At 30.7% G+C, this 141347-nt stretch overlaps 1 protein-coding gene across 8 annotated transcripts; it reads right to left on the reverse strand.

The window, feature by feature from the left end:
- Positions 1 to 19503: 19503 nt before the first annotated feature.
- Positions 19504 to 101588, reverse strand: LOC129962733 (transient receptor potential cation channel subfamily A member 1 homolog). Of its 8 annotated transcripts, none has more exons than XM_056076697.1 (24): positions 101490 to 101588; positions 84544 to 84791; positions 82475 to 82646; positions 82294 to 82376; positions 80064 to 80246; positions 79194 to 79412; positions 75960 to 76053; positions 73977 to 74172; positions 72966 to 73149; positions 72304 to 72411; positions 70735 to 70823; positions 53899 to 54045; positions 53052 to 53163; positions 52540 to 52676; positions 50006 to 50127; positions 46816 to 47001; positions 46644 to 46744; positions 38735 to 38937; positions 35840 to 35963; positions 33601 to 33732; positions 27350 to 27550; positions 26222 to 26467; positions 24179 to 24337; positions 19504 to 21158 (listed from the first exon to the last, which is right to left on the reverse strand). In XM_056076697.1, the coding sequence occupies exons 2-24, from the start codon at positions 84775 to 84777 to the stop codon at positions 21015 to 21017; spliced, it is 3576 nt and encodes a 1191-aa protein (XP_055932672.1). In that variant the 5' UTR covers positions 84778 to 84791; positions 101490 to 101588; the 3' UTR covers positions 19504 to 21014. The 8 variants fall into 8 exon arrangements, with proteins under 8 accessions (XP_055932672.1, XP_055932676.1, XP_055932670.1 ...); XM_056076701.1 differs by having other exon boundaries at positions 84544 to 84786; positions 101490 to 101507; XM_056076695.1 differs by lacking the exon at positions 101490 to 101588 and adding an exon at positions 85767 to 86492 and having other exon boundaries at positions 84544 to 84786.
- Between the last annotated feature and the right edge of the window lie 39759 nt (positions 101589 to 141347).

Genomic DNA, 141347 nt, shown 5'->3' on the forward strand with positions numbered 1-141347 from the left:
CCCCGATAAACCCATCATCGAGTTTGAGTTCGAGCGAGAGTCAGTTCATTTTCTTCATTCCCACGGAGGGAAACAGTCGTAGAGAGATCAGATGCTCAAGTAATTTTTCAATGAGCAGCCAAGCCACTCGACTGAAAATCCAATGTATGGGTTTTAAAAATACTGTTGACACTTCCCAGAGAGGATCCAACTTCTCATACAGCCACACAGTAGAGATGCATAATCCACGATTTTTTGAATAACAAATAATATTGCTATTGTTATTTTTAAATATTTTAAATTAAAATCACGAGCAATTAAATATCTGTTATTTCAATCATATTATTAATTTAAAATTATTACTTAATATTAAATATGAAATTTATTAATTGTAATTAATACTTAATTTACTAATTTAAGTAACGTGTGATTGAATTAATTTATCTGTTTCAGCTTACTTCTTAAATTTTATTTTTTTTCTCAAAACTATTTAATTTATTTATTAGAGTGAACCATTTTCTAGAAAAGATGTTAAAAATATGACATTTCTTTAAAATGTTTACTTTAGTCCTATATTCTACCAATAGATGGCGCCAACAGTAAACAGAATACATGTAATCAAAGTCAATCATGTCACGAGCAATTAAAAATGATCTGTATGGAATAGTGTATCATCAAATACGAATATCGGTCACTCCCGTAAAGTGGAGCGGTGGCTTCGCACTTTCCGGTGAAATCACCGCTCCGATAAATTTCAGTGATATGCAATTCAATGATACGATGCGATAATTCCAATAACCGGTCCGTTCACTTTTCAATCCAATCAAAGATTTCTTTCGAGAGCTTCCATTGGACAGATCGTATCGATTGTTACTTTCCAGTGAAGTCACCGCTTCGGCAAATTTCAGTGATATCGTATCGATTGTTACTTTCTATCGTGATCCAAAACCTGTAATCGAAATATCACCAGTAAGATCGTATCAAGGATTTGAATCACACCCCTCTTTGAAAAGTATTGATCACTTGTATTTGTGACTTTTTGATATTGGTTACGTAATAACTGCTCTTAAAATATTCGTCATCCCTACCATACAGTGCCATCGGGAATAGACAGCAGGTCAAGTTATGTCTCCCAGGGCAAGATTCTATCCACAAAGAAAAAATTTAAGTCAAAGAGGACACTGAAATAAGACAGAGTGCCACTACAAACATCCCAATCCAATAAACTAAAAAAATAGACAGCTGGGCAGACACGTACAACCTAAGCAAAAAGGATTAATGATAATTACCCTAACTTTGAGATTGACCTAGCCCAAGCAGAATTTAAACAAAAGGATATTGACAACTCATCCCAAGAAAACCGCACGATAAACGATACTAACACTGATAAATTCCAACTAGTAAATCCAAAAAAAGCAGCAAAAATCAGGAAAACTGAGGAAAGCCCTGAAATCATGGACACCTCAAACAGATTTGAAATCCTGAATCAAAATCAAGAAAATCAAGAGAAACACAACAATAGACCTGCTCCTATCAACCTTAAATTATCAAGTAATTACAACATCACCCTGCAAGAAATCCACAAGAAATACCCCCAGACAGAAAATAAACTTGTTAAAAATATGATTGCCATACACCCAGCTAATGAAGATGAAAGAAGCAAGATCATCGAACTATTAACCGAGAAAAAAGAAGAATTAGTCTTATCAGAAAATTACGAAGACAGGCCACTAAAGGTTATTATGAAAGGACTCCCCGTAGACATAGAGAAAGCAGATATTGTCAAAGAACTGGAAGAAAGAGACTATAATATAATCAGGATATCTCAACTCAAAAATTACAAACTGAAAACCCTGTACCCAATTTTCCTGCTCGAAGTCAAAAAATCAAGAAGTGCTCTTAACATTTATAATGAAAAAACCCTCCTCCATTTAAGAACCAAAATTGAAAGCTACAAAAGAAAACCAACAGCAACCATCTGCTACAACTTTGCAGAATTTCATCACTCAGCCAGGAACTGCAGACTAGCATCTAAATGTATCAAGTGTTGTGGTACATTCCCAACCAGGAACTGTAATATCACGGAAAAAATCCAAGATCCAGTCTGTGTAAACTGCAACGAAACCGGACATACAGCTGCGTGGAAAGGTTGTGTTAAATTTCCTAAGTTAACAACGATCAATGGAAGACTCTCCTACGCTTAGATAGCTAAAAACAACAGAGAAATCAAGTTCCACAACCCGTTTCCCCCACCTCGAAAACAGAACGTGACCCCAACTTTGACTGCTATTGAAGACTTCCCGTCCATTCTTGAAACCCTGGAAATTCTAAAAGAACTAAAAGAAGTACTCAAAGAATTCCCAAAATTAATTGAAGCTGCCAAACTTGCAAAGAAAACGGAAAACAAGGAAGAGAAAAAGCACATAATCCTCAACGCTCTAATGGGCTAAGTTCCTTCAAAACAAAATTCTTCTCGCCGCAATAACCCTGCATCCTGATTGGTTACTATTGAACAATAGATTATCCTTCATCTTCCCCCCAAAATCTTCCTGCATCACCCTCTCCTACTCCCCTGACATCCTCCTCTCCTATTGGCTTAGACATCACTCCTTCTCTCCCTCACCTGCATCGCGCAACTTTTTAGAAGTCAGTTTTTCTCCTGCCATCGTCTCATCAGGAACAATCATAGTTCATGCCATAATACCCAAAAGTTATGTTTAATCAGACAGTTTTTTGTCATTAAGGGGATAGTCCTATTCCAAGGACGGGAGCCCCGAGAAGCCTATCATCTAAGTCAGAGAGAGAGCTGAGATAGTTGAATTGGCTTGCGAGAACGTCTTTTCTTTTTGGTGTGCGTTCTAACTAGAGCTTTGCTGTTACTCGTAATTAACTGATTGAATAATATTGATTCGCCGTGTATTTGTAGTTTGTGTTGTGTGTATTTAATACACGTTTTGTAGACAATAAAGTTTGCATTTTATCTGCATCTTCGCATCGTTCTTGGGGGAATTTGTGCAACAATATTTTAAGAGCAACTGTCAAGTTACAATCTATAAATCAAAAATCGATTGCTACTTCATGCATGAAAAAATATTGACAGTGAAATTTTTGAGTGAAGTTTGATTCTTTTCCGCAAAGAAATATTCAGCAGTTTTGAAAAAATTGCTAAAATTCCAACTGAGTCTGTCTTGTCATCACATCGGAAAAGTATTTTGCATACGCGGAAAAGAATCAAACTTCTTTATCAATATATACGAATCCTAATGTCATTGCTTGCTATTCATAAGTAAACATGAAATGATAAGTCACTTTATTTTATGAGCATATTAAAATAAAAATTCCATTTCATTCAATGGTAAATGTAAATCAGTTTTCTGCCATGAATTACGGGCAATTTAATGTTTGATGTAAATGTTTTTGATTGTGAAAGATCTCATAAAAGAAATAATAAGAAACGGAGGCTTGTTTTTAGATTTGGAGTGCAAATCGTAGAACATCATTCGAAATGTTCATTTAATTATTTTACATACCTTTAATTTCCATTACAGTTACACTTTTAAAAGTAATTTTTCATCGCATAATTTGCTATTTCAGAAATGGATAGAAATTTGAAAGCAGGTATAATTACAGGAATAATTAAATTTAATTATAGGAATAATTATTATATGTATAATTATGAGAATCATCTTACCGAAGGCTGCCTTTAAGAAATAATAATCAAAAACTTATATTAGAATTCTTTTGACTGAACACAATAAAATAAATTTAATTTATTTGTAATTTAGCAACCAAATATTTTAAATGGAATAATATTAAATGCATAAAATGCAAATATTGAATGCATTTAGATTCGGATAATTAAATTAACGTGATATACTAGTCTTAACAATGAAAAAATTGTCCTTAAAAATGTCCTTAAGGTGGGATTTGATACCTACCTATTGTCCTAAAGGAATATAAAGTACAGGGGTGGCCATAAAATAACTTTCCCTGTTTGGCGCTTTCTACAGCTAAAACGAATGAACGAAATTGGACCACATTTCATATACAAACTGTGGAAGACATGGGAAGATGAATTCTGTAGAAATAGAACAAAAGTTAGTACCAAAAGTTGCCTATAGGAGAAATATTGTTGCTGCTGTCACGTACGAACGAGGAAATTTGCATATCGAGATGGATAAAGTAAAATTCCCAGTGCGTGCTTGACAGCAGCGCTATGCATTCCTTGCAAAAAGGGAAGAGCCATTGGCCTGTTAGCAATTCGTTCTTGACTTTTGATGTGTTTATGACTGTTGTTCGTGACTGACTATTGAATTGTGCTTAATGTGGGTCATGTCTTGCCTCAGCATGCTTTACTAGTTCTATACTAGACAGTGTAATGCCGTGGCTGCTCAATGCTTTGGAGTAGAAGATAAGCCGAGCTGTTATGAACATCGAAAGTGTCAGTTTACATGCAGCTGTGGAGAACGTCATAAACCGTACGCAATATGTTGTACAGAAAAGGTCAGGATATTAAAAATGTTTCACGGCGTCCAAGCGATCTTAATATTGATGAATAAACGATCATTTTCTGTGTGTTTCATGAATTTATTCATTACTATACTCCGACTGCGCCAGTATTTCCCCTATCGGCAACTTTTGGTATTTTTGCGGAATTCCTTTTTTTATGCCTTTTGCAGTTTATATATGAAATGTGTGCTCATTTCGTTCATTCTCTAGCTGCAGATGTCGGCAAACAGAGAAAGTTATTTTATGGCCATCTGTATTTTGCCCATTTGCTCTTATGGATCCAAAGCAAAACTCCACAGATCTCTATATGTTCTGATCGGCCTTTTCGTTAATATCGTTCCGATTTAAAGGAAAAGTTAAAGCAACTTGATATTAAGCTTCAACACGTTAAGGATTAATGACGTTAACAACGATTTCAAAGAGTTTCAGCTTCAAACGAACGTGATAGTAGGCATCAAGAGGATAAAGAATCACCATACAACATGGGGTCCCAAACGACGTTTAGGGGGTGAAAATCTCAAAAATATAGGGAGTCGGAGAACTGTTGAAAACTATAAAAAATTAATAAAAAATAATAAATGGTGTTTCAAATATGAATTTTTTTTTAAGTGAAAGCACATTCTTAAAGGCTATTTTTCATGTAAATAACATGCCGATTTGATGAACCAGGGTGTCGTAAATTATTGAAAACGAAAAAGTAGTTTAGAACCCTTATCTTCAAAAATATTAAAACTTTAAGAAAAATAAAAGCTTGAAAATATAAGGAATTTCATACTCTTTAATTTGATATAAGTCTGTAGTGTGAAAACTGAAGAGGTTTTAAGATATGCAAGAAAAACTAAAATGCTTACCGGGAAACATCGCTGCAACATCGGCACCGATGTTTACAGAAGGTGTTGCAAATTTCTACCAAAAAATTCTGAGGAGTGATAGTAGGCAAAAAGGCGATAAGAATTTCCAAAGAAATAAGTATAATGTCGCAAACGATGGTGAAAATTAATTTGGTGGAATACAGATACAGTATACATTTATAGCACAGACATTTTAATATAAGAAAGGAGACGATGGAAAACTTTTATAAAAATTACTCAATGTTTTGGCTGCGAAGGTTATTACACAACCGACACCGACGTTTAAAGGACCGCCGGACGCGCTCAAACATAGCAAGTGTTCTTGCGATTTCTCCAGCAGCGACGACGATCCGTGCTACGAGATCTTCCACTGTATCCAAAGGTGTATGATAAACAATAGATTCCATGTGGACAGAAGAAATCTAAGGGATTGAGGTCCGGGGAACATGGTGGCCAATCAACAGGTCTGATATAAAATCTGAGAATAAAATTCTTGCAGGAAAGAATGCATCTTCCTGTGTGACACCAAGCATCCAGCGTGCCGAATACCCAATTCAGCTGCAATTGATCGCGTGCTTGTCGATGGGGTATCGGTAAAGCACTGCAAAACTCTGTTTTCTGTTTCAGGTGTGCGTTCTTACCCTACATTTGGCCTCGTTATTTTGAAGGATCCTGTCTCCAGAAACCGTCGATCAATATTTGCAAAGGTGATGTGGTGTGGATAACGCCTACTTGGATATTGCTCTTGGTATATTCTTTGTGCTAGGCGTCCATTACCATCCTCTGGGCCGTAAATTAAATGCATATCCGAATATTCGTCATTTCTGAAATCTGACATGTTGTTTACGAATGAAACTTGTCGACTATCAATTCTGCACTGCTCTTTAATGAATACAAGCTACTTTTATACTCATCGAACCATCAATTCTGCAATGCTCGCTGCTTTTATATTCCTCGAACGCATGGAAAATTTACATACGAGAAAGCTTCTTCTTCTCGACTACATTGCTCCAAATCCTCGCATTCATAGGGCCACTCGCATTCATAGGGCCAGGCTAATTTTCTCTTCGATGTCTGTTTTTGCGAGTTTCACAGAATAGACGTCTCGTGCCACTCTATGTTTTATGATAATTTTTGCATCTCCTTAATGCCTACTATCACTTCTCTAAATTTACCTTTCGAATTTGGCAACACCCTCTGTAAACATCGGTACCGATGTTGCAGCGATGTTTCCCGGCAAACATTTTAGTTTTTCTTGAATATCTTAAAACCTCCTCAGTTTTCACACTACAGACTTATATCAAATTAAAGAGTATAAAATTCTTCATATTTCCAAGCTTTTAAAGTTTAAATATTTTTGAAGATAAGGGTTCTAAACTACTTTTTCGTTTTTAATAATTTATGAACCGCTGGTTCATCAAATCGGCATGTTACTTACATGAAAAACAGTCTTTAAGAATGTGCTTTCACTTAAAAAAAATTCATATTTGAAACACCATTTATTATTTTTTATTAATTTTTTATAGTTTTCAACAGTTCTCCGACTCCCTATATTTTTGCGATTTTCACCCCCTAAACGTCGTTTGGGACACATGTTGTATGGCGATTCTTTATCCTCTTGATGCCTACTATGACCCCTCTGAGTTTGTCGGTCGAATTAGGCAACACCCTGTATAATGCAAAATAACGAAAGGTGCACATTTCTCAATATTGTGACTGCAACAGATCTTTTGGTAAATGTCTTTTCAATTTAAAGGAAAACTTAAAATTGGGTGACTAATATGATATATAAGGTTTAGATATACATATTTTATAATTTTCGCGCTAATTAGATTTACACATTGCACTGAAATTTGTTTTATGTATTTATGTTCGCCGATTTATTTATTATACGTCGATTTATATTTATACTGATTTATGATCTCGTATAAATAAATATATTTATTTTCGTTTGTACAGAAAAAAGAGCATGGAAGAAACAATTCCGGTCCCATCATGGCGAAACAAGACGAAAAATCGAATGATGCAAATAGATTGAAATTTGTTGATCATACATATCTTCATTTCCATTTGTCAATTCCTCAAGCTGAGCTGTATTTTCTTCAAACTGAAAAAAAAAAAAAAAAAAAAAAAAAAAAATTGAACACTAATTTTCTTTATGTCACACCGGGATATGATGTCGAAAATAGATTGCTTTGGTTTCTTACAAACCAAATGCGCGTACAGATAAAATTTGCCTAAAGTCTTCATTCATTTATTCTAACAAGACTTACTTATGTAAAAAATTAAACGCAAATACAACTTACTGCAAACATCTTGAAATCCATAAAATCACAACCTACTTTTCTTCCATTTATTATGTTTTAATCAAAATTATTTTTTTTTGCTTTCCAATTTATAGCTAAATACTACATTTGCACATTCTGTTATATTAAATTCATGTCGTGCCAGAACGCGTACATCCGGTAACTCACATTCGTACTGCATATCGATGCAATCACTGAAAACTTACCCTTATACCCTTACTTTCTTATAACTTAGAATCAATTTATATGTTTACTTTATTTCTATTAACGTTAGTTTCGAAGCCTCATAAGGGTTATTTTAAAGCTGATCTCGTTATTATGAATTGCTATCAGATAACGAGGACGGCATCTGATCTTGCTACCTCTTTCCAGCTTACAGTTGACATACACTAACAGTTGAATTTCGACTCACGAACTGAGATTTAATGTGCAGCAGTCATATAAGCAAGTCAGACATATAGACAAGGTGGAATTTCTGTTGAATCTGCTTTTTAATTGGACATCGAAACCAAAGTCCTACTCGAATTTATAAAATATTACTTTTGCTTAGCCACATTCTACAGGTTAATTTCCTTTTCTTCTAACTCTTACGACTGTTTAACAGTGTTTTGCGCAATAATGCAAATTTACATTATTGCGCACCAAATTCAGCATCAATGATTGCTAGAAAAGATTGTTCAACAGTAGTAATGATATTGTTAAGCATTTTATCGTATCAATCATTTCCTGTGACATTTGACATTATTGATAGTAATCGCTTCAGATATGGATGAAAGAAATAATTTTGAATATAAGTGAATATCCCATAGTTTTAAATGACAGTTATTTTTATGCAAATTCCGTCGTATTTGAGATGAATAGAATGAAGAATTGTAAGTATAAATTGCTTTGATTAAAAAAACGAAAAAAATATTTCACAAATGAGCTTAATTTTAAACAGTTTTATTATGTTCATATTTTCAAACAACTTGATGCAGAGAAAAAGTGCAGTGCTACATCACGTTTTGGAAATAATTTTTCACATCGACTCACGAACATTTGATAAGTAACTGGCAAATTCAGGTTATTTGGGGACGGCGGCCAATTCTGGAAGTTGCTGTGTTTACATTTTTTTTCTGCTGATAAATGCAAGTTCAGTTTGATCACGACTGATAATTCAATTTTTCTCTGCTGATGAATGTAAATTCAGTTTGATTAAGATTGATAATTCAATTTTTATCTTCTCACAAAAGTTTAAGATTTCAGTTTGATGATTTGCTACTTAGCTTTTTCAATACTCTAATTAAATTCAAAATTACTACTAAAAGATTCCTTCCAGTATTCCATTAGAATTCAAAATTACTAAAATTCCATGTATGCAAAAATAATTCATAGATATTTAAGTTACCATTAACTGTGAATCAATTCTTTAACACGAATTAGCTGGTGATTCGTCGACAGATTTTTTCGAAAACCAAATTGTTCGAAAATTATAATATTATTGTCGCTGAGGAATTTATTCAGACGTTTGAGAAGCACAGATTCGTACACTTTGCTCAAACTACTAAGTAGCGAGATGGGACGAAAATTTTGTGGTAAAGACAAATCGGAGTTTGATTTTGGAATAGGGACAACCACAGCTGTTTTCCAGCAATCGGGAAAATAATAAAGTTCCATTACTTTATTTATTAAAAAAGTTAAATATAAAATAAATCTAGGCGGGAGGTTTTTAATCTTGCGATTTGTAATTAAGTCCAATCCTGGCGATTTATTCGGCTTAACGATTTTCATAAATTCCATGATCTCCGTCGGCCGAACTTGCTCTTGATTGTTTACATGTTCATGTGTCAAGAAGTTCTCCAGCTGATCTGTGATGTATTTCGTCAGGGGAGGGTTTGACAGCCACGCGTCAGCGTGGGGGGTAAACTGGTCTTGGAGGCTATCTGCCAAAACTTCCGAATTTTCAATAGGAGCAAGGGCGAGTTGCCCCGTTTCTCCTCTTGGGGGGGGGTCGGGGAGAATGGTTTTCGGAGAAATTAAGTGCGGCGCCAGAGGTCGTGTGTGTCTAGATTTTCTAACTGTTCAGCTCGCCGTTGCTCGAAGTGACCTGCTTTCAACCCTTTTTTCACATTCTGGGTTCTGCGAAGTTCCGTTCTCACTTGAGGATCGCGAGAACGTTGCCAAAGTCTTCGCAGGTAATTTCGCAGTTTAATTTTGGTTTGGATTTTTAAAGGAAGATTCTCTGGAGGTTTATTAGATTTTGCTTTTGAGGCTTCTGCGAGTGGCTCCGTTAGAATTTTTCCTAGACTTCCAACTGCAAATTCTGCGTTATCATTGCTATTAATTTTGAAGGGGGAAGGGGTTTGGAATTTAAAATATACCGAATTTTCTCCCAGTCTCTGACTAAAAATAAATAAAAATACAGTATTTTATTTTCACCTCCGATTTTCTCATTGGTGAACTTGAGTTCCCTATCACCCAATAGCTGCTCAGAAATGCTTCCTCAATGAGTTCCACTTTCCCTAAACTAACAAATTAAAGTATCTATTCTAAATTATGATGTGGAGGTGCTCGTGACCACTTTGCCACATCGCGGAACTCCGAAACATCACGACGTTGCCGTTGCCGTCGATCGTGAGACAGGCCCATAGAGGTTGTACTTTGAGGACTTCCTTCCTGCACTCCTATTGAGGAAATCAAAGAGGAATTAGAAAGAAAAGGCTTTACAATTGTTAGCATCACTCAACTGTCAAAATTCCAAACGAAGTCACCAATGCCATTATTTTATGTGCAAATCGCAAACGGCACTCTGTCTGAAACGGTCTACACTCTTACTGAAATGTTTGGCACTAAAATTTCAGTTGAGAGATACAGAGGTACGAAGGAGCCCTGTCAATGTTGGCGGATGTCAGGGATTTTTTCATAGTTCTGAAGCATGCAAGCTTCCTGTGAAATGTGTTAAGTGTGCAGGGCCCCATCGGGCTAAAGAATGTCCTTTAGCCTTTGAGGATAAATTAAAATGTGCAAACTGTGCAGGTGACCATGCAGCGAACTGGCGCCAGTGCCCACGATTCCCTAAATCCGGTGGAAGAAATCCCGCCACCAGTAAATTTCTAAAAAAACCCCCAACAAACCCATCCATTTCGGATTCTCCCAGGACGCATCGACCTCAAAAAATTACAGAAAATTGATGAAAAAGTGTCGTTTGCCAGTATGCTCTCTAATGCAGAAGATTTTCCCTCGCTAGATACACCAGCGAAATGAGAATCTGCTCCCTCAGTTGTCGTAGATCCTATTCCAAAACAGTAGGTCCCAGTGGATGCTAATAACTCCAAAATTTTTACCGACATATTTTCTGGACTAGCTACCCTAATGAGAGAAGATTGGTGTGAACCACCTCTTCTACTCCAAGCCTTTAGAAAGACTTTACCAGCAATTCGTGCTGCATCCCATGGTGCTGATATGGCGTATTTTCTTTTTGAACAATACGTCAGTAACGGTCCCCAACATTAACATTCAATCGTTACAACTCAGTTAACTTGCATAATCTTAGAGTTTGCACCTGGAATGCAAATAGCTTGCGTCCCACGATCGTTGAAGTTAGAGACTTTGTTTTAGAGCAAAATCTTGATGTGTTATTGGTTCAAGAGACCCTACTCCCCCCGGAGTGCACACCCCTAATCGCTAATTACCAGATTTATAAAAATGATAGATCCGAAGATAGGATTAATACTCTGCGCATTTACGGAGGTTCTTGTATTTATGTGAAATCAATAATTGAACATCACGTCATCCCCACTCCCGTTTTAGAGAGGATGGACGCGACAATTATTGAGGTTAAATTAGGAAATCCTCTCAAAATTGTGTCAGCATATGTTCGATCTGGGAGTTCGTACATGTTCCCTCTGGAGGATTTGAAAAAACTTTTAAATTTAGGCCCAAACGTCATCATTGCGGGCAATACGAAAGCAGATCATATCGTTTGGAACAATTACAAAACAACGAGGTATGGAACCAGTTATATAATTTTCTTGCAACGCAGGACGGAATCAATGTTTTGGCTCCCCACTCCCCAACCCACATTAATCAAGTTAGCTCTAATGATTCCGTCATAGATTTCGCAATATTAAAGCGAATTGCTTTTCACTCTCAAATTAGAGCGTTAAATTGTTCCTCCAGTAGTTTTGACTTTTAATACTGGAACCTTTTCTATAAATTCACCAGCACAATTCTCCTCCAACTGAGAGAACTTTTGGCATATTTTAAATTCAAAACCCCTTCCCCCCTTCAAAATTACGAGCAATGATGACGCTGAATTTGCAGTTGGAAGTCTAGGAAAAATTCTAACGGAGGCTCTCGCAGAAGCCTCAAAACCAAAATTTAATAAACCTCCACAGAAACTTCCTTTAGACATCCAAACCAAAATTAAACTGTGAAATGACCTGCGAAGACTTTGGCAACGTTCTCGCGATCCTCAAGTGAGAACGGAACTTCGCAGAACCCAGAATGTGAAAAAAGGGTTGAAAGCAGGTCACTTCGAGCAACGGCGAGCTGAACAGTTAGAAAATCTAGACACACACGACCTCTAGCGCCGCACTTCCTTTCTCCGAAAACCATTCTCCCCGACCCCCCCCCCCCAAGAGGAGAAACGGGGCAACTCGCCCTTGCTCCTATTGAAAATTCGGAAGTTTTGGCAGATAGCCTCCAAGACCAGTTTACCCCCCACGCTGACGCGTGGCTGTCAAACCCTCCCCTGACGAAATACATCACAGATCAGCTGGAGAACTTCTTGACACATGAACATGTAAACAATCAAGAGCAAGTTCGGCCGACGGAGATCATGGAATTTATGAAAATCGTTAAGCCGAATAAATCGCCAGGATTGGACTTAATTACAAATCGCAAGATTAAAAACCTCCCGCCTAGATTTATTTTATATTTAACTTTTTTAATAAATAAAGTAATGGAACTTTATTATTTTCCCGATTGCTGGAAAACAGCTGTGGTTGTCCCTATTCCAAAATCAAACTCCGATTTGTCTTTACCACAAAATTTTCGTCCCATCTCGCTACTTAGTAGTTTGAGCAAAGTGTACGAATCTGTGCTTCTCAAACGTCTGAATAAATTCCTCAGCGACAATAATATTATAATTTTCGAACAATTTGGTTTTCGAAAAAATCTGTCGACGAATCACCAGCTAATTCGTGTTAAAGAATTGATTCACAGCGGCTTTGTGAAGTCTCAAACCACAGGTGCACTTTTTCTGGACGTAGTCAAAGCCTATGATAAAATTTGGCACGAAGTACTTTTATTCAAGTGCATACGACTTGGAATTTCAGCTCAATTTGTAAAATTGTACGCTCGTACCTACTTTCTCGTAATTTTCGAGTACGAGTAAACGATGTTATTTTATCCCCCAGACCAATCCTGAGCAGTTGTTCGCAAGGGAGTTTACTTTCTCCAACTCTGTTTAACATTTATGTTAACGATCTACCCAGAGCTAGTAATTGTCATTTAGCAATTTTTTTGCAGACGATACCGCCATTCTCACACAGTATAGGGATCCACACATAATCATAGCAAACATAGAACAGTACATGACAGTTTTACAGTGCTGGCTCATCGGCTGGAAAATAAAAGTCAACTCAAATAAATGCGCGTGCCTCCTATTTTCTAAAAAATTGGTAATGCCTGACTTAACCCCCAACCCAAATTTTCGGCCAACCCGTCCCCTTCGTAAATGAATATAAATACCTAGGGTTAGTTTTAGACCCAAAATTACGCTTTAGTAGTCATATTAAAGCAGCCCTTTCCAAAGCTACTAGAATGAGTATTAAACTCAACAGCTTAATTTCTCCATGGAGCAAGCTATCGATTAGGCTCAAGCTTCTGCTCTATAAAGCCATTTTAAGACCAATTCTGATGTATGGCTCCCAAATATGGGGGGGGGGCGACATCAGCCACTAACATCAAGAGGTTGCAAGTTTTTCAAAACAGACAACTGAGGAAAATCGTTAACGCACCCTGGTATGTCAGAGGAAAAATAATACATAACGACCTCAAGATTCAACCTGTTTCGGAATTTATTAAAAGAACGTCAATTAAGTTCTTCGAAAAGTTACCCCAGATTCGCAACGAGTTACTCAAAATACTAGCATACGATCCGACGTTACCTAGCTCTAGGAAAAGACCTAGAGCTGCAATTGACAATATTTGCATTAATTTCCCAGCCGTAAAAACGCTGAGAACTTCATAACTCTGTTGCCAATCTGGTGGCTTAAAATTCTCAAAATTATTACTGTTTAGGCTGTAGATAGCTACGATGAGCTACACGCGCGAATAATTTTCTGGAAATTTTTAAAATCAGCCAAATTAAATTCAGCCCCCATAGAAAAGGCACGTGCAATGTAAATCCATTGAAATTCTTTTTACCCCATAAATAATCCTTATATTATTTCCAATAGATTAATTATATCATTAATAATAATAATAGTAATTAAATACCAAATCTCATGACGTTAGAGTTTTACTGCGTTCGTCTAAACTAGTTTCAATTCATTTTAACTTTTCCCTAAATTAACAAATTAAAGTATCTATTCCAAATGATGATGTGGAGGTGCTCGTGACCACTTTGTCACATCGCGGAACTCCGAAACATCACGACGTTGCCGTTTCAGTCAGAGAGAGGAGAGCAGTGACAGGCTTCGAATTCGGCGAGACGCCTGTGTCCAGAGAAGTTGTTTCCGATTTTTAGAGAAGCTCCGTGTGATTCGAGCTTCTGTTAGGATCCACCGGATAAAGATCGTGGATTTCTAGAGCGGCCCCCAGAGTAGCCGTTTAGAGCTAACAACCTGTTAGTGTTTTTTTAAATTTTTTGTGGCAACTTATTTACCGATTTCATCGAGGAACTATTTCGTGATCGAGCTGTTATTTGTCTGTAAATAATATTAACCCAGATGAGAACCAGTTGTTTTTATATATATATATATATATATATATATATATATATATATATATATATAAGGTTATAATAACCTTAATATACAAGGCATAACCTTATAAATAAGACATATATAAGGTTATAAATATGGGAATTGTTTTATCACGCTACTCTCTTGTTTGATTGGTCTGGATCAAGATATTATAACATTGACCATGTGATGATTTGATCTTTATAAAGTTCTAAATTTTTACTCTGATGTTTTATAATGGGTTTTACAAAAATTGTGCCTTGTCTAGATCCAACAATTAGTTGCATTATAATGTTTTCACTAGTATCTGATCACCTAATGGAAAGTGTGTTAATTTACAGTGTAAAAGTTTTATTGAAAACCAGCAAAGGAATTTATTTCTATTTTCTCAAGGCAAACTGGACGAAGCATCCAATTCCATGGAGTTGGCAGAATGGTGCATTTCGGAATTCACCTATCGAAACTGGACGATGGGTGGACATGCGGAATTTTCTACCCCCTCGGCCGTCTCTCCCTCCAGATCGCACGAAAACCTGCGGTACGTCACCGCTCAACAGCAAGGTAGAACAAAACAGTATTAACTTTTATAAATCTTTTTTACTTTTTGCGTTCTGTAACTTCTAGAAAATCAGATTAATTTGATTGAGAAATAAGGTGGATATTTGGACAAGCATGGAAATAACGTGTAATAAGATTTTTTTTTTTTTTTTTAATTTAAGACTTGAACCTCATACAGACTTGTTACTGTTGTCACATATTTATCAAAAATATGCAGGTCACCTGCAATCAACCTACTGTTTTATTTTTTTAAATAAAAAAAAAATGAGGATTTTTCAATTTTGTTATGTATTAAAATAAAACAAACAAAAATACAATATAAAAATAAAACATAAATAAAAAAACAATTTTTTTATTGTTAATTATCAAGATGTTAGAGAATGTTGATTAACTTCAGAAAAAAATATATTTGTGTCATGTAAAGTTTAGGTAACACGGATTAGCAGCAAAATGATTCATTTTTCTTAAAATAAAGAGCAATTGTTGAGAGTTTCATTTGTTTCTAGTTTATTCTTTTTTATTAACAAATTTCTTGTAACGATACAAATAAAAATTATTTCAAAATTGAAAATGGTTTACTAGATCTATCTTATTTATATTCAAGTCAATTTTTAGTGCAAGGGGGGAAAACTAAATAAAATAAATTATAAACAATTATTAAAAACGATTGCATATATGAATCATATTGAAAGGAATATCATGATGTTATGCAATTAAAATTATATAATGAAAAATAAAGCGAATGTTTCAAATACAAAAATGTTAAGTTTAAAATGTTAATTTACTGTAAAAAAAAGTTTATTGTTTAAAATCTAGGTCTCTAAAATCTGTATGAAAACTTTTTCTTTTTTTACAAAATACGCATGTTTTTAAATTTTCGAATCACTAATTAGGTTAATATGAATTCTTTTATCTGCAGTCTACATTGCAGTACAGCTTATTGAAACAACAAAAATTTTGTTTCCTGAAATAACGAACAGCTTCATTCAGGTAAAAAGCACGTCTCTTCCCTGCTTAAGAAGATCTCTTTTTCTTAAGCATACGACAGAAGAACCATTTCCAGTATAATAGGAGCCCATCTAGAAAACGATCATTTGCGGATTTTAAATATTGCAACTTCAGAAAATCAATCAATAGTAATAATAATAAACGAGGGTTTTTTTATTTTTTTTATTTGCGCAAGCGGAAAATACTAGGTAAAGAACAAGATACAACATATTTTAGTTTCTTACTTCTGGTTCCAGAAGGACATATTATCAATGCTACAATTTAGGAAATAAAATTGTATTGATGAGAAAAGTAATAAAGCCCACACTGGAACCTGCAATGGATGAAATCTATTTTTCAAAATTGTTTTAAAATCCTCAATACAAAAGTCGACTCGTCCCGTAGGAGAGTTGCGGTTCGTCACGTAGAGTAGCGTCATTTCTCATATAAAATACGAGTTGCTTTCAGTATTAAAAGGAATCGGCGCCTTAGATTCTAAGAGCACATCTTTCAACCTATTGTGTGAGATTGGAATGAGTTAAGAAAATTAATGAGGAATCATACATACGGATTTATTATTTGGCGCTTTAGAAGACTTTGTTACTCGATTCAACAAAAACTTTTGATGACATGAAAATTCATAACGATATCGGCACAGTAAATGAAAAATAAATAGAATTTTCATTTTTTTTAACTTTCTAAAATAAAGCAGAAACATGTGATTACAAATTTATAGAAACAAAGAGGATAATTTAAATTTCTTTTAACAATGAAAAGTACTGTTGTAAATATTGCGTAAAAATGTTTTTCGAAAATTCAGAGTGAAAAAACTGCACAACAATTAAATTTGTATCATTTACTAGTTTTTTTAAAAAATTTTAAGATAGTTTAAAAACATTGTTATATTATAATATGGACATTACATTTGATTGATATTCTGAACGTTATCAATGAAAAATCCTCTAATTTTATTTTACGATACATTTATAAAAATTTAATCCACGTCACCAATGCATTTACTTTTATTATTGAATACGAGAAAAATAAAAGACGTTTCTTCTCTATCGGGGCCTGACACGAAATATTAAAAATTGTCGGTTCGACTGTAGAACAATTTAGGCAAGCCAGATATAAATTTTAGAAAAATTTTCTTCGTTTGACATCAGAATCAGATACAATCTAATTCTGGTGTCATCTGCAGATGATGTTGTCTTATGAAATGATGTCACCATGCAATGGATCCCAAAATTAAGTTTGCGAAGTGTATTTGAAAAAAACCACAAATTGATTTTATTCTCTCTATATATATCAGATTTTCAAATGAATATTTTTATCTTAGGTATTACTCAGAATGGATCGAAGCTGCGATTCCTAATTTGGCTGCGGCGAATGCTCTTTTGGTGCGATCCAAAAAAGGGATTAACTTCCGAACGGATTTGAGGCGACTTCGAAAGATGATGTCCTCTGTAGAGACACAGCATAATTAACACCAATAAATTCTATCATTTTCAAAAGCAATATTTGTTACTTTTTATAAATCATACCTTCTACGTGTAGCGTTACGGTAAATGAAACCTTTTGTATCATCACTTCGAATTTCAGTGTTCCTTCACTTACTTTGAAAGAAAAAAAAAAAAAAAAAAAAAAGAGCGAGGGGGAAGAGGGATGTATGAAGTATTTTTCAAATAACATTAAATATTAATTACTATTTATACCGCATCACAAATAAATGAAATCGGTAAAATATACAAGGTTAAGCATGTTTTCAGAACGCACATAATTCTTTGTTCAAAATTTCTTGTGTTGATATGATAAAGATTCTTTGTTATTTTACATATTTATTCAGTTAATACAGACTGTATTGAGAAAATTAATTAAATTATTTAATATATTAATATCCTAATTAAAAAGACAGTTTTAATATTAGTATAATTTGAAGTTAAAAAAATTGTGTCATATTTTCCATTGTTATGCAGGAAAAAAGCCAATACCGAGTTTAATCTTTAATGATTTAAAATTCAAAAATTTGAAGTGTAATTTTTCACCCTCTTAAGAACATTTTTAATAAATTTGGAAGCTCAAACTTACAGAGCATCAATATAAACAAATTCTTCTACTTCATTAGGAACTCCTACAATTAAAAAATAACTTCGAGGTGTACATTATCACACTGTATCGCCCCATAGAGCGCCAAAAGGCATTGTTATTAGCAGACATAGAGAAAATGTATTGTTATATTTAACCAGCGTGGGCCATGAGTTCACGTATTACTTCAGCAAGACAATTTTGTTTAAATGTTTCAATTCTATTTTCAATGTTTCTCTCTGAAAGTAAATAGCTTCACAATAATGCTGACGGAATCACATCACTGTCACTAAATTACTAATGCTATTCACTAAAAGCAAGGTACACATAACAGAAACACCAGAGTAAGTATGTGGTCGAATATCGCTGGACAAACTACGCAGAATGAGAATCATTGTTTGGATTACATAAATGTAGTTCACAGAACCAAGCCTCTACTTTGTGTGAAAAATGCTAAACAGAAAGTACGATATTACAGCTTGTATATAAAAAATAAAATTCAATATAAACAGGAACAGAGGTACTAATAACAACATAGCATTTACATAAGTAGACTACTCAAAATGAGCACCGTGTATTTCGAGGCATGCGCATTCGCGCCGAGCAAGGATTAATTATATAGGATCCAACACTGTAGTATTGACAAAAATGAAAACAGCACTCCAACAAACAACTTTCAAACCACGATCTAAAGTAATTGGGGGAAAAGAGAAATGCCAATTTACTTACACAGGAAAACCAAAAGTTTTGGTAAGCAACTCATCTCTCACGTACAATCCAGCAAGGAGGGTATTCCGTAAATTTAAGGTAAGCGAGTGTTCTTTTCGTAATGAATAAGCATCTACCCTTCATCTTTTTTACTAATGGTCTATATTTGTCCCTTTATCATTTTTTTAAAACTTTTGTTTCTCATTTGTTTTATATTTTCGTAAGAATCAATAAAATTAGTTTTTTTAACACCAGTAGTGACATCACACTTTTTCATTTTTCTCGAAAGGTATGCATTATAGAAGTGTGGTTCTGAAGGACAAATTATACACACTCAAAGAGAGAATTCTCGTTATGCACAAGTTGTTTCATGGTATGTTAACATCCAGTATACTTATGTATTAAATGATCAAAAATTATTAATTCTAGAAATTATTGCCTCCAAAGTGATATTTCTGCAAACTAACAGTAATTTTTTATATTAATTTTTTAGGATTATTCTACATGATAACACAATCATGTCATAAATAAATTACAAAAGCAATAATTAAAATTACAAGAGAACAAACATATATTAAAAGAACCTTTTTTTATTTCTGAAGATAATCAAAGATATAAATAGGAATCCAAAAATATCATCGACTAGGTATAGAGATTCAATAATTTGTAAAAAATTAAAATACATTATAAAATAGTTTTTACTAAATAATCTTGGAATCCGGTATGGAACTGGAGGTCCTTCGCACCTGAGTCGAATGAAAAATCTATCGTCATCTCGGTGCAGATATTGGCTCTAGTCTCATTCCCAGTTCTCATTCCAAAAATTTATTTTATAAAATCTCAACAAACTTAACCTTCATTATAATAACAATACACGAAGTACTTACTTCCATGTTACAACCAATTTTCATACATGTAAAACAAGAATGTAAAATTCAAAATAATGTTATGCATGTACATAATTAAAAAAAATAAGCTCTATTTTCTAATATCAGATTGATGATTTGTTTAACAGTATGATTCAACTTCGAAAAATAGTTTGCTTAGACAAAACAAATTTGTACATCAAAAGAAACCACTAATTGATCAAAGAGCAGACATTCTATTAAAAGTAATTCAAAAACATCACACAATTCAAAATAAAATTACCACTTCTACTAATTGCATAGCATTTTTGCTGATTAGAAAGAATTTTTGATAATTTAAAGGTCTTGGAAATGTTAAGAATCATAACAATTCTATTTTTGTGAATGTGTTCCAGTATATAATAAACTACAAGGTAGTCAAATAACAAAGGGAGACCACTTAAATTTTTAACGAGATAGTTGGAAAATGTGCTAGGATAATTAAAAATTTGGAAGAGAAAAATATTTTTCTTTTTAATTTATAAAATGTAAAAGAAACAAAAGGATTTTTAAAAAAGAAAAGAAAAAAAAACTTTTTAAAGAAATTACTTTTTTTTTTTCCTTTTACTTCTTAATACTTTACTATTACAATTACTTCTTTTTTTAAGGAATTTTAAAATTTCAAGTCCACACTATTTTTAAACAGGAAAAAAGAAAACAATGGTAAAGTAAACAAGCATCATATACTTAGAGAAATAATTTTTACATATTGCACACATTACAATGAAAATCAGCTACAAGGTTTCAAAATTATTTCTTAAAATCCATAACAGTAAAATCCAATTTTTCTATGAATTTCAAGCAATCTTATGAATCAAGCAATAACAAGTCAATCTTATAATACAAATATTTACTTGCAAATTAATACTATTAATAAATATAGGAAATGAAACATTTCAATTATTTTACTACAAAGACACCACCAAGTAAATTAATTAAAAAAATCACTGCACCAAATTAAACCAAGAAACATGAAGATAAATCTGTTTAAATAATAATACATAAATTTCAGTTTATAAATGCAAAAATAGCTACTATATCAAAGAAACAGTTTTGTAATGTTTTTAACGACTTTCACAGTGTTCTTAATGCAAACAACACTATAATATATATATAAAAAAGTTCTCTAAAACCACATGTTAAATGTTAAAATATGGACGTTTAGAAATCACTATACTAAGATACTTCCTTTGATCCATCTTTTTTTATATTAGAAAGAATATGTTTGATATCCTTTTGCATTTGAAAAATATTCTCTTGGATTTCTTTCAGTTGCTTATTCAATTTGGCTTGCTTTTCTTCAACCACTTCTAGAGCAGACTTTAAAAAGATAAACAAAGTTTAAGTTCAAAATTAATTATTACATATATTTATAACAACTAATACATTTACTAATATACATGTGTTTATATTAAATAATATGATTGCATATGTTGTTCAGAGTATAAAGCATATGCTGTATTTAAGAATCCACATGTAATGGCATATTCTGTCTAATTACTACATGCTCTCTACAATGTATATTTTTGAAATTGTTTGTTGTAAAGGACTTTTTTTTTTAATCAAGAGAAAATAGATGCAAAGTTTAAGCTTTCAACAGCCCTTTTTAATTTCTTTATTATTTATACTCTTTCAAATAAGAAATTGTTTGATTATGAAAAATTCATATCCATTCTATTTTGAAAAGTTGCAGTAAAATATGATAAATAGATGTTCTTAAATGAAGTCAAATAGCATGAGCATCATGAAGGCATTTGGTGTGTAGCCCAATTATTGAAACCAATATTAAAAAACAAAAATTTTTTGAGATAATATCGTTTCTAAATTCGATGTTGCTACAATTACAATAAATAACTAATTTTTTTAAATAATCAAGGGATCGCAAATGCCTTATTTCATGAAATAAGAAATTCATATAAGCATAAAAATTCATATATTGCTTAAAGTTTTTTTTAAAAAAAATTAAATTAAAAACATTAACATTAAATAAATTAACATTAATTAAAACATTAAATTAAAAAAAGGGCCATATTATAGAGACAAATGAACATCTTCCAATCACTATTTCAACTAGGAAGGTTGAGAACAATCTCAAGTAGTGGCAGGATCAAATGTTCTACAAAATTCATGATGTATTTATAATGTTAATTGAACTTATTAATAGAAACTCCGGTATTATGGTCAATGGACTTTTTATTTTTGTCAGGAATAGATTAACCTTAAAGGAAATCCAGGGGGGGGGGCAGTTTTTGGGGGCTACCTGAAAGTATCATACATTTGAGTTCGATACAGTATTACTTTAAAGTAAACAAAAGATTAAATAAAATTATGCTAAAAAAACATGGATTTAGATTATTTCAATGGAATCAATCATGATAAATTAATACATTTAAAAAAGACTCAGAGAACTATTTGAATATAATGTGATTTCCTGGGAAATGCAAGAATACTGAAATACAAGTGTATAAATGTAAAATATTCGTCCATTTTAATTAACAAATAGTATGAAATTCTAATGTATTTGTAAAAATTACAATAATTTATTAAATATAATCAATAAAAAATTTCGGATTTTGAAATACTCCATTTCTTGAAAGTTGCATAAAATATTAAAATTTAAAATTCATGTACAATATTTCAAATGAAATATACTATAGTTGAAACTAACCATAAATTAAATAAATAATAATAATAAAAAAAAACGTTAAAAAAATTTGTTGATAACTGAAAAATTTAGTTATTTCTGATGCTTCATTGCTATTTAACTATTGTTCGACATACAATAGTGTCACTACACTATTGAATCTATCTACCGACGTTGAAGATCTACAATAGTTTTAAAGATTTTCAAGACAGGAAATTATGTTTCTGCTAATTAGTTCGTTATGGGTAGAATTAAAAAAAAATTGCCAAAATAATCACAACCCTAGAAAATGTTGATGATGACAACTATAATAGTGAATTGTTCTTTTGTATTTTAAAAGCAATAAAAATTGTATTAGTTCGTCATCAAACATACATCACTTCAGGTTAAAAATTTAAAAAAATGTTCTTAATTGTATTAAAATAAAACTGATGTTTCAAACACATCTAAATTAAGTCTATTTTGTATGTTTTTTCTAGAATGTTCTATGATACAGTATGCATTTTATTTTTTTTTTTTGTGTGTGTGTGTGTGTGTGTGTGTGAAGCTAGGCTATTTTAAAATTGTTTAGTAGTATAAATTCTCTTATTTTAGTTCAAAGTAAAGCCATAGAAAATAGAGATTTTATATTGGCATTCTGTCGAGTATTAATATTAAACATATTTTTACTCTTGAATATGGCATTTGCAATATGTAGTTTTCAACAAATAATTTGATATATGGTCATTTTAACTTTGTTATAATATTTGTAATGTTATAAGTACTTCGAATCTTGATTACAAATATTGAAATACAATAAAAGTTTAAAGAAAGATTTTATGACAAGTTAAGGCTAAATTTGTTAACCAGAGAGAGTAGTCTCCCCAAAACTTTACCGCATACTCTATAATATAGGCGTAATCCAGAGAATGCCTTGCATGATGCTGGCACACAATAGTTTGAAATATTAACTTTTAGCGTGAATTTAGTAATGTTACTGAATCTATGATATAATCCTTGGTGTGAATATTATGTGATAACTTCTGTGTATTGATTTAGTTTCTTTCTCAAGCCTAAGTCAGAGAATATCACCTCATTTGGTACATAAACCAAATTAGAGTTTTAAAAAAACTGGCGTAGGGATGGAGGCACATTTAATTTTAACAAAGCAAAATATTAGCAATAAAATATAACAGAAGTGTGAAGAATATTAAAAAGCACTTGGATACTGCACTTAGACTTCCCATGATGCTGGAAAAAGTACTTAGGGGTCAATTTACTCAACAACTCCCACATGGAATTGGAAGAGAACCATACCCTAGTTACAGCTTTCAAATATAAAGAGATATTTTGTATGCAATTCTCAAATGCCATCAATGCAAGAAGCCATTAATCACTCCATCGATATCTTGTAACTTATGACAGTCAATTAAAATCGGACGTGGGAACAGGACCTTATGCAAAAATCCTTTAACGTGATATGCGAGTGTGTGCGCTTCTGTGCATGTATATGCAGAAATGGTTCTATTTGGGAATCGCTGGCATGAGCCTAATGTACTTGAAAGTACCATTTCGGCCAAGATCTTTATTCCTCATCTTATACTTATATATTTAATCACCCAAGGTATTCAATTTTGTTTACAACACAAAATACAACATTCAAACTTTTAACACAAATATAAATATGACGTGGCCATCATAAAAAATTGACTGTTACCTTATTATATTTAGCAGAAAAGATCTGTTTCACTTTAAAGAGTTTCATATACCATGGATAGCTTTTCCAAGCATTAGGAAAATAATGCCTGTACTTAAATATACATTTCCTCAAAACAACAACTGGAAGAATTCTTTCTACAGTTAGCACCAATTCTACCTGGAATTAAATTAAAAAGGAATTATAAGATTTTAAAAGTCTTGTAAATAAAAACATTCATAATACCACCAAGGGCTACATTGACTGAACTGGAATAATATTTGTGTTTAATGCATAATTTCATGTTCACAGTTTCTTAGACTATCATAAAGACATTGAAAGTGCAACTGGTAAATGGACATATGATCATTTGCAGTAGGTTTAGTGTTAATATAGTTTTACAAAACTGCATTTATTCAAAGTTACTATGTTGAAAACCTGATAAGGTGCAATAACAACAAAATTTATATTAAGTTTCAAAGATTTTTTTTCGAACATTTTTTTCTAAATCGTAATTGTTTATTTTATATTTTAAGAATCACCTTTATGAAACGAGACATTTCAATGCATTTTGTAAAACTCTGCTTATGCTTTTTCTGCTCCCCCAGAGAGTGCCTCAAAAACTGTGATGAGAAGCTTCCGATATAGTGGTTGATTCTCACTGCTCTGGTGGATACAGAAATGATATGGGGTTGGCTACCCTCTACCAATGACAAGATAATCCTCTGACAGGAGGGATTGTACTGTGACCAGTCATGATCCTTAGAAATCAAATATAGTTCCCCGTCAATGCTGCTGCGGTGTTATGGTCATTCAGATTTATTCAATTGCACTCTGATAGGGCAGAGTAACATTTTGGGGTATTCTTTTTTAATCATAATAATCATGAGCAAAAAAAGTGATTATACTGTATAGCAAATTTCTTATAATTTATTAGAGTAGTAAACAAATACTTAATATGACCACAGTCGCTTAGTATAATCCTAGAAAAATTCCCTTCAAGACATTAAATCAAAGCAATTTTTTTTTCTTCTATATTTCCAAGATTCATAAAATAACATTTTTATTTATGTGTTTCATTTGAGATTCAATTACAAAAAATAAATAAAAGAGTAATTTCTTTTTCAATTTATTACTTCCAATTACATTAATTTGTCTCTCCGATTTTGATTTTTGCTAATTTTAATACTTTAATTTAGAAAATATTTAAAAAATGCAGTCATGTGTTCAAAAGTACTTAAGAGTTATTTTCATTTTATTAGTATCGAAATTCGAATAATGTATCTTATTTCAAATTCTAATACAGTATCCTATTTTTGGGAAAAATTTATATTAAACCAAGGGGAATGGTATTCCTAAAACTGTCTTGCATACTTCCTAATAAACATCATTCCCTTCTCGCCCCCATATAAAAGTTTTGAACTTTGACTAAGGCTATAAACACCATGAATGAGTTTTTGCAATTTTTTCTGCACATGAACAGTTAGTTCTTCGTAAAATAGTAAAGAAAATAGGGTAAGCATTTTGGACAAACTTTTTCTTCTATCCTTTGAAACCAAAATCTTTCAGAAAAACACAATTTTAGTGACATACTAATTTTCATCAATCTAAAACATTAAGCTTTTAAATAATCACGTTTATATACATGAAAACACACAAAACGAAAGACAATCAACCTATTAACATATTTCACTTAGAATTTTATACAAATCTACATTTTACATATTACAATTATTACAAATTCATTGTAGTTTTGTAATTATCACATTCATTTGTGCATTTATAGACAGACATGGATTTCATTCAAAGTATCCTAATTTGGAGACAGAACCACATATCCCCCATTATTACAATAACGGCGTTCATAAAAAGTCATAATTCCAGAAATGTGGATATTCGACAAAACTACAATTACAATACTTTCTCTATATTGTATGTTATATATGAGGAAGCAAGCAGACTCAGAGATTACAATACAACTATATATCTAATAATTAGCAAATCTAGTCTAAAGCTAGTTAAAATCTAATCTAAATATAATAAGTAATTGATCCTTTTTCTTACTTTCATAGCCAAGCGTTTTAGTTCTGCTTTTTCTTGGACACCTTTAATATCGTCCACAGCTAAGCCAACCAACAGATTCATAATAATCACAGCCATGATTAGCAAGAAAAGTATAAATAAAGTATATGCTGGTCCAGTAAAATATACTTTGTTTTCTGGATCATTGAATATTGCATCAAATTCTATCTCTCCAATCATCATGACACCTGTTTTGATAATGGCTTCTCCAGGACTTTCAAATGGATTCTGGCAGTGGAGGAAAAAAAATAAAAAATATGCAGTTTTCTTTAGCATGTAACTAATTTTGTAAGGAAGAATAAAAGAGCATAATCTATTCAATTATTCTCAATCTCATAACAATACCCTTAAAATAAAATCTTCTATATTATTCGATCATCAATTAATATATTTAAAACAATATTTAAAAATTCCAACTAAAAAGTTCAAAAGATAAATCTGCGCAGGCACTTAGATAGTAAATTTTTAATGTACTTTTTTCATGTCTTTCTATTTATAAATATTGCTCAGTTAAGAATATTTTTAAAGCAAATTATATAAGAATAAATTATTCATAGAGTACTTTTTATATGAAAAAATTTCTTGTATCATTACTTTCTCGTAAAAAGATATTATTCAAGTTTTTTTTATAATATACATTTTCAGCATGTATACATGCAAGCAAAAAATGTATTAAAATTTAATTTAAAAGATGATAAGAATTTATAAAAAGTTAGGACTTGAATAATTTGATTTTTTTTTAATTAAATTTGTGGTACCCATTCTTAGGAGAAATTATAAATCAGATTTTGTCATAAACTGATTACTGCAGTATAAACATGCTGGTGATTGTTGTACAGTCTGATTGCTTTACAAAAACAATATCTTTAAAATAAGTAAAAATGAATGCTTAAAAATAAAGAAATTTAAAAGAAAAGGATTTGACCAAGAAATTTTGTTATTTAACATGCTTTTCAGAATTTTTTTCTCAATATTTTTACACCACAATTAATACCATTAAGTAGAGTAACAATATTTAGTTATCACTGACCAATAATTGTTGCTGCTAATAATTTCTTTGTTAATAATAAATTATATTAAGTTAGCTAGAAATATTAAAATCAGATTTACCTGATTTTGGAGAAGAGAAAAGAACCCCAGAGCAAAAGCAACTACAAACAAGAAAAACACAAAGGAAAAGTTCACAAATGTACTCAATATTTGGAAGAACATGATTACGTAGATGCCTAGAAATGGAAATTTACTGATGAACATTAATAAGACCATCCAAGCAGAAAAAATGGACAATGATCCCAGCTCCCATTGCCAAACCTATATTAAAAATTTAAAAAAAGACAAATCATACTTGAATGCAAAAGACTACAATTTTTGATAAAGCAAGTTGCATTATATATTCTTTAATCTTGAATATATAACTGATACATCACGAAGTAATACTTCTAACACTTCACTCTCTCTACATATATATAATATGTTAATGTACATTGCACAGAAATCAGTCTTATTTTTACTAGTCGCCTTTGGCGACCAGCTGGTTCGCCAATCTTAATGTTCGTTAAAATTTTAATAATTAAATTTTTTATGCATTTCCTACTTTAATAGCTTCTTCATCAAAATATTTTAAAACTACAAATTTTGATATTCATATAATTTACTCATAATATTATAAAGGCTTTCAGTCATAACATAATATCTCTAACATGTATCTCTCTAATTTTCTGTTAGCTCCCATAGAATTTATAAGTGGAAAGGATTACTCTACAATTAATATAATAATAATAATTTTTACAGAAACAAAGCATTTTTTTTCATAATATGATTACTGAAAGCAGAGTCACTGAGCGTTTAAACTTTATGGGCACTAAAGAATATCTTTCATAATTTATGTAATATCTCAAGAATTTGTCAACAAAATTTTCTCAAATTCATCCCATCGTTTGAATTAATCGGCCGAAAAATTTTAACCCGAACCTCATTAGTGTTGGAAAAAAAACTGAAGCCTTACTCATTTGGCGGGGGGGGGGGGATGAAAAGATTTTTTGGCGGGAAAGTTAGTTTTTAATTAATAATTAAAATTCTAATTAAAAATTCAAAAAAAGGGACCCCAGGTGCACATTCTCGTCTTCCAAGGTATACATGTACCAAATTTGATAGCTGTAGATCAAACAGTCTTTCCTGTAGAGCGCCAACACACACACTGAGCTTTATATAAGTATAGATTATCGAATGGCAAAATGAAGTACAAAAGTTTCACTTTATTGAATACTTTTACAGCTGCAGTTAATTTAATGCTTCATTTAACTAACTAATCAAGCTTCAAAATATTATTAGAAATTAAAGGAAAATTATATAAATCGTACACATAAAATATAATGAAACATATATTCATAAATCCACTTGACAATTTGAATTAATGAGTGGAACTAATAAGTGATACCCCATATTGCAGATGGTGAACTACAAAACTTAATCTTAGATCAATTTTAAAACTTTCTATGAATCTTTACAACTCATAAACCAATAAACAGATCATGGACTGAGTAAACAAAATTTTTTTACATTAACAAATTCTTTAAAATTTTGTATCACATAGATAAAAATATAAAATATATGTAAATTGTAAAAGTACTTTCTCATTAATAGTCAGTGTTTCCTAAATGAAGTGCTTCTAATCAAGGAAGAAAATATATTAAACTTATATTCCTTAATTATATTTGTAAATGAAATTTTCACAATACATTAAATACACAAGTTTCATATATGAATAAATAAATAGTGAGTAATAATATATAATGACAAATATTTATTATTGATTAATACTACAAATGAGTTTGTACTAAAATGTCAATTTCAATATGTCAGGCTTTATTATTTTCAAGTGTAAATAAGACTAAAGTCGCACCCTATATTTATTTTTAATTGAACTGAAAATTAAATTCATAACGATGCAATACCTTTTCAAGTATTTAGATAATTGCTTTCTTGGAAATATGCTTACATTAATTTTTCCTTTTGAACCTAAATTTTCATAATTCATATTTCTTGGCAGTAATGATGCATCGCCAATTCAGAGAGGGCACATGAAAGGGTAACATATATATATATGTCTATGAATAAAACAAAATGCTGTTTACATTAATTTCGAACATTCATTTAAAATATTTGTGTAAAAATTATACTCCCTAGCATAATATAATGCATATTAGTGATATGGGTAATTTTATATCCTTGGTAATGGTATCCTTGATATAGGTAATTTTGTATACTTTCACTCCAATTTCAAATAAAAAAATGTAAAAATATTCTTAATGTCAAAAAAAAAAAAAAAAAAAAAAATTCTTTATATATATATTAGAAGTCTTGATTTACACATTTAGCAAATCGATCAGAAGTCTCTTTCATTCATAAAAAAAAGTTTGGAAAAATTATGCAGGCAGATACGTTCTATTTTCGTACAGTTTTTCAACAACAAGTCTAAATATTACAAAAATTTTTGATCGATGTGATAAATATTTGAGCTGCTCCAATTCACAAATTATGATTTGCTGGTTTTTATTAAAGGCAAGCGAACGAATTTCGATTTGAAAAGACGAGCCAGCACCAAATTTGTATTATGTTAAAAACTTCTATTGCTTCTGATTAGGCTCAACAGTCTTTAAACATGCACACTTTGCAGAAGGCTAGTATTAAAAGTATGTTTCTGCATTATTAGTAGAAAATATTTTTATGGATTTGGAGTTCTTACCGATTTGTTGGTCGATGAAGAAACAGGCCTTTAGTAACGAGCGACGACTTTTATTAAACACGAAGAAACGAATACGCAAACAAAAAATATACAGCCGAGACGAACACAGGCAGCACACTACAATTAACAGTAGCTCACAAGTAGCAATCGGTAGTAATAACAACAACAGCACACAAAGGGGCCAGACAAAATTCAGCACGAGGGAATATTCGTAGCTACTCTCTACGGTCTCTCCAAACGATTGCAATTCTCCACTGTCTCTTTGCTTTAGCTATATTCAACTGTCGAGTCACTACTACACGACTGGCTACTCCACACAAGACTCGATGCTGCTTCTACAATAAACACGACTCGATGCTGCTTCTACAATAAACACCAGGACTCGGCACACAGCTCAATTCAGCAATTGCCTGAGCTCCACTCAATACCTGCGCCTAGCTGGACTAATCCAAATAATTCGCTGTGGACTCTTTCCGCCACTATGCAACTCTAAACTTTTCGGCCACTCTTTCCACGATTCAATACATGACTATCTTCGGCTTGAGACTGCCGGCCTTTTATAGTTCACGGAGCCCAGCAGAGAAGGTTCTGGAACAGTCAGGCATATCTCGGTTTCCATTGGCTTTACCGCCAAAATTCTGGAAGATTCCAGTATTATCTATTTTGTCGCCAAGCTTTGAAATGACTGATTCGGCATCCGATTAGCATTCAAGAGAGCTAACCGTAAAACGGTCTTTCCAGTGATTGAACTAACCATGCTGGGAAGCAACATTACATATCTGTAACAGTATGCGATGCTAATCACCACTGCACAATCGAAGTTGTGGTGGTAGTGGTAGCTTCCCAGTATGTGATGACTAAAGCGAAACAGAAGAAGTCGTGCTGTCATACATTAGGTGTGTTCTTGTTAAAATAATTCAATCCAAAGTCAGGTAGGTAGGTATTTTGAGATTTAATGGAGCAAGCCAAATATGGCTATACTGCACCAGACATATGGTATTAAAAAATATGTCAAGTACAATTCAGTCATACAATTTAAAATTACAAATTCTAGTGATAAAAATGAAAGACAAATAATGAATAATATCAGTATTCTTAAAAATGCAAATTACATCAAAGAAAGGAAAATTTTCCAAAAATGTTAAAAGATTAAAATATCAATGAAATTTAAAACGTGAAAATGCAACTCTCATAACATTAAAACAGATACAATATATTACAAAATCAAGTGAAAAAAATCATTGTAATCTTTTTATTCGATGTTTTTCCATGTATTTGTTATGAATAGGGGTACTTAAAGATTCACTTTGAAAGTTTTTAAGATCAATCCATTGAACCGTATATTTTTGGGGACTTTTGTCTAAAAACAGTTTTATCACCTGTGATGGAATCGGTAAAAGGTTCTGGAGCAGGTGGTGTTTCATCAATTGTTTCGTGACGGTTGTATTCTATAGCATTATCCGATTCTATTTCGGTATCAGTATTTTGGTTGGGCTTATCTGTGGACATGGTTTCAAGCTCAGAGTTGGTTTCATCCATTTTATCAGCTGATTTGGAATTAATGGTCTGCGAAGAGCTAAAATTAGAGACTGGCATAGATTGGAAGACTTGTCGCAGTGAAGTCTTCCAAAATTTAGAATTCGATATATTTTCAGAATTTTGCTTGTGATCTTTCTTATATTTTTTCTTATATGTAACAGTTTTTAATTTATGCAGGTGCTGCGGTATTTCACTGGATGGGACATTAGTAGTTTCACGTTCATGACCAGTTGGCTGAGGAATAATATTACCAATGAGAGCGCCTGACAGTGACATTACAATAGCGGACTTGGGAGTATTATCAGTAAGTATGCTGTTTCCATTGTTTTCAGTCAGATCAGTTGCAGATGGTTTTTTGATCATAGAAGAATAGCTATTACCAGATACAGGAGTTTGAGATTTAACAATTTTACGAGCTCCAGAATAAGAAATTTGTTTTTTAATTTTTGTGCGAATTATTTCTTTTTCTAGTAGCTATGCAGGACAGTTCCGAGAAAAGGAAGTATGTACACCTTTGCAATTAAAGCATTTTTTCCGAGATGTGCATTCCGTACTATTGTGAGCTACTTCCGCACAGCGGGCGCAAGTCAGTGTGCCGCGGCAAGAAGTTCTTGAATGTCCGAACCGTTGGCACTTAAAACAACGAAGTGGGTTCGGAATATATGGTTGAACCAACAGGCGCCTGTACCCTGCCTTAATGTACTCGGGTAATTTGGAAAAACTAAAACTAAAACTAAAAATCAGATGCTTGGTATTTAGGAACTGGTTATCCCTCCGTTTAGAGATACGCCGTACATGGCTAACACATCGGTACATTGAACAACTCCCCGCAGGAAATAACACCTTTGGAGGAGTTTAGTGAAGAATGTGGAGAAACAACGACTGGTATATTTTCCAATGATTTTAATTTCATAATTTGTACAGATTGCTTACGCGATTGTACTTCGACCAGAAAATCGACAGATCTAAGTTTTTTAGTACTTAACTTCACCAATATTGCCAGTTATACCTCTGTCAACAAGAAACGGGGAGACAGAATGAAATGTATCATTAGTAGCAGATGATCTTTTGATAACGAAAAAGGTTGGAAAATTAGGTACTGTTGAAAATGTAGAAACATTTTGTTGCCCACTTAAGGAAGCAGGTTTGCGTTTGTCCATACACCACTGATGGAATTTCAGGCTCGATGGCGCCTCCCACCACGAAGCCCAATAAAGGAAGGCAGCCACCGGCTCTGCCCATTTCCAGCCTCGGCGATTACCCTAGTGCTGGCCGGTACTTATACGCTCAGAGTTACCACCGGGGAAAGTGACCACCCTTAACGCCAAGCTCAAGGAGTAACCTCTTCACTTGATCCCTAGCAAACCAACCACTCGGGTGGTGACCAGCCGATTGATACACCGGGGACCACAGTGCACCGCCCGTCTAATGGGTCGCCAAGCACGACAAATAAGTGGGGGTATTTACTGTCCATGAGAGACAGGAAGCAAATAGAGCGGTGACTGCTTCTCATGGAGAGCTCACTCGACTACTCTGGAGGGAAAGAAGGACCAAGCAGACAGCAGAAGGCGGAGGGGAGAGTGAAACGAAAGGGAGGAAAGATCCCTGGGAACCTCAGGATTGGGACACCCATACTCACCTAAAGAAGGTGAGCCCCTGAGGGGAAATCCAAAGTGAGACGACATAAACATTTAATATTTACATTTAAATATAACTATCGTAGATTAAGAGGGGTAACGCTAATGCGTATTTCCAATCTCTCGAACGCACGTAAACCAACACAGCAGAGTTGAGTTTTCACACAACTTCTAAATTCAATAACAAATTGTTTAAAGTTGCGCATGAGTTTATTTTTGCTTTTTCGCTGCACCACAAAGTATTATAGAAGATACATTTTTGCGATTTTTAATATGTTCTTTTATAAATGAAAAAATACAAAATTATTATCATTATAAAACTATTACATTATCACGTTATAAACTCAAACAATATACATTTGTATTTTATAAAAACAGTTTCGTCCTTTTACATGACTAATAGTCACAATTATAACGAAAAAGTTCAAGCTTCAACTTACCTGACGAATCCCTGACTGTGAAGAACATTCAGTTAAATCAGCCACAAAAATCAAGGCACTTACATAACAAGCCCACTCTAAAGCATTTTCCAAATTTATATAACGCCTTCCATTTTGATGAATTTGATAAATCTGAAATAAGTAAAGCCGGAATATATTGAGAAATTTAACAAAAAGAAATAAAACATACATTTACGAATTGATAAAACGTTAGCTGTAGTAACACAATGTTATCATTTACAATTGCATATTAAATGTGACATTGCTGTATTTTTGTTTTATAAAACAATTAGTCTTTATTGTATGTTCTTCACAATATAGTAAAGACAGCTATTAGACATATAAAATATTAAAAACAATATGTATTAGACGATAATTGCCAAAAAAAGAGAAACTTATTATTTCGATGCTATATAATAATGAACAAATATTAAACCAAAGCAGCAATCAGCAATTTTCGTATCACCATTGTTTTTTTAAATATCATTTAAAATGTGTACATTTATTAAGTTTTTTGTATTTTCAATTGCATGCATTTATTATTATTATTGTTATTATCGGCTTATTGATATTATTTTCTGTTGTATTATGAAGCTCGGTAGCTTATTTTATCTTATTAAATCTACAGCAAGAATGCTTCGACAGACCGATTTAAATCCGATTTTTTTGTTGTTGTTTCAAAAATTAAAGGCACTCAAGTCAAGTTTTAGAGCTATGCTACAGGTATAGGATAAAATAATAGGAACACCTGCGAAAAAATGAAAAAAAATTTTATTAGTAAGGGGTTCGGCCACCTTTGACTTGAATGACAACTTGCATTCGACGTGGGATTGGCAAATAAAGGTCTTGATAAAAGTTCATCGGAATTCGCCCCCATTCCTCGTGCAGAGCCGTCTCGAGTTCAGATAGTGTGCATGGAGAAGGAAACCGAGCACGGACTTTGTTCTCTAAAAAACCCCAAAAAGGCTCAATGACATTGTGATCAGGGGATTGAAGACAACAGGTTAGATGTTCCACTTTATCATCATGCTCATGGTAACCATATTTGAACATAGCGAAACGTGTGAACAGGGCCTTTGTCATCTTGGAACACAGGACGTTCTCCAGAAAAGAAAGTCTGAAACATAGGGCGAAGATGATCGGCGAGAATGCTTCGATAATGGTTGCCTGTCATCATCCCCCTCCCCAGACAACGAGAGGCCCCAATCCACAGGAAGATATTACGTAACACACCATTACAGAACCCCTCCATGTTTCATGGTTGAAACCAGGCAGTCAACATGAAATGCTTCTACCGGTGTTCGTCAGATGAACACATGCCCTGTGGGCTGGAATAATGTAAATGAGCATTCATCAGACCAGATGATTTGTTCCGATTGCAGTTGAGTTTAGGTGGTCTCGACATCACTGTAGACTCTTTATAGCATTCCGTATCGAAACTAGCGGTTATGGAATAGCTACTCTGCCATGAATGTTCGCAGTATGCAACTATCGTTGAATAGTTTTTATAAATACGAGGTTTTGAAAGTGGGCATTCATCTCGGATGCTATCTGCGACAGTGTAGTCTCGCAATTTTCGGCGGCTATCCTCTTCAACTATCTATCACAGTCCTTCAACTTCGATTTTCGCACACTGTTGTGCTTCGCAGAAGACACTTTACCCAGGTTTGTGTAGGCTATTATAAACATAGTCACAGTGGTCCTTAAAATACCCACAAGTTTTGCTGTTTTGGACACGGACGCTCCAGCGAGGAGAGCTCCAATTATCATGCCTTTTTTACGTCAGAGAGGTGAGACATAATCACGCTTTGCTAGGCACAGAATTTTCTCATACAACACTCACAAAGCCAAATGTTTAAATGATACCTTTCCTTTCGTCGCCACTAGGTGGTACACTGTTGGGACACGAGGCAGCCTTTATTGGATGGTTAAAGGATGACTCATATTTAAATGGGTGTTCCTATTATTTTGTCCTATACTTGTATATACTACACACGTAAAAATATTTCAATTAAATTTCTAATTTATTTTTATAAAATTTTTTTAAACACAATAATTTTTACACCTATCAACTACATAATTAGTCAGCATAAAGTAACAGTGTAACAAAGTTTTTTAAACAGAATTCAAATTTTACATAATTAAGAAAAAAAAATGTTACATAATTAAGAAAAAAAAATGTTACATAATTAAGAAAAAAAAGACTCTTACACAAATCTTTATAAAACACAAGGCATACCTCTTTTAGTAAATGTATTACAGCAAGCACATAGATGAAATTCCGACATACTCTGGGGAAAACTTGTTCTGTATTTGCACCACATTCCCCCATAAAAGGTTGACAAGTATAATTCTTGGCAGAACTATGACATAAAAAAGTTCATTAATATAAAAAGAACAGAAGTACATGCTTTTCATTAAGAATCAAGAAAAATTAATGCCAAAACATATTAAAGTTAATATGCAGACAAAACATATGAAAAACAGACACAATTATCCAAAGACATTACCCTTTTGGAATTGGAAACATTTATTTTTTACTATTTTCCTTTTTAAAAATAAAGCCCAATAAATATATTATGATAATTATAAAGGATCCCATTAAAAACATTTATATTTCTGCATGCTGAACAGTTCTAATAAACGAAAACACTTAATCATAAAAAATTACAAATAAATATTAATTGTGTTTCTTTTAAATAAAAAAATTGATAATTTATGGAAATTTAACAAACAAGAGATTTAGTACATTTTATATAGAATTTCTAGTATAAGGGATAAATATAAAAAAGCATACAATTATAATCAAATTCTATATATAGTTAGAAAGAAAGTGTATACCAGTTTTTGTATAAAAGTATTTTATTTGATGTTCTAATTAATAAAGTCCAAAAAAGTAATAAAAGTTTTGCTGTTCACTGATGGTGAGCTTTTAATGCAGTTCTTTCTGATTATCACTGACAGAACTATTTTTCCATATGGATAATTAAATTTTCTTTTAAAATCAGCCACTTCTCTGCAATAGTAATTATTTTAAACATTTCAATTAAATAAAGAAAGTGAATTGTTAAAATTTGCATCTTCTCTTTTGAAAAATATTTTCAAATATTTTATTGATCTACAAAGCATATTCTTGTGAATGTTCTTAGCATATTCTTAATGACGCTAATCTTACAGCATTAAATTAAATAAATTTAAAAATTAAGAATATATTTAACACTAAATTTCAGATTGAGCCAATTTCACTCAGCATATTATATATATATTATACAGGGTGATCAAGAAATAACAGGAGGTGTTCGGAGCCCTGTAGCGTGTTATGTACTGGACGAAATATAGCAACATTTTGCCACCATACACATTAAAGTATGGTTTAGATTAATCAAGGGAAAAAAAATAGTACCAAGAAACGCCGATAAGGGGAATTCTGGCGCTGCAAGCGCAAAATATGTGGAAAAGAATACATAATTGCCAATAGAAACTGTAAATAGCCACACACCAAATACCAATGAAAAACATTTATTGCAGAAACTCAAATTTGGCTCAAGGTGACCATCAGCCTGATGTTCCAATAATTGCATACGGTACACGAGGTTTCAGACGGTGGCTCGCAGCATATCTGCATTTATTCGTCTGACGTGTAATGTTATTTGATCTTTTAAAGTAGGAACATCAGGAACATGTCCTTGATACACAACATCTTTCAAGTGAACTAGAACTATCTCACAACCAGAAATTGCCAAGATTCAGATCAGTGTCATCAGTTAATGGATGTTATCTTATACGAATAAAATTTCAGGGTCCTACGCAATATCTGCATCGTCGAGAACGAGGTATCCGTTTGTTGTGATATTGAACGTGCATTGCTGATAACCTGCTTATTAGCTATCACCTGATCCATAACGGCAGTTGCAATTTTTTCATGCTTGATAACCTTACCGTCCTCGGGCTGGTTGTACATCAAGAATTTCTGTTTCAATTATTACGTAATTCAACGTGAAATTACGCCTTATTAATTATTACAACTTTCAACTATTCTTCGTAAGTTAGTTATAGTCATCGGTCCTCTACGTAACTGTTTTAACCACCGCAATTCACGAAGAGTAGCACTGCCATTTTCATCCCAGCTTAGATTAATAAGGCGCGTTCACGTAGTGACAACGCAATCGATAGGCGAATTCTTGCAGAATGATATAAATTCCCGCAATCCTTCCTTTTGTCTCCGATGTTATGACACAAAGGTACCTGTATAAGTAAGTTACATAATAAAGTTTTCGATCGCAGCTCCAGCCTTTCTCCTATCGGCGTTTTTTGGTACTAATTTGTTTCAATTGATTAATCGAAACCGCATACTTTAATGCGTATGGTGGTCAAATTTTGTTATATTTCGTCCAGTACATAACACGCTACAGAACTCTGAATACTTCCTGTTATTTCTCGATCACCTGTATGTATGTATTAAATCATGTTCTCTCTCTCTCTCTCTCTCTCTCTCTCTATATATATATATATATATATATATATATATATATATATATAGAGAGAGAGAGAGAGTGAGATTTAAAGCTATTTTTAAACATATATTGCTTTTTAATTATAAAATGAAATATACACAAATTTAAATTTACCGTCTGCCCCCTCAATACCTCCCCCCCTAATGTTTGTATTTTTGAATGTAGTATAACTATTTTTACTATTAGGAATCAAACTGACTCATGATTTTATAATTGGTTGTTATAAATACAGGAGGGTTATAATTTTCATCTCAGAACTAGCATTTTTTTTTTTTTATGCAAATTAAAAAAAAAAACATATGTAAACTTTCATGTTTGTAACATATGTAAACTTTCAAAATTTATTACTTTATAATAGTATAAATGTTGTTAGAATCTTTTTGCATGCTATAATATATTCATGTCAAATTCCAATAAAATTGGCTGAGAAAAATATATTTCAGAATTTAACAAAACTAATATGAAAAACAATAAATTTTTTTATGTAATAAAATGATTTATTTAGATAATAGTAAATTTTTTTTTCATAAAAAATCTCCTTTGATATTAGAATCTAATGTGCTCATTTCAATAAAAAGTAGAAAATCCAAAGCAGCCATCCAGCATTAGCATAAGCTTACCAGCAGTGAGGATCCTCAGGATCGTTAAACGTCATAGGGCAAGGAGGTACAGCCGTTACAACATACCCGGTAAGAAAAATTAAGAAAATAATAAAAACAAGGAGGTTGCTATAATAAACATAACGCCCATAATACTGCCACTTTCGCTTCAGTAGGCTTTCACACAAAGGATGGCTTAAAAGATTTTCTCGGCCATAAGAAACCTGAAAAATTTCCCAGAGAAAGAATTAATGTGAGAAAAGGTCATCACTCTATAAAACTGAGATTATTCAAAAAGCAAATACAAAAGAAACCACTTTCTTGAAATATTTAAAAACCTTTTCAATTTTTTATGACTGATCATATTTACAAAATGTATGAAACTACAATTACATTAAATATATATATATATATATATATATATATATATATATATATATATATATAGCTCAGCATTGGTAGTTAATCCATACAGTATTGTAAATGTGACAGAAACGACAAGCCATCAGATGGTTACAAGAATTTTTTCTACATATTAAATTTATATAAATGTAATTTTGTAAAACTGCTATAATGTTTAGTAATATTTCTATGTAGTATGCAGATAATACAGACATTCCTTCATTTTTACTATGAAATATAAATAGTGCAAGCTTTAATGGCTTTGCTTTAATTATAACCTATGCAATGTAGCACACGTGAAGAAAAAAAACACCTCTGAATACAAATGACATTTTTTTATTATGATTGAAATTCAAATAAACTAGGAATATATAAAAATGAAAAAAAAATCCCAATATTTTTTTTATCTTGCTTGATTATTTTTTCTTAATAAAGTGTAATGAGATCACCATAAACTGATTTGTTTGATAATCATTGTAATTTGAAAACAATGAACAAAAATATCAAGTTATAAAGAAAATACTAACATTTGATATGCTGTATATCATCATCTATTATCTGATTTATACTGATGTATGACATTTCATTCTATAAATTTATGCATTAACACAATATAAATATTTTCAAAGCCTATACTTAAGCATAAAACCATCCAAGTCGATTCTTCTAATATTACTTCACACTATTTCATTATCAATGAAATTTTATTGATTTTTAGGGTAGTTTTATGTTTTAAGTTCCAAACCTGAAGGTGTTTTTTTTATAAGATTGATTCTAGTTTCTGAGGTAAATAGAAAATTAAATTTCAATAGTAATATGTACTCTGCACTTAAATTTCATTGAAATTGTCTCAAGTGCAATAATATAATTAAATCAATGAAACAAATCAACTTATTTAAAGAATAAAATTGAAAATAATAATAATAAGTAAAATAAAGAAATATCAACAACCAAAATAGATCAATAATAAAGGTATTTTAAAAAGTAATGGTATGTTAAAAAATACTTAGAGATATTGCATTAAGTCTAATAAAGTGAAAACTAAATAAGCTGACTAAAAAAAATTCATGAAAGAGCCCTTATAATTCAATTTCATTCTGCAGTGAAAATGTTTGAAACTATAGCAGTAATCTGCAGTTCCATCTGCATTGTTTCATCGCTTTTCTTATTCTGATGGAACTTTTTCTTGCATTCCTCACTAAAATTACTGAGAGCGTCAGGAATGTGCACAACACTTAGTAGAAAAAGCACCTTTTTGCCCATATTACCACCTGATTTTTAAAAATTTTTGTACACACATTCAAATTTTTTTTTCTTCACATTTCTCTACTTTGTGGCTACTTAAAAATAAAAATAAACCAAGCAAAAGATACAATATCAGCGGCAAATGTTGAAAATTTGGAATTTTAACAAGTATGTGAATTTTTGGACAATAAAAAACTTCCTAACTAGAACTTTTTATTGGAAACAGGTTACAAATTTATTGGGAGAAATTTATCGAGCATCCAAATAAACTGTTTTATTAAGACAAATTTTATATGAGCTACATTGAGAATCAGCTTATTTCAGTCAACCAATGGCTCTCTAAAATTATTTGCTGTATTTAAGTCCTCATTTTTTTCCCAACAATTTTCATTTGTAAAAGCAAATGAAATAAAGATAATTTATGTATTTGCTTTATTGCCCCAATACGAAATTAATCATCTATAGATCAACACAAATGATCATGAATGTTGCTGGGGAAAGGGCTTTTGCAGGCCATTTTAATATTTTTCCTTAAATTTTAAAGAATGAACATTTACCAGTGAAGGAAAGTGACCGACAGAGTGAAACCACATATATCAAATTACTATTTAAACTGCCCCCATAAAAACCCTACAATCTTTAGGATCATATTCTATTCTCAAGTGAAAAAGAAATTGAGAAATGTTATGGTAATGAATGAGTCCTCCATGTTGATTAAAATACGAAAGATTTTTCTACTTCTTTGTTTTGTAGGCCATAATTTTTACATTAGGATTTAGTGCTTTTTTTAAAAATATATTATATTTTTTAGATACTAAAAGTGCTGCAACTCGTTTTGCCATGCCAAGTTCTAGTATCAAAACATCGATCCATTTAACTCTATTGGATTATTAATATATAAATAATATAAGCAAACAAAAAATATAAATATTGAAATTAGCAGCAATCAATTGAAGCTATAGATATCATTAAAATGTTGAGAATATGCCCTATTTCAAAATCTAGACCAAATTCAACAGCTTCATAATACTTAAAATCATTTGAACTTCCAGGTAAGTTTTTGACGGTAACTTCATTATTGTTTTTTGTTGTTCTTTGTCCTTGGAGAAGTCTTAATATGTGTTACCAAATAAGAAAATAATAATAATAATAATAATAACACTCGCACATTTGTTTTCAGGTAAAGAAGCGTTATAACTACTTCCTTTTGAGTGCTGTTACTATATATCTATATAACCATTACAATTAATATAGAATATTAAAAGGTTTACTAACAAATAAAAAAAATTAGTTTTCACTATTTCTTTTTTAAATTACTAATCGCTTTCGGCAACCAGCTGATTCATTGGAAATATTGTTATATTTAATTTCAAATTTCTTAATTTTTCAATAATTTCCTTAATTTTTAATTAATTAAAATTTCAAAAGCAATACACATTTAAATTTATTTCTAATAATTCTTCTAATTTGGTTTGTGTTTTAGTTGTAGCAGCATTAGCACTCTCTAAATACAATGTATATTTTATTATATAGATTCGAGAAATTATTATATAGGTGAATTTTCATATTGATTATTTTTGGATTGATAGTATCTTATTCCTGCATCTGGCTGGAATTAAGCTGCATTTGCACTCTTCCACTAAATGAATCCTTTAAAAATAAAAATATTTTCCTTTTTGGATTTGATTCGAGGATTCCGGATTGTTGAGGCAAAAGATATTTCTTTCCTTTCAGGTACCAATAAAATAAAACTATGCAAAGGTCAATTAAAGAATTTCTCATAGTGCATGGCCAATCGAGCACTTTACCAAGGGGCACTGTGGATAGCTTTGTGCTTGGGGCATCCAGGGATAAAAAGTTACTTGCACAACTGTCTTGTTCAAAAAAATTTAAAAATACAAAAAAAAAAAAAAAAAAAAAAAATCGAGTTTGTGATGACAAAAAATGCAAGACTTGTCCACTAGCAAATAAAGAACAAATTAAAAATGAAATTTCAAATCTGGAATTGTTTTGTAAAAACAAAAATCTTATTTATTTGTTGAATTGTAAAGAATGTAATTTGAATTACATAGGACAAGCTAGTACTGAACTAAATAAACGAATAAATGACCACAGATCTGCTATTAAAAACTTTATTAAAAATGAGTCTTTTGACTATGAGCTACTACATTTCCAATGTCATAATTTTGATAATATTAATATTTACATTCTGGAAGATAATATTATTGATTTAAACAGAAGATTAGACTTGGAAAATATTTATATTTGTAATTTAAAAACATTGTTTCCTTATGGACTTAATAGTAAATTAAATGGAGAAGGTTACGGGGATTTGGATAACATTTGTATTTATAACAAACTTAACAGCTCTAAAGACTTTCAAGATTAGGAAAACAAAAGTAAGAGATTTAAGAGAGGAAAAGGTGGAGGCGGCAATTTTGATATAATATCTGAGGTATTTCAAAATTTTTGTAACTTGGAACATAATAATGAGAACATTTTTAAAATTAAGAAATATCTTTTTGGCTTTAGGAAAAATAAAATTAGATGGTTTATTAATACCAAATTTAAAGATTTAAAATTTGAAAATTTTCACTAAATTCATAATTCTAGATCTAATCAAATTCAAGCTTAATATAGGAAAAAACAATTTACTATTTAAAAATAAAAGTAATTTAAATAAAGAGTACTGTGTGGTGAGATTTTTGGATATTTGCTTCGAAAACCTAAAGTTACCTAAAATTATGCACAACAGTAAAGAATTTTTTCCTTTAAAGGATAATGCAATGGTTTCAATAGCATTTAGTTATTCAGCAACTTTAAGGAAAATAATCTGTAACTATAATTACTATAGCAAAAATTTAAATAAGATAGACAAAACAGATTGTAATTGTAACAAAGACATTTATAAAGATTATATAAATGCTGACAAAGGACATATTATAGCAGAGAATTATAGATTCCAACTCTTTAAGGGATCTAATGGAAAGGGGAACAAAATTTAGATTGAGAGAAAAAGTAAACATTAAAAATATCTTAATTTATATTGGACAAGATTTGGATATTTTTATTTCTGAATTATCTAGGAAATATAATTGGCCTCCAGAAGGTTTCAGAGAATGGAAAATAAGGATTTTAGAAGAAATTAAAACAAAATTTAATGTTGATAATGTTATAACTAAAGAATGAGGAATTTATTTTAACAAATCATTGAAAAAAGAAATAAAAAATTTAAAAGAGAAGTTTGTTATTACAGTAATAGATAAATCGGCAAATAATTTCGGTTTAATTTGTAAATATTATTATAAAGAACTTCTAATTAATGAATATAACTCTAATGCGACTTACAAATTAAATAGTACAGGAAAAAGGAATTGGATAAAAGGATGCTAGCTTTCACCAAAAAAAACTAAAATTAAGACATGATCTTTAAACTATCCTTACCTGTTCCCAACAATAAAATTTCATAAAAAACCAATAAAATTTAGATTTGTAACTTGTAGCACCAGCAGTTACAATTACTATACGGGAGAACATTTCTTTAAATACTTGAAAATTATCGTAGATAAAATTAAAGATGAAGATAACTTTATAATCAATAGTAACAAAGATATTTTGGATTTTTTAAAAGATAACAATATTAATAAGCTTAATACTGATGATTTTGAAAATTTGTACACTAATCTACCTCATGAAAAATTAATCGGTCTGTACTATTATATATGATGACTATTTAAATAGAGATATTATTACAAAAAGTAATTGGCTAGAGTTATGTAAATTTAATATTAAAGAAAACTATGTTTTTAACAGAATTAATTTTTATAAACAAGTAAAGGGAATTTCAATGGGAACAGCTTTTTCAAGTGCTTTAGCCAATATTTTCCTACATTATTACGAGAAAGAAATAATCAAACACAATTTAATAAAAGGCCGGAGATATATTGATGACTTAATTTTGTTAAATTTGGATAATCCTAATGGTGTTATTAATTGTTACCCAAAAGATTTAGTTTTAACTCAAACAAACGAAAATCAACTTAAAGCTAACAATTTAGATTTAAATATAGAAATTTCCGATGAAAAAACTTTAATAGGTATTTATGATAAAAAGGGATGAATTTAACTTTAAAATAATTAAACATAGTAATTACCATTCTAATTTAAACTCTAAAATTTTCACAAATTTGATATTCTCACAATTTAACAGTATTAAAAAAATTTGCAATAATAAAATTTCTTATATTTTGGCAACAAACAATCTCATTAAAAATTTAACTACTAATGAATTTCCCAAAAACTTTTGCAATACAGAAGTTTTAATAAGAGAAAGTTTATCTAATTTCTGACTTCCTCCAGTTTATTCACTTTGAATTTTAAGTCAACAGATGGCACTTCAATAATGATGACGATACATCATGACGAAACGTGGTAGGCGTATATAACTTTAAATGCGGAAAAATTAAATTTAGTTTAATTTAACGAAACGCATTTGCACTAACAGGCTTTTTTTGCCTCACACTGTCTTTTGGAATTGTACTTTCAATTGGTAATTGTTTTACTTTCTTATTTAAATGAATTTGGTTTTATTTTTATGGTCTTTTGTTTGATTTGCTGTGTTCCTACTTGGATTAAAAAATTTGGAAATTATTTTACTTGTTATTGTATAATTATCTTTAATTTTGTGATACTAATTTTATCTCCAATACCTCAATTTCCTGGGATTTTTGGGTCACGAGGGGTCAGTTTGTTGGACGAAAGTCAGACCCCTCACAGAAAAAATCCCTGGTTTGAATCCTTGCCTGAGGGTGACCCTTGAGAAAGTCTTCAGGCCGGATTCATTTTATCTTTCTTTTTTATTCTTTGGTTGTAAACTTAATATTTATTTCTAATAATTCTTCTAATTTGGTTATGTTAATAACCCTATTACCTGTTCAGACCAAGAGTTAAGAACCTTGAGTTCATGAACTTCTTGTCACATCCTTCAAACTGGCAAATCTGAGTGTTGGTGCTCTAGAGGCAGACTATTTAATCTATATCTATATATAATTGAATATATATCATAAAGGACATAAATGTGTATCTTGGAGCAATTTTGTAGAAATTTCAATTGGAATTTTTAAATAAAAATTAAGCTAAATTTTGGCTTTTATTCATAATTTCTGAAAATATGATTGTGTAAAATTCACGTTTGTACAATTTCAAGATTTGTTCCTTTTTTCCAACGATATTGATTTAATAATCATAGAAATTTTTCTTGATTTTTAATAATTTAAATACAGCACACTCCCGATTATCCGCGGAATTGGGTGGCGCGGCCGCCCAACAAAAATCGCGGATAATCCGAAAAAAGCTAAAAACAGATATAGAAAAAGAGAAAACAGTCATTCCAACTTTGAAAAATCGTTTTATGTACAATGAAACGTAAAATAAACAGCAGGAAATGTTTAAATCACGCTTGATATTTTAGTATATCACTCAAAACTAACCTAAAATGCATTTTGTTAATGAAAACAGAAAAGTGCTTTGTACTTACGAGAGGCGTCAAGGATACACAGAAAAATTAATACATATGTACTGTTTTAATACTGTAATGTATTATGTAATTACAAAAGCATGGCTGTAAAACTACACCTTTTTGAAGAAATCAGTCATTTGTGTTTGCTTCTTGCTTTGGAAGCATTTTTTCTTTGCTTGGAAGCAAAAAAAAAACAAAAACAAAAAAAAACAGTGCGGTAGGCGCGGATAATCGGGAGTCTACTGTATATACATATTTGCCTAATTTCTAATAATATATTACATTGTTGCCCTAAAAATACAAACCATTTTCATAATTTCTTCAAATATTTAATGACATAATTTTTTCCCGCTGCTGAAAGCTAAAGAAGAAGGAATCTTTTTAATAACTGCATGCTTTATAAGATGACTAAAAAAAGGAAGTTGCACTGAATGAAATTCAAAAGACAGATGAAAAAGAAATTTGCATTTTTAATAATGCTATGATATTATGGGACTGTCCCCATTTAAAAAATATGTACACAACAAAAGAATTCAAGCAAGGCAAATTAGCATGGCTTCAATACCAGACAATGTAGCAAAATCCTGGACATGAAGCTATACTTAAACGATTTATACGAATTGAAATATAACCAATATTCCTGGCAAATCAGCTGGTCCACTAGTCTAGAGGCAACTAGTCTTTATTATATGCTGTATTTATATTATTTGGCAAAATTTAATGTGTCCCAAAACGTTTAGAAATATAGATACCAAAAACACTTACCATCAGCATTAAGGGATGATTGTACTTGAGAATTTCTTTATCTTTTACATATGGTTTAACATTTTTCTTTACAAAACCACAGTCATCATAAATATTTGATCCTGTTAAATAAATTATTTTTAATAAAATAAAATTAGCAAATAGCATATCCTTTAATCAAAAAATATTTTACCAGTCAAAACACTTTCTCCTGATTGTGATGATGTATCACTTTGTTCATGATCATCATACAAAAATGGTTTATAGCATGCAAACATATCATCAAGAAATTCATAATTAAACGTCACTTGATAATGAGGATGATCTTCTGGAAAATGATTTTCTTCTATACACCGGCTAAGGACATGTTCAGCAGCATCTACAGAGAGAATAGAAAAGTGAAGAAAAATTTCACATGAGATTTCTTTATTATAACACTTTGCAGATATGCATTATTTTTCAAAATATTTTAATATATAATGAACTATATATATAATTAACTATTAATTAATTTAATATATAATTAATTTTTCAATATATTTAAAAACTATATAATCAACAAATCCAGTTATTGCATGCAATTACAACCAGGATATATGCTTATTATGCAATAAAAATAAAATTTCCTTATTTAAAAAAATGTTCTTTTCAAAACAAAAATCAAATTTAATTAATAAAATATTTGGCCAGATTTTAACCTTTTTTGGCAATATTATCCATAAATACCAATGCACAAAAATCATATTTCCATCATTTTAAAATTTCAAAAATATCTTTATAATGACACCAATATAACTGCTATGAAATTTTTGGTTGAATATTAATAATTTTTTAGAAATTTGTTTTGCAAAATGTTCAGCAATAATTTTTATCACTGCACTGAATTTCAAATTGTTTCATAAAATATTTCAAAAGCATGTTTTTTTCTTTTTGAAAATTGAGAAAGAAAGATTCCATTTATAATTCATGCAGTTTGCAGCAGAAATAGAAAATAATGATAATTTTGAGTATAGCAAAAGACAGCTTGAAATAGGAAAATAGATTACCCACACATTTATGCTTTCATTGTGGCATTTGATTTCATTTGGTAAGCTTATGTGCTTAATAACTAGAACAGGTGTAAATCCGTTAAAATAATACAGCTTTATGAATAACACGGTTTAAAAATACTTTTGAAGGGAACTATAAGGGAACCATAAACAAGTTAAGCACGAGAGATTTATATGAACTTAAACAGCACCAATTTTCCCAATGAGCTAGCTGGTAGGGATTGCAATACCGGTATTCGAAATTTTAGAAAGAAAAAAAAAAAACAGGCGTTTCCTTGTTTTATTTGCCAGTTTTGTTAGAGAGTGTAAATAGCACAAAAAATAATTTGTAACTTATAAATTATAACAGTATATAATCACAAAAAAGTAAAGAAACATCTTATTTATTTAAATCACAAAAAAAGTGTAAATATCACTATTCAGTCTATGGTACTATTACAAATTTTAGAAATGTGATCTTAAAAAACATAATGCATCAATTGTACTGTCATTAAGCCTGAAAAGTAATTTTGTGTGAAAATTACCAGCTGTCGAAAACACTCTTTCGGCATCCACGCTAGTTGATGGTACTGTTAGCAATGCGCGATTTTTCCAAGTATTGACCTCTAAATATCTCATCTTCAAATAAATCGATTTCCCGTCGGATGGTTTTGAATATAGCTGATTTCTGTATTGTATTTTGGTTCGTTGAAATTTTATTTATTGCTACTTCTAATTTGTGTTCGAGAGACAATTCCTTTTCACTATCGACAGTAGTGACATCATAATCTTCTATAATTGAACCGAATTCTTCTGAATGTGGATAGGTTTGTGGGTAAAAAATGTTAAGAAAATTTACTATAAACTTAATCAGATTTGAATTGGTTTTTTTCATTTTCATTTTTAAAATCATTATAATGTAAACACTATAAGACATTTTCTATTTCGGCATGCCTTCCTTCTGTGAGATTTTTCAATGTAATATATAATTCTTCAGAGAGTCATGTGTGCTCTTCTTTCAGTGACAGCAACATGAAATTTATTGTTGCATTAGTTGTTAATAAATTAAAATCTCTCCGGCATAATGCCTCAATAGTCAGTTTTATTGGAAGTAGAGCTGATATAGTTCTGGATATTAAGTCGAATTCATTATCTGAAAAATTAATTTACAGGTTTAAGTCGATTATTGCGTTTTTGATTGGATTTCCCACTTTCAAAAATCGTACGATCATTAGGAGTAAACTGTTGCAACGTGTTTTAGAATCTAATATTAACATATATTCTGTTTTATTTTCAGTTAGTATATATTTTAGTAATATATCCTTTTTATAGGGGAAAGTTTAAATATCTTAACAATTTTTCGAACTTTATAAATTATAGTAAGCAATTCTTGATAGGTTAATATTTCATCCTCATTAGCAATATCTTCTTCAACAATTACATTGTCATTAATTTCACTGTCAATATCACTCTTACTCTTTTCAAAGTTGGAATCCGAAATTTCTATATCCACAGTATTTGGATTCTTCTGTTCTTTATTTTTTTGGTATAACACATCTATTACTCCTAATTGAATTCCATGTGCATAGCACAACTGCTGATTTGCACCGATGAACCTTTCCAACTTTTTTCATAATTGTTGCTCAATCAGTCGTTATGGATACAATATTTTCTTTCAGGGATAATCCATATTTCGCTAATTTAGATTTAAGCAAATTAATTAAGCCATTAATTAGCTAATTACTTTCGCCCGTTATGGAGACATAAAAACAAAAACGTATACTATTTTGCTATGTTCGCGATACCTGAACATATAGTGGAGACAATTTTAAAAATTTCTAGTAAATACCGAAAAATCGGTATTTAAACTTGTGAATACTGGTATTACAAAATTGTACAAATGGCTCAAAATACCAGTATTCGGTATCCCGGCATACAGGTATTGCAATCCCTACTAGCTGGTCACCAAAGGTGAGTAGTATTTAATAAAACGCACCAATTACAACTTAAAATATACGTTTTTATCTAACTATCTCTTATCCCATAATTTAGAATTCATTAATAGAGCATCATATTTAATGCATTATATACAGTTATTTTGAAGGGGAAAAAAAATAACTGAAATACAAGAATCTTTACCAAATTATGATTTATAATTAAAGCAATATTTTTAATGTTTTATAAACAATTAATATATAATTAATGGATTAGAAATAAATAAATACTAAATAAATAAATGTGCATGAAAATTGGACAATAAAAAATAATAGAAAAACACTCAATCACTATTAAAAAGCTAGTTTCAGATAAAATTAAATATTTAAGGAAAATTTAATTTGTGTGAAAAATTCTTACCAGGCATGTGACGTATAAGTCTGCGCAAAGGTGTTTGATGGATGCCAAATTTATTCTCATTTGTTTCATTACGAAGAACAGCTTCCCATTTGACATCTGACAATATTTCAATAGCAACTTCTCTGCATAAAAAACGCATACTTGAAAATGGGATAAGGAATGATTGAATAACCACACTTTAACCTTGAAGTGTGTAATAAGGTAGAAAGAGACTGCAAGAACACAGAAAACAAATTCTGACTACTTCAAATGCAGAATGGAAGAAAAGAAATTTCATGAGAAGAGAAAAAAGGATAAGTACCAAATTATTTAAAGCAAGGATAATACTAAAAAGAAAAGAGGGAATATAAGCATGAAAAATAAAATATCATGTTATATTAGCAAAATTCTACAGCATTGCGTTTTTAAAACTAAAACTCATTTCACTGCTGCAGTATTAAAAAAAAAAAAAAAAATCAGCTATAAACTACCATTTATACTATAAACTGAATCATATGCATATTAATAATTATAAGTTAATTTCAAGTTAATTTTAAAATTACATTTTATTGCACAAACTAAACAGGATACATGAAATTTTCTTCAAAACAAAAATTCAATTTCAAATAAGAATACAACAAAATTTGAAAATGGCAAGTAACATTGCAAAAGAGCAAAATTTGGTATATAAAATTCTAATAAGAATAAAATTTATCTAAAAAAAATATTAAGTCTTTAATTCGCATAAAAGGTCCCAAGTTCTTATTTATTTATTTTTATAATTTACCTAAATTTTTCTTTATGTTGCATAAGTTTTTAATTTCTAATTGGATACAGTTTCTGTTGTTACTTTTCAATAATCTCAGCAATAATGTCACAACTTTCAAGCAGTGAATTAATATCCCAAGTTTCTGCTTTCATTTTCTGCAAATAAGTACTACCTTTTAAAGATTCACTGAATTTATTTGATCTCTCTTCTATTATTTTTCGGCTTTTGATGTCATAAATTCGATAACCCTTTCTTTCTCTAGCGTATCCTAGCATTATACCACGTTTTCCTGGAACTTCAAATTTATTTCTCATTACTTTCGGAACATGAAAATAAGTCACACAGCCGAATTTTTTAAGATAATTTAATTTCGGTTTTCTACCTGTCCAAATTTCAAGGGGTATTTTTTTCTTTTCCTTTACCTGGGGTTACATTAGACACTTGGGTGCTACAATTAATGGCTTCGGCCCAAAATTTTAATGGAAGCTCACTTTCATATAACAAAAATCTAGCCCTTTCTAACAGAATGCGTTTCACCCTTTCAGCTTTACCGTTACTTTCACTATTGTATGGAATAGTTTTTTCATGAAATATTCCTGAATTAGCAAGATAAGTATCAAGTTGTTCATTTACAAATTCTAAACCATTGTCAGTTCTTAATTTTTTAATTCTTTTATCGGTTAAATTTTCATATTTTGCTTTAAATTGCGACAATATATTAAACACTTCATTTTTATTTTTTTGAGAAATAAGTAAAATACATGCCAGAATAATGAGTAACTGGTTAAGAACTACAAAATGACGCATTCTTATCAAATATATGTATTTTATCAAATGATGTATTCTTACTATCAACATAAAATTATTGGCATTAATGAACTATCTATAAATATAGGCAAACATATCTATAAACATCTTCCACAATTTTATATTCTCTCCTAGCTCAAAACATTATTATTCCCCATTTTGGAGCATTCACATATATTTACAAAGCAACTGTAAATGCAGATTGAAAATTTGAACCAAAGTAATCAAGACAATGCAGATTTACAAATCATTATAAAGTACATTTTCAAAACATAACGTTTTGCTAAAAACAGAATAGACATTAAAGCAGATTATCATTTTTGGATAAGTGAAAATATCCGATAAGAGAAGAAAGAGAAGGAATATAATCAGCGTAAAATACCCTATATTACATAATATCTTTCATGACCTGCTCTATTTCAAGACAGAGATAGTATACAGGTAACAACAAATTTAAAAAAAAAAAATCTAAGATGTTGATGTTGCCTTGCAAATCAATGCTTTTAAATTATTTTATCACTCCATTATCGGAAAAGCATCAAAAGAAATCCATATGGTTCATTATATTTTAAAGCTACTTCAACAGCACCTTTAGTTCAAATTTAAAAGTCATTTTAATATTACTGATCTATGATAGTTTGAGTTATTAAGAACTTGAATACTAGCAACCTTAGAGCCCAATTTTGACATGCTACAGATAGTAAAACAAAAATTACCTACTGAAAGTGTAAAAATATTTTTTAAGTTTTTTAAATCATCCAATATCAGATAAAATGGAACTGAATTTTTTCATACAGCAATAACAACACCATTTGCCCTTTTAAAAAGATTATTAAGCAATAAAATAGTTAACAACATTATTTCAAACTAATGCTTAAAACATTAAACTGATTTAAATGTTGAAGCACAAAACACAAAGTTTTAAACAAAATTGAAATTATGAAAAAGTGCTAGAAATCATTTCAAGCAAAATACTAACTCATGACCTTTATCAATGGCTACATCTAAGCAATTTTTTCCATTTTTGTCACACTGAGCAATACTTGCTCCATTGTTAAGTAGCAATTTCACAACTCCTCTGTGCCCATCTCGTGCAGCCAAATGCAAAGGTGTTGCCTAAATTAAAACCACAAAAATATTTTCATCTAAAAAAAAAATTCCTTATGACTTTTAGAATTTTTAAATTACATTTAGATAATATAAAAAAAAAATCCTTAAATTTTTCTCTTTATTTTATTTTAGAGTTGCATTGTTGACCAAAAAAAAAAAAAAAAAATTTTTTTTTGAAATAAAAATTTCCTATTTGCAAAGAAATTGATAAAAATTATCTTAACATTTTTTTTTAATTTATGAAAATCCTGTTGCAATACAGTAATAAAATTAATTTTTCATGATAACAGATATAACTAATTTAAATAAAAACCACAAGCAAGAAAAAAAATTAAAATTTCATTTAAATAGCAAATAACATAAATCAGAATACAAACACACTTTTGATTTATCAACGGTATCAACATATGCTCCAGCTTTAAGAAGAAATAAACAACACCGTTTCCAACCCCGTGCTGCTGCACAATCAAGAGGAGTCCACAGATAGCAGTTCCTGTAAAATGTAAAATATGTAAGGGTAACTATATATAAAAAATAATAATTTAACAGTTTCAAAAGATAAAATTTTTATCAAGTAGTATACAAATCTGTAATTTTTATACTCTCTAATTTCCCAGTTTAAAAACATAACCTGTGCAGAAGCATTTGATTGGAACACAGCTTAGTGTTATGTAAACCAGAAACTTTGATGCCCATAAAAAAATTCCCCATTATAACACATGTAAGGATTGAAATCCACTGAAGTAATTAGTATCATATTTCAGAAAACGAACTAAACAGATTGTGATAAATGTTAACAAAAATTGTAAAAATAAGCACAGAATGCTAGCAAACCATAAAATTTATGTGCTGCAAACTTGAGCTACCAGAATTCATGCATTGTGATTTGCCCACTTATCTTTCAAACAAGTTCATGGGAAACAACATGCTCCAAGCATGTATTTTGTTAAGGGTGGCTGCTTTTATGCACACATGCTTAATACAACTGACAGTATCAATCTTACTCACAGTAATTAGAAATGCATTCACTTTTGATAGCAATTACGTAATGTTTGCGTCACAAATTTCTCCAAAGTTATTGCATTTAACTTTTCATTAGAAACAATTGCTTAGTAAGCAATTTAAATATATATATATATATTTTTTATTATACCTGATTAAAAAACTAAAATGATGCAAATAAACTGATATAGTAGTAAACTAAAAAGAATAAAAGAAAATTCATTACTTGGCTTCAATATTAGCCCCAGCATTCAGGAGGACACTAACCATATTATAATGACCACTTAAAGCTGCTAAGTGTAAAGGCGTATTAGCATTTTCATCCTCAGCATTTACAATAGTTTTGTTTTTCTTCATAAGTAGTTGAGCTACACTGCATTCAAAGAAAATACATCATTAGCACATGGTGATAAATACAATACATTATCAATCATATATTATTGGCTAAATTGTAAATCTTTTACCACTGACAAATTCTTGATGAAGTTTCAAAAATTATGCCCAAAAAGTTAGAATTGCAACTCGACTTCAAGTAAAATAAGGTTGCGATTTATTTATATAGATTCTGCATTTACATGCAGAATTTCAGCTTCTTAAAAGCATGCTATCAAAATGGTAATAATCAACATATAAAAATGCATTTTAAAAATGAATCGAAGCAAGTACTTTTTTACAAAAACAAAAATATTATAGATAAGAATATATTCTAGAACATTCCTTTATTTTCCATTTTATTCAGCACTACATACTTTTTAATAAAAAAAAAATAGACACTTACATAAATTTAATACTAGAGAAATAGAAATTTAGCAAATGGGAAAGTTTTTTTTAAACCTTTTTTGTTTGTTTGTTTGTTTGTATGCAATAGCAGTAAATATTACAGTATTTTAGTCATTAATAACTATTTACAAAACTATTATGAGCAAAATTAATGCAAAACTATATAAATGAGTTTAAGGGACATAAGAAAAAAAAACGTTGAGCCAAATATAATTAAAAATATTAATTGTTCAAAGGATAATTTCTTTACAAGAATGCTTTCATTTTCTAACTCAAAAACTTAGTAGATAATTGATTTTACCCAAGAATTATTTAATATATAGAAAAATAACAATGATGATGAGAATATGAGTTCCTGTTAATTAATGTAGGTTAAACTATTAACACGGGGCAGTCCTCAGTTGTCAAATACTAAATTTCTGTACAATTTTTGTTTGAAATTCATTTTTTTTTTTTTTTGTAGGATATACTAGTGAAAAGAAGAAAAAAGTAGAGATAATACAATATATTATATATATAAAGAATAGCATCAAACAGTGTTTACACAATCACTACACACAAAGACTCACACAGCATACGAACAAGTAGACTGTAATATTGAATTTTATTAACGAAGCATACACAATATAAATGAACAGGCGCGCCATCTGTTGGCGACATCACCAAAAGGAAGCCATGGCCTAAAACTCTCCCCTCTGTTGACAAGGTTACATGCAACAAATTTCAGATTAACATAGATAAACAAAACTATATATTAAAATGCACTAAATTTCAATTTAAACATAGAATAAAACTAAACATTCACTAAAATCTTCATGTCTTCATCAATGTTGCTATTAGCGATAGGCGAGGACCGAACTCGCAACATTTGGGTTCGTAGCCGAGTAACATGAGCACAAGACAAAAGAAATTTCTCATGTCTCGTAGCTGTTATCTGGCTTATAAAGCGTCACCACATTACTCCCCTTCCAGTGCGTTGGAGGTGAGACGAACGATATTTTGTCCTGTTTTTGCTGTTATTAGTGATGATATATTGGCTGTTGCGCCTTATTCATTTTTTTTATTGGCTGATTATTTATCAGCTACATTTATTTATTGGCTGCTTGTTTATCAGCTATATTTATTTATTGGCTAATTATTTATCAGCTTCATCTTTTTTTTTTTTGGCTGATTAGGGTAAAAGTGAATTTTAGTGTGCACCCAGTTGCGCCAACAATGCTAAGTCGCCAATAAAGATGGCGGACAAAATAAACAAATACTTCCGCCGAACAGTTACGGTTACCATTTCCCGCCATATAATTAGGACTTTTTACTGATAAGTACTTTTTTTCCCCCCATACTACCGGTGCCTTCTACAGATATCGGCATTAGGCATAACAGCATTAGGGTTGCTAGAAAAGCATTCCGATAGGTTGCAATATTGGCGACAAACTAGGGTGCACACTAATCTTCACTTAATCCCTAATTATTTTTCAGCTTCATCTTTTTTTTTTTTTTTTTTTTGCTGATTATTTATCAATTTCATTTTTATCCTATGACGAAAATACTCAAAATTCATACAACTGTTGTGGCGCCCTCTAACAAAAATAAATAAAAAAAAGTAAGCTGATAAAAAATCAGCCAATGAAAAGGAATGAAAGAAAGGAGTCACCTCCGACACACTGGAGGGGGGGGGGAGTAATGTGGTGACGCACGCTTTATAAGCCAGATAACAGCTACGAGACATGAGAAATTTCTTTTGTCTTGAGGTCATGTTACTCGGCTACGAACCCAAAGGTTGCGAGTTCGGTCCTCACTTATCGTCAATAGCAACATCTTTGCTAACATCAATTCACAGAAGCTGATGAAAGATACAATCTTAAGTTGGCACAGGTAGACACAGGTAGAAATGGCACGCTTAAATTCTCCTTTTTCAGTCTTCACTTTCACGACTAACTAAATTATTATCACCCTTATAAAGCTCTGAAATTCTACCCAATGGCCATTTAAACGGAGGCATACTCTTCTCTATGAGAGCTAAAATACTTCCTATCCTAATGTTTTCCTTTAGAAATTGCCACTAATTGAGTTGATGGAGTTCACTCAAATAACTTCGATGCCATTTACTCCAAATAAGCTCACCAGGAATTGATGGTATCTCCAACCTAATAATCAGAAATCTACCATTAATCACGTTAATTAAATTCTACCATATTTTGTCATTAATTTTTAAATTTAAATATTTCCCCACAGCATGGAAAACAGCAGTTGTGATTCCAATTCTCAAACCTGGTAAAGATCCAACTATCCCCTCCAACTACAGGCCAATATCTCTCCTTCCAAATTTTAGTAAAATTACTGAACATTTTATTCTCGAAAAATTAAACAACCACCTAAATGAAAATAATATTCTTATACCCTCCCAATTTGGTTTCAAACCCAAACTTTCAACAACTCACCAGCTACTTAGAGCAGTTGAATTTATCTCCTCAGGATTTGAGAAAAGAGAACACACAGGTGCTGTTTTCCTTGACATACAAAAAGTTTTTGACAGAGTGTGGCTAGAAGGTCTAATTTTCAAATTAATTAAATACAACATACCACCCCCACTAATTCAGATCATTAATTCTTTCCTTTTCAATAGAAAATTCACTGTTAGAGTAAATGCCACACTCTCCAAACTTCGCTCAATACAAGCAGGCGTCCCACAAGGGGCAAAACTGTCCACCACCCTATACTCCATCTACATAAATGACATACCACAAAATTTAAATACTAAACTCTGCATTTTTGCAGATGACACCGCGATACTGGCCAAAAACAGAAACATAAGATACATTACACGCGCACTCAACAAACACCTTAAAGACCTTGATAGCTGGTTCCACGAATGGAAAATCGCCATAAATACCTCAAAAACGGAAGCTGTATTTTTCACCAAGAGAAACAAAAAACCAAAATTCAATATTAAAATTAAAAACATCATAATCCTCTGGTCTCAGGAAGCAAAATACCTTGGCGTCATAATGGACAAAAGCTTAACTTGGAAATCCCACATTAATTACATTAGAAACAAATTCCGAAATAATTCGCGTAAACTATATCCCCTAATTGCTCGGAATTCCGAAATGTGTAGGGACAATAAAGTGCTTATTTACACTGCGATGCTTGCCCAATTTGGGCCTATGCTGCTCCAAAAAATTTCAATCATATAGACAGGTGCCAAAACATTATTCTCAGACAAATTACAAAGGCGAGATGGTTCATGAAAAACGAAGACATCAGACATGCCCTTAATTTACCATCAATAAAAGAATTTATCAAAAAGATCGCAACTAAATTCTTCTCAGATCTAAATAATATTGACAACCCAGCAATAAAAGAAATCGAATCCTACACCCCAAACCCAAATTCCAGAAGACCCAGACTCATTCTACTTTAAACAGATCAATAGCTAAACAATTAAAACATCATACTCAACCCTTTCTAACCCTTTAATCCAAATTCCTATCAAATCTTAATAAAACCACAATCCATGTTCCATCTCGCCCCTCCTATTGGCAGCCACAAATAGATTCTCACCCCATCATTCTCACAACCACTCTACCGGCAATCTGTGTTTTCGACTCACTAGCTTCCCAGGATGCACCTCTGCCATAGCCCAACCCTCCAGCCGATCCAAGACGACCTCGCCAACAGAAGCAAGCCTCCCATTGGACGAGAGACGCTCCAAGCCAGAACTATATAAGACGCTGCTCCCTGCCACCAACCTCTTTCAACCTTGATTTCGCATTCATTCTCTCGCTAGCTACCGTCATGAACGGTGGCGATATGGAGGATGCAGGGAGCAAGCGCTTTCGCGCCGATACCCACGATGGTATGTTAATGGATCAAAACGAAAATGAACCGGATATTTCGGTGGCACCTGATTGTCAGATATGTTCACAACGTAAATTCACTGAGATTGCTATTTTTGGCATCCAGATGGAATTGGATGGACTTAACAAGGCAATGAAATGCTGGGTTAAAAATCCAAACCTGCCTCAAGACCATCCCACGCTGAGGGACATTGACGCTAAACGTGCTGACGCCATCTCTCGTCTGGAGGAAGCGCAAGGTAATATATCTAATCTTGTCTGCCAGGATGAAAAATGTAAATTAATTCCTAATCCCCCAAACTTCCTTAATGAACCTGATAATGATAAATTTCAATCCCCCACTAAAAGAAAAACTGCTAAAAATAATCCCCCACAAAAGGTTGAGTCAATTACCACTCAAAATAAATTCTCCCCTATTGCTAACATAAAAGAGCGCGAAACTGAAGCCACGCCCACTAAAGTCCCGCCGATCATGTTGAGGTATGCGGACAAATTTAATGCTATTTTAGCCGATATTCAAAAAGTCTGCGGCCCTACTGAGAACCGCTTTAACAATGGATTTATCAAAATCTTTCCTAATTCAATAGAGCAGCACCAAAAAATTCAATCATTTGCTACTTCACAAGGTTATGATTATTACATAATCAAACCTAAAAATAAAAGACCCGTTAAGGTTGTGATTAAAGGTCTTCCAATAGATCATGATTCATCAGAAATCTTTAATCACATCAAAAATGAACTCGGTTTCCATGTTATTAAAGTCGTACAGCTTACGCAAACTAGAACAAAGAGGGCGCTGCCGTTCTTTCTTGTTGAGCTCGAAAGAAATGATGATAGCAACAGCATCTATTCTGTAAATAGCATAAATTATCTCCGAATTTCTATTGAGCCATACCGTGCACGAAATATTACTAGGCAATGTTTTAAATGCAACTACTTCCACCACAGTGCAGATTGCTGCAGCATTAAACCACGCTGTCTTAAATGCGGCGAAAATCATGAAACAAATGCCTGCACAATTAAAGAAAAAATCGAAGTACCGAAATGTATCAATTGCGGTAAAAGTGGACATGTTGCCTCTTATAGAGGTTGTGAGGCTTTCCCCAAGACCACCTCCCCACAACAAAATCGTAACAATCTTACAAATATAAGAAGAAATATCCCAAATAATAATCAGGGTAACATTCACGAGAATACTTCTTTCGCCGACCTTTTTAAACCTCCTGCTGCTCGGCAGATGGCGCCACGCGAAAACCAAAATATTGAAAAAGATGACTCTAGCACACTTAATTTCATGAAATCGAATGATTTTAAAGAATTGATTGACGGTTTAAAGGAAATCAAAAAATTATTAAATGATTTTCCGAACCTTCTCACCCAAATTAGGAAACTCAAAAATGCAAAAAATCCAATGGACAAAGTCTTAATTTTATCAGATTTATTTACCAGTCTTGTTAATACATCTGAAAATTAACATTCAAGTGCAACAGTCTGCGTATTGTTTTCTGGAATGCAAATGGCATTTCCAACAAAATTAATGATTTTAGATCATTTGTAAATAAGTATAACCCCGATGTAATTCTAATACAGGAAACTCACCTTAGACCGCAAAGAAAGATTTTTCTGGCAAATTATCACTCTTTTTATAGCTACAGGTTAGAAAATTCTGGCGGTGGTACAGCAATTATGGTTAAAAACGGCATTCCCCATCATGTAATCACACCACCCACGTTATATTATGTTGAGGCTACGGTGGTTGCCCTTGACATTAAAAATGACCCAATTACCCTTACATCTTTATATATCCCCCCTGGTTCTGATAATTCTCTCTTCACTTTTGATATAGAAAACCTGCTTCAAATCAGTTCAAAACAAATTATTTGTGGCGATTTCAACGCCCGTCATATCAGTTGGGGTTGTCAAAATAATAATGCTCGCGGTAATACGTTATATTCATTTGCACTCCATGCAGGATTAGAAATTTTAGCTCCTAGCTCCCCTACTAGATTTGGTGTTTATTCGGCCAGTACAATAGATATTGCTCTTGTTAAAGATTTTCTCTTCCCTTATGAAATTACTTCTATACCTGAACTCAGTTCAGATCATAATCCTGTTCTCCTTAACTTTTTTCTTAAATATTCACTCCCTGACAACAATAGAAAAATTTCCACAAATTGGATCAATTTTAAACAAATTTTATCTAATACTTGCATTGATCAAAATTTTGACCCTCATACCCCTGAGCAACTGGATGAACTTGTTGAATTCTTCGAAAAAACCATTATTGATGCTAAATTTGCTGCTTCAAAACCATTGAAATTCAACCAAAACTACATTGATCCAAAAATCAGGTTTCTTCGTAAGGAAAGAAATTTTGCCAGAAAGATCTTTCAAAATACTCGCAATCCAGTCTTCAAGAAAATTAAGAATAAACTTAATAAAACCATACAAACATTAAATGAAAAAACTGAACAAAATGAATTCATCAATAAACTGGTTAATGCAAACACTGAAGATGGCTCCTTTTGGAACTTTGTTTCATCATTTAAAAAGAAAACACAAAAAATTTCCGCCCTTAAAGGCCCGGCTAGTATTGTCAATACTGACATCGATAAAGCAAACTGCTTGGCAAATAGCCTTGAGACTCAATTTCAATTAAATAAACTTAATCATGTTGAAACAGAGCTGCTTGTAAATAATACAGTCAAAGACTTTCAGAACTCACTACCCAATTATTTCCATGTTACACCACCATCTACAACCGAAATTACTGACTGCATCAAAAATCTCAAAATTCATAAAGCCCCTGGCTTAGATGGTATTAATAACAAAGTCTTACGTAATCTCCCCCCAAACCTAATTACATTGCTTCAAATTATAATATTTAAAATCATGGCCATTGGTCACTTTCCTACAAAATGGAAAACAGCTGTTGTAGCACCTATTCTTAAACCGGGCAAAGATCCCACTGAACCGTCCAGTTATAGACCCATTTCACTACTTCCCTCCATTAGCAAAATCGCTGAACATATAATATTAAATAGGTTAAACAAATTCCTTGATGAAAATAATATCCTTAGCCCTGAACAATTTGGTTTCAGAAATAACCTTTCAACTACTCATCAACTTGTTAGGGTAGTCGAATATGTTGAAGAGGGGTTCGCAAATAATCAAAAATCGGCTGCTGTTTTCCTTGACATTCAGAAAGCATTTGACAGAGTTTGGCAAGATGGCCTTATTTACAAGCTCATTACCTACAAGTTACCACATTATATTATAAAAATTGTCATTTCATATTTGCACAACAGATTCTTTTGTGTTCGCGTTAATAATATTCTCTCAGACATCAAACCTATAAAAGCAGGTGTTGCCCAAGGCTCCAAAATTGGTCCTATTCTTTTTTCACTTTACATTAACGACATACCAAGACAATTTAATACCATGCTCTGCATGTATGCCGACGACACTGCAATACTAGCCAGGAATAAAAATCCAAACTTCATCTCAATAGCACTCACTAGGCATCTCAAAACACTTGAAGACTGGTTCAATAAATGGAAAATAGAAATTAATCCTAGCAAAACTGAAGCTATCATGTTCACAAAAAATCATGTATTTAAAGAATTCCGCCCAATTAAAATTAAAAACCAAAATATCCCGTGGTCTAAGGAATGCAAATATTTAGGTGTCATTCTTGACAATAAACTAACATGGAAACCCCACTTTATTTATGTCAAAAAGAAGTTTCGAGACCTAACTCGTAAATTCTTTCCCTTAATTTCTCGAAACTCCAAAATGAGCAGGGCCAACAAAATACTTATTTACACAGCCTATTTGCGTCCAGTTTTAACATATGCATGTCCGGTTTGGGGATACGCTGCTAAATCTAACCTCAGAATAATTGAAATTCAACAGAACAACCTTATCAGAAGATTTTGTAATTGCCATTGGTATATGCCAAACACAAATATGTATAAAGCACTTGATTACCCTCCACTTAAAAAGTTTATTAAAAAACTTGCTGAAAAATTTTTCAAAAATCTTGACAATCATGATAACAAAGCAGTTCTTGATATTCCTAAATATGTTCCTAATCTCCGTCTCAAAAGACCTCGTAACATTTTGATTTAGCCCTCCCTAATCCTTTGTTTTTCTCATTTTAATTACTTCTAAATTTGTCATACTTCTTATCACATCCTGTCAGATAATTGTTACCTTTGCTTCGTCATGCACCTCACTCCTCATCTCCTGCCTGTTCCTGTAACACAGTTCATCGGACCTTATTGCGAAGATGATCACGTTAATTACTGAAAGCCAAGTCTCACAATAGTTTTTCTTCCATTTACCGGAGATTAAGCCCCAACCCTCGGGGCTAGGCGCTCCGTCAAACATGTCATTAGCGCCACCAACCTCTTTCAACCTCCCTCCCTCCCACTCCACAGTTATTCAGACGCCCCATTAAATGGGAAAATAGCACCAAATATCTTGGAGTCATCCTAGACAAAACACTTACCTTCGGACCCCACATAAAGAAAATCGGAGATAAATTTAAAAAAGCAAAAGGCGCATTATACCCACTTCTGGGCCGGAACTCCAAATTATCACTAAAAAATAAACTCCTCTTGTACAAGACCCTGCTAAGACCACTCATAAGCTACGCCTCCCCGGTGTGGGGGGCGGCAGCAAAAACCCACGTAAGAAAACTCGAAGCCCTCCAAAACGGAGCAGCAAGGCAAATAGCTAACGTGCCTTGGTATATTCGTAATAAAAATATACTCAAGGACCTACGACTTCCCACAATAGAAAAATATCATAAAGACATTTCATGTAAATACTACCAGAAACTTGACACAAATACTAATTTAGCGTTGCAAGAGATCCCCACCTACGATCCAAGGAGCAATAGAAACAGGAGAAGACCGAGAACCCTGCTCATCTAAACACCTAGCCCCCTACGCCTCAACTAGATTACACCCACGCCAATTAGCCAATGGAACTCATTAGGACAACTAAAAAGCCCCTCACAGTAAATAGCTTCTTTTGTTTTGTTTGCTTGTCGCTGTTGTTGTGTGTCTTGTGTCGTCCATGTCCTTAAACGCACCCAAAAATAATATTTATAATATCTGTAAATTGTTATTTAATTCTACCCTAGTTTATGCTCAACATAAGTTGTCTGTCACTAATAACCATTTCAGCTGAGCGAAAGATGAAAGGCCGCCGAGCCTAGACGCTTCCAAAGAACTTCAACATCATTGGCATTGGCATTTCAAGACATTTTCCCACTTCTGTGTAGACCATCTTCGCAAAGCTCCAAGTCATAGTCGATCAGAGATGGCGCTCCTAATTGATTCCTTGTGTACTCCAAATAAGCTGCACCAATCTCGTTACTTGTTGCCATCTTTTGAGTACATTCTCATTTAGATCAACCAGATTAGGTTCACTGATTGAATTTATAGGCCTATCTATTAAAAAGTGCGCAGATGTTAGATCATTTAAGTCATCAGTATTAGTTGATAAGGGACATAAAGGTCTAGAATTTAAGATTCCCTCTATTTTGATGCACACAGTCAGGAATTCCTCAAAGGTCAAGTTAGACTTCCCCACTACTCTCTTAAGATGATATTTAGCCGATTTTACAGCAGCCTCCCACAAACCACCAAAGGAAGTTGCTCGTGGAGGAATGAATTTCCAGTTAATTCCCTCACTCGATCAGAAATCTGCAAGATTCTCATCAGGCGTTTTAACCGGTGTTAGAAATCTATTAATTTCTTGATTTGCTCTCACAAAAGTTGTGCCATTATCGGAATACAACTTTGCACACTTACCTCTACGACTAAAAATTCGCTTTAATGTCGCAATAAAAGCGTCAGATGTGAGGTCTATTACAATTTCAATATGAATTGATTTAGGGACAAAACATACAAATATGCAAATATACATTTTATGCAATACGCCTTTTCTCTGATTGTGATATCTGATCATAAATGGGCAGCAAAAATCTACACCAGAGCAATTAAAGAGATAGTCTGGAACTACACTGTATCGAGGTAAATTATCCATTAATTGAGCTGTATCTATTGGTTTGGCTCTGAAACAAACGACACACTCGTGCATTATTTTCTAACACAAGGACCTACCATGTAGGGGCCAAAACTTCTGTCTTACATAGTGCAGAAGGGAGGATGCACCAATATGAAGATTTTTGATATGGAAATACATAATGATTATATTTGTCAATTTATGATTACTAGGCAAGATTGTTGGGTATTTGGTAACATAAGGCAAATTTGAATTTCCGAGGGGTCCACCTACTCTCAATATCCCATCATTGTCTAGGAAAGGATTTAAGTTTTTGATTTTACTATTTGGCAAGACACTCTTATGGCCGTGGAGGTTTCAAATCTCAGCTGAAAAAACCCTCCCCTCGAACCATTCGGATCAATCTAGTTTCAGCCAGGTCCAGTTCTAAGGCACTAAGAGGGCCAGACAGTATAACAGATGATTTCACATTATTTAGAAATCTTAATACATAGCTAAAAATGTGAAGAAATTTTACATAATTATTACTCATACACAATAAAAGGGACTGCTCGCAGTTTGCTAACACATTCACACTAGATACAGGCATTTCAGACTTCACTGTCTTGAATTCACTAGAGTTACTCAAACTCGTTCAGCAGACTAGAGCTTGGCTGCAACACTGGAAAACTTACCTTGCTCAAGAAACGGTTTGCCCCTCCACCACAATTCTGATTCTGGGAGATCGTGAGGGCGTAGCCCACGCGGAATAAGATCAGCAGGATTTAGATTCGATGGCACGTGAATCCAATTACACTTTTCCATCAATCTGTGAATTTCTGATACTCGATTAGCTATAAAGGTCTTAAGTTGATTCGCAGGTGCTTTAACCACGCTAAAGCAATCTGTATGAAGCACAGTATCAATAATCTCTAATTTTATACAGGAGCGTATTTTCTGCATAGGCTGAGCGAGAAGAGCACAGGCGCAGAGCTCCAGTCGAGGTATTAAAATAACGCGAATAGGTGCCACACGTGACTTGCTTGCCAGAATAGTCACCTTTGCACGATAAATCTGATAGAAACACTGCAAGTAAACGACAGCTCCATAAGCCACTTCAGACGAATCTGCAAAATCCTGAAGGATTAATCTTAATCATGCGTCGGTCAGAATAAATCTACTTATTTTCACTGTTTCCAGGCACAGGAAGGTGGTCACAAACTCCTTCCATTCTTTGGCAATTGGTTCGGGTAGCACATCATCCCAATCCAGTTTTTGCTGTCATAGTCTCTGTAAAAGCACCTTTGCTCTAGTTAACACATGACCTCAGAAACCCAGAGGCTCATAAAGCCTCGCTATAATATTCAGTACTTCACGCTTAGTAAACGGTGGTTTACTAAAAATTGCGACTTTAAATACAAAACAATCCTGTCACTGCTTCCAACTGATGCCTAACGTTTTCACAAATAAATCAGACTCAGCTGAGAAGGAATGCTCGACGTCGGACGACAATGAACTGTTCAACAACTCAGGAGAGTTAGAAGACCACCTGTGGAGTACCATTCCACACGATTGCAGGACATCTTGTAGTTCTGACTGTACCCGGCGGACAGTCTGTACATCAGACGCTCCACTAACGATATCGTCCATATAGGTATCGTACAGCAATACTTCAGAAGCCAAAGGAAATCTCGTTTTCTCATCTTGAGCCAACTGCTGCAGGGTTCTTATAGCAAGAAAATCGCGTTGGACATTCCATAAGTTACCGCTTTCAAACGATAAGTTACGATCTCTGCCTCAGGTCCAACCTTCCACAGGATACGCTGAAGGCCTCTCTGACTCGTTTCTATACGAATCTGCCTATACATCTTTTGTATATTTGTAGTAATCGAGTAATAATCTCAAAGACATCTTCCACCATGTCCCCTTTCATTAGTATATCATTCAGACTTAGGTCTGTTGTAGTAGGGGATGAAGCATTGAAGGCAACTTTCAGTTTTGTTGTCAGTTTATCAGGGCGAAAAATACCATGGTGTGGTATATAGTATTGTGTGGGTGGTTCATTTGACTCAACAACCCTTTCCATATGACCCAACTCCACATGCTCCCTCAAAAAATCCGTATACAAGGACAAATATTCCGAGTCCCTAAACAAACGCTTCCATAACGAATTAAGTTGTCTCACAGCTTTGTCTTTGGAATTACCTAAACACGACGAATCCTTACTCAAAGCCATTGATACTACATATCTACCATCCCTATTTCTCTTATGAGTACTCACAAAATGTTCCTCACGTAAAGTAGCCCCCGTGTTTCCCTTATACTTTACTTCAACGCTCTCAATTTCCCAAAATTGTTGCAAGGTTTTGTTTAAATCATCGTCAAGAACCAACCCACAATGAACCCGATTCTCCACCACCTGATCTACAATAACACTCACAACATAACCAAAGAAGGTATCTTGCAACAGCAATTGCGAGTTTTCAATATATATCTTTTCCAGTTTCAACAGCTCATAAAAGACCTCCGCTCCAAGCAACATATCGATTTTGTCAGGAACACTAAACCCAAGGTGAGCTAAAGACACACGCTCCGAAATATTAACACACACGTTGACTAATTTATTTGGAATAAGATCGGTAATTTTACTGACCACTAGTATCAATAACTTCTCATAGCTTTTATCCCGATTTGCCACCGAAGTCCTTACATAGTTCTTTATTACCATACTATAGTCTGTGTATTTTCTGTAGTCGGTTCAAGGTCATATTTTCTACCTCGTTATTGGTTGTCTGGTACCAGTAACGCAGAAAATGTGACCTTGAACCGCCTACAGACAATACGCAGTGTGAAGACGACCGTCCACGTTTAAAAACAAATTGAAGTAAACGGACTGTTCACGAGCCTGCGTGCTCTTGTTCCATCAATATAAAATATGTTTTGTAACTGATTGTATATAAGCATTGTACATAGCCGTGTTTTGAGTGTGAATTGATGAAAATATGTTGCGCCTAAATCAAATAAATATTTTAAAATGCAAGTGACTGTATTTGCTGATGGATTTCATCATCTTTTTGAGTAATTCACTGAATTAAAGAAGAAATTGGGTAGATTTAAAGGGCCTGATATATCGAAACACTTCTGAAGGCATCTCACCTCAACCCATTGCGAGAATTTATTTTTAATAAATGCGCGAATAATGCTTAAAAGAACTGCTTTTGCCTTTCCCTTCTCAAGGCTAGTCGCCACCAATTGGGATTGCGAAACTGCTTCCGAAGTTTCCTCGCTCTGTTTTGAAATAAAAACAGGTGCATCGTATTTCAACTGAGGTGGGGGGTAGCTAGAATCTTCACGCGGACGTGAATCTTAAGTCTTCGAACAAAAACAATTTTTAATTGAACGGCATTCACTCAATTTATGATTCATAAAACAACAAAAACCAAGATTACTTCGCTTAATCACTTCCGCTCTTTCCCAGACTGAAAGTCGCCTAAATTGTGCACATTTAGAAAGGGGGGGGGGTGATAATCTCCTACAAAGAACACGAGTTGTATTTTTAGTTTCTGACAAGAAGACCTAGGATACGTTTTTATGTTTTCCAATCGGGTGTTCTTTGCAAATTATTTCCTACCACTTGTTTTGATTCATTCACGGCATTTCTGTTTACTAGTTCATTCGAATTCCCACTTCTAGATAACAAATAAATGTCTCACTCCCGTCCAAGCTGCTCAGGTTAAAAAACTTCACCCTGTTTGATTCCAATATGTGTCATTAATTCACAATCTAGTCTCATAAAGTCTATCCGAAACTATAAGATACATAGAGATTTAAATTCTGTTACTTTGGGCAATTGACAGTAATAGTCGAAGGAAGCAGACAAACGAGAGGCAAATTGAAAGTGATTTTCCAATGGTTATTTTTGAGCTCTTTTAAAATTATTAAGGCATTCTTGGGGTGTGGGCTGAAATTCCTTTAATACTAATTCTTTTATTTTTTCATAATCGCCCAAGTTCTCTTGATCAACATGAGTAAGCAAATTATTTACTTTTTCTCCTAAAATATTTAACAAAATATCGGCTTTTAATTCATTAGGTACAGATTTATTTTCGAATGCTTTTTCCAAAGAATGGAAAAACAAATTAAATTATTCTGATTTAACGGGTACAGTAATTGTCAAAACTTTAATACTTCGAATTAGACATTCTAAGTTATCGGTTAGGGAACTCTGTTCTTTTATTTCAGAAACCTGGGATATGTCAGCCCTTCTTTGCATTCGCAAGCTCTACCTCTTTTTCAAATTGGGATAATCTTAATTTCTCTAATTCGATTTCATCCCTTCTCTCTCTCACTCTATCTCCCTATTTTCGTCTTGAATATTTGAAATGAGTTCACATACAAAGTCAATATTGTCCCTATACACATCACTTGATTCAATTAGGTTTTTCAATTCGATCACCTTAGCCTTGGCAGGAATCTCCAAGCCATTTATGCTATTCACAAGAATTCAACTACACAATACACTTAACAGCTAGACAGAAAACCAAACTTCACATTCAAATTTCGAATCCAAGTAAAACCAAAACCACTAACAAACGCAACCATTAAACAAGGAATAATTCACAAAAGCACACAACACAATACACTGCAATATTAATAAAAACAACTTCACACTAAAATCCCATGCTCAAATCCACCAGCGAGAACAATTCAGTATATAAAACTCTACACATAAAGCAATTAATAACAAGTAAAACCTGCAACAGCACAATACTAACAATTAATCCTTATGAATCTGTCCACACAATCAAATGCAATTCACATTAGCTCACAAATCTTCAAGCTTGAATTCAGTATATGGAATTCACAGGTCACAGACCATTCTCTTGGGCTTAGTTCGACTAAAATGTTTACACAATCACTACACACAAAGACTCACGCAATACACGAGCAAGTAGACTGTAATGCTGAATTTTATTAATGAAGCATACACAATATAATGAACAGGCACACCATCTGTTGTTGACATCACCAAAAAGAAGGCAGGGCATTAACAAATAGGTATTCATTTCTAATTTAAAAATTTACGGTCATATATTGATCAAAGCAATTCCAATTGCAATTTTCTCCCCTTAAGTCAGATTTATAGATAAGGGGGAAGAGGGAATAATAAAAATTCAGAAGCAATATTTTCTGCTTTGATATGTAAGAAATAAATGCTAACCTATTGTTGCATAAGAATATCCTGAAATTTGATTTCTCGTTAACATTTATAACTTCCATAATAACCTTTTACAACATATTAAACCTATAATAAAAGTTTGTGACAGAAAACTTCACCAATCATTGAATAAATTTGAAAATTTATACTTGAAATAAGGGGAAAAATTGCAATTGGAATTGATTTGATCAGTATATGACAGCAAGTTTTTAAATTAGAAATTAATACCTATTTGATGCTATTGTCATGTACATATTTTAGTGTGGACCACAATGACACACACAAGAAGTAGAGCTAAACCAATTTATTAACTGAACTCTGAACTCAGAACGCAGTGACTGACAAATCCTCTGCTTTTATACTAGCAGGGAAAGTTCCAGAATACTTTAAGACAGTAAGAAAAGTCCAGAACACTTGTCCGGTAAACTAAAGAAATGTCCAGAATCTTCTGGAACATGAAATAAAGGAAAACATTAAATCAAAGAATTAAATATTTACACAATCTGTACACCTCATTGTCGCTAGTAAGATTCAAACTTACGATCTCTTGAGTATAAGCCCAGTGCTATGACCATTCGGCCATGGAGAGTCGACTTCTGACTTTTCAATGCAGCAATGTTCTTTTAAAAATTTTTTGTTTGATCTCTACTTTTTTTCTTCTTTTCACCAGTATTTCCTAATATTAAAATATCAATACTAGCATTTATACTGGAAATAACTGAAGGATTGGAAAAAAATCTTGAAGATTAAGATATATAATGCTAACTATATAATGCTACAAACAAGATTTGAAAAAAATTACCTTAATAGTATTTTCTTTAAAAGAAAACAGTTTTATGTCTGTTTATGAAGTAATGGTACCTTTTGATAGCAATATGAATTAGATGGAAACCAAATAAAGAAAAAATAATTAAGCTTAACAAATTAACCACAAACTAAAAGAAACTAAAGAAAACTAAAGAAAGATATATTTCTTACAAAAACTAGAAACTAATTTCTAAATTCTAATTAATAAGCAGCAAATAAATACAAAAATCTATTTTATTATGACACTCACAATAGCATACAAAAAAAGAGAACATTCATTAAAGAAATAATAATGATGAAATACAGTAGGAGTAATCCAATCCTTAATAAAATTAAACAATAAATCACTTTAAAAAATGAATATAATATAGAAAATACTCACTCAATATGACCATTTTTTGAAGCCATATGAAGAGGTGTCTGCTCATGCTCATTCTTCCTCTCAAGTTCAGCATCACTCTCTAATAAAATCTAAAAAAATTGAGAGATGTCTTGGTTCACGATACTCAAAATGCAAGTACTATTTCTAAATAACAAATTAAACAGGCCGATAAAAATGTGGGGTTTGTATGATAGATGCCTTTTAGCGAATCATACGCCCTGATAAAAGAAAAATACTATTTCTCTTCTTTTCATCATTCATAGATTTTTCACAAATAAAAAAAAAAATCCTCATCGAGTTCTTTTTTATAAAATGAATGTGAAACATCATCAAATAATAAACATTATTATTAAAGTTTAAAAATAACAGTAATAAATATAAAATACAATGTACAATTAAATAAAAAAAAAACTATAAAATAAATAAGCAAATAATTTAGTATACAATTTAAGTTTTTCATGGAGTGGTAAAATTTTAGGAATGCAATTTAATAATTATTTACTAGTTACATGAACACTTTCTTACTATAGAAAGCGAGAAAAACAAATTACTACATTCCTTACAGTGGTAAAATATTCTCATCTTAGAGGAGACTGTATATTGAATCTAACAAGAGAAGATGAAAAAGTGTCCGACTGTAATGGTTCTTGGTTCAATTCCTATAGTTCATTAGTTAATTTCAAAAGAATCATAAAAACTCCTGATATTCTCCATATTAATATAAAATATCAAGAATTAAAAATGTAAAATATTAAAATTTTTGTTATAACATTAGGACAAAAATTTAACTGTTTAAAAATTTCCTGCTTTCTAGGCAAGCAAAATAGTAGATCTAAACCTCAGGGATGTTTTAAAATCGGGATCAAAGAATGGATTAGGAGAATATATATATATGTTTGTGCGTGTGTAATTAGACAAATCCTGAATTAACTAGGTAAAATCCATTTTAATTAACAGCACTAGAGAGAACCTGAATTAAGTAAGTAAAACACACTCTAATTGACAGTGCTAGGGAGAACCACTTTTATTCGTGCTCTGAAATAGACATTATTATTAGACAAAAAAATGTTTTATCAGAAATCAAAATAATTTCAAGCAAAAAAAAATTAAAGAAGTAAAAAGTTATAAATGTATCAACATGTAGATTTAAATTGTAGGTTTAAAATAACATAACTTATAGTGTGAAATGTCAGAAAGAGTTGGGAGATATTGAGATTTCTTTCAATACACATATATTAATACATTAAAATAAAAAAAGAAATATACACAAAAAAACATACATTATACATGTTATATTAACACATTAAGATAAAAAAAAAGAATCTCTGCAATAAACATTTTCTGGTACTATTGCTATTTTAATTAAAAAAGAAATAGTGTAATAGAAAAAAGTAAGAAAAATAAGAATTAATAAATGAAATTCTAAGTAATGTATAAGTAATTAATAAATGAAATATAAAAGTAACAATTAAAAAGTATAAAGTACTTTGCAAATCTATAACTTATAATAGAATAATCTTTAAAACATTTTCAATAAAGAAAGATTGTTTAAAAAATGAATAAACTTACTTCAATCACATCAGAGTATCCTTTTAAAGCAGCAATGTGAAGAGGACTGTTATCATAATGATCACATCTATTTACAAGTATAAGAGACTTCTCATGTTTCAACAGTGTCTATAAAGCATTTAAGAAAACTGAACTTTGTAGACATTATAAATATTCACCAAAAGGAAAATCTTTATATAAAGTCTTAAAATAACTTCAATATTAGAAATAGTACATATAGAAATGAAATTAATAAAAAGAAAGATCAGATTGTAAATAAACAATTTTAAAAAAATTAAAATTTTCTTCTTCAAAATAATTAATCCACCAGTTAAACAAGACAAATGTCACAAAAACTTGAAATTTTTTTTAACTATTCCAATATCATTTTCAAAACCTTCACAAAAATTTCTTCATTGTGTTTAGAATATTAAAAAAATTATATCAATAAAGCAAATAAAGGAAATTCTTGAAATGAATTTTCTTTCTCACTCACACACAAAAATTTGAACAAAAAGTAAAAGCAAATATTCAATAAAAATTTATTATTAGCAAGCAATTGAATTCTGAGTTATGTTAGTAAATCATAGTTTTTTAAAAAAAATATATAACAAATTTATCAATTATAAAATTAATGTTTAAACTATAGATTAAAAAACATGTGCAGAAATATAAAAATGCACCTTAAGTGACTTTGGATGATTCTCTTGTGAAGCCCAAAATATGACACTTCGATCCATGTTATCCAGAACTCCAATATTTGCATTAGATTTCATCAGAACTTTTATGGCATCCACATGACCTTCTGCTACAGCAACAAGCAAAGGGGTGAAATGGGCATTGTCATGGCTTTCAATATCAGCACCACTATTCAAAAATACACAAATAAAATAATTTTCCACATCTGATAAATTTTCAAGAGACAAAAGATCCTAGATATATAGGACAAAATTCAAATTATCATAGTTTAAAAAATACAATGAACAATTTATAATTGTATTTATAAGAATATATATATGTAGTATGAAAATATGACATATCATTCAGAATTTTACTAAACCTCAAATGTTCAATGAATCTTATCTAGAATGATTGGCAACATGGCATTGCAAACTCTATCATTACTTTTAAATAATAATACAAAAATTCAAGATTTAAAACTTATACTAATTAAGTTTAGTCATATTTGTAGATGCACAAGGATTACTGCTACTAAATTTCATAATTCTGAAGGCATTCATTGAACAACAACAAAAAAGACAACATCTCTTGAAAATTGATTCCACAAACGAATTCAAATGAAAGCTTTTGAACAGTAAAAAGATATGAGAAGTGTATCAAGACCACATACAAATTTAACTCTTAATGAAATCTAATTTTTTAAAAATCATAATGCCATTGGAGAATCTTTTCTAACTGCACACGAAAGTAAAATTTTCAAAATATCAGTATATCAAATGAAAGTTTATAGTTGTATTTGTAGATATCTTAAAATATATTTTAATCAAACTCAAATACATTTTCATTCTGTTAACTGATCACATAAAAAACATTTTGAATATCAGGATATTTATTTTAAATAAAATTACAAAGCTACTACAATGTGAATGATTTCATAGTAAAATTCTGTAGAATTGGAAACTTTTTGTTACATTTAAAAAAAAATCAGCTTTCACATGGTAAAATTTAATTACTTTTTGAGTAGAAAATCTATCACTTCGCTCGCATTGAAAGCAGCAGCCTTATGAAGTGGTGTCTCCCCAAAGTTATTAACACAATTTATAGCAGCTCCATGTTTAAGAAGACATTTAACTATATCCACATTACCAGAAACTGCTGCCAAATGCAAAGGATGACAAGAATTATCAAATGTACTTTTAACATCTCCACCTGAAAGAAAAAAAAGAAAGAAATTTGAATGACTTATTTGAAATTACTCAAAAAACAAACTTACAAATTAAAATTATAAAATAATTATAAGCCATCAGAGCAAAGTCCTGCATAATTGTGATTCCATAAAATTTCTCATAGTTATAAGATATTTTAAAACCTCGATATTTACAGCTTTAGCTGATAATTACCTTTGAATTAATATTATCTAAATATATTTATTAATCTCATGTTCATTGTAATTGTGATTGTAAGAATATGAGAAATGGTTTTGCAGAGTTATAAAAAGAATCTGAAAAATATAATAACTGCATTTAATAAATGATTTCTCTTTTTTATATTTAATCAAAGCAATGTCTAGAACAGCAGACATAATTCATACTGTTGCTAACACGTGTATAAAACACAATATTTTTAATTAGAAAATTACATTAATAAAAAATATTTAAGAACAAAGATTTAAGAATACAGAAGGAAGATTTGAAAAAAGGTGTAAGAGCAATGCATTTCCAGGTTGTTGTCTTCTTTTTACGTCATTTTAAGTTTATATTGCAGTGATAATCAATGAGATCCCATTAATCAATATCCTGCTTTCATTTCAAGACTATACAAATCCATATACAACACTTATTGAGCTACTATTTCATTAGCAATGTTTTATCAAAATTTGAATGTGTTTTTCATATATTTTTGTAGTGATCAGACAATCATATTCCACCCCCTTTACATTGCTTCCTCAGTCGTCATTCTAAATAACAAATTAAACAGGCCGATAAAAATGTGGGGTTTGTATGATAGATGCCTTTTAGCGAATCATACGCCCCCACCATATATATTACCCCCAAATATATTACCTTACTAATATATTTCTGGCATCTTTTGAAAACAATCCAGTTTTATTTTGCAAACAAATATGTTTCCTAATTTTTAAATAGACTCTTTTTTTATCCGTGCCAGTTAGCCAAAATAGATGAAAGATTCAGCAGAATAAGATGGAATTTAATTTTGTGTTTTGATGCTTTTACGTAAACTTTCGTAAATAATGCTCAATGAGACAAAGGAGGAAGAAAAAATATTTTCATTTTTTAATAACTGAATTTGTGAATGTTTATCAAATCATCAGTTAATACATAATCAGGCTGACTTCTCAGACATAAGATCATAATATATTACTTAGACATAAGATATCATTATAAATCTTATTTCAAAAATAAGAAATTCTTAGGAGTTTTCATATTTTCCATAATTCTTTACCAAAAATATACAATTTTATAATCTATAATAGTTTTAAAATTAATTCACCAACAAAATAACATTGTTCATTAGAAAAGGAAGCAGTATTTAATAAATGTGAGCTCACAGAAATTGCTTTCTTTTAAAAATTGCTTTCAAATAACACGATGCAAATTAATTTCATTCTGAACACAAGAATTATTGTGAATATAAAACACAACATGCAATTAATTCCAATGCAAAATGTTTAAAAATAGAAAATGAAAATACATTTTTATTTTTAAAACTTTTATTTAATTATGAATGAAATTATTTTCAAATAAGCTTCTCAAAAATTAATTTTTTTTTTATTTTTTTTTTGAAAATTGGCATCATTAGAAAGATGTTTAATTGCACCATATCTTTGAATTTAAATAAACAGGTAACTGGGAAAAAATTATATAAAGATTAAAACTAATAAACTTTGAAATATTTATTATATGATTTATAAATAAAACACACACACATATATGTTTGAATTTAATGCAATATGAATTTGAATAAATACCACTTACCTTTCTTTAAAAGTATTTCAACAATATCCAAGTGCCCTTTAATTACAGCTAAATGAAGTGCAGTATTACCACTTAGATTTTTTTCATCAATGTACTGGAAATGAAACATACTCTTTACTATTAAAAAGATGTCCAAATATACTAAATTTGATGTAACAATATAAACAATCTAATAATATAAAACAATTTTGAAATTAAACAATTCATTTGAAAATATCAAATTCTGCATTGTTTTTAATTTATGTTAACAGTAAAAATGCCTACATTTTAAATGGGGAACTTCAATTATTTTTAGCAATTAATATACAAGTTTCCATGACCATTTTTCAAAATTGATCTTTAAAAACTAAAAAAGTTTCATTTCCTAGATACTGTAGATCATTAAGGTGTATTTTTTTTTCAAATACAAAATATAACAAAAATATTAATAAGTTAACTAAGACAAGGGTAGAAGATAATTTTTATTAGTTACATTATTCATATACTGCAGCTTCAATAAAAGATTCTTATTTGTTACAATGAAATTATATAAATGGATAAGATATGAAATTAAAACATAATAAATAGCACATTACTTACAAAAGATAATTTTTAAGATAACTGTAAAATGGATAACATTTGATAAATGTTATCCATTTATCCAATGGCAAATATATAAAATTTTACACTTTCTAAAAATATTATACATTAGGACAAATAGTTATTAAAAAATTTCCAGACTACAAATTAACTTTATCATTGTAAAGGCTTTTGTGTGTTTAAAAATATGAAAGATATAATAACTGAGAGAATCAGTGAGAAAAACAGAACCAATCTGAAATTCTTTGGTTGAGATAGTCAAGTTTTGGTTCTGTTCTTCAAATCATTCAAATTTAAAATATTTAGGGACCAATAAAGGTCAGCTGAATCATTGATTTCAATGCTTAAATCTGCATGTATTAAACAAATTCATTAAAAAAAAAAGTGGAATAGCCTTATTTTTATGCAATTTCTCAGCAATTCATTTAAATTTCAGAACTGTGATAAACACAAGGAATCTAACTTATTTATTTGTAGCATAATTTAAAAAAATCCTTTTCGCTATATATGTTACATGATTACATATTTGGCATAATTCAAATTATAATTAGCTAACTAAAATCTTTTAAAGAATTTTCCAAAATAATGTAACTAAATTTAGAGATATCAGCAAAAATGATTTTAAAAAGAAATATTTTTTTTCTTATTATTTCTTAATTATGTGGTTCATTATTAATACCCTAGTCGCTGGGGAAATTGTTATCTTTAATTTCAGTTAAATTGTTTAGATATAACTGTATACCCATGATGCCACAAAATTGCCAGGCATTCAAGATGTGTTTTCTTCATTGTCTTATACAAGCTTCGCTCATTATTCATACAAAACTTTTAAATGGAGACTAGTCTCATGATATCTTGATGCAATCAAAAATGTAAATGAGTGGTTCATATATTTTGTAAATTTTATGATATTGTAACTTTGCTTGTTTATTCATCTCGTGAAAACAGAGATTCTAAATAAAATCTTTATTCTTTAATTTTAAACAATTAAAAAAAAATCAAGCAGTCAGATAATTTGCAAAATGATGAAAAGTTGAACATGAGGGCCACAATATAATCTATTGTTAAAAATAAAGCAATTTTTTTTTTAAATTTGTCAATATTCAGAAAAAATTCACAGAACTATTAAAATTATATAATTTAAAAGAAAATTTTTAAAAATTTTGAAAGTATCAAATTTTTTGTGATGCAATGATATTTTATGGTGTATATTCATACCCTCTATAGTATATAATTGCCATATTTGGTAACTGTAGGTCAATAGTTTGATTTGTAGAGTGCAAGACACACATTCATTTTTACAATTAGAAGAGATACCAAATTAAATTATTAATCTACGTTTGAAATGATTTGAATGTGATATATTGTTTAACATTTAGTTCAGATATATATATTTAACTTTAATAAATAGAAACAGATATGTAACCGGTTTCTGAATAATAATTAAATTATACTTGTATCGTTGCTCGACTTAAATTCATCTTGAAATAATTATGGCAAAAAAATATTTTATATGCCAATTTAAAGTGTAAATACTTATTTTTTCAGACACTGGTTTATATATTGCAGGTTGTATAATTTAAGTTTCATAGATTTATAAATCTCCTAATTAGTGCAAAGTTATATGATGTTACTGAGTCCTTTTCCTACTGATGAAAAAGATCTGGTCACCTTTGGTGACCAGCTCGTTTGCCAAGAATATTGAATATACTTAATTTTATTTAAATTGTATGAACAAATGTAAATTTTAATAATGTTATTAATTATATAAATAAAGTTCATGTTTATGGTTTCGGTAAATTATCCGATATTAAAGCCATCATATTTTAATTGCCTTACATATATTCTGCACAATACACAGATGAACTTATTTAATGGAGATCAATTCCAATGACATCATAGCATTATTAAAGACATAAATGTCTTGTCATCTATTTTCTAAATTTCATAGTATTGTATCGGCAATTTTTAAAAAAATCCATCTCATAAATTACTCATATATTTAAAAAATTCTTCCTTGGCAACTAACGAGGGCAAACATTCAAGCGATGAGATAGTTGATGAAGCAATAAAAATGATGTGAACACGAGATCAAAAATGTAATATACTGTTGGAAATTTTAAAAAAACTTAAATACAGTCCAAAATTCAGGGAAAATATGCATGCTTATTAAATTAGTATAATAAAAGAGACATTTTTTTTTTAAAAAATTGTAAATTGGTGTAAAAATTCTCTTTCCCAAATAATATTATCGGAAGTTATCACTTAAAAACTCCAAAATGCAGCTTAATTTTTAAACTAAAATTTTTTTTAAAAAAATCGCTCCAAGTTGAACATTTCTTCCCTCCACAGCATATATGTGTCAAATTTAGTAGCTACATATTAAATGGTCTGTCTTGTAGAGCATCAAAACATACACACACCCATTCATCTTTATTTTTAGTATAGATATATAATTTGATATGTTATTAACTCATAATGTCGAAAAATGCAAATTACATTTTTTGATCTGACAAAAATGAATAATCAAACATAAGTATTTTTCAAATGGTATATATTTACTAATTAAAACATAAAAATTATGGGAAGAACAATAATACAAAAAGCAGCAGAAATTTAGAATACTTATCACTCAAAGAATGTAAGAACAGATACCTTTTTCAAGCTTTCAGAATCCCCTTGTGCCTCAACAGCATTTAGCAAAAGCATTATTATTTTCTTACTACCAGTGGTTGCTGCCAAATGGAGAGGTGTAGATAAGTTTTCATCTGTAGCTTCAGGATGAGCATTTGCATTTAATAAAATCTCAACTACATCAGGTGAGTTGTAATTAGCTGCACAATGCAGGGCTGTCATTTCTTGTTTATCGAATGTCTTAAAATAAAATTTATAAATATTGAAATAAGCATATAAATACATTGAAATGAAACAAAATTTGAATGCATTTAAATTTTTCATTCAATTTTATTTTTTAATTTATTTGTTAAAAATATATTTTTAAAAATTATGACAAAGTTAATTGAATTAACTCTCATATTCTCTCTCTCATTGAATTAATTAATCTATTTCTGCTCTGAACATCTTACTATTTTACTCCTTTATTATGTTCAGTCAATCCATATATGATAGGTATATCGACCAAAAAAGAAGAAAAGCAATAAATCAAAAGGAAGCTGAACCACATTTTCCGAATACTTAGAGACCTTGAAAAGAGAGCAAAGTACTTTTCCATTTCTTTGTTGAAATCCCCATTAAAAAAGAATAGGTAAATTTTATTTTAGCATGTAATCTAAAGGTTAAATTTTTTAAGTTTTTCACATTAAAATTATTACTACACTCAAAGTCATAAAAAATGCTAATTTATCATTACACAAAAATATTTTCAATTAAAATGAAATATTTTAAATTACTAATTAGCTATTTTTGCAAAGTGAATTAAACGTTGGTTGTATTTGAAATACAAATACAAGCACTTAAATATGTAACCAATTTATGATGTTACTTATAATTTCCTTTGAATATTACCTCAGTGTTGATTTTACTAGATTTGAGAAGTTCTAATGTTGCAAATGTATTTCCTCTCAAAGCAGCATAATGCAATGGTGTCATGCCATAATTGTCTTGACAGTTTACATGAGCTCCTTCTTCAATCAAGATAGAAATAACAGTTTCACTATCACTAGTTGGACTTTCAACAGTATCACCATCCTTAAAAAAATTAGACATAAACATAATAAAAGACTCACTTATTCATTTTAAATCCACTTTATAAAAAATGAAATACATAGTAATATAATATTAAAAACAACTGAAAGCTGATACAAAAAAAAAAAAAAATGACAAGGGGAAAAAAATATATATATATACAAGCAATTTTAAAGTTTATTATGTTTAAAAAATCTTATATACTTTAAACTTGAAAATTTGTATACACTTAAAATTTAAAAAAAAAAGCATCTATAACATTAATTAGTCAGGAAAATATATTACTAATTTAACACTAACTTATAACCAACAACAAGTCAGAATATTAACAATAAAACTAATTATTATAAAAATAACAACATGTAGCAAAATGAATACTTGATAAAAGTTTTGAAACTGGAATATGGTTTAGTTTCAATAAAATATTTGGCAAACAAATGATTAAATTTAGAATAATTCAAAAAATATAGACTAATATATCTATACATATATATTTCTTTACAATTTTTATATTGTGTGTTTGTATTTTATATATGTTACGGTGAAAATCCAAAATTATTCAAAACCTGAATGAGGTAGGTAAAACACATTTTAACTAACAGTACTGGGAGAACCCAGATTAACTAGGGTAAATATGTTCTAACTGACAATGCTAAGGAAAATGTGTTTTGACTAATTCGTTATATGATTTGTTGACAATATTATTTGTATCCATTGAAAATTATTGCATTAAACTGCACTTAGTAAAACAGTTTTGAGGAAAGAACCTACCACTGAAGAAAAACTACTTTATCTGAATATAGTTTAACACAAGACCGTAATTACAAATTATTTATTTTGACAAGGCAAACCACTGTGGCACCTAGAATTATAAAGAGAACCATTTTTCACATAGAAACATTTCTTTGAAAAACAATCCTTTTTAGAAGAACAACGAACAAACCCTTGTCTAGTTCCTGCAGGTCTTTTTCTTGCTGCTGTTCTCAGTGAAATTTCCAGATTAGGTACTCGTTCTTGAGTCAAAAAAATGTTCACCGAAACATTGAATTCAGATCTGAAAATCAGGGAATATGATAAACTTTGGTATCAAATTGTGACAAGCCCCGATTAGCTATAGTCTGCACAATTTTAGATAAACACAAATAATATTGTGTAATAAATCAGTCAAAACACAAATAAAACAGAATTTTCCTAGCATGTCAGTTAGAATGCATTTTTCCCGAATTCTACCTAATGCTGTTAGTTATAATGCATTTTACCAAGTTAATTCAGGTTTCGACTAATTTTGGGCTTTTACTATAACATATATATAGTATAAAAATTATAAAGCAAAAAGATATGCAATTGCAAAATTTTAAAATATTATTAATCACTATAAAATATTTAAAAAAAGTTGCTCAACATATTTAAATTCCAATTATAAATTTTGAGGATCATTTATAAAGTGTTAGCCTCATTTGCAAAGAGTTATAATAAATCTTTGAATATTGAGAATTATAAAAAAAATACATGAACAATAATAAAAAGAGAAAACCCATCTCCTTCATTATACTCTTTTGATATTTCCCCCAGGAAACAATTGCATTCTTCTCACAAAATTTTCACTAAAAATTTTATTAATTCTAGTTAAATTAATGAAATAACATGTTTATAGCAAGAAAAATTTTAATGAAACCTTCAATAATAAAAATATAGTCCAAAATAAAAGCTTTTACATCAGTAGCTGTAAAACTGTCATTGAATTCAAATATTGTGTGTGATAGCAATCAAATAATGCATCTAAAATTATCATCCATTGAGAGCTAGTACAGATATTTAAATGATTTAAAGACAAAAATAATTTACCTCGACCACTAAAAATTCAAACCATATATTCATATAAGAATTAGAAAATGGTCAGTTTGTAGTGCATATTCAATATTTCACAAGAATGGTTATAATAATATAAAGAAGCATAAAGATCTCACAAATTTTAAATGGTATAACATTTTAATTTTCAAGATAGCAATAATTTTTCATGTAGTAATAAATGTAAGAAAAGAAAACTTACTAAACATTTATTTGATCTATTATAACCATAACGTGCAGCAAAATGAAGAGGTGTCAGTCCATCTTCACCTTCAATATTAACATCTAGAAATGAATGTAAACCAAGATGTTCAAATTTTGACAAGATAAGTCATGTAATTTATCATACGCTTTTTTTCCATATATCAAAAATTACTTCTTACCTGCACCTTTAACTATTAACAACTGTGTTGCTGCAGCACGATTATACCTGGCTGCATAATGCAGTGGTGCACGTTTATTGCTATCTAATTTGTTGATTCTCTGTTTACAACCTTCAACACTAAAACTATCCAAATAAAATTTCAGCTGTTCAAAGTTTTCATCTCGTAAAAGCTAATAAAAAAAAATTATTTTTAAATATTAATATTTAGAAATGGAAAAAATTCAAATCATAGATATATAAGTAAAATTCAATTTTCATAACTTGCAGTCTTTCTTAAAATTTGAAGGACATTCCTTTTAGAATACTCATAATTGATTGAATTATGAATATTTGCTTTAAGAACAAAATATAAAGCCAGTAAACCAATGATAATGAATATTAATATTATTATTAAGAATGAGAACAGTTGTAAAAGAGAAATTTTTAAAAACTAGAATTATGGAAAAATCAAGCATTTGTCTTATTTTACATTGATACTACTTAAAAGTTAATGCAAAATTATACAGCATGAAAAAATAAAACATTAGTTTTATAATATTTATGCATTTGAATTTGAAATCAAAATTCTTCCCTAAGATGAATGGAAAAAAAAAAAAACTGATATAAAACTTCAAGGTTGAAAACTATTGTATAAAAAGTTCTTCTACTTTTATTTGTTCTCTCCTCACCTCAAAAAATTGTAATCTTGATGACTTGAAATTAATTATTGAAGTATATTCAAATTTGATTTTTTTTAATTGTCTTCAGATGATAGTTTAAATATTAAACTGGAAGGGAGGGGGAAAAAAAAAGACTACCCAATTTATTAGTTTAGCATATATAAATTGCACCTGTGAAAAAATTATGATTATGTGCCCACCCCTATCCATCATCTTTGGTTTTATAAATAAAATAAAAGCCAGAATATTTTTATAAATGATTGGAATCTGTTTAAGTTTTGAAGACAACCATTTAATAAAACTATTATCTGAGATGATATTAAATAATTCAGAATGTTAACATGATATGCACTCATAGAATCACATTTCCAAAAAATTACATTTGCAAAATAAAAAGTGAAATATTTTTAAAATTAACATATACTACATAGCATCATTTCAAAAAGCTACTAATTTTTTGATAAATCTATTTTCCCTGGTAACTTATTTGCCTTATCTCTTCATTAAAAAAAATTGCTACAACCAATTCTTGGAAAAAGATGTTGATGTCTAAAAAATTTTCCAATTAACATATTTTGACTTGTATATTTTTCATATGGCATTAGAGAAGAACATGAAATATGCATATTAATCAGTACTAACTAACTTCTAAGAGGAAGATAATCTTTATGGAATGTTTAGAATTTTGATAAGCTGATTGATAAGTCATTCAATTAGATAAGGTTAAGGTCATGAGAAAAATATTTTAATCTGAGAATTTTAACTATATCCTTTTAAAATAGGAGGTAGATGATATTTCAGTCTGAGTAAATATGTTTTACATTTTGTCATAATCTCTCTCATATAATTAATTCATCTTTGTGTGTGAATTACATATTTGTTCTAAAACAAAAGCTAAATATTTTACTTCACAGATCAGAATTTTCAGATTTAACAAAAAAAGCAATTAAAATAAAAAATTTCAGAATTAATTAATAGTATCATGGGTTCATGTTAGAAAAGTGATTCTTTTTTCTTCATGAATAAAAAAATATAACACATTTTATTACAACTCCCTGAACTATGTAAAATTTTTTTAAAAGTGACACACAGAAACCTAACTCTTTAAATTAATGAGAAATTTAAATATATACATCGATATTTACTTTCTTAATAAATAATTTGCAATAATCATTATGCAGCAAAAGTTTGGATGAAATAACACTTCTTAGTTTATATCAAAATTTCTAAAATATGCGCAACTGTATGAAATATAGCAAGACTGAATTATAAGTTGGTAGGGGAAAAAAATTGTAGATTTGAACAAATTTGACATCTGAAGCAAAATATTTCATACATTCTATGCATGATCAAAAATATAGGCAACTTGCTTTAAAATAATATAACATTTCAAATGATGGGTACTTACTCTTTGTAATGTAAAAGCTGTTTCACCAGCAAACTCACTTTCATCAAATCCTTTTATTAATGGTGAAGTTTCTAAGTCAACTTTTGTTTCCTTACAAAATTGAATTTTTCGACTAATATATCTTGCATTAAGATTGCTCAGACTACTTTCACTTTCCAAATCATCATCACTTTCAGCCTGTAAGCTGTCACTGTTATAAAGCGAGTATTTCACTTTTGCAAACTGAGTGGACATAGTGTAGTCCTAATCTAATGAATAATTAAAATATATTTAGCTGATGCAGATCAGTGGCATATAAGGATTATTTCAGTTCAAATAAATATTTATACAATAATAAAACTTTTTAACTAAACTATCTAGTCACTACAATTCAATTTTTGGAAAATGAATAAAGAGAATAGAAAACTATATGCAAGCCAGGCAAATAATAAATTTATATGTTATACATCTGTGCAAGAAATTCCTCTTTTAAAATTCACTTAACCAATTTTATGAAATAAACATCAGTTTATTAAAGGCAAAAATTATGAAAGTAATGATTTAAAAATCATTTTAAATAAAATATAAACACACACCGCAGAAATATTTATTCGTTTCAATATTATATTTAAGATTTTATTTTTCAAAAATCTACAAGAGCCTAAATATTACGATAAGTAATGGACATACTTAAATAAATATAAAGTCCATGCCAATATGTATATGCGAAACGGCAAGTTTCGTAATTTGCTAAAGTTTAATTTTTTAAATATAACACAAAAAAGTATTAATTTAATATAAAATAAGGTAAATTCATATGCTAACAAAAATATTCATGAACAGCAATAACATATGGTTGTTATTATGAAAAGCAACGCCGGCAATAAATTTTGGTTTATCATCCACCTTTGTTTATTTACAACTGATGGGAATGACCGACATTTTATTGCACAGCTTAGAGAAAAAACTCGTGTTAAAACAGATTAACAGTGTTAAACAGAAAGAAAAAAAATGCATTACCTACGAAAAAGTGCTTTCTAAATTAAATTTTAGGCCGAATTATTTGAAATTTATATATTAAAAAAGACTATTCAAATTTTGGCACAGCAACATTGTAAAGAAAAGAGCTCCGCGAAATAAGCTTATCCCATTACGTTACTGGGAGAAAATTATTAGAAAGGCATGAAGCAATTTATATATATTTCTTTTCAAATTTGTTATTTTTACAATCTATACACTTTTACCTGATGAAGTAAAGTAGATATGCGCTGGCCGTCCAATGGGCTTCCTGGGTACATACATTGACTCAATATTTAATACTGATATATATATTTGTGTGTTGTTTCTTCCATACGCCTTGGCGTTATTTTAAAGCTCACATTGCCCCTTACTCAGTGAAAATCATGTACTTATGAGCTATCTAAATTTTGTAATTGCTAGAATTCTGTTTTAGTAACAGCTGATATTAAAATACATAATTATTGCAATCAAGCATTTTATTGTTATAGTCGTTCTCTTATCGAATTCGTTCCACTATTTTCATCTTTATGATCGAAAGTTTAGCGATCCGTCAAGCCACTGATAATCGATCAGTTCCAGAATAAAAAGAAAAAAAAAAAAATGCTGTTACAGAGAAGCAGTTTTTCTGTCTTTTAGGCTTTGAAAAGATTGTCCTTCAAATTATCCTGCGTTATTTAAAGAATAACTAATGAAATCTTAGTTACAGGAAAAAACTACACCAAAGGATTCTATTGTTTTTAACTCAGAGAGTTCAGTATTTCTAGAACGAAACTATAAAATTCTCACAAAAATGCTCATAGAGTCGAACTTGCACCTTGAAAGTGTTACGATGAAGATATTGCGACATATTACTAGAAAATCTCACTTATAATATATGCCAAATTTGTCAAAATAGCAAGCAGGTAATTCTAATCCTTCGATTTTGTCCCTTACTCTATGGGTTCAAAATGAGGGGGGGGGGGGAGTTAATTACACGGATGATTATTACTCCGGACTTAATGAATAAATTTGGACCAAATGAAAATTTACTGACAGGTAAAGAAGGCTGACTTATACTTCCTTGATTGTTTGAAATATTCAATTCATAGAACAAACTATTGAGCTAGCATAATTTTATTTCGTCAGAAATTAATATTGTCGGCGAATTTTTTTTAATAAGCACCTTCTGCAAATTCTCCTTAGATCATTCAAGATCTGTCAATTTAACATCTTGCCATTAAAATCTGTTTTTTTTTTTTTTGTTGTTTCCCTTAAGATCACAATTTTTGCACTGAAAAAAAAAAGGGAACTATTAAGTACCTGTGTCATAATGTCTTTAAGTTGCTTTCTCTTTATATTGTTATTATTTTAAGTTAAAATGTAATTAAATTTTTAAAATATATTTTAAAAACGACAATTTAAACCTAAAAGCTCTATGTTTCTCCCATGGTCAATGATATGCATCCAGATTCTCAAAAGAGGAATCTCGAAGAAATATTTACATATATATGTCAAACATTAACAGTAAAATTGCTTTTTTTACACAGATTTTTCAGTTTATTAGATTTGAGATCAAAATCTCTCATAGATCAAATATAAAAATTCTACGATTGAGAAGTATACATATTTTGCTTTTTCTTATATACTTATAGAACAAATAGATGCAAGTGGAGATGGGAATATGGTGATTAATATATATATATATATAAGCACAAAATTTTTAATCAGAAGGCAGTTTCGAAGACAGTGAAGAGACTTTCGATTTCTTGACGTCGTTTTATTTCATCTCGGAGAAGCACGCATTATGTACAAGCAGGAGTGACGAGCACACACAAAAAACAGAACGACACGGAAAGAAATGAGGCTCTTGAATATTTTATCCCTGGTCTTATATAACATAAGATATTGATAGAAAAAATATTTTTCCATAGTGTTTATATACAATCAGATTTCGATAGAGATTTTTGCTACATGTGCCGACGAGGCAAGGAAAACACAGGGATCTTTTAAAAAAGAATTTGTCACGTCAATGGTATTTTGTCCCTTCACTCGGAATGTGGGAAAGTGAGGCTTTTAGCCGATTCAGCAATTTCCCAAAGCTTCTCTTAAATTAATTAAGTAGAGAAAGTAGAATTGGATCAGGAAATAAGAGAATATTTTAGAATGCAGTTACTATGGGCTAAATTAAGATAAAACTTGGAAATTAATTAAATTGAAATTAGAGTTTAAAATATCATTACAATTTCCCCCCTCCCACCGCAATGAGTGAAAGTGCCTCAAGGCCCTTCGACACACAGCCACAACCTATAGTGGTGTTCAAGCAAGAAACTAAAATTTAAAGGCATATTAAAAGTGATGTCCAAGTTTTCCTTACCTTTACATTAATATAAAAATCCTTTTGAACAAGTTTATCTAAAGCATAAAAAAGATAAAGTAATATCTGTGAAAATATTAGATAAACTTAAATATTCAACAACACCAAAAATAATAATATTAAAATGTGCAATATAAAAATGATTTTCTGCAGAAACTCAGTCTATTGTTTCTCAGTCTGTAAGATTGTCTCTATTTTGTGAGGAATGTCTCTAAAGAATTCTTGCACACAATGTCCTTTAATAGTAGAAGGCTCACCAAAATCATCATATTGGATGTAAAATAATGGAGTAATAAATTGAACTTATTTAATAATAAAATATCAACATAGTATTGATTTTTGTATGTAACATTTGAATCTGAAAATAATAATATGAGATTCAAAATACTCTTATTATAAACATTAATACTCAAAACAAATGACATAAAAATGTGTAATTTTAAAATTAGAAGAAGAAGAAGGGGAAAAAAAAGCTTTTAACACACTAGTTAGCCAATTAGTGGTGACTAGTAAAACCTTGTCTACCAATTTCTAGTAATGGGTGAAACTTAATGACCCAAAATTAGGACATCAAGAATTGGGACGTAATTCTTATTCTCTTTCTACTCTCATCCAGGAATATTTATTTCCAAAGTGGAGAACAACATATCTAGGATAAAAATAGAAAGAGATAGAAATTAGTTGTGAGGTTGACCTTATATTCACATCTCAATAAGACTGAGGTATTCGAATTTATGTTGTGAAGGCGACTATCACATCATCATCATGAAGAAAAGAAAAACTAACTTTTACGAGTGGAGACAACGGGCCAACCTAAGTTGGGGTTTATTGGAAGAGACATGGGAAATAAAAGGATTTTTTTAATTATTATTCATGACTTAATTTTAATTTTTCTGGTGGGTAATATGTTCTTAATTTTGATACAAAGATAACATCCGTTGCTTTGTTTGTTAATGCGTTTGGTTTAGTTATTTTATAATTTACATCTGAAATTTTAGTTACTATTTCATATGGACCTGAATATACTGGAGATAATTTTCTATGATTTGGGTAATTAAATTCATCATACATTATAATGTCACCAGGTTTGAATGGAAAATCTATAAATGTTGCATCATATCTTATTTTATTTTTATCATGATATTTGATTGTATTATTTTTAGCTAATTTTTTGGCTTCTTCTATTGGAGGATAGAATTGACTTTGAGTTAAGGAGGAGGATAAGGTAAAGTGCCAAATGACAAATATGCAGGAGGAAATTTTGTAACTGAATGGGGTGTTAAATTATATTCATTGATTACTTGTTCTAAAAGTCTAGTCCAAGGAATTTTAGTTGGAGAAGAATTGACCTTACACTTTAATTTAGTTACTATTGACTGGTTAACTTCTTCCACATTTCCCATTAGTTTGTGGATGATGTGAAGAAGTTAACAGATAGATGCTTGATACTGTAATTTCTGAGGAAACGTTTGAATTTAGATGAGGTAAAAGCAGTCAGTTCTATCAGTTAATAATTTAGAAGGTACCTGAATTTGGAAAACTTGCTTTAATATATTAATATAAGTTTCAGAAATTTCATTTTTGGAAGAAAAAGCCCAAACATATCTAGTCGCATGATCAATTACTATATGAAGAAATTTTTTTGTTAAATTGTAATAGTTAAATCCACCAGCAGTATCGACAGAAAGACATTCAAAAGGACGATCTATGGGGAGCACAGCCTACAAAAAGCCAAATCTTTTAAAAACACTGGTTATCGACCACATTGGCGAATTCTTTTTTTATTATTATTTCTTGTAATTCGGACTTTCCTCTTTCCAAAATAGTATTTTCTAGGAAAAGGAAGGCCTGACCTATCATACAGGAGAATTTTAAACAATTTTTTAGCTAAAATTTGTTTTTAATTTCAATTTTCTTAAACTTTAATTTTCAGAAAAAATCTCCATCGTTAACATGATATCTTAAAAACTAATAGAGGTATTTAAATAAAAATTTCAGCGTGCGTTTTAAATAATATGGGCAATGAAATGAAACAAAAGTTTTAGTGTTGGTGAAATACTTTTTCATTTATAGGTGTTTTTAGAAAATTTAAGTTGTAAATTTATGAAAAAAAGGTATATATACGTATATTTTTACCCATAACTTCTTTGCATCTTAAAATGTTTCTTAGATTTTGATTCATTTCATTCATCATTATATTCTATAACTTGTGTACAAAGAAAAATACGATTGCTGCATTACAATTTTGTGTAGAGTGTTAACCGTTTTGGTTAAATTTCGTTAAAATTTACTACAAATTTTCCTATTTCTCAAAATATATTATATTTTCAAATAATTTTTTTGTATTTATAGTGTTTATAATTGACAATTAATCTAAAACCATAAATAGTTTTTTTTTTTTTAAATTAATTTTTCAAAAATTTTCCTTTGAACGTAGTCGGTTACCTTTTTTTTCTTTTTCTTTTTATTTAATTGACAAATATCACAATGTTTAACAAAAAGTGCAATATCTTGAGTAATATGGGGTCAATAATACTAAGGAGTAATTAAATTTATCATTTTTCGAATGCCTGAATGCCCAAATTGTTTATGAGCATTTTGCAAAACTTTTCTTCTAAGAGAAAAAGGTACAACTGTTTTAAATAAATTTTTCTTTTTAACTACAAATACATCATTAATATTTTCATATTTAGTATTATCTAAAATATCTAAATTTTGATAGTGTTTTTTCTCATCTAATTCCAATAAATGCCCAGAATGTTGGAGATATTGAGCAGTAGGATGCCTTGATAACATATCAGCTTCAACATTAGCTGTTCCCTTTAAATATTTCACTTCATAATCAAACATGCTTAGTTTTAAAGACCAACGAAGTAATTTTCCCCTTAAATTTTTTACATTTTTAAATCAAATAAGAGCAGCATGATCAGTATGAATTGTGAATTTCTTCCCATGTAAATAGTAATAAAATTTATCAAGAGCATCTACTATTTCTAAACATTCCAACTCAGTTATATAATAATTTTTTTCATAAGAACGTAAAGTTCTTGAATGATAAGATACAGGATGTAATTGACCAAAACAGTCAGTCTGTTTTAGAACAGCTCCAATGGCTACCTGAGATGCTTCACAAAAAACATGAATAAGTAAATTAGGGTTATATAGTTGTAACACTGGTTTAGTTATCAATTTATTTTTTAATATTTCAAAAACTTTTTGACAGTTTTCTGTCCATTGCCATGGTGTATCTGTTTTAAGAAGATTATTTAAGGGTTCTCTAATTTTAGTATAAGAATCAATAAACCTATTATAAACATTTACAGAACCAAAAAACTTTGAAGCTGTTTAACATTTTTTGGAGGTTGTAATTTTTTAATATTTTCAATATTATGATTATTATTAGAAATGCATCCTTCTTTGACTTCATACCCTAAGAAATTAATTTTATCTTGAGCAAATACACATTTAGAAAATTTTAATTTAATATTTTCTTTTTCACACATTTGAAAAATCTGTTTTAAATGATCATAGTGTTCCTCTAATGAGTTAGAGAAAACTACTATGTCATCAAAATAGCGATATGCAAAATTTAAAAATTTATGTTTATTTAAAATTTTACGAATAGCTCAATTGAATATTGCAGGTGCATTTTTAAAGCCAAAAGGTAGGACTTGAAATTCACATAAACCTTCAGTAGTTACAAATGCAAATTTATGTTTATCTTTTTCATGCAATGGTATGTGCCAATATCCAGATGCAAGATCCAAAGTTGAAAAAACTTTAGCAGTACTTAATTTATATAATAAAGTATCTATTCTAGGAAGAGACTCTGCCTCAGATTTGCAAAGGGAATTAATTTTACGATAATCAATACAAAAACGACTTTTTCTATTTTCATCTCTTTTATATGCTAATGTTACAGGGGCCTCATTAGAAGAATTTTGTCTCGTTCCAGAATTTTGAGAACAGCCAAGAGGGATTTCTGTGCACGGGGAAGTCAAATTGGCTGTTATTGGAACATTTGTCATAAATTGGGGATGATGAAAAGGACATACTTGGGTCCAATGATAAGCATTTGGAATACCTTTTTGAGTACAAATTCTATATGGAGAAGATGTTAATCTTTGTTGGAAAGGCAAATTATGACCATAGTTATTGAAATTATTTGGACGTGGCCTTATTGAATTCTGATAATTTTGTCTAAAATTATTTTGAGCTCGAGGAATAAAAGAATTTTGAAATCTATAACTAAAATTATGCCTAGGTGTAAAAGGTGCTGTTTGCTTTACTCTGATTCTGGTTTCATTGCACCTGCCTGGGTTTGGTTCTGAAGATTCTTCCATTTTTAATAGTTTAGTTGTTATTATAAGCCATTCTGTAGGGGTACAAGGAGCTTTTATGCTTACCAGTTGTTTTAGTTGAGTTGGTAGTCCATTAGTAAGACCTTTTAAGACCACAGTCCATTAGTAGTTGGTAGTCCATTAGTAAGACCTTTTTTTTTTTTTTAATTAAGGCCTAACTGTCTGCCACAATGTAATTTTTGATGAAAATGATGAACTAATTTAGCATTTTTTAAATCAAATTTTAATCGTGAAAAGTCAGAAAAATTAACAATATTTGGTTGAATAACCTGTTCTGTTAATATACAACATAAATAATCAAAATTGTAAATATTTAAGCAACTATTTATATAATGAGGTAAAGCTGACCCTTTAAGAAATTTAGCAATATTTTTAATTTTCCACAAGTCAGTCTTGTTATTCTCTCAGCAAATTTTGTTGAAATATACCAAACATAAATCCATTTTCGTTCCATTTTCGGGATCAAAAGGGATTATAGAAGGTTCTTGGGCTATTTAATCATTTTCTTCTTTATCAATTTTATTTTCTGAACTTTGAGGGCTAGACACATTTGTTTTGTCTGGATCAATCAATTTTCCAAATCTTAACAACATCATAGATTCTTTCAAAAAAAAAAAAAAAAAAAAACATTATAAATTTATGCATAAAATTTTAAAAAATAGATTTGATAAAAGACTAAAAAATCAATATTTTAAATAATACTATAAAAATACAATTTGCAATAATTATAAAATTTAAAAATCAAAAGAAAAGAAAAACACATTCATCCATTGAATCGGAAAACACTAAACGCTTTTTGAGAAATCACCAAAGGTACATTTGAGCACTGAACTGGCACTGTTGACCACTGGCGAGTAAAGCAGGCGATTATTATATTGTGGTGATAATAATGTGATATTTTGTAAAACTGGATAAATCATGGCACACTAGGAGTTGGAACTTCTTGAAAATATAGGGAGCACGCACATGAGGAAATGGAGCACAAGCACAAGAACAGAGCTAGAACGTTGGATGAGGTCTCAGGTTACGGAGGGAGTAGCGATGAGCAGCCGGGTAATTCAACGGGTAGTGGGACAAATGCGTACGGGTTTTAAAAGGCCAATAAATCATGCTGGTTCTTTGCTCTTGAAAAAAGGAGCTCTTTGAAAAAAGGAGGGTAGGGAGTGATTAGTCTAGGTTTGCTAAAACATACGTTATCTATTGGCAAGAGTATTTGGCAAGAAAATGTATTGGTATTTTAACTAAATTTTGATGCTTAAACACAAGGGAAAAACTTTTGTGTCAGTGTGTATATGCTAGCTCTATACACACCAGACCGTCTGCCTATCAAATTTGGCAAATATATATTTTGAAGGGTAGGAAAGCGATTTTTTGAATTTTTAATTAGAATTTTAATTAATCAAAAATTAAGAGAAATATTGACTTTTTTGCGTGATAACTTTCTAAAAATTTACAGTAAAAAATAGTTTTTACTTAAAAATCACATAAATTCTCTGCATTATTCATACACAGTCAAAGTATGCTAAATATAGTTCTCATGAAATGAAAATCATTATACTTTAAAAGAAAATTTGAAATAGAAATTCCATTCTAATTAAACTACACCTGAACTTAACTATGACCATCCCAAACGATTCCAATTGTTTTAAGATAAGTGGATCATTTAAATGTGCATTTCAGCTAATTAATAGCAGGCAAGTCAATAAGAGAATTTTAGTTGATAAATTTCCTACTATTTGAAATTAAATCTGTTCGAAGCTTTTGAATTTCTGGTAATCAAATAAATAATTCATATACACATGAAATAAATAACTTAACAGGCCTGATATTATAAAAATACATCTTATCTTATATTTAAAAATCTAGTATTCTCGTTTATGTGAAAACTTTACCTTTTCATACGTAAATATAAACGGAAGATCTTGACTATAAAACATACATGCTATCTAAGATCTGTATTCTTTTTACAGAATAAAAATACCAAAAACTGATAAACCAATAAAATTAATAATTTTTTTAAAATTTTAAGATAATTTATGTAAGAGATAACATTATTTTTTGTATTAATATTTTTAAATGCACTGAATTGCATATTTTTTTCTCCCAAATATGCGTATGTTAAATTTAGTATATCTACGTACAATGGTCTATATTTTAAATAGAATGATAGCCGCATATATATACATTCACTTTTATTTTTGGAAGAAAATCCTATTTTGTTAATTAAAACTTTTAGATTAAAGTTTAAATATTCCACACTTTAATTTTTGAATAATTTTAAACGAAAAATTTGGAGATATCTGTGAAATTTAAAGTATATTAATTAATTAAATTAATTTTGAAACTTTATTCTAGCAATATTCCTAATTACCATTTACAAGTTATTCGTTATGCTATTTTATAATTCTAAAAAATTTGAAGCTTTACAGTTTAAAAAAATATATTCCCCCCTTTTACAATATTGTTTAGAGTGTTATAGAAAATTGTCTTTAGTTTTCGATACTTAGTGTTTAAAATTAATTTTACGTTTTGACTGTGCACTTTTTTTATTTGTACAATATTGAAAATGGACTTTTTAGAAAGAGACTTGCGACTTCAGTTTTCAAAATTTACTACGTAAAATTGCTGAATAAAAATTAAATTAAAATCAATAAAAAATTTGGAGGGTAAAAGGGGCTTTGAGATTTGCAATATCTCAGAGCCTCTGAAAGGTTTAAAATGGCCATGAATTCTTCGGATTAGAAATGCATTGTTTAAAATATGGAAAAAAAAAAAACTCATAGCTAATCAATAAATATTTCAATTACCATTCCTCAATGTTGAAGAGTGCATTACCAGAACTTCATTCAACACTATTTTTAATGATTTATTGTACATATAAGAACGATCTTTAATAAAATTAAAGTTTCTGAAGAACATATATTAATGCAAAAATCATTTTTCTTAATTCTATTTTATTTTTTAACAGTAGATTTGGATTTTGGTTTAATAAAAGTGCAACTAGAAGAAAATTCAACTTGAATTCAGCTAATATTTCCTACAAATTTTCGCAGATACAAATGATCATTTAGCAAAATATTAATATCTTCTGATTTAGTAAACTGCTTATTTTATGCACCTTATACTTACAATATTTCATATACAAAATGCAAAGACATATAATGAATAAATAATTTATCTTTATCAGAATACAGATTTAAAAAAAATGTAACAACATTTAAATTAAATCTACGATGATAAGCAGAAAAGTTGAAATTTGTAAGGCGTTCTATTCTGGAAACCGATTTTTTTAAAAAACTTATATAACATGGAAACTTAACATCCGTAGTTGGAAGTTATTCTTACTACTTACGGCTTTTCAAGAATTGCTTTTGCAACTTTTCCTTCCGTACAAATCTTTCCAATTCCACTAACCTCATGTAATTGTACTTTAAATTTAAGAAATAATTTTTTTAAGTGTCTATATTTAAATAACAAACTTATTGAATTAAATAAACGGATCAAGAAGAAATAAAGCAGAAGTAATGAAACGCAAACTGTTTCATTTAATGCAAAACGTTATATTTATGTAAAATTTATATCTAAAATCTAGAAGAAATTATTATTATTTCGAAGTGAGTTGAGAAGTTATATGAGAAGAAATATCATTCCTCAATGATTTTTATCATACATTTTTGAATAAATACATTGAAAAGCAATCCATCTTTCATAAAAAGCAAAGAGGAAATTATTCATATAGTATTAAAAAGCATGAAATTGTATTAATGAACGTATCGTTAAGTATTCGAAATTGTGTCAAACATCATGCTAACTCTTGTCAAATATGACACTTTTAGATAACGTTTAAAATGTTGTAACCTCTTCTTGAACTGACCTTTATCAGTAACACAACCGCACTGTAAAAGAGACTATTGATCGACAGTTTTATGACTGTTACGCAAAGTGTATTGTACGTAAAAGTCATACAACCAATTCAACGAGAACTGGACCGGATCCTGGAATACAGCATGAATAGGATATTGCATCGGCTGGCGTGGAACGACGTGGTCGAAGGAGCTTCGCCATCGGAGACAGCGTGACCGGCTAGCCGCGACGAAAGGCATGAGTGTCGGAAGGAGCTGTTGCGTCATTCATTTCGCTTTCCCGCGGATTTAATTTTAATTTTTAAAATCATTTGACAATTTTGCACAAGAAACTATCTTTGTCGCCTCTTTATAATGTAAGCATTATTTTATGTGAAGCTGAATGTAGGTGCGACAGGCAGTGAAGAGACTTTTGATTTCTTGACGTCGTTTTATTTCATCTCTGAGAAGCACGCATTATGTATAAGCAAGAGCGACGAGCACACACAGAAAACAGGACACAGAAAGAAATCTTGAACATTTTATCCCTGATCTTATATAACATGAGATATTGATAGGGAAAATATTTCTCCACAATGCCTATATACAATGAGATTTCGATAGGGATTTTTGCTACACGCGCCGACGAGGCAAGGGAAGCACGGGGATCTTTTGAAAAAGAATTTGTCACGTCAGCGGTATTTTGTCCCTTCACTCGGATTGTGGGAAAGTGAGGCTTTTAGCCGATTCAGCAGTTTTACAAAGCTTCTCTTGAATTAATTAAATAGAGAAAGTGGAATTGGATCAGGAAATAAAAGAATATTTTAGAATGAATGAAGTTACTGTGGGCTAAATTAAGATAAAACCTTGGAAATGAATAAATTGAAATTAGAGTTTAAAATATATCATTACACACACACACACACACACACACACATGTATTCTGATTTATGCAGAGCTCCCGAGATAAAAAAACAACAACCCATAAGTATATCACTTATTCATTTTTTTTGTCCAAAAGTACTGTCTCTTTTAGCCCTTATTCCTTTATTCTAAAATTTTCTTTTATTTCCTGATCCGAACTCCATTTTTTTATTTGACAATTTCTAACACCTACTCTAAAAAATTAATGACTTTCTCATTTTTATACTGCAAAGGAAGAAATCCCTATAAGAATCTCAAGTGAAAGAACTGATATATATATATATATATATATATATTCCTAAATATTGAAATTAGCTGAAATTTACTTCCTCTTTACAAAGTTTCATTAAATAAAGTGAGTAATTGTATGAAAACACTCTGGCTTCTGCAGAGAAAATAGTAAATAGTAAAAAGAAATTGGAAAAGTGAAATTTTTAAATGACCCCTCTTCCCCCGCTGACAACGAAAAAGTGTCTAGTATTTTAAAATTCTATGCGGATACAAAATTTTGTGTTTCTATGTACAAAATTTGCAGACAGTTGGTTATTTTTAAATTTAGATAGACTAATATCAAGTTTATGTGAAAATATTTATTTTAGAAATGAAAATTTATACAATACAGAAAAACTGTTATATGTGAATATTTGTTTACTGATACATCATTCGATCCTCATTTCAGAGAAATTTGCTAAACACCCTTGAAAATTGGTCGACGCGCATTTTGATTGATCGACAATTGCAAAATTGGTTTTATAAAGAATGGAAAGGAAACTGGAGAAACGGAGTATTTAATATATTTATTTTAATAAAATACAAAAATCTCAAGCAAAAAAAAAAAAGCTCTTATTTGTATGTTTTTTAATAGAATGTCATGTTTCAGGCATAAGAAGCATTCGGATACGCTAGCGATTTATGCTGCGTGTTATGATGATGTCAACTGAGTTGTAGAAAAATACAAGCACCGTTTTCGGAATTCCCACCATCCTTCTAGGAAATGTATTTACAGAACAATTTAACGATTGAAAACTACAGGATTTCTCGGAGAGAGCGGGAGGCATTTTACATGTGATTCAGAAATTGACATTTTAGCTCGCTTTTCAAATTATTTTCATGCTACAGTACGAACATAAAAGGATTTAACATTCTACAAACAGTGTAGATAACATTTCACTCTAATAATTGACAACCACACATCATTCGTAAAGTCCATGGACTATTACAATAGTTACATAGAAAACGACACCATCGACGTGAACATTTTACAACTGGGCTTTACTTTATGTCAAATGAAATCTGTCTCTGAGAAATGTACAGACAAATCGAGATAGAAACTTAGTCATGTAAACTGTCACTTTTGAAACGGTGAAAGTCCATTCTTCGTGTTATTTTTAGGATCTTTTTGGTTGGCCCTATTTTGTACAACGATGTGGTGACATATAAATTTCGTAGTTCTGATTGGCATTATGTCGGAACTAAGGGATGGATTGAAGTTCTCATTCTGTATATTTATTGTGAAATTCATAAAGAAACCGGCCTTTTTACATCAGAAGATTGTATATACACAAATATCGTTCAAAGAATGCGACTTTGTATTGACGTTGAAATATGCGTTATTATTTCCGGATTCGACCCTTTCAATAATTTCTTGTGTTATGTATATTGTCCCTGGAGATCACAAGGAAAGACTCACTCAAAAACACCGGACAGGAGATGGAAAAATGGTCTAAGTCAATAAATTTATTTTGATATCTCAACAAGTTTGACAAATAGAAACTTGGAACTTGATATCCTTATAGATAAGTGTAAGAAAAACATTTTGCTCATTGACACTTTTTTGTTATTATATATATATGCAATAACTGTTTGATTGCATATTTTTATGATATTGTTTAGTTTTCGCATTATTATATTAGATAATATATCTAGCGTTCCTTGGGATGAAATTATTTTTATGCTTTTTATTAATAAAATATTGCATGTATAAATAATTAGCACAAAAGCGTCAGTAAAACGTATTTATATTATAGTATTTGTGTGCAATGTATATAATATTTAAACCTTAAAAATAAAATAAAATAAATCTAAAATCTTATCAAATCATCCATTGAAAGTTATGCTGGTAAAAATGTTTTACTGGGAAGGTATAATTTTTTTAAATTAGTACTCTGATGAATCCCAATACATTATTGTCTGCAGCTTTATTTAAAAATATAATGCGATGATCTGTTGAATTGATGAATTTTACCGACAAATTATAAACAGTTCAAAGTTTGGAATTTTTTTAGAAAGAGTCCATTTGTAAATATTCAAAACCTATATACCTCAGAAAGGAGATTTATCGAAATTTATTTTGGTAAATATTTATTTTAGACGCCTGACTTTTATGAGATACTGAAGCTTCAAATTGAATAATTTAAATCACAGAAATCGAACATTCAGAAGCGTGGGAAAGCTAGAATTTCTTGAAACTCAGAAATCAAAGTGAAGTTAGAATTCAAATGATTGGAAAATAATTAGTTTAATATAAATGAAATTTATTACATCTCTCTATATGTATGTGCAAAAATCATGTAATCATATGTAATACTTAAATTGTTGAAGGACATAGTAGACACTAATTCAGATCGAAAACGTATATAAATACTTGCAACTAAGAAGTTGTAGTGCTAATAAGAAGCATAATATAACCATTACACTTATTATCAGCTCCAGTAAGAGCAAATGAATTAGAAAAAAAATTAAGCTTAATTTGATAATAATTGAAAAGCTAATGAATCGTAATGATATTTTGTGATTAAATAATTTTAATTTTGAAGCATGAAGCTTTGAGAAATACATTTAGATAATATTAAAATTTGTGCTGTTTTAAATATCTTTTTAGATTATCTAAGCATTTAGCTTTTCATCATGAAGACCACATGTATTTTCTAGATGCGTTATATGTAAAATTAAAAGTGTAGTAACTGAAATATACTTAATATATATAGATTATATAAGCAAGAGCATTTATTCTTATTAAAAAAAAACACGTTGTAAAAGTGTATAATAAGATACGCGATGCATCTCTTATATGAGCGATTACTGAATGGTTCATTTCGATATTTCATATCTTATACAATTTAATAATTTCCAAGCAAGCCGTTTTAGAATTATTATTTTATCGAATGAAACTAAAAAAATAACATTTATCTTTTAGAACAATAGTGCAAAAAACAGACAAAATCTTCGTATTAGAGTAAGTTTTGTATCAATTAAGTACCATATGAATATAATACATATAAAATTGAATCGACTTGCAATTTTTATAGATAAAAGCGTAATAGAACTAAAAAATTATATTTTCTAATATTTCTAGATTCTTTTTAAGTATGCTGTTTTTGTTAGGTTTCTTGCTTTCAAAACTTGGCTGGGAATTATTGCTTTGCCTTTGAGGCTTCTATAATTCAAACAAAATAAGATTTTTGGAACGGAAGCAATAAGATTCAGTTTCTGATAATACGTATAATGTATCGCTGTATTTAAAATAATACGTATTCATACGGCAATTCATTTTTGCGCGTTTCTGACTTTTTTGTTTATTAAAGAACTTGTATTCATCAAAGTAACTCATTTTATACAATTATCAAGAGACTCGGGGCTGGATTTAATAACTGAAATGGCGCAAATTTCCTTTTACAGACATTCGTTTCGAATTATTCTTTCTTATTTTTTCCAAATCCTCCTGTCAGCACTTGAGTGCAATTTGAAGTACTCACATTTATGATAAAGAATGGTATTAAAAAAAGCTTACAATACAATAAAAAAAATGTCTGATTTCTCTTTTTAAACTACAAAAATTCCATAAAAGTCGTTTTACAGATATACTTTTACGACTCAAGTATTTAACCATTTGCATCTTTAATAAATTAACTTGATTTTGAAGTTAAAAAACTCGCATCATACCGGCTTCTTGGACCACGCAAGAAGAAATTTTACACTTTTAATGGAATCCTTGGTAGAAATCTGTAGCAAAACATGATAAACAAACATATTTAGAATAATACTCTGCCATTTTGTTCTCCTCTTGAACATTTTTCTGTCGTTTACAACATTCCTTGTTGGTTCTCCACACATATAATTTTAACTAAATTTTTTCTAATGGTTTTCTGCTCATTATATTTTTTTATCCGAGTTTATTTAATAATTTCTCTGGCTCCTTGAAAAATGAAAAAGAATGATATTGTATATATTATTATGTTATATATTTGATTGCTAAAAATCTTCATTAGTTTTGAATAACTCAATAAATTTGGAATGTGGTTTTTTACTTCTTTTTTATGCAATGTACGTTATTTTCTTTTTTCCCTAATTATAAAGCACACGCCTTTCATATAGAATTATATAATGTTTAAATGGAATATTGACTTTAAATTTTTGTACCAAAACATTATATAATTAAATATAAAGAAGGAAATTGAATTATCTTACCTTTAATGAACCTTACCGTCGAATCATGTATTAATGCACAATTTTAAGTCCAAAAGTAATTTAACCTTGTCCCTGATAATGGCGATGACTTCAATTTTATTTCAGTTATAAAGATTCGTATCATGTTTTCGGTATTTTCAGAGCTTATCTTGTTATGCGGAGATAAGAAAAACGGGGAAATGTCATAAAAGAATTAGTTGCATTCCATCAATGACTAATCAAAGTTTTTAAAGAACGCAGATTGAAGAATTCGCGCTCTACAAGCGGAGAAGGCTGTGAGTGACAAAAACAAGAGAAAAAAAAACATCAAGGAAAAAAAAAAGAGCATTATAATTTTAGAACGTATAGTAATTCATTATGTTTTGGGATTGAAAAATAAGTGTTGTAATTTAAGGATTGCACAAAACTTAATTGATTTTAAAAAAAATCTAATTTAATTTTTTTTAGAAAATTTCCCCAGTTTTGTAAACTATTTTAAATTCTATAAAGGAACGTTCATGTTTATGCACTTTAAACAGAATCGAATGAATTATGTCATTTTGATTCAGGATAACTGTATTAGTTAACAAAACATTAAACAAAATAGACTCTGTGAAAATAAAATAAATCTTGTACATTTCTGTTGACATTTTTTTAATATTAAAAAAATTAAATTTTCTGATTTGAAATGATGGAAATCTATTTATTTTTCTTGTCAGATTTGTTATTTAGTTCTGCTCGGTTTTGGATTTTGTAGATTATTATTATAGCATTATAATCATCAAAATATTCCCTTCCGATATTTTAATAAATCTCTTTATTTTACGCCTCCAAGAGTAGGAAAAAAAGCTTTTTTGCAATTTTTTTCTTTTCTTTCTGTCATTTGTTTATCTATAAACACAATAACTCAAAAAAAAGGGGGGGGGAATAGATAAATGAAATTTGATAAAAGAAACTGGAAAGAAAGCAACAGATAACATTTGATATACAATTTTATCTTCGTATCTGCAGAGATGTAAAAAACGTTGGACTAAATCTGTTAAAGAGTTTATTATCAAGCTGTTTTTTTTTTTTTTTTTTTTTGCATATGTATTGCGGAAAAGCTAAAACTCAAAAAGGCAGCAAGCTAATTCTTTTTATTTTCCTTTGATGAATCTTCTTAATTTTTCATCTCCTTAACCAATCCTTCATACAAAAAAGCGGTTATAAAAATATTAAAGGGTAAATTTGGTTCAAGGATCAGATAACTCGAATACATTTTTAAAAAAAGTATCTGGAGAATTTATTATTGACTTGACGTCTTTATTTCAATTCTGCTTTCTCGTCTTTCAAAGAGAAAATCTTGCAATCCTCAAAATAATTCGAACTCGTGCTTTTGACAAAGTGCCAAGTTTTAAACATCCCTGAGCTAAAAAAGAAAAAAAAAACTTTTTTGGAATTATGTCTGTTTGTGAACTCGATATTCAAGAACTCTTTGAGCTAACCGAATGCACGAACACACGATAACTGCAAAACGTAGAGAGTTAGAGGGATAAAATTCAATACTCAGATGATGGCAACTGAAAAGTGGAGGCATGTCCAATTTTGAACCAAATTCGGAAAAGGTCGCTTCTCGGTATGGACTTTCATTTGCAAGGAAACGCGATAACTCAATAACACAAAAGTTAGAATAAATGAAATGGAGTGCACAATTTTATCATCTAAAATGTAGATTCTCCTTATCAAATATTGAATTAAATCTGTGAAAAGGTTAATCACCTGCCTATCTGAACATTTGCATGTACGTGAACTCAAAAGTGCAGCAACTTGCATAAATGAATGATCTTGATATTGTTACCAAAATTGTAGTTCGTCTATTTTGGTTTTATTTGGACGAAACATTATTCGAAATTCCATTGCAAACGATTTAGCGCTCAGAAAATCAAAAATAAACGTTATATTCAATAAGCAGTGCTGATAATACAGCTCAGTTATATATCGTTCTATGCATTTTTCAAAAGTAGAGGCATCCATTGCACGCAACTTGATTTTAAAAAGCTCATTCTTTGTAAAACGAGCGAGGATGTATGCGTGTCATTATTGCGAAAATACAGAATTTTTTTTAAATGCTATAATTTTTTGCACTATACTAGAGAGAACAATATGTAAGTTCATTGTTTTCAACAATAGCTTCTTAGTGAAGCGAAATACTTTGCCATTTTGGCCGGGGAAATAAATTTTCATTTATGTCATTATTTTTTATTTTTTGATATTTTGGAAATCTAAGAAATATACACTTTATTTTTTGCAAAGAGCTTTCGAAACATTTTATATTTCATCATGTATAGAAAATGGAGACATGAGGGGTTGAAACTGGGAAAAAGTATTTATTATGAAATCTGTAGAATATCGCAACTACTTCGGGTCTCGCAGGAAAAGTTATTGATGATTAATTGAATAAAATGGAAGTAAATAAATATCGTTGTGTTGTCTTAAGATTTATCAATATATTGTGAAAAGTTTATTTAATTTTAGAACTATAAGCAGATTAGGCAAAATAAATAAACCACAGAAAAAAAAATATTTCAGTTTTTTTTTTCTCTCTCTCTGTCTTTTAAAAGTATTAGAGTATAAGATGCTCAAATGAAAAGCTCTTTTCAACTTAAAAAAAGAGCCATGCTTTAGGAAGATAAAAAACATTCATTTCCTTAAGTGATATTCAGAAAGTCTTTGATGAATTATATTAACGGATTCGACCTTTGGGAATGAACGCATAAAAAAAGGAAGAAGAGCGGTAGTCGAGAACACATTTTCTCTACCTCATTTTATTCTTTAGAGAATAATTTTCGATAAAAAAAAAAAGAAGAAGAAAGTATTATAAATTCCAAGAAATCTTTTTTAATTCCTAATTATTTACAAATTCTTTTAAAGTCAGTGTGAAAGATAGTGATCAGTGCTGAATACATGAAAGTTTAATTCAATGGAAAGTTTATGTTTGGTTTTGATATTAAACTTCAACATTTATTTCAGTCTTTTAATCACTTTATTGAGTTTCATCGCAAACATTATCTCCCCTAAATCCAAATTGGGAATAATATTTTCAAACGCCTTTAAAATTTAAGAAATAAACTGCATTTTAAGATCAAATTTCAATGCCTATCCTTTAAAAATATCGCTAATCCAGTCATTTTAACCCGAAATTGGCGTTTCTTTTCAGAAATTTTAAGCCAAGGATTTTTGCCTACAGAGTCTTTATTTATATAATTTTAAATGATACATCAAAATTTCTGGACATTTTGTAATACGCCTCCCTTTTTTCAGGTAGTTGGGTTAACTATATTATATCTTAATATTTTTGGCCTTGTGTTTGGAGATTTTAAATTGAAAAAAAAAGATGTGTTTAAAGTTTTGTAGTTTTAATCCTTTCAATAATGGTAAATGGCAAATCAAAAAGTTGTAGTCATAAAAATCTGTGTAAAATGAATGCTAAAATTATATATTTTTCTAGAAAAGCATGAATACTAGCTTTAATTAAAACCCCCGATTTCTTTTATTTCAATTTCCAAAGAAGAAAAATTGTCTGATATGTATATGTGCGCAGAGAATCCCCTAAAAGTAGAATTAACCTTTATTTCTCTAACTGTTCAAATCATACCTATATTTTTATTTGCAAAATTTAATCAAATTAAGTAATCGAATGTATGAAAATACTTCAGTTTTTGTAAAGGATGATAGTGAAACATTCAATTCTTCATACAACTACCATGGCTAAGACTTTCAGTTGTAATAAATAGCCCATGGACTTCAAAAATGCTGTAGAGTTGTCAGTTATTACGGCAAAAAATTATTTGCACTGTCCTTTCTAAAAGGAAAATTCCGAATTGACTGATCGTTCTCTAGCATGAGGGTAACTTGAAAAATAAGACAAAATATCAATTTTCTATATCATTTGTATAAAGCCTCATCTTCGCCGTTCTTGGGAAGTAGGCTTCATGCAATTTGTTATCAGTGTAACATTCTGTGAACGAACTTCCTAGAAGGATGCGTGATTCTGAAAATTAGATATGTATTTAGTTGCATCTAAGCATACATTATGATTACAAGCAGCATAAATTATTAGCATTTCCAAACGTTCCTTATTAGCTAAATATGTCAGTCTTTTAAAAAGAGCGCAATTGCGAACAAAGAATTAAATTTCCTGTTCGGCTTTCCAGTATGTTTTTAATTTGTTTCTCAAATTTCTCTTTTTTTTCTCTTATTATAAAGTCAAAGTTGTTTCACAAGGGCAAATAATTAATAATTTATTGGGTTGGTCGATAGCTTGAGATTGTCGACCAAGCTGGGGGCCGATTCAAGGGAACAACTCATTATATCTGATATACCGAATTTCTTTCAAGTCAGGATTTTTGGAATTACTGTATTACTTGAGAGATATTTGCTAATGGTGGTTTTTTTTTTTTAACTGAATAAATTCTTTTTTCTGAGATGATTGCTTCTATCTAAATTTGTGATGAGTCCCTCAAAATTAAAAAAAAAATGTATACAATTTCAAATTTTTTGATAGAATCGAGAAATTTTGCATATTCATAGATGCAGTAAGATAGTAAGAGGAAGATTTTACTAATTGATACTTTTGCATTTTGTGGGGACACTTCAAAAGAAATTTTTCACTATTTTACTGTTCACAGGAGCCAAAGTGTTTTCATATAGTTGCCTACTTCATTTATAATTTTTGAATACGGAATTATTGAACCGAAATTACAATTTATTACTCATCGCAATATTCGCTGTTTTTTTTTATTGGTATCAATATTTTCATCGTTTCGATTTAACTAATTTTTTAAAAAATAAATTTAATAATTAATTAAAATATTATTTGAATTTTGAAAAAAATCCACAAATTTTCGATATATGTGAGTTTTATGTAAAGAAAATGACAATTTAATGTAACAGTTGTGATGGGACTAGGGATCAATACCGGGATACCGAATACAGGTATTTTGAGCCATTTTTACAATTTTGTAATACCGGTATTCACAAGTTTAAATACCGTTTCTTCCGTTTTTTCGGTATTTACTAGAAATTTTTAAAATTGTCTCCACTATATGTTCAGGGATCGCCAACATAGCAAAATAGTATACGTTTTTGTTTTTATGTCTCCCTAACGGGCGAAATTAATTAGCTAATGAATGGCTTAATTAATTGCTTAAATCTAAGTTAGCGAAACATGGATTATCCCTGAAAGAAAATATTGTATCCATAACGACTGATTGAGCAACAATTATGAAAAAAGTTGGAAAGTTCATTGGTGCAAATCAGCAGTTGTGCTATGCACATGGAATTCAATTAAGAGTAATAGATGTGTTATACCAAAAAAATAAAGAACAGAAGAATCCAAATACTGTGGATATAGAAACTTAGGATTCCAACTTTGAAGAGAGTAAGAGTGAGAGTGATATTGACAATGAAGATAATGATAATGTAATTGTTGAAGAAGATATTGCTATTGAGGATGAAATATTAACCTATCAAGAATTGCTTACTATAATTTATAAAGTTCGAAAAATTGTTAAGATATTTAAACGTCCCCTATAAAGAATGCTATATTACTAAAATATATACTAACTGAAAATAAAACAGAATATATATTAATATTTGATTCTAAAACACGTTGGAACAGTTTACTCCTAATGATGGAACGATTGTTGAAACTGAGAAATCCAATCCAAGCAATAATCGACTTAAACCTGTAAATTAATTTTTCATATAATGGATTCGACTTAATATCCAGAACTGCATCAGCTTTACTTCCAAAAAAACTGATTATTGAGGCATGATATCGGTGAGATTCTAATTTATTAACAGCTAAACCAACAATAAATTCCATGTTGCAGTCACTGAAAGAACAGCACACATCACTATCTGAAGAATTATATATTACATTGAAACATCGCACAGGAAAAAGGCATACTGGAATCGAAAATGTCTTATAGGATTTACATAATTATAATGATTTAAAAAAATGAAAATGAAAAAGAAGAAAAGAAAAGAACCAATTCAAATCTGATTAAGTTTATAGTAAATTTACTTAAAATTTTTTACCCACAAATCTATCAAAATTCAGAAGAATTCGGTTCAGTTATCGAAGATTATGAGGACTCTAATGTCGATAGTGAAAAGGAATTGTCTCTTGAACAAAAATTAGAATTAGAGATAAATAAAAAAATGTCAACGAGGGATTTAGAGGTAAATACTTGGAAAAAGTATATCGCTCATTGCTAACAGTACCACCAACAAGCATAGACGCCGAAAGAGAGTTTTCGACAGATGGTCATTTTTGCACAAAATTATTTTTCAGGCTTAATGACTGTACAATTGATGCATTATGTTTTTTAAGATCACATTTCAAATATTTGTAATAGTACCACAGACTGAATAGTGATATTTACACTTTTTCTGTGATTTGAATAAATAAGATGTTCCTTTACTTTTTTGTGAATCTTTGTATACTGTTGTAATTTATAAGTTACAAATTATTTTTTGCGATATTTACACTCTCTAATAAAACTGGCAAATAAAACAAAGAAACACCTGCATTTCTTTCCTTTTCTAAAATTTCTAATACCGGTATTAAAACCGGTATCCCGGTATTAAGATCTAAAAAATACCGAATACCGGTATTGAAATTTCGTTCCGATATTGCAATCCCTATTTGTGACAGTTTAATGTAAAGAAAGAATTTTCATAATTAATCAGTTATATCTAAAGATATGTAAAAAGAACAGCGACTTTCTTTTTATATTAAGAAGTTAAAAATTTTCAGAATTAATTCATCATCCACTTTAAAATAGCAAAAGTTCATATATATTTGAATCAAGATAGAGCTCAACAACCAGAATGCTCCGATAGCGATCTCTGATACCCTTTCTTTCGTGATAACAAGTAGATCAAGACTAAAGTAATGCCTCGCAAATGAAAACAAAAAAAGGTTTTTGTTTCACAATCAACAACAAAAGTTATTTTATTTATATCATTTCTACACATAAATGAGATCAATGATTTGAAAGAAGGGGAATATGAATTCATCAGATTTGATTATTTGCTGTCTTATTGCTGGGAGGCCAATTTGCTACATCATTGGCATTTTTCCGTTGTCTCTGCATCATTACAAGCTTTGATTGGCACCATCACTGTTTTCTGAATCGCAACATTACCATACATGTCTTCAACAAGTAATTCGTTTCGAACATTTCTTGTGAAAGTGGTATCCTGAAGAAACTTGTCTAACTCATATGTCACTGCGCCAATAATAATAATAATTTTTGTTTTGCCTCTGGGCTGGCTAACTGCTGTATACCTTGGTCTTACTTTGCTGACACCATCCAACCATCTTTCGTAAATCTGTATAGCGGTTAGTACTGTGTGCCTTGTGTTACCTTGCCCAATTACATTTGCAGTTTCCATAAAGGAACTTTAACAAAATGTACTTCAACAATTAGTACTCTTTCGAACTCTGCCAGGATTCAAATTGTAATTGCTTTCACAGGAGACGATGGATGTGGGCAACTCTTTCAAGAATTCTAAGCGGCAAACTCCGTGTTTAGTTGCGCTATTTTTTGGCAGTTCCAAAATGTTTTAAAAATTTTTACAGGCATTACGTTGCTTACTCACAATACATTATACATAGTAATAATACACCCATAATACAATATATTGTTTCGCATTACTTTGTTGCTCACCAATACATTACATCAAAATAAGATGATGAAATATGAAAGCAGAAAAATCTGCGAATAAAACAGGAAGTTTGTTAGTGAACCACCAATAAAGCACTTACCAGGTTTCAAACTTGAAGGGAATACAATCTTTGTATCAGCTGGTATACATACTCAGCATTTTGCTAGAATTTAAACCTTTGCATGATCTAAAAATTCAAGAATTTTTAAAATTTATTTTTCTGTTAGTGTGCATGCAGTATACAATTTTTAATATTCTATGCTCAATAAATATCTCCATTCGCAAGTACGATCAATATTCTACACTGAAAAAAAAATTGATACCTTTTCCGCTTCACTTTAATGACTACTGTCAATTCCTTAATGAATCAATTATTGTTCGAGCACTAGAATGAAAACAGTATAAATCTATTATAAATGCATTTATAATGGATTAAAATATGAAGTTCTCTTAATCGAAGGCCATTAGCCACAAAATAGCATTATTAAACAAGAACTCTATTGAAAATTCTGTTATATCGTAGAAATCGTGAGTAACAGTAAAAATTTTAAGAAACAAAAATATATTCAGTAAGTGCCCCCCTCCTTAAATAATGTTTTTCCCCTCCTTAAAAGATGAACGGGGGAGAAAGAACTGGCCCACTAAGCAGCGAGGATGTAGAGAATCTTGCAAAGAATCTTTCACTTAAAAAATATTCCATTTATATATTTTTAAACAGAAAATGATTCGGTCGTATTCGAAAATGAAAGGAAAATATACGCACTACCTAATAAAAACGCATCTTATCATTCTGAGACCCCATCGTGGGAAAAGTAGCAGTCGAGAAAAGAATATAAAAGTCCCCCTCTTTGCTAAAGGCGACATTAAATTCTGTTCCTTGTCGAACACCACGATAAAGTTTATCCAGTAAAAATGGTGACGCAAATAAAAAAGCGCAGCAGGGAGAGGGAGCGGGGGGATATGCTCTTCTCCAAAGCGCGGCGAGAGACTTAAGTTTATTGCAGTTCAAGCTGGCGTTCGAATCCGGCCAAGAACTGCTCAGAAGTCGTTGTGTGTCCGTGATAAGAGCTGCCGGAATTTATGTCCCGATCTTCAACCAGGTGTCGCCAGATCAGTTTTGAAGAGTTCAATCTTCTTGTTAGGAGAATTTTGGGAAAGGGTTGCCGCTCCTCTAAACTATCGCCAAGGATGCTCTGCTGCTCAGATGGCTTCTTGATTGATTGAATACAAGCGTGTATCATTTTCGAGACGGGCGGCTCTGTTGAATCATGCTGATAGCAAACTTGCAGAATATATATTAAAGCATTTGATTTATACAGTTTCATACTCATTCAATATAATTAATTTTACTAATTCTGTTATTACACATTTAAAGCAAGACCAAGGCTTTTGGAGGACTCTAATCTTTTGCACTAGCACTGTATGCATAGACACGACAACAACAACAGCATAAAATATTTTAATTCATGCGTTAGTCCACCTTTGCAAATCCTTACGCAACTCCTCTCTGTGCTTTGTCATTTGAATTGAATTTTATAGATTGCCATATTAAAAATATGACTATGACGGGTTTCGTACAAACGGAAATCAAGTTCTAGTACCAAAAGTTTAATCGTAGTAGATCTTTTTGTTGATAAATTTTCTGCATTGGAAGATTTTTCATTATCGGTATTCATAGAACGTGGGGCCTTTGATTGCATTTTGTGGAAGTCAATTTGCTTTTTTTATCCCCATCAGGGCTCTGGTGAAACTCACCGGAAGTACAAATCTTTATGTCATGATTTGTTCACTTAAATGAAGATTTTTATTGAATACATTGTTACAGTCCCTTTAGTTTTGAAATTAATTGTCTTTTGAAATGCAGTGTATTCTAGATTATCCACAGTTGTTACTCCAAAAATGATTTTAAAATAACGAAGTTAAAAAAAAAGTTTCAATCACACAACAGCCCAATTTTTAAATAAAAAGAAGTAAGCCATCAATTTGCAGAAACAAATATCTACTTTTTATTTAATCTGTAGAGCAAAAATTGTACGCGTTAAAAAAAAAAAAAAAACTCTGCCACCCCCACCCCACAAATTTTAGCAATGACTTGCGCTGTTTTATACAGGCATTTTGCTAGATATCTTCACTTAATTATTCGAGATTGCCGTGTCACGCAGTTTAGTGGTTTATTGTAATCTGTTATGAAAATTGAATAAAAACAAGTAATATATATATAAAAAATTTAAGTCAATTCCTACTTAGGTCAACAAAAAAAATTATTTCACTCTTTTATTAAATAATTACAATTAATATAAATATGTATATACATATGACAGAATTACAATATTAAGTGGCGAATTTCCTTGCAATTTTCTTGGCGACCCTTTGGCGACTCTATTTAAAATATTACACATTAATTAAATTTAATTGATGAATTAATCTTTGAAATTACATAACGAATGAAGAATTACGTCAAATAATATATAATTTTTTTAAATTGAATTCCTACTTATTTTCTTATATTATTTATGAACGGGTGTCGCGTCAGTAATCTCAGAGATTGGCGACAAACTTGGGACCATTTGGCGACATGGTGACTGATTTGGCTACCAAATAGAAATTATTTGACAAATTTAATTAATTAATTAATATTTTTAAAAAAACTGTATTAACATCAAGTATCATATCATCTGCTACAAATGTTTAAAAATCTATTTGAACTTTAGTGGATGAATAAAAAGTATTTTGTTAACGATTGAAAATTTGAACAAGATATATAAATATGTATAGGGAGGGTGTGAGCTAATAGTAGGAATTGAAAAATAGCACAAATGACCTGGATCTGGATCCCAGAATTATGCATGCATTGCCATTTTTAGTCCCCATGATGGCGGAGTTCTGTGAGTAATAAACATATGTATTTTTTGATTTTATATTACAGATAAAATTATTTGCAAAGAGAGCAAACAGCGAGAGAATCAGTTGTTAAAATTGAACACATGTTATTCTCATTCAGTCAAAAGTTTCACAGTGAAAGCAAAACGCAGTTTTCAACATTTCAATGGGGAGTGCTTTTATCCCTTCGCTAAGCCGAATATTCACGATCGCTCTGCATCACATGAATGGAAAGATTGTCCATCGGCCATTCGAATAGCAGGCAAGTTTTGATAGGGATACCCCATCCACGTTCATATCCTATCAGTCCATTTCTATCACACTATTTAGATGGAGCGATTAAGCAAATGATGCAGAACTGGGGTGCATGAATGGCGATATGCTTCTGTAAGCGGCCCGCCTAGGGGAAAATGAAATAAAAGATGAATCCAGTACCAAGCATAACTATCATCTGATGTTTGTTTATTTATAATTTTAAAACAAGAATGAATCTTTTTTCAGAGTAATGAACTCCTCCATTTCAATCAGATAAGTTTTTGTGATTTAAGAGTTAAATTTTCCTGTTCTGAATTCTGCTGTGTAAATGGAAATAAATATCACTCTATGAAACTCCCCACGTTGCTGTTGTCTATTTTTTCATCATCAACCATCTCCCAAAATGAGATTCTCCCTATAAGTATTTTAACTTGATTCGTATTTTTTTTGCCTTTACCTTGTTCAAAATAGAGCTGGAATACTCCAGGTTATCATTTTTATCTCCAGTGCTTCGAACTTTAAACAGACTACTTTCCAATTTCAAGCATACAATTTGGTGACATTTCTTCAGCAATAATGTGAGTGAAAGAAAAAAAAAGCAGCGAGTTCTTCGAATCATATTGCTGTGAAATCTCATGCTTTTGCTAACTCGGTTGACATGATTGCCCCAAGTGGCATTCAATAAAACAATCTTTACTTTTATCGGAACACATAAAAATAGAAGTTGTTTACGAAAAAATCTTTATTTTTCGCATTCATATATTATGTAAATTTTTCGAACTTTTCTCACCATTTCTCATCTATTTGATATGAAAAATAAATTATTCGAATGAGTTTGCTTGTCAAAAATATTTATCATAGAGTGCATAGGTTTATTATCTTTTATTCGTATAATTTTTCCATTAAGCCATTCCAACTCTTACTGAAGTTCCTTATTTGAAGTTTATTTATTTAATTATTCATCAAACAAAACTGCACAATGTGCGAAATCACGACCATTTACAAAATACCTTTCATTTGTGTCACACCGATTGATGCGTTTTTTATTTTAAATAGTTTTTTAACCTTTTCTATTATTTGGATAAATGTGGGAAAAGGTGTATTTCGTTTCTCAAAATTGGAAGATTATTTACAAACTTATAAATTTCCCACGACTTACTTCATTTCTCAGCCCGTGGAAGTGACCTTCCCAAAATTTCCTAGCTTAATCTCTAATAAAAGTTTTATCCCTCAGCACCCCACCCCCCCACATCGCAGAAAAATTGGGGATCTTGGATAATAAAGAGAATTCCTTACATGGTACTGGTTACAAAATATTAACCTTTGGTGTGAATTTAGGATTTTTACTGAATTTATTGCGCCATCCTTAGTGAGTTTTCCAGTGATTCATTCTTTGCATGTGGTTAATAGTATCCAAAAATATAATTTCGATATATGCATTAAATACAACTGATTGAAATCAAAATGTGACATAGAACTACAATTGCAATAAGAAAAATCACATGCAAAATTTGATATAATTAAATCACTGCGTTTACGTGCATCTAAAGGTACATATGTTCAAACTCTTGAGAAATTCAACTTACAATTTGGTAGATGTCTACAATATAGACATAAAATTTGTGTACCAAATTTTATCCATCTAGCTCTCTTCGTTTTGTAGTTATCTTGCCAATTTATATTCGAATAGCAGGTCAGACTGACTTAGCATAGATTTTGCTCAAAATTTGTAAGATGTCCGCAAATGATCACATAACAAATTCCGACCGACTCTCTCAAAGCGCTTTAAAAGTTTTCATTTATAATAGACATATTCCAAAAAATATGTTTCTCGAACTCGGGGAGGTCTAAAACGTGGAGATTCGTCAAAGTCTTGAGCTCGCATTTTCTTTTTAATGATTAAATACCTTCTCTGTACTTCGCGCAAGAGAAAGGGGAAATGATATTTTTGGAACATTATTTCTGAATTCTGATTTTGCAATTTGCTTCTTCGTTGAATCGTCAATGAGAAACCGAATCTTTGGGTAATGATTTTGAGAATAAAAAGCTTTTACTTTCTTAAGGAAGATATTAAGCATAAAAAAATAAATATCTCAATAAATGACTGCAACATCCCTTTGTAGCATTTAAGCTTCTTTACGTTTAATTGTATCTCCTCGTACAAATAATGCAAACCTTTGACACAAGATGAATTTCTCACCGATGATTTTTTTACCGCTATATTCAATTTTATCATGGAAATTTCTCTCTATGGAGGAATAAACTTTCTATCTTGTACATAATAGATGTATCACTATCTATCTATCTATCTCTCTCTATATATATACAGGGTGTTCATTAATTATTGTCGGGGTTTCTGTACCTCATAACTTTCGAATAAAAAATATTACGCAAAAACCGATTACGTATTCGTAAATTGCAACTCAAAGAATTTTATTAATGATATTAAAAAGATTAATGAATTTGCACATGGCTGCCCTTCGTGGCTCGTAACACATCGAGACGAAATTCGATTTCCCTCCACGTGTTCTCCAGCATTTGTGGGGTAACATTTTGGAACGCAGTAACAATTCTGCGCTTCAGTTCATCAAGGGAGGGCACAGGGGCCTTGTACACAATGTTCTTGACAAACCCCCATAGAAACAAGTCCAGCGGTGTTATATCTGGTGCTCGGTCTTCCCGCTTCGGTCTAGAACGCTACCAGTTTCCTGAAATTGTGTTAACCAGCGTCTGATAGAATTATCCGAAGGAGGATCTTTCTTATACGTGGTCCTGAAGCGACGTTGAGTAGTTATGACTGATTTAGTTTCGAAAAACCACAATACACACATTGCTTTTTCTTGCACGATCGCTTTTATTTATGACGTCATAATTACCCAGACTGCTAATGCGATAAGATCGCATTGTTGCCACGTAAAATTCTTTGAGTTGTAATTACGTAATCGATTTTTGCGTAATATTTTTTATTCGAAAGTTATGAGGTACGGAAACCCCGACAATAATTAATGAACACCCTGTATATATATATATATATATATATATATATATATATATATATATATATATATATATATATATATATATATATATATATATATATATATATATATATATATATATATATATATATATATATATATATATATATAGGATTTGAAATAATTGAAATAAAATTGAACTTTAAATGATGTCTATGATATATTTTCTGTTAATAAAATCAATATCTGATTTTTTTTTTTTTTTTTTTTGCTCTTACTTCTATTGAGCCTTAATTTGTTTCAAATATTACTAACTTTTGGATTTAAAAAAATTATTTCCGACTTTTTATTACGTTAATAAAAAATTGCTTAAAGCTTTTATTTTTGTCACTTTCTGCTCTAGCTTTTGAGATATTTCGTAATCCATGAGAAAAATATTATAAAATCCAAAAATTAATATTTCTCGTACTGAATTTTAAATGCCACTATATAAGTGAAATCAACTTTTAATTAAAATAACATATCGATCATTTAGGGTTTAAAAATGGTTAAAATATGTTTTATTGTTATCTAGTTCTAGTAGCCGTATATAATTTCAAGCTTTTGTACAAGAAAAAGTCAGTGAAAAATAGATTATTAAATTCCAGCTTTACAAAAATGAAACATGAGAGGCGATAAAAGCGTTTAATAATAAAGGAACTTATTTCAGTACAATATATGAGGATAGGTACTATCTCAAGTGATTATAATAATAATTATAATCACTATAATAACAATTATAATCACTATAATTCACAGAATGATATTATCCTTCCGAAAATTTATTTTTTATTAGAAATGTTTTGCATCCTTTTCAATCATCATTTCATACTCACTTATCTATAGCCTAGTCTAACAAGAGCTATAAAGTGAACTTGGAACAATTGCATGTGAATTTACCTACTTTCTTTCCTGAAATTTTCCTGATGAAAAAAATGATCCATCTATTATTTGCAATTGATTTTTTTATAATTTGGTCTAAATAAGAAATTATTTGAAAGAGGATACATCACAGTTCAGATGAAAAATTCATACTGTTTGATTGTACCAGAATTTCAACAGAAGCAGAAGACTGACGAACAGCTGCAATTGACTTAAACATGCGACATATCAAATAGATACGGAAACAATTCGAAGGAATTCTTTCGACTGTCTGTCAAATGATGATTAGTTGTTTTCGAATATTTGTTCAATGAACGGCATGACGCTTGCAAAATACTTTAGTCGTAATTTAATGTTTAGTAGTCTAATAGATAAAAAAAATAGATATTTCTGAAAAGTCCCGGTTTCTTAGTTTTTCGCTGCAAAAGGAAGGGGAAAATAGCTCTGAGATTCCCTGGTATTAAATAAAAGTATAGTTTCATTTCTAGATTTCACTTAAACGACATAACCGATATTGAGTAAGTTAAAACTTCGGAAAACTAGTAGGAAATGCTCTCCCTTCAATTTTCTTGTACATTTACACAATGTGGCGTATTCTGTTCACTTTTCAAAAGAGTCTGCACGCAGGAAACCTGTAGTAACAGGAGAGTGCAGGCGAGTCAAGTGATGGATATGCTCAGACATTAAAGTCTCATTATTTGATGAAGAGTAGTGAATATACATTTTAGAAATAAAGATTTGCATTTTTTGTAAAACAAGACCACATACAAAATTTCCTATATCTGAGTTGGTGCTTTTTCGGTTTATCTCATTCACACATGTACGTATACCGAACTGATAATAGTAACCCAAATGACGGCTTTGCGACAAATTTTTTATAAGTGTACAGTTTTGAGGTAAAAACATAATGATAAATTTCATGTATGTGGATTTTTTTTTAGTTTTTGAGCTATTTTATACCTTATCAGATATATGGTAGAATTTTGATTAAGATGTATATTTCTTGATAAAAAAATTGCCAACATTTGCTGTAATCCCAGACAAAATCTCATTTGCTTAGCTCGTTGCGTTTTCGAATCATCGTGTTCAGATACACGCGCAATTCCAAAAAACGAGTTTTTCAGACGAAAATGGATATACCAAATCTCGAAGTCGAATTTTTTTATCACAATAGCTCTTCTGTCGAATACTTTCCTCATTTAATATTAAAAAACAATTCTCATGCAAAAAAAAAAAAAAAAAAAAAAAAAAAAAAACATGCAACAAATATTAAATTTAGCTTTTTCCCGTTGCGATGCATTTTAAAATAAAAAGAGAAATTATACGAATCAAAAATTATTCTACTATACCAGGGAAATGCAAACTCTTTGAAAAATACAAGAAAAATTTGGTGGGGCGTTTGGTTTAATGCATCCAAAAACTCAATAAAGACTCAAAAAATATTATTTTAAAAATGTACTTAAAAAACTAATTAAAGTAAATTAAACTAATGCGACGACTAAAATTCTGATTGCATTTCTAAAGGTTCTTCAGTATTTGATTCAAACCAGGATGTACTGGTTATTCAATTACAACAATGTTGTTTAAAATTCTGCGTAGAATTTCTAAGCCGGCTTTGTTTTGGATATTTATGATCTAGGCATAATAAAATGGTACAGCATTAAAATAAATTCATAATGATATTTTTTAAACTAATTTAATTTTTTGTGGTAGTGGAATGTGATGCTTCTTTAGCAGATCGATGTTTTTGAAATGTCAATTAGGTTTTGAAAAATTATGGTCTCTTGGTTTCATTATATACTTGGTATAGTTTCTCTGTTTCAAGGCATAACGGCTGTGCAGTATCATTAATGTGTTCGAATATTACTAAATTGCATTAGATATAGGCTAGTATTACCTTATTGTTATTAGGTATTAATTTGTATTAAATATTGTTGATATTAAAAAAGTGCAAAGAATCTTGTATTAATCCGTGGAGTGTGGTTTTTATTCTTTACCACGGATTGATCCCTAAAATCATCTTAAGTATCGAGTTTCCTGAAACTTACACAAACGATTACTTTACCGAAGATTCTGCACTTGCAATTCAAATTTAAGAAGCTCTGTTTTCAATTCATACTACCAAAGATATAATTTTTCACCGTGCTGCCAGATGCCGTTGTCTTCCTCCTTCGGGAAAGAAATTAAACCTTCCTAGAAAGGCAAGACCTGCCAAGACGCACTGAAGCAACATAGTTCATTTATCTTGCTTTCTGATAACAGAGCTGTGTTCCTTAAAACTATAAATATCTTGCAAACAATTTCAGATTATATAAATTGAACAATTATCCTACTTCAAGGTGCTTTTTCTTTTCTCTAAACATATGCAATACGTATCATTTGTCTGCAATGTAAACTCTATCCATGGATACTCTAGGACGCTATGTGTTACAATACGAAGGGAATTTCTACTAAACTGTTTCGTTGAAAGATGTTAATTCGAAGAGTTTAAAAAATAATAATTTCTTATCGAGTTTCAGAAGGTCATCTTTTGCATAAATTGATTATTTGTCGACATTATCTGCAAATCAGGTCGCATTGTTTTTCTTTCTCATGACTGCGTTGATAACGAATACGTGACATCTATCATTTTTTTAAAAATCATTCTGCTGCGAACAGAGGTGGTTATCTTTACAAGTAAAAGCTTTTCTGGTTTAGAGTAGAAAAACTGGACGATGCGTTTATATTAAATGCGTTAGAGATTAAATTGTTGAAACGAATAGGTGCGTTGAATATAGGAAGAAAAAAAATATTTTAAAATATATTTTCAAACAAGCTTGGGTATTAAAATTGTGAGAAAGTGAGCAAACAGGATTCTTTTTTCTTCTAAAAGGGTTTATAGAATTTAAGCTCTCATAAAAGGTGTAAAAAAAAACCTTAATTCCTTAAATCATTAATATTGATTCAACTTCCTCGTATAACATTTGATATATTTAATTTCTGAATTTGCATAGATTTCTTTGATTGGAGGATAAAATTCTGTTCATCTGAATTGAGCAAATAAAACAAAATTCGTTCCTTGTCACAATAATATGTTTTTAATTGCAACCAAACATAGGATATACAATGGCAGAATGAATTATAAAGATTTTTTTTCGGAACATCCCAGAAAATAACTTTAATTCAATATTTTTCAAAATTTATTGTTACTTTCACAATAGAGGGATGATGTTTAATTTTGGTCTAAAGCGAAATTTTCTATGTTCAGTAACAATACTGTCTTCCTATGTGCATCATTATGATTAATTTGTGAAGTGAAATGATTTACTTATCAATGTGACTTCATTTAGGTTTTTCAATACGTCTAGTTTTGCATCCATCTCATTTTTGTACAATATTTTCTAAAGAAAGAAATATTATAAAGATATAATCTTTGAGGTTCTATTAATAAGACAATGAAAGTAAGTAACTAAGTAGTAGAAAGGTAACTAAATAGTAGATGTCTGTGCACATATAATAAAATGCGATCTAAATAAATACAATTCATTTATTCATCTTATTGCTTAAATGCTATATCATGGACTAAGCCACGGAGAGTTTCGAGGCAGAAGATTACCAAGTGAATCCCGGTTCCAGATGTGTGAACCTAGTGAGGTTAAATTTGACATCGAGAGTCAAACGCCTTTCCGCTTGTGGGTTTTGGAAACATTCCGAAGTGTCGAAGACTTCCTCGACAGTCGTAATTGTTTCGTCGAAAAAGCAATTTTGGGAAACACTCTCATAATTATATCAGCTTTCTTATTTAAATAAATATTAATTAATAAGCACCATGAAATTTAGAAAATTATGTTTTCTCCTATCTGTTTCTCATTTGTCTTTCAAAGATATTTTATGTTTAGATTTTATATCGGAGAAAATACATATTAGAAATTTTTAAATGTGAATCAGTAGATTCCCTTTAATTGATCTTTCCTCTAGTAGATTTAGGAATATTGTTAGTCTTTATTCAAAGGAATCTTATATATTAAAAATATTTTTTAAAAGAATGGCTTAGATTCAAATAAAAATGCTTTATTTTTACTTAATTTTAAAGAAGAACTAGTCAAGAATTAAAACGCCTTCCAATAAATTATTTATATTCTTATCTTTTTAAACAGCAGAGCTTCTACTGAAAAGTCAGTAACTTCAGGATTAATTTTATCTAAGGACCTTAATAAATTTGACTTAGAATAATTTAGGAATTCATGAGAGAGTATTCGATAGCTTCTTCATTTTTTCTACAATTAATAATAACTATTAATATAAAACTTTAGTAATTACAAAAAAAAATTTCTAAATAATTAGAGCACTCAAAATAAATGTATGACAAATTTAACCCTGACTAAAAATTAACCTTACGCTGAAAACATAAATGAGAGAGAGAAAGAAATAATGTAAATTTATCGTTTATATGCTATAAACTCATTTACTTATATATGCTCATCAGATCTTTGCAAAATAGAAAATCTTGCATCTTATGTTTTGAGAAACCCAGTTTGAATTGATTCCCAGTTTATAAAAAGAATAGTATCCTTTAGGTTCTCTCACATTGGAACTGTTTTGATTTTTAAGACCCCATAGAATAAGGAGCTAAAAAGACGTACTTTTTTCTTAAATGCAACTAGTTGATTCCTCATTATTGTGTCTCTAAACAATGGCCCCCAGGACACTTGCCGTGCTTGCTTCAGCCTATTGACGCTATTGTTGGTGAATGTTCGAAGAAGGATAGGATTTTGCTACTGAAAGAAAGTAGAATCTTTCTCTTCTATTCTGTCTTTACTTAAAAAACACAATGATTCTTTATGTTTAAATAAATATAAAACAACACATACATAGTAAATTCGTTCTTTGTTAATGTATATTAACTGATTATGTACTTTAACATTTTTAAGTATTTAAAATTATGATTAAAGAATTTTCAAAATTAAATTAAACAAATTTAACAATTTATGAGGGTTTTATAATTTAGGTGATTTTTGATTAAAAGCTCCAATCACCTCAGTTAGGCAATTGGTTCCGAAGATCCGAAATATTTCTATCAGATTTTATTAATTTTCCTGCAAACTCGAGCTGCTGGTACTATTTATGCATACAGGTTTCATCTAGAATTCGCTTCTGTGTTAAATAAATTGCTAGATACCAAACAAAATTAATTATTACAGTATAAGTAGTTAATAGTACAATAGTTTGTGCCTGCACTAGTTTAGGACAACAAACGACCCAACTTGAGATGACGTTAACAATGATGAACTTAATTTAATCAGTATCTAAATAAATGAATGAGTCCAGTTATGATTGATTCAGAAATAATTGTGGAACATTTATTGATTGAAGGAGATAACTGTTGATTTGCTCTGGTTACCTCTTAAACAACTGTATTGGAAGTACTGAGCTGTTCAAGTAATTTTGTCGTTTTTGTTTACATGATTAGAAGGAAAAAAAAAAGTAATTATTGCCAAATTATTCCCTTTTGAAAATCTCTGAAGAGGGTTTCCTAATCTCTGCTTCAGAAAAGCGATAACTAGGTTCGAATGGCAGGCGCGGTTCGGAGACAGATTCATTGATCATTAGAAACACTCGTAAATTCAAAGATCGCATATTCGCAGCTGGTGGGACGTGTAAATTGCACTGTCGGCCACAAAATTCTACAAGCATCCCTTCGGTTTTAAAATGTATAAGGCCATTTGTCGGAAACCAAGAAACATAGGGGAGGGGGAAGCGAAAAAGAAAAGAAAGCGTCCAAAAAAGGGAAAAACTCTCGTAAATTTCACCGAATTCTCTGCGATGTCGTCTCGCTTTTATTCTCCTTCCCGTTCTTCAGCGACCGTAAAGATATGTAAATAAACTGCAACTGTGTTTCAATGGTCCTGACAAGCACAACTGATGGGTTTTATTTTTCAAATCGTTTTGCTTGTGCAGTTTTTGGAGACTGCTGCATTTTCGGGTTCTTCTTCCGGGATATTCATCGATTCCATTCGTATTCGGGTACTAGAGGCTAATCACTGAAAAAAAATTTTTTGTCATGCTTATGGAAATAATTTATTCTCTACTTTTAAAGATTTTTTTTAGTTATCTAATTTTAATAATAATAATAATAATACAATAAAATAAGAAAGAATATGCTCCGTTTAATGTTTTAATGGTATGAAAGTCCTTCGCTTTTCATTTTTAATGGTATGAAAGTGCTTTTTTTAATGAAGCTTTAACTGCCCAAGAAACTGCTTACCCTGCTTTTATTGAGATTAAAAATTATTTAACATTTCAAATTTGTATTAAATGTTTCAATGCTGTTAACCTTTTTAAAGTTTCATGTAATATATATCTTTTACTGTTGAGCAGTTAGATATTCTACCATTATTTATAGTACATGAGAGTTTGTTTTAGATGTGATTATCATTAATGATTATTGCATCACTAAGCAATTTTTTTTGAGGAATAATATCTGTTATATTTTTAAATATTTCGGATAATTTTCTATAATAGAGAGTTCATTTTTATGCTGTAAATGGATCAATGGTGTGATGCTGTAAAATAAAAATCATTTGTTTTTGCTCTTCTTAAGTTTCAAATTATATTCATATTTAAAGAATTATTTAACAATTTGAATCTTCGAAGAAAAAAGTGTTTTCGAATCTTTACTTATATCATCATCTACTATTGAAAGACAAGTAACAGAAGTAGAACTAGATGATCGTTAAAATCACTCATAAGTAGGAATATATATATATATATATATATATATATATATATATATATATATATATATATATATATATATATATATATATATATATATATATATATATATATATATATATATATATATATATATATATATATATATTGAAAGTATTACTTAATACTTTTTATTTATGCCACATTTTGCTTGCTTTTAAGTCTCATGTATTATGAAATAGGCTTCCAGAGTCTTTCGAATCAAATAAATTAATGACAGCTTTGTTGAGTCAAGTAAAGTACCATTAGTTTCAAACCGCTAATGAAATAAAAGATCCAGCACAATACAAATACATGATGTAACAAACTTTTAAGATACACTTAGTAGTAAATCTATGAATCAAGCTTCTATTCTGAACTTTTCAAAGAGCAAATAAAGGCTATTCATCAACAAAATTTGAAGCTTTCACCGTTTAGAAATTTGTTTCGATTGGATAAACCAACTCGTTGTTTCCCTGAAACTTTAAAACAAAGTGTAAAGTTAGAAACACAAAGCGTTTTTTCTTTCTGTTCGAGCTGAGTCAATAAACAAGACGTCCCATCGAAAGCGTGGAACAGTTACCAAACTATTCGCCAAGTGTTAACGGCTGTCATTGTACCATGACCTTGCGACACTCTCACCTGCAAACAAAAGGCTTCCTCCGCGGCAATTGAAACGACTCGCAGTAACCGACTTTTCCGAGTCTTGAAAGTTTTGTTTCAAGCAAATTAATCCCGCTAAGTAAATTCCCTCTTCGATTGTTTGTAGCAGCGCGTTTGCTTTTCAGCTCCCAGCTGAGATACGGAGATTGATCTTGGCCCTCGCATTTTCTGTGTGCCCGCGATAACAATTCATTGGAGATCGAATTGTTGCGAATAAAAGGGGGCTTTCTCTGGAAGAAATTGCCGTCTGATTAACAATGATTCAACTGAACGCTTAAACAACGCTTTCGTTGCAGTATCTTAGTACATTTGAAATATTCGAGATTGCAAATTCATCAAAATAAAATAAGATTTTAAAAATGCTTTTCTGACAGCAAAAACAAAATTTGTTTCAGAGATCAAAGCCGTCTTATTTTAATATGCTAATACTTGACCTGTTGATCATACATACGAATAATTTTAATCGAGTCAAATCCCATTACGTCATAAATATTAAAAAATAAATTGTCTAGATAATCTAATTTATCGTCTAACTTTTGCGGTAGCTCAATTTCTCTTTCTTATTTCTCATTAGCCGCTTTTGACGACTGATTGATTTGCCTCGATAACAGTTGCTAAAAATTTTTAGTGAAACATTTTGAGTAACTTGGTTTTAATGACTTATTCAGCAAAATAGTTTTTATGACTTCCTGAAGCAAAGGATTTAATATCTTTTAAGATTTTAATGAGACTCCTTCAGCTCATTTCGATAGATACAGAACTCATATTATTTTAGAAGCCTTACTATGTTCTTTTCATTGCATTTCTTGTAATTCTCTCTCTATATTCTTATGCGTCCAGTTATATTACAGAAAAGAGTAGCAGTGTTTAAAAATGGTTGTATTAATTTTTTTTTTTTTTTTTTTTTTTTTGCTCAATTTTATACAAAATACGAGTACAACAGCAACAACAACAACAAAAAAATTGAACTCTTCTTATTTTGATAATAGAAATAAAATTCTAGAAAGTATTTGGGGAAAAACAGCCAGAATGAAATATAAGTTGCAACAATAAAAATGATTTGCGTTTTCAATTGAACAATAAAATGTATTGTTGTAAAATGTGCTTAAAATATTTTTTTAAATTAAAAATAGAAAAAAATATTTTTGAATTTTAAGATAACGTAAAAATTATGCCAAACTGCCTAATCCGTAACTTTGCCCATGACATCCTGTGATAAATAATAATATTTAAAAGGTGTAAATAATATAATAATATATTAAAAAGTCCACAAGAAAAACCGGAGTGTTTTTGACAAAGAGATAAACATAGCAGCAAAAGAGCCATTCATTTTCGTTTATCTTAATCAAAAAGGAGTTAACCTCATCCCTCCTTGACATAGGAGTTAATTGAAGGACTATCGTTGAGACAACAGAGACGAAAACCAAGTTTGAAAGTCTTAATAACCATCATCAGCCATGGTCAGCCCATAAGACGCCGGTTCCATCATCGGAATGAAGATGTATTGACAATATACGATAACTGCGGCAACCAGGAAGCGAGAACCTTCTCACTCAAGGGTCTGACTCACGGAAGAAAGTTATTCGAAGAGTGGGGAATTCTTCGTACTGTATGTCCTTGAGAGCAAAAAACGAAGGTAGAAAAGTTGCAATCAGACAAATCCAAAACGAAAGGCTAACTATGTTAATTTTTAATTGCTTTTTTAGGCGATCATTCATTGCTATTTTTGCGTTTCTATTTTCTTAAGTCTTTTATTTTTATTTTTGGATTATGTTTCCATTTTTTGTTGTTGCATTTAAAGTGAGGCTTTCAGTTTTGAATTTAGCTATCTCTATAATCTGAACTAGAGTCTTGAGTTGAGCTGAATTTTCATTTTCTATAAGATATGCAAGTTTATACAAATAATTATGCAGGTATAATCTGATAAGCAATCAAATTTTCATGCACAGGTGAACAATATTATAAGGCGTATTCATGATGAGTTTTCTTTTATTCTCAGTAGATAGATTTCTAAATATCAAACAAAATTATGAAACATGATTGAAATTCAGATCAAGACCCAAAAATAATTTTTAATTAAAAACAATTTGATGTACTTCTATATCGCTTCTAACTACTCATTCTGAAGGAAGCATAGTTTTCATATTCTTGTTAAGTAGGTATTATTATAATGCAAAAAACTCTTACAATGCTATTAGGGTGCTATAACAAATCCATAACCCTATTTTTGAGTTACCTAAGAAGACGTAGTGGAAATTGTCTGCCCAAAACTTTCTCGTATACTCCCTAATACTAATACTTGCTTATTACTAACCAAATCCCTATGGGGATCAATAGTTACGAAAGAGCCTATTGACATGCGATTTTTGTCAGATCTTTTTGGCGATCCATCGCTGAGGTGTAGTGAATACGCAAGTACCGAATACCGAATATGTGTTTTTAAACATCTTTTTCGAAATAAAATGTCAAGGCTTGCATTTTTACCATGCCATGTGTTTCATTTCGAATCAAAACCGAGATAGACAATTTTTCGGATATAATTGTTTTTAATTTCATTTAACACACACACACAATGATATATCTTAATTTAATGTAAATCTTAATTATTTTCCTAATTTTTCACTTAAATGAGTCCATGTTACTTTATTCTAAAATTTTTTCGCATTTTCTGATCCAAATCCTACTTTTCTTTAATCATTTCTAACACGCACTCTAAAAGATTGCTGACCATTGCATTTCTCCCTCTCCGTGCGAAGGGATAAAAATCTTTAACACATGCGACATTTTTGTAAAGACATCTAAGATTCCTGAATGGACGCGTGTCAATGAAAGCTCTAAAAGAGCTAAGCATCAAGGGAAAAATTTTTCTCATTTCGTTCTTGTGTTGCGATGGAGACAGACGCGTCCTTTTATTGCTTCCTCCCAAGCTATACTCTCTCTTGGAAAAATAAATTGAAAGGGATTTAAATTTTTTTCATCTTTTTACACAGGCATTTACGAAGCTATGTTACATATGCATATAATATTTCTGATTGAATTTCAAATTCCCTTTTCAATTATTGTTTGCTTGAATTTCAAAATAAACTGCGAAACAACTCTAAATGATTCTTCAGCGTGGCATTAAAAATGTCTCTACTCTGTAGTGAAAACAAGTTGTAATCGTATAATTGATTTTGTTCTTATTTTTCACTATTTTGCGGATGTTTTCTCTGTTATCATAATATACTTTACGTAAGACGAGAGGGAATCGCCCGTTTAATTTCTCTATTTATGCATTAAGAAACTGAAAAAATGTGTTGGTGACATTTGTTTTGTGAAACGAACTGCAGCAAATCAGTACTGGAGAGGCTTTTCTGCAAGAAACAGAGTCGTCAGGTAAAAAATAAAGAACAAGAGAGAGCTAGACAATACCAAAGAAAAGTTCTCAATAAATTGCAGAGGAGCTCATTTCGTAGAGACACAGTTTGGCCGCGCTCTTATTTGCAAGGCATCTGCATAATGAAAGGGAGGGGGGAGTGACGTCCAATTCATCACGTCGCAGCGTGGGAACAGCTTCACATGAACGTGATCCTAAAGGAGAAAGTCTCCTCTCCGGTGGCAACGCAGAAGACGCACACGATTCGAACCTGTTTAAAGATGGATGCTCTCCCACCTTTTTCTTTTATTTATTCGAAGAGTTTTGCTCCTTTTGTTTGTATCCACGGACTTAAACGAAAAGAAGAGGAAGGCGGAATAAAAAATGAACTCGAATTGAGTCTGGGAAGTTTTTTCTTGTTTGCGAGTAATAGGCAATTTATCTAGTTCTTTCTATTTTTATCACGCTCTCGACAGGCGAGTGATGAAAGCAGCATTTTCTGGGCATCCAGCGATCTATTTTTCCGAATTTCTTCATCCAGTGACGGTACTCTGAGGAGATTTGACCAAATTGGGAAGAATGGATTTGAGATGGGAAAAATATCGATTCCTCCCCCCTCCCTTTCCATTGGTCAATTTTTAGATGCAGATAAACACGAAAGCGGAAAATATATCGAATTAGGGATGAGGACGTGCGTTTCTAAATTGATACCAAATATTAATTTTAAGAAGTAAGAATTTTAGTTAAGCCATTATGGTCGGTTTTTTAGATTTGATACCAAACATTATGTATCAGTTTTTTTATGTTCGAATGTCTTCGAGGGAATTTTAAATATTTATTTCAAAACATATTATATATTATCTACATATATTACTTATTTCATATTATCTATTTATATTTCTCGCTATTTGGTAGATTCCATATAGAAATACCTATTGGAAATGATTCTCATGACAATATATATATGTGTACTGAATCGCTTAATCTAATTTAAATCCTAATTAATTCCCCGTTTTTATTTTAAAATAACCCATGCTCATTTCATTCAATTGTTCTCCTATTTCCTAATGTGATTCCCATTTTTTTAAAAAAAATTCCTAATACACGTTCTAAAAAATTGCTGAGTTGTGAGCGCTCCACTCACATCTTGAATGACACAGCATTCCTTTCAAAGATTCCTTTTTCTAAGTCAACAAGTGTCAAAGAAAAGAAATAACTATTAGAATCGCAATCTAATCGACACAATTAGAATGTGCTATCTGTAGAGCATCTGATAATGAAAGAACGACGAAGGAGGACCCAATATTTAAGTTAAGGGTAGTGTCTCTATGGTTTGACATTCAGACTATCAGCTGTTGCCATTCAAAACACGCTGAACAGATCTATATCGATGGCATCATTGATGCTTATGAATTCTCTTATTTTGGTGTGTTAAGAGATAATTTTATTCTGCAAGCAGGGAACTTTAGAGAACACAAGTTCCATGGAAATCAATTCTATGGCAGTTATGGAGTTCTAAGGAATCTATTTCGTATCGTGAAAGTATACTTCCAACAAAAACAGTTTTTTAAAGACAGAGCAATTCGATTTCTGGATCTGACTCTGATCATATATGTAATATACAGCGAAGGCCTATTCTCACTTCTCTTCTTTACGCCCTTGCCGCCATTCAAACAGTTTTATAAAGACCATCATTTCTTATTAGCTTTAGAAATCGCTTTAATGAAAAAAGCGCCAAATAACTAAAAAAATAATATGTAAAAAAATTGAAAAATTTACTTCTATTGCAACCAAACTGAGAAACAATACGCTCAATACGCTTATGCAAAATAGGACATCACCGTTAATGAGCATTTTACGTTTAAAAATAAAAAAAATAAAAAAATCTTCTCGGCAACCTGGAACGCAAAGATCGATTCCATTTCATCTATGTTACTTTTTTCAAATTCCTTTCATTACTTCCCGAAATGTTCTCGCATAACTTCCAGTTAATATTTTCTCCTCTTCCAAGCATAATCCTCTTGTGGATCTTGGATGAGGCAACGAATACCTTGCATGACGCTCACCTTAGTCATGTAAGGTAGCTACAAAAAGATCTGGTGGTACTTACAAAATATAGATATATGTATTTATGAAATGATATCTCTTTAATTTAATTTAATTCTCAATTAATCTCCGATTTTTTAATCTTAAATTGGTCCATGCCACTTTATTCTAAAATTTTCTCTTATTTCCTGATCCAAATCCCACTTATTTATTTAATTATTGCCAACACACGTTCTAAAAAAGTCTATTTTCTTTATCGGGCACGCCACAAGTGAAGGGATAAGAATACTTGGAGCCTATGCTGATGTTTCCAAAGATACCTAAGATTCTCTTATCTAAATCGTAACATATCAACAAAATCCCTTATAGGAATCTCGTAATAAATCCACTACAGGGAAAAATTTATATCTTGTACTCTTGAGTCGCGATGTAAACAGATGACTTTTATCATCATATATATATATATATATATATATATATATATATATATATATATATATATATATATATATATATATATATATATATATATATATATATATATGTACTGGGTGATTTTTTTTAAAACTGATACTGTTTTCAGAGAACTCCGTAGCTGAAACTATTGGCCTGAAAGCAACAAAATTTGGTTTGGGGAATAATGACGACATCGGATAAAGAATCCGCAAATAAATAAATAAAATTTTGAAAAAAGGAAACCTACGATGGCAAATTTCAAGTTATCATGTGAGAACTTTATTATTTTTAAGTCATTATTTGTTTTAATTAATTTAAGTCATTAACCATTTTAAACAGGTTTGAAGCAATCACGAGACTTCTCTGTCGGTCTCTATCCCTCTCTCCCTCTAATGATAATTTTTTTAAACTTTCAATTTCAGTTTTTCTAGCTGGGAAACGAAGTTTTGGTCCTCGACCGATTATGAGATGAAATAACAGCTATGATTTCATGGTTCTATATCAACCTTTTAAAAACGCATCTGCTATCGAAGAAGCATACTTAGTAATAAAGCAATACTGGTAAAAGCTGGAAAAAAATATATGCGATTAAAAGATGATGATGAAAATTTCTATTTATGCTTTATTCATTGCCTACGCTATTTCGAGCTTCAAAACCCCCTAACCAAAACGAAATCATGTTCTCACATGATAAAAAAGTTCCAAAACTCACCGACAGGTGGTAATTCGGCGCTTTTCACTAAAATTTTATTTTGCAGAAAAATAAAATAAAATGTCTGCCTATGTTTAAAAAAATACAGTAAAGGGACAAATGAATGAAATAGCAGTCATTTTATTAGAGATGTATTTTATTCAAGAAAATAATTCCCCTTAATGGTTGAAAATAACAAATGAAAAACAAATTTGGAATTAATGTTCAATTTTATTTCATTCTCTGTTCATTTTTCTTTACTCAGTAGAGAATTAAAGAATGAAAATAATTTTTCTTCCGATAGATGACAAAGTGGCGTTTTACTTCTTATTTCAACTGAAATTTTGTATGAAAGCGCAAGTAAAATTGCAAAATGCAAATTCTTGATGACGTAGTCGACAGTAGCACCAGTAATCTGGGTTATAAAAAGAAGCAGCAATTCGAAAGCACTGTAAGATGGATCTCACTTTACCGTAACGTGCGTTACTTGTGAAGCTGTTTTATCTTGGCCAGTGTAATGCTGCGGCTGCTCTTCGTAAATGTAGAAGTCTATATAATTTGTGAAAAGGCCCTTTTTCGATTAACGCATTGAAAGCCATGATTCAGAAATTTGAAGAAGCAGGATCTCTTGCACTTCGCCAAGACAGAAGCCGGTATCACAACAAACAGTTACTGACGTTGCGACTGCAATTGTTGAAAACACCCAGGTTACCATTGCGGCAGTAGCAGCGCACGAGCAGTTGCCTGATTTAAGTGCTTCAACAGTAAGGAACGTTTTGCGAAAAATTCTCTAGTTTTATCCTTATAAAATTACCTGCCTACATGAATTAAAATCCCACGATTATGGTCAGCGATTAACATTTGCTCTGACTTTTCTTGCCAGGAAGTAGGTTGACGATTCTTGGCCGTGAAAAATTCTGTGGACTGATGAGGCCCATTTTCATTTGAATGGAACTGTTAACACTCAGAATTCTAGAATCTGGGCATCCGAAAGCATCCCCATGTAGTTAATGAAATCCCACTCCATTCGCACAAACTAACTGTTTGGTGTAGTTTTACTGCAGACTTCATCATCGGACCATTCTTTTATGAGACTATTACCCAATAAGAATCACAGACTTGTACAGTCAACACAAAATTATCAGGATATGCTGACAAGTTTTGTAATTTCACAACTGCAACAACGGCAGTACTTGGATATGATAATCTCTTTGCAGGATGGAGAACCACCACACATTGGTAGATCGATACAACAATTATTGCGGCATGACGTTACTGAAGAAAGGGTTATCAGTCGCTATTTTCCTGTTGCGTGGCGGTCTCGCATCCCCGTATCTAACTCCATGTGATTTCTTTCTATGAGGTAATTTAAAATCGAAGGTTTATATTGATGGAGTATCGAATTTGTTGAGTTTAAAAAACAGCATATCATGGACTGTCATTAACATTCCTAGTAATATGTTACCATCAGCCGTAGGGAATGTTGTTTACAGAATGGAATATTTGGGCCAAGAAAATGGTGGTCACATTGAAAATAATCGATTTCTTCGCAGAGAAAAGTAAACTACTGAGTAAAGAAAAATGAACAGAGAATGAAATAAAATTGAACAGTAATTCCAAATTTGTTTTTCATTTGTTATTTTCAACCATTATGGGGAATTATTTTCTTGAATGAAACACATTTCTAGTAAATTGACTGCTATTTCATTCATTTGTCTGTTTACTGTATTTTTTTAAACATAGGCAGGAATTTTATTTCGCAGTTAAATCTCCAATTTATGTGAAAAGCGCCAAATTTGAGTTTTGAGTTTTTGTTTGAATTTTGAGTTTTGGAACTAATTTTTTTCCCATATCGTCATTAGTCCCCAAGGCAAATTTTGGGGCTTTCCAGGCAATAGTTTCAGCTCCAGAGCTCTCTGAACAGTGTCAGTTAAAAAAATCACCGTATATATATATATTACAAAAAAATGGATCCGCTTAAAGAGTGACGTTTTCTAACGAGAGGAAAGGAGACATCGTGGTCAAATGCTAGATTGATCTTTATCAAGCGCTTGTTTGAAGAAGAACCCTTATACTTACAAAAATTTGGTCGAAAAGTGTTGTCGAATGCGACTCCCAGATGTATGAGAATGCCCTTGAAGCCATCATCAACATGATTTTGTCGGTGCCCAAGTTTTGGGATTATAGATGGATAGCAATGACAACAATGGATGAGCATAGCCAGAACTACCGAAAAGCTAAAGGTGCTTTCTGTGGCACAGTAAAAAGTAGCGGCGGAGATTTGGTTAGAGAGAAAGATATAATAGAGCAATAACCTCGCAGTGAAGTAAGGAAGATGATGAAAGAATGAGAAATTATTTCATCGTGTGTTGAGGAACATCACACTGATAAGGCAGTAGCTATGTAAACCACAAATTCGTTTAATAATAATGCTGCATCTCATTTTCGTCAAATTTTGAAGCTTAGTCAATGTTTTTAAACATTTTTTTTTGATAAAGAAAGCATACATTGTAAATAATAAATTAAGTTATTATAAATTTTTTGTGAGTATTTCGCTTCGGATTGGAAAGGTTGGAACCATGCAAGGTTACATTTTACATGGATTCCTATAGAAAATATTGTTTCTTATCACAGGTAACATTCTTGAACGACTTATCATGTTGCTTATTCTGAATGAATGGCAGTTTTATTCAAACGTAGCTATGTTCTTGTCTTTAGTTCTGCAGCTGTAGAGTCTTGTTGAATATTTCCTCCTCTACATATCTTGATTTGTCCGCTTTATTAATTAATGTTATTAGGAGAATTAAATACTGAAAGCTTTTGATATAAAGCTATGGCTTAATTCCTGTTGTAGTGAATTGAATACTTGATTTTTGTAGGTTTTAATAATGTTTTAATTAATTGTTAGAGTGTATTTTTATAGTTACAGATTAATCAATTTAGAAATTCATTTACCACAAGATTTATTGATTTTGGAATAAAAAAATTTATTCTCAAATGAATATTTTCCGTAGTGTTTTAGAGGAAAGTAACTTTTCTTATTTTAATTTATGAAATTTGAGCATTAATTAAAGTAAATCAATCATTTAATATTCTATGATGTTTTTTATTATTGTTCACTTACTTTTTTAAGAGAACACATGCTATCATATTCTAAATTCCGTCCTAAACTATGAAATATGATTTAGAAATTCGAGTCCATACGAAAACACAAATGTAAATTTATTTTTAAATTACGAATGTTCTTGAGCTTTAATTTTTTTATCGGTATAATATGCTTGTTTATTTTTCCATTTATTGATTTTCTGCGGTTTTATTGCCATATCTATTCATTGTTTCTGTTTCTTGCAATACGTATTCTTTCTTCAGCATTTACATTGTTGAAATCCTTTCAAATTTAATAGCTCATGGGACAAAATTATTCTTTGAAACTGTTCGAAAAGACAAGAATGTGTTCAAGGATTTTTTTTTTTACTTTCTGATTTAAATCACTCGCATGATTTTAAAGTTTCTCCCTATTATCTTTGAAAAAGAATGCAACATCTCTAGATGCCTGTCTTATATAACAAGCTTTCTTATGCGGTTTCGACATTCTTTTGGAAACAATAGCATACCTTTCCGTTGCCATATATCCTGGGAGGAATCAAGAGAAAATGTTCTCCCACTCTTTTCTGAGGTGTAGAAAAAACTTGACGAAAGCTTTCTGCTCGACGAAAAATATTTTGGCGGGAAAAGAACGGAATGTAATCCGAGATTACTGAGGGAAAAGGGAGGACGTCCCCCCTACTTTTCTCTCTTCGCTTCCTTTCGTTTCCAACCAGTTTTCTTCTGCGTGGCAGAGTTAAGATTTGATAAACGGTGGAAAAGGACGAGAGGACTCCACAGTGCCAATTCTGAAAAAGAACTCGCCAGGCGAAATTTTTCACCCAGACGAGATGACAGCCCCCAGAAAAGAAAATTGTTTCCTGGTTTTGGCTGAACTTCGTTTTCAAACTTATTTCCTGCGCAACTTACGGAACTAATTTACGAAGTCGTCTGCTCAGAAGGAATTCTAGTGTTCATCTCTCTCTGTCTTTTTTCCCCCGCCTTTTCTTCCGAATCCTTTGTTTCCGTCCCTTCTCACCCCTCCTAACTTTAAAAAAGGAAGCGCAAAAAAAAAAAAAAAAAAAAAAAAAAAAAACACCTTTTTAGTTCTTTCACTTTCTATCTGCAGCTTTCAATTCGTACCTTATAACGGATTAAATTAAAGTTCTTCTGGAAGACGGAACAACTGTCAATATACAGAAAATAAACGGAATTGTTTCCAGGAACAATTTGACAGGTGTATCGGCAGGAGTGGGATCACAATTCTGGAAGAACTTACTTTGCGTCAAGAATTATGATTTTAATTTTATTCAGAGAGATTGTAAGATGGAGGGATGGATTTTGAGTTATAAAAAAGCGTATTTTTTAAAAATAGATTGCTATTTTTTTATGAAATTGTTTGATGAAAAACTATTATAACATTTTGAAAAAGGCGATTTAATTTATAAATTTTTGGGTCAAATCGAAGTAACGTGGCATTTATATTAGCTTCTGATCCAAACAAACGGCGTAGCATTTTATTTAATTTAGCATTACAATTTACTTTAAGCCCATGAATTTTTTGAAGAGTTTTGTTGAATATCCTGTAAAAAGATATCAAATAAAAGAAAGGAGATATTTAACTATTTGTACTCGAAAAAGTAATTCGATGCACAATTATTCATCTAATGCATGGATTTTTTCCAAGACCTAATATATATAAATATTTTAAGTTAAATATAACCGAAAAATTAATCTACGTCATTTTACCACTAAGAGATTTTAAACAATCAGAATAAATAAATGATGCAAACGTGCAAATGATCAAATGATGCAAACGTCTGGAATGATGCCTGAGAGGAGACATTTGATTGTAAAATATAAATACTGACAGAAAAAGAGTGATCAAACATATCGGATTAGCCAAAATAGTCACAATTTTTGACTTCTTATTTTGTTTTGAGAAATGTTCCCAAATGTTCATTTTGCATACTGCATAGCTGCATTGTTTTTTTTTTCGAATAAGAATGTACGAGAATAATAATACGATTGTATTATAGTATAAGGCTCTTTTTTATGTATATTTACATTTAGTCTCAAAAAATTCCGTATCCCCGAAGAATGCCCATTTGTGATGGTTTGAATCCTTCTGGCAGCATGTCTAAACGTGGCGCCATTGTATAGCGTAGACTCTTTTTATGATGCATGACTGTCAGGTCACGAATAGACAAATATTTTCCTTTTGAGTCAGCAATCCATTGATGGTTGTTGTCATCCATTTCTAATGGTCGATCCGCGCTGACGGTTTTTCCTCCGTCCGTCTATTCACTTGTGTTATCTTACCCTGTTCGTCCTTTTCAGCTCATTCAAGGATCTAAATTGCGAAAGCTGTAAGATTTTTAACGCGTTGCTCTTTCATAATTCATTTTTTGCACGCGATGGAATAATGCTTTTTTCTTTTCATCTTTCATTTAAAAATTAAAATATGTTCTCTTTAAATCTATTGAATACTAAAGATCCGATTCTGATCTTTAATATCCGTTACGTTAAATACAATCTGCACATGGATTACTTTTCGACTGTAAGGTTGATGCTCATCTTGCAATCATCTTAACCTCTTAATCTACAAATTTACTTAACTTCCAAATTAGATGGCAGATCGCATTTGAGACATTTATTATTATTAAAATTCCTGTAATGATACACAGGATGTGAAGTAGTGCAGCGTTTTTAAGTGATTTTTACCTTTTAAATTATTTAATATTTTCACTTAATTGCCGATTTAAAGTTAAAAATTCAATAATTCGATGGGCGAGTTATATTCATTTTTGTATCTGAAGGGGTTACTAGGCTTTACTTTATAAGCATCATATAGAGATGCTAAGACTCCTCCTTTGATTAGGTCCTGCTCATTTCATTATTATTATTTTTTTTTTTTTGAGAAAAACTCTATTCCAATCTCCCGAAAGAAATTAAAATTTCTCTGCCTCTAGCCATATTCGTTCGCTTACATTTCACGTATGAGAAAAAAGAACAAATATTTTGCTCTTAAAGTAAGTAAAGAATGTCTTAAAGAAGTAAAAAATGATTAACCCTTATTTTTTAAAGTGCCTTTTGTATGAAGAAATGTTATAATGTATGTGAATGAAATGCATATAAAGTGTGACTAAACGCTTTGTATTAACAGGGATGAGTCTATTATTTTTACAACGTTCCCTCGTTCGGCAGGGAATGTCTGTTTTTTTCTAATATGTAAATAATTATCATTAGAGTAACAAAAATAATGTTTAATCATGATTCATTTGAAAATTCAGATTCTGAATTTTCTTATCCAATTCTATTCTGTACGTGGAATCTGATCATCGGATTATTTGGAGTCACGCGTCTTATTTTTAGTACTAAGAATTTTTGCGTGTGTGTGTAAGTTCGTATCTTCGATGTGAAATGAACAAATGTCTGCAATACCCTGATGCACTACCGGTCCCTACTCATTTATTTTCTCCGACACCTAGCTTGATTGAGGTGGAAATTATTAAATATCGGCAATTTTTCGAAAGATGACATTTAGGAAAAAAATGAGACACATTTTCGAAAGATAATTTTAAAAATTGTTGGGGTTTTTTTTTGCCTTTTTTTACAAATTTGTCAGTAGTTCTCTATTGTTTTTCCTTTAATATTCTTTGTAATAAATTATAAAAAAAACTTTTTATTCAGAAATTTCAAAATATTTCCTTTTGGTAAAGAAATGTTTCTAGGACAAACGCACGAAAAATTAAAACCAATAATAAATGAACTTGATTTCATTTTGCATGTATTTAAAAGTAAGTTAAAGCAATAAACAGTCCTGTGAAATCATTTCTATAATGGCTTGGAATGCCCTTTTATCTGTTATTAAGATTCTTTGCATAAGCCGATTTCACAACAACGCCATTATTTTTGTAATCTTTAATAGAGCTATATCGTTAAATTAAAACTTTTAAATATTTATTTACTTCAAAAACGATAAAAAATTAAAATTTTCAACTACAGCTTTTATTTTATTCATAGTAATTTTTTCTCTATTTAAAAAAATCGTCCGATTCTTTTTCTATTTTACGAGGAGAAAAGTGAAATGAGAAACTGTAAGTAAAGAGTATTTTCACGTCCTGTACTTCTGCGGAATTGCAAAGCTGTGAATGCTATCTGATAAAAGAAAGATCGGAATTTGTTTCTTATCCGATATCTGTTTCGTAATATGTAAGATTTTCCGATGAAATGAGTCATAAAAAATATTTCTAACGACCCCTTTTGCTTTATTACAGCTAAGATAGGATAATATTTTTTTACTATTTCTGATCATCTAAATCACAAAAAAGCTCTGAAATGAGGTGCTAATCAACAATGATGCTAAAGTATCTGAACGCGAATTGCTATTATTTGTCATAAAACACTTTTCTGCAATGAAGATATCAATACATAATCAAATTTATACGCAAATTGTCTAGAGAAATCTAAAAAAAATAATATGAAGGAAGAAATCTCAAAATCTCTTTTTCTTCAGATAATTTATATCGATTAAGGGAAATCGATTATAAAAAATCGATCCAAGGGGATTGCAAAAGTTATTCAACCTTTGATGAAAAATTCTGTTCTTGAAGTGCAAATTTTATCACAAATCATCGCTTTTCAGTAGAAGTGGAAAGCACTTCAAAGAGGAATTCAATTAAGGTAACTATTTTTATGAGATAAAATCGCTTTGCTGACGAAGCCACTTTACGCATAAAAAAATACCAGCAGAGAACTCTCTTCTTCTCTATGTTTTCATTCATAAAAAAAACATTTTTTTTTTTTTTATTAGAAGTTTGTGGGAAGGTCTGATAAGAAAAATGTTAAAATTTATTTTCTCCCATTCTTTTTAAAACTTAAAATGATAATAAGGGCAAGATTCGCTTTGGTTAAACGAATTGAAAACTGAATTTTTTTATAAGATGCTTATTTCTTTTTATCGAACTTTTTTGCAGTATTAATAATCAGAAAGTTTTAAAGTTTTTTTTTTTTTTATCTTTAAAGAAACTAAGCACAACTTTAAACTTAACTAAAGGAATAAAAAGAATGAAACGTGAAAACCACGTTATACTTAATTTCACTATACAGGAATTTTCATCGAATTTCCTGAGGCAGCGTAGTTTCCAGTAGGAATACTACTTTGAATGATATGAAGAGTTAAATTATATCTTGAGTAAATAAATACATTGCTGAAAAAATGACGAATTCTTGATTCTTATATAATACCTTTATCATGCTTTTAAAAAAAGAAAAGTTCTTTTTTTTAATTTTTTTTTTAATTATAATTCTTTAAAGTTAGAAAAAAATCGATTCTTCTGAGACCATTATTTTTGACCAAAACACTATTCCTAAATATTTAAAGCTAATCATCGGCAGCTTCAAGGAAGTGCCGTTTGTTCATTGGCAAACACTTTGCGAAATGTGAATTGAAAAGGTCATAAATAATCTAAAATTGTGAAATTCATGGCTTCGTCACTGATGGTCTGGTTTTAGATTTTCAAATGCGAAGTTTTTCTTGTTTAAAATGTTTCAAGCTTATTTTAAAATATTATTGAAGAAACTGCATACATATTTAGACATAATTATTTTTTGAAAGAAATTTATTTCAAACTCATTAACGTCTTTCCGAAGACTTTTCTCAATTTTAACAATTTATAAATCAGCTATTGCGCTACCATTTGCGTTAATAGCTTACATATTGATGTAAAAATGATTTTTTTAATAGTTGAATTCTGCATTTGAGAGTAACAAATTTAAGATGCATTTTGGAACTAGATATTTTAAACAATGGAATCAGCTTAGGTCCCTTGTGAAGAACGACCAAGTGCGCCGCTAAAGTGGGGCATCTCAGTTATTTAAAAAAAAAAAAAAACGAACTGTTGAGCTATTATATTATGGGAAACTAAAGATTCTAATCAAATAAAACTAGTAAAGTTTTTTGTGTGTAACTAAGGAAGTAATAGATAACATGTAGTATGATATCTTTTGTGGACTGATGGACTGGATCATAAAGAAAGCAGGCCATCCAATGAGTCATTGGACCTGTAAGTATCAACTGAATAAATAAGGAAATGTTTCTTTTATTTACAGAGACTGAAGCGACCTCTGGTAAGCGAACTTTCTTGCGAAGGAGAACGAGCACAAAAATCAATATGCGACGTCACCCCCACCAGACAAATTGAACCTCTGTCTTAATTTTCAGGTCTTCTGCGACATTGTTTTCAATCCCTGCCGTCTCCAGGTATCCAAAGTCCACCATCCGGCTCCGAAACCGCAGTAAGTAATTCTTCTTGGTTTTCTCCAAATCTTATCCTACAGAACCATGGCAATTTGCAAGAGATATCAATTGAGGAAAAGGAGATAAAACTAACCTGCTTTACGGCATTACCACCCCAGACAAAGAAACGATGGAATTATAGCTCCATCTTTAAAAAAAGGTTGACAAGAAGGTTCACATTGAAAATAAAATGACTAAGAAGAAAAATCAAAAAACGCTGCAATACTGTCATTCTTTACGCAATTTTGAATGATAACGCAATTACTATAGTATGGGGCACCATATCTTGAGTTGAAACTGATGAATGGAAATGGGAATACTAACCAACCGTTTTAGAAACTAACAAACCGCTCTTGTCACAACGTTTTCTCCAACGTCATATTCAACACTTACCAATACAAAATGCTAAGGAAAGTTGTCACCGCTCTTTGACAAATTGGAAGAGCACATGGTATGCATGCAACAAGGCATGATAATAACGGAAGAAGCTCCCAGCAAATTCGATTGGAAAAGTATCAGTTATGCAGACAGCATTTATCGCCAGCAAGGATTTATCATAGTATGCAGGAAAAGGAGCAAGAGACACTGACCTACATTAGTTTAGACCTAGTTTAGATCTAAGAGGACAGACTAGAAATTTTAGAAATAAAAAAACTTCCAAGAACTTTAGCTGCATATGGTATATCGGCTGCAAGGAAACAATCATCAGAACATGGAACGAGCTCAAGGACAAACCCCATATGAAAGCGCCATTCCATAACAACACTACAATGTGCTACGAACTATTCAGTGCATTTGGACTACAAGTATTAAAAGCTCCAACACAACTGCATGCAAAAGAAATAGACTTTTTAAAAACATTCGTAACAAAATTTGAAATTTGTGATCATTGTGGACCTTATTGAAGAAACCTATAGGCATTGGTGTAAATTTTAATATATTAACAATAAATGATAATTAATTATATTCTCCTTTTGGGATCATGTTTTCTTGTCCTGACATTGCTACAACAGAAATCAGAAAATATATATTTGATTCAGAAGATTTATTTTTAAAGATGAAAGATGGCGAAGGAGTGGATTATACAGTTGGAAAATTTGCAATTAACAAACAATAAAAAAATTTATCGTCTCTTTATTTAGAGCAGATGTTTCGGCTTCACAATGGTGGCCAAAATTGAGGACACTTTTGAAAATCTTTATATTTTCTAACTTTGTATGATTATAGAAAATGTTACGTTTAACAAACTGCAAGCTCTTACATATCATTTTAAAGAGAATTTAATGCTGATTTCAATACAAAAAGCAAAACTCAAATATTTCTAATACAAAAAAGGCTATTCTTACTTTAATGTGGAAAACAACACAATTATGAACTGGATTGTAATTTCTATCTTTCCTGACCAATCACTGTTTTTGTTCTGTGAGCCAAACAAATGTTAATAGCTGCCAGCAAGCGCTGATCATGTTTAAAGTTGGAACAGGTCATTATTGTGCTTTGTTCTGTAGAAAGAAGACTGTTTTTTATGTAATCAAATTACAAGTAGAAAAATTTGTTAAACTTTAATATTTAGTAGGAATTTCCGTAAGTATTTCTAATATTTAGTAAAGAAGCAATGGCATCAAATAAAAGAATATATTGGACACCTAGAAAGGGAACTACGAATATTGTGTTACAAGAATGTGGTCTTTCCTATGCTGAAATTGCAGGACATGTGGGCGATTTAGTGACTACATCTATAGTCGGAACGTTTTGTTTAAGATATCCGGAGACAAATTCAATAAAAACGAAAGCAGAAAAA

Source organism: Argiope bruennichi, chromosome 3, assembly GCF_947563725.1.
Source record: "Argiope bruennichi chromosome 3, qqArgBrue1.1, whole genome shotgun sequence".
In the NCBI taxonomy this organism is placed as follows: domain Eukaryota; kingdom Metazoa; phylum Arthropoda; class Arachnida; order Araneae; family Araneidae; genus Argiope; species Argiope bruennichi.

Excerpts from the sequence above, each read along its gene's own strand:
- LOC129962733 (XM_056076695.1), bottom strand. The coding sequence starts at position 85,820 with ATGTACCCAGGAAGCCCATTGGACGGCCAGCGCATATCTACTTTACTT. Across the intron at positions 72,412-72,965 it reads ATCATCCAAAGTCACTTAAG|ACACTGTTGAAACATGAGAA; the intron begins GTGCATTTTTAT and ends AATGCTTTATAG. Across the intron at positions 24,338-26,221 it reads TAAAACGCTTGGCTATGAAA|GTAGAATTGGTGCTAACTGT; the intron begins GTAAGAAAAAGG and ends ATTTAATTCCAG.